Consider the following 144,179-nt stretch of genomic DNA (forward strand, 5'->3'; position numbering starts at 1 on the left):
TATAAAATTTCTAAATTTAATAAAAAAATTTAATTATTAATAATTAAATAAGTAAAAATTAAATTATAGAATTTTAAAATTCAAAAATTAATTTAATAAATGCGGCAATAATTATTATTTATTTGTTTAGTAAAAACATAGTTTATTGTATTAATAATATTAAATAATTTCTGCTCTATAAAAATTTTTTAAAATAGCTCTATTTTTGTACTAAGGTAGCATAATTACTTGGCTTTTTTAAAAAGTTCAAATTAAAATTATCGATGAAATGAAAACTTTATAAAATTAAAAAAATAAATTTCATATTTAAGTAAAAAATCTGAAATATTTATAAAATACGAGAAGACCCTATAGAATTTGATATTATTAATTCATAATTAAAAAAAAAGAATGTTAATAAATAAGAAATATTATATTAGGGATATAAAAAAATTATAATAAATTTTTTGTTTATTTATTCTAAATAAATTATATTTTAAAATTTAATTATAATAATTAAAATCAATTACCTTGGGGATAACAGCGTTATTTTTTATATAAGTTCATATTAATAAAAAAGATTGCGAGCTCGATGGTGAATTGAGATAAATTGTTAATGAAAAAATAAATAAATGAACTCTGTTTAACTTTTAAAATCTTACATAAATTAAGTTTAAATTGGTGTGAGCCAGATTAAATTCTAATCTTATAATTTTAAAAAATATTTCTACAAAAGGACTTAATTTTTTTAAAATTAGTTCGTTTAAGAATATAAATAATTATTGTCAATAATTTTTATACTTATTTAATTCAATTATTTACGAAAAAATAAAATTTATTATTTAATTTCAATTATTTTTGATACAAAAAATAAAAATAAAAAATTTATAATTAATTTAATTAAATTTATTTTCTTTTTTAATACTAAGAATATTTAATTATCAAATTAAAAAAAAATTATTACCTATATATTTATTATAAATTGAAAAAAATTTAAAATTAAAATTTTTTCAAATTTATTTAATTTAGTATTTTTAAATAATATATAAAAATAATTTTTATTATTTAAAAATAACAAATCAAATGAATTTTTAAGATTTTTAATTTTAACTTTTATTCAATTAATAATCAATATGTGAGTAATTTATTTTGATAAAATTAAATAATTTTATATTTTGAGTATTAGAAAAGATAATAAATCTTATGTAATAAATTATAAATTCATTATTTCTTCCTTTTGTATCAGGATTAATAAAAATCGAATAATTAATTTCATTTTTTAGGAAATAATTGAATTAAATAAATATAAAAATTATTAAGAATTAATTTTAAAAATATTTTTATTTAAATTATATGTTATTCATAATTATTTTGATTTAAATATTTTATAATCAAATTTAATTTAGTTTAAAAATAATATTTGAAATAATTAAAAAATATTAATATATTTATATATATTTTTTTTTTTATAAATGAGTTTAAAAGTTATTTTAATAATTATAAAAATAAATCAATTTTTAAAATAAAATTGAAAATTTTTCTTTTTTTTATGATTTATAATAATATAATAATTACATAAAAATTATTTAAGTTATATTTTAATATCTATAAAATTATTAAATTCAATAATAAAATTTAATTACTAATGATCAAATTAGTAAAAATTAAATTATAGAATTTTAAAACCTAAAAATTAATTTATTAAATGCGGCAATTATTATTATTTATCAGTTTAGTAGAAACATAGTTTATTGAATTAATAATAATAAATAATTTCTGCTCTATGAAAATTTATTTAAATAGCTGCATTTTTGTACTAAAATAGCATAATCACTTGGCTTTTTCATAAAGTTTAAATTGAAATTATAAAAGAAATCAAAACTTCATAAAATTAAATAAATAAATTTTATATTTAGGTAAAAAATCTCAAATATTTATAAAAGACAAGAAGACCCTATAAAATTTTATTATAATTAATTATAGTTAGGAAATGAAAATGTTTGTAAATGAAAAATATTATATTAAAGATATTAAAGAATTTAAATTAATTTTTGATTTATTTATTATAAATAAATTATATTCAAAAATTTGATTGTAATAATTAAAATAAATTACCTTGGGGATAACAGCGTTATTTTTCATATAAGTTCATATTGGTAAAAAAGATTGTGACCTCGATGTTGAATTAAGATGAATTATCAATAAAGAAATTAATAAATTTAGTCTGTTTGACTTTTAAAATCACATGATTTGAGTTTAAATTGGTGTGAGTCAGATTAAATTCTTTTTTTATAATTTTAAAAAATATTTGTCCGAAAGAATTTTTTTTTTTTTTCAAATTAATTCGTTAAAAAATATAAATAATTATTGTCAATAATTTTTATATTTATTTAATTTAATTATTTCCGAAAAAATGAAATTCATTATTTAATTTTAATTAACTTTGATACAAAAGGTAAAAATAAAAAATTCATAATTAATCTAATTAAATTTATTTTCTTTCTGAATACTAAAAATAATAAATTATCAAATTAAAAAAAACAGATTACGTATATATTTATTATTAATTTTCAAAAATTTCAAATTCTAAATTTTTTAATTTTATTCAATTTAGTATTTTTAAATAATATATAAAAATATTTTTTATTATTTAAAAATAACAAATCAAATAAATTTTAAAGATTTTTAATTTTAACTTTTTTTAAATTAATAATAAATATGAAGGTAATTTATTTTAAAAAAAATTAAATAATTTAATATTTTGAGTATTGGGAAAGATCATAAATCCTATGTTATAAATTTAAAATTTATTATTTTTTCCTTTTGTTACAGGGTTGATGAAAATTGAATAATTAATTTCATTTTTTTTTAAATAATTAAATTGAATAAATATAAAAATTATTAGGAATTAATTTTTTTAATATTTTTATTGAAATTATGTTATTCATAATTATTTATATCTAAATATTCTATAATAAAATTTAATTTAGTTTAAAATTAATATGTAAATAATTATAAAATTTAAATATATATTTTTTTTTCTTAAATTTTGATAAACGAGTTTAAAAATTATTTTGATCATTATAAAAATAAATCAATTCTTAAAATTAAATTAATAATTTAAGTTTCTCTAAAATTTATAATAATGAATGTATTACATAAAAATTATTTAGGTTACATTTTAATATCTATAAAATTATTTAATTTAATAAAAAAATTCTATTATTAATAATTAAATGAGTAAAAATTAAATTATAGAATTTTAAAATTCAAAAATTAATTTAATAAATGCGGCAATGATTATTATTTATTTGTTAAGTAAAAACATAGTTTATTGTATTAATAATATTGAATAATTTCTGCTCTATAAAATTTTTTCAAAATAGCTCCATTTTTGTACTAAGGTAGCATAATTACTTGGCTTTTTTATAAAGTTCAAATTAAAATTATCGATGAAATAAAAACCTTATAAAATTCAATAAATGAATTTTATATTTAAGTAAAAAATCTCAAATATTAATAAAAGACGAGAAGACTCTATAAAATTTGATATTATTAATTCATAATTAAGAAATAAGAATGTTTATTAATGAGAAATATTATATTAGGGATATAAAAAAATTTCAATAAATTTTTTGTTCATTTATAATAAATAAATTATATTTTAAAATTTAATTATAATAATTAAAATAAATTACCTTAGGATTAACAGCGTTATTTTTTATATAAGTTCATATTGATAAAAAAGATTGCGACCTCGATGGTGAATTGAGATAAATTGTTAATGAAAAAATAAATAAATGAACTCTGTTCAACTTTTAAAATCTTACATGATTTAAGTTTAAATTGGTGTGAGCCAGATTAAATTCTAATCTTATAATTTTAAAAAATATTTTTACAAAAGGACTTTATTTTTTTAATAATTAGTTCTTTTAAAAATATAAATAATTATTGTCAATAATTTTTATACTTATTTAATTAAATTATTTTTGAAAAAATAAAATTTATTATTTAATTTTAATTAACTTTGATACAAAAGGTAAAAATAAAAAATTTATAATTAATTTAATTAAATTTATTTTCTTTCTCAATACTAAAAATATTAAATTATTAAATTAAAAAAAATAGATTACCTATATATTTATTATTAATTAACAAAAATTTTAAATTTAAAATTTTTTAATTTTATTTAATTTAGTATTTTTAAATAATATATAAAAATAATTTTTCTTATTTGAAAATAACAAATCAAATAAATTTTAGAGATTTTTAATTTTAACTTTTTTTAAATTAATAATAAATATGTAGGTAATTTATTTTATAAAAAATTAAATAATTTAATATTTTGAGTATTGGCAAAGATAATAAATCATATGTAATAAATTTTAAATTTATTATTTTTTTCTTTTGTAACAGGGTTGATGAAAATTGAATTATTAATTTCATTTTTTTTTAAATAATTGAATTGAATAAATATAAAAATTATTAGGAATTAATTTTTTTAATATTTTTATTGAAATTATGTTATTCATAATTATTTATATCTAAATATTCTATAATGAAATTTAATTTAATTTAAAATAAATATTTGAAATAATTAAAAAATATTAATATATATATATATATTTTTTTTTGTTTATAAATAAGTTTAAAAATTATTTTAATAATTATAAAAATAAATTGATTTTTAAAATAAAATTGAAAATTTTTTTTTTTTATGATTTATAATAATATAATTATTACATAAAAATTATTCAAGTTATATTTTAATGTCTGTGGCACCTTCGACCATCGTCAAGGCACACACAGGCGGTTGACGCAAGCAGCAGCTAAAGCCACGCGAGGTCTTCGCGCTGTCCACGCCGAGCGGCGCTGCTGCCGCCTTCTCTAGCCACCAAGCAGCTACCTAGTGTGGCGCGAGACCAGTCCGAGCTCGACCCTCGCATGAGCCGCATTTGCGCACGCTCACGCTCGCAGCCTCCGCTGCCGTCACAGCTCTCGACACCTCGCCGTATCATTTACCTGTTTTCTTTGTATGCCAATAAAGCGCCATTTATACCTTACACGTGAGTGAGAATCATTAAGCGCCTTCCCTCGCCTTCAACTTCCTCGAGCGCCGGGACACGCTCAGCTGATCCCAACAGTGGTGACCCCGCCTGAAAAAGTTTCGAGGTGAGCTAAACAATCGCGTTTTTTTTCTTCGCCATCTTTTCTTTTTTCGGCGAGCAAGGCGACTCATCTCGCTCACGCCTTGCAGTGCGCGTGCTTTGTCCGGCCCGCCGCCATTTTTTTTTAGCAAAAGCCCGCGCGCTCGCTTGCGTTCGTGGAACACGGCCATCGTCAACTCGGGCGACGCTACGAGCCACGCGCTAACGTGCCCGCACTCTCTCTCTCGCTCTCGTGGACCGTTTTAAAAAAAAAAAAAAAAAAAGAGACAAGGACAAAGTCAGAGTGAGAGGTTGTGTGACAGTGCTGTGCAGTGCAGTTTCTTTTTCCACTCGTCTCGCCGTCGGCACTTGCCATGGTCAACAACGACAATGGTGTAAGTCCCCCCGGCGACAATCCTACTGGAGGTGCGAGCCCCACGGGTGATGACACTAACCCCGTGATGTCGGTCGCACCTCTTCGCCTCCCGCCTTTCTGGAAGGCCAACCCGACCGTGTGGTTTATCCGGATCGAGGCGGCCTTCAACAACCACAGGATCCGCGCGGACTCAAGCAAATTCGACTACGTCGTCGCTGCCTTGGATGACGCCACGGTGCAGGAAATCGCCGACGTCCTCATGGCACCCCCAACTGAGGGCAAGTACGATTTCCTTAAGGCCGAAATTCTGAAGCGCATGACAGACACGGCCGATCAGCGTCTCCGCAAGCTGCTCACGGAGCTCGAGCTAGGCGACCAGAAGCCGTCACAGCTCCTGCGTCGCATGAAAGCTCTTGCGGGCACCGCGGTCACCGACGATGCCATCAGGATCCGGTGGTTCGACCTCCTGCCGCCGTCCGTGGCACGCTCCCTCCGGGTCGTCAAATCAACCCCGCTGGAGGAGCTGGCGTCTCTGGCCGACGAGCTGATCCAGGACTACCCGCACGTCGCCGCGGTTCACCCTCAAGCGACCAAGCTTCAAACGGCTGGTCAGTCTTCTGCGCCGACCGTGGAGTCCCTGGCCAAGGAGATGGCGTCGCTGCGTCAGTCCATCGCGCAGCTCCTCAACATCGCTAAGCGACAACCGGAAGGCCAGCAACGTGGCCGTTCAACCACGCAGTCGCAAGGCGGCCCCCGGAGCAGGTCAAACACGCCAAACCGAGACCCCAACGACCCGTGGTGCTGGTACCATCGCACCCTGGGGAAAAACGCTCGCAACTGCAGGCCACCCTGCAACTTCACCCCGTCGAACCAGGGAAACGAGTAGTGCCGCCTTCGTATCAGGCGGCGGAAGTCGGCGCTACTCCCCCTGCAGAAAATCGCCTCCATGTGTCCGACAAAACTTCCACAATAAGGTTTCTCGTCGACTCCGGATCAGTCGTTTCTCTGCTCCCAGCTTCCCTATTCAAGAAGCCACCAGCTCGCGACTCTCTTACGCTCACCGCTGCTAACGCCTCGGCGATCTCCACGTATGGCACACACCGTGCCGAGGTCAACCTAGGCCTGCGCCGAGCCTTCGTCTGGTCCTTCATCGTCGCCGACGTCCAGACGGCCATTCTGGGAGCGGACTTCCTCACGCACTTCAGCCTGCTGATCGACCTCAAAGGAAAGCAGCTCCTCGACGCCACGACCGGGCTTTCCAACAAGGGTTTTGCGGCCCTCACAACCGGCCACAGCGTCTCCGTCGTCCAGCAGGTCGAGATTCCGACAGGACTCCTCTGTCAACGCTACCAAGACCTCGTGCGGGAGTTCAACGACCTAACGCTGGTTGACGGATCGGCAGCAGACCTGCCCGATCTCCCAGTGCTTCACCGCATTCACACGAACGGCCCCCCGGTCTTCGAGCGCCCTCGGAGACTCATCGGCCCTCGTCTCGACGCCGCCAAGGACGAGTTCAGCCGTCTCATGGCCCAGGGCATCATCCGGCCCTCTTCCAGCCAGTGGGCAAGCCCGATCCACCTGGTTCCGAAGCCCGACGGTTCCTGGCGCGTCACCGGCGATTACAGGCGACTGAACAGCTGCACGACGCCCGACCGCTACCCACTCCCGATCGTCGAGGACCTTCTCCAGGAGCTGCAGGGATCGGTATTCTCGGTAATTGACTTAAAAAAAGCCTTTTACCAGATCCCCATCGCCGAAGAAGACATCCCGAAGACCGCAGTGACGACTCCCTTTGGACTCTTCGAGTTCACTCGTTCTTCTCTTGGTCAACGCAACGCCGCCCAGTCTCTCCAGAGGACGATGGACCATCTTCTCCGGGACCTGCCCTTTGCTAGGGCCTACCTAGACGATATCATCGTCGCCTCCGAGGACAACGAGTCACACCTGGTGCACCTCCGTCGCCTCTTCGAGTCCCTGCGCTCCGCTGGGCTCCGCATCAACCCAGACAAGTGTGTCTTGGGGCAGACCGAGGTCACCTATCTCGGCTGGACGGTATCCAGCCATGGCTTCAAACCTCCGCCGCTCAAGGTCGAGGCCATCAAAGAGTTTCCGCGCCCGCAGACCTCCACCGAGCTGCGTCGGTACATGGGACTCTTCAACTATTACCGCCGCTGTGTCCCTGGGGCAGCCAACATCTTAGCGCCACTCAACGACCTTCTCCAGGGCCTGCCGCCCAGGAAAAAGAAGGTTGAGTTGACCTGGACGCTGGATGCAGAAGCTGCGTTTGCTCGCAGTAAGCAAGCCATCGCTGATGCCACGACAACGACGTTCCTGCGACCCGACGCTCCGCTGGCCCTTCGCACGGACGCTTCCGACACGGCAATCGGAGCAGTCCTTGAGCAGCAGGACTCCAAGGGCACATGGGCTCCCCTTGCTTTCTTTTCTAGAAAGCTCGACAACACCGAGAAACGCTACAGCACCTACGATCGAGAGCTTCTGGCCATCTACGTAGCCCTGAAAAACCTGCAGCGAATCCTCGAAGGCAGGTCCTTCACGATCTTCACCGACCATAAGCCCTTGGTCTTCGCAGCGGCGCAGCGCTCGGACAAGGCCTCGCCCAGGCAAGCCCGTCAACTAGATTTCATACTCCAGTTCAACACGAGTCTAGTCCACGTGAAGGGCGACGATAACGTGGTGGCCGACGCTCTCTCACGCGTCGCCACCATCTCCATGCCTGCCCAACTCAGCGCGAAGATCATCGCCGAAGCTCAGGCCGAGGACCAGGAAGCCGAACATGTCTCTACTCCCTCGAGTCTCAACCTGCAGACCCTCTCGATCGACGACTGCTCCGTCCTCTGCGACACGTCCATGGGAGTCGTCCGGCCTTATCTCCCACGGGCTCTTCGACGCACAGCATTCGAGCTTCTCCATGGTCTCGCTCACCCGAGCGTAAAGGCCACGACCCGTCTTGTCGCTTCCAAGTATGTCTGGCCAGGCATGCGTAAGGAAGTTAGCCGTTGGGCGCGCACATGCGAGCCCTGCCAGTGGTCCAAGATCCACCGGCACAACAGGTCCGCCCTAGGCTCCTTTGAGGTTCCCGAGGAGCGCTTCCAGCATCTCCACATCGACATCATCAAGCTGCCTCCGTGTCAGGGTTATACCTACTGCCTGACCATCATCGACCGGTTCACCCGATGGCCAGAAGCCATCCCCCTGCCCGACCAACAGGCATCAACCATCGCCAAGGCTCTCGTCGACAGGTGGGTTAGCCTCTACGGCACGCCACTCACGATAACAACGGACCAGGGCGCCCAGTTCGAGTCCGCCCTGTTCTCGGAGCTCACAAAGCTCCTCGGCGCCAAAAGGGTGCACACCACGCCATACCACCCACAGTCCAACGGCATGGTGGAACGGACCCACCGCACCATCAAGGCCGCCCTCATGTGCGACCCCGGGACCCCATGGCCTGACCGACTACCGTTGGTCCTTCTGGGGCTCCGAACCGCCTACAAGGAGGACCTGCAAGCCTCTCCGGCCGAGATGCTCTACGGCACTACGCTCAGAGTGCCCGGGGACTTCTTCGCTACGGAGAGCCAGCCCGTCGCAAGCCCTGCCACCTTCGTAGAAGGTCTCCGCCGACTCGCCCAGTCCATCAAGGCTGCGCCGGCTTCGAGACACGCAGCTGAGAACACCCCGTTCTTCTTCAAGGACTTGCGGACGTGCTCCCACGTTTTTAAGAGGGTTGACGCCATCCGCAAGCCCCTCCAGCCTCCGTACACGGGCCCTCACCGGGTCATTCGCCGGGTCGATGACAAGACCTACGTCATTAACGTCAACGGCTCTCATCGCACGGTCTCCACGGACGCCCTAAAGCCGGCCTACGTCGAGGCCACTGACTCTTCCTCCTTAGGGAGCCAGCCGACCAACCCTCCCAACGCGCCTCCTGCGGACTCTTCGCCGGCACCAAAGCCCCCCGCGGCGACTCCTGGGACAGCCCCCAAAGACGCCCCCCCTAAGAAGAAGGTATCATTCGGCCCGTTACCCACGGACCTCTCTGGGGAGGGAGTGGTTGTGGCGCCTTCGACCATCGTCAAGGCACACACAGGCGGTCGACGCAAGCAGCAGCTGAAGCCACGCGAGGTCTTCGCGCTGTCCACGCCGAGCGGCGCTGCCGCCACCTTCTCTAGCCACCAAGCAGCTACCTAGTGTGGCGCGAGACCAGTCCGAGCTCGACCCTCGCATGAGCCGCATTCGCGCACGCTCACGCTCGCAGCCTCCGCTGCCGTCACAGCTCTCGACACCTCGCCGTATCATTTACCTGTTTTCTTTGTATGCCAATAAAGCGCCATTTATACCTTACACGTGAGTGAGAATCATTAAGCGCCTTCCCTCGCCTTCAACTTCCTCGAGCGCCGGGACACGCTCAGCTGATCCCAACATATCTATAAAATTATTTAATTCAATAAAAAAATTTAATTACTAATGATCAAATTAGTAAAAATTAAATTATAGAATTTTAAAACCTAAAAATTAATTTATTAAATGCGGCAATTATTATTATTTATTAGTTTAGTAAAAACATAGTTTATTGAATTAATAATAATAAATAATTTCTGCTCTATAAAAATTTTTTTGAATAGCTGCATTTTTGTACTAAAATAGCATAATCACTTGGCTTTTTTATAAAGTTTAAATTGAAATTAAAAATGAAATCAAAACTTTATAAAATTAAATAAATAAATTTCATATTTAGGTAAAAAATCTCAAATATTTATAAAAAGCAAAAAGACCCTATAAAATTTTATTATAATTAATTATAATTAGGAAATGGAAATGTTTGTAAATGAAAAATATTATATTATATATATTAAAGAATTTAAATTAATTTTTTATTTATTTCTTATAAATAAATTATATTAAAAAATTTAATTGTAATAATTAAAATAAATTACCTTGGGGATAACAGCGTTATTTTTTATATAAGTTTATATTGGTAAAAAAGATTGCGACCTCGATGTTAAATTAAGATGAATTATCAATGAAGAAATTAATAAATTCAGTCTGTTCGACTTTCAAAATCTCACATGATTTGAGTTTAAATTGGTGTGAGTCAGATTAAATTCTTTCTTTATAATTTCAAAAAATATTTGTTCGAAAGAACTTTTTTTTTTTTTCAAATTAATTCGTTAAAAAATATAAATAATTATCGTCAATAATTTTTATATTCATTTAATTAAATTATTTCCAAAAAAATGAAATTTATTATTTAATTTTAATTAACTTTGATACAAAAGGTAAAAATAAAAAATTTTTAATCAATCTAATTAAATTTATTTTTTTTCTCAATACTAAGAACATTTAATTATTAAATTAAGAAAAAAAATATTACCTATATATTTATTATTATTTAAAAAAAAATTTAAAATTTAAATTTTTTTTAATTTATTTAATTAAGTATTCTTAAATAATATATAAAAATAATTTTTATCATTCGAAAATAACAAATCAAATGAAATTTAAAGATTTTAAATTTTAACTTTTTTTCAATTAATAATAAATATGTAGGTCATTTATTTAAGAAAAATTAAATAATTTAATATTTTGAGTATTGGAAAAGATAATAAATCTTATGTAATAAATTATAAATTCATTATTTCTTCCTTTTGTATCAGGGTTGATAAAAATCGAATAATTAATTTCATTTTTTAGGAAATAATTGAATTAAATAAATATAAAAATTATTGAGAATTAATTTTTAAAATGTTTTCATTGAAATTATATGTTATTCATAATTATTTTGATTTAAATATTTTATAATTGAATTTAATTTAGTTTAAAATTATTATTTGAAATAATTAAAAAATTTTAATATATATATATTTTTTCTTTTCTTTATAAATGAGTTTAAAAATTATTTTAATAATTATAGAAATAAATTAATTTTAAAAATAAAATTGAAAATTTTCTTTTTTTTATGATTTATAATAATATAATTATTACATAAAAATTATTTAAGTTATATTTTAATATCTATAAAATTATTTAATTCAATAAAAAAATTAAATAACTAATAATCAAATCAGTAAAAATTAAATTATAGAATTTTAAAACTTGAAAATTAATTTATAGAATGCGGCAATTATTATTATTTATCTGTTTAGTAAAAACATAGTTTATTGTATTAATAATAATAAAAAATTTCTGCTCTATAAAAATTTTTTTAAATAGCTGCATTTTTGTACTAAAATAGCATAATCACTTGGCTTTTTTATGAAGTTTAAATTAAAATTATCAATAAAATCAAAACTTTATAAAATTAAATAAATAAATTTTATATTTAGGTAAAAAATCTCAAATATTTATAAAAGACGAGAAAACCCTATAAAATTTTATATTATTAATTTATAATTAGGAAATGGAAATGTTTAGAAATGAAAAATATTATATTATGGATATTAAAGAATTAAAATCAATTTTTTATTCATTTATTATAAATAAATTATATTCAAAAATTTAATTGTAATAATTAAAATTAATTACCTTGGGGATAACAGCGTTATTTTTCATATAAGTTTATATTGGTAAAAAAGATTGCGACCTCGATGTTGAATTAAGATAAATTATCAATGAAGAAATTAATAAATTTAGTCTGTTCGACTTTTAAAATCACATGATTTAAGTTTAAATTAGTGTGAGCCAGATTAAATTCTTTCTTCATAATTTTAAAAAATATTTGTCCGAAAGAACTTTTTTTTTTTTTCAAATTAATTCGTTAAAAAATATAAATAATTATCGTCAATAATTTTTATATTCATTTAATTGAATTATTTCCGAAAAAATGAAATTTATTATTTAATTTTAATTAACTTTGATACAAAAGGTAAAAATAAAAAATTTTTAATCAATCTAATTAAATTTATTTTTTTCTCAATACTAAGAACATTTAATTATTAAATTAAAAAAAAAAATATTACCTATATATTTATTATTATTTAAAAAAAATTTAAAATTTAAATTTTTTTTAATTTATTTAATTTAGTATTCTTAAATAATATATAAAAATAATTTTTATCATTCGAAAATAACAAATCAAATGAAATTTAAAGATTTTAAATTTTAACTTTTTTTCAATTAATAATAAATATGTAGGTCATTTATTTAAGAAAAATTAAATAATTTAATATTTTGAGTATTGGAAAAGATAATAAATCTTATGTAATAAATTATAAATTCATTATTTCTTCCTTTTGTATCAGGGTTGATAAAAATCGAATAATTAATTTCATTTTTTAGGAAATAATTGAATTAAATAAATATAAAAATTATTGAGAATTAATTTTTAAAATGTTTTCATTGAAATTATATGTTATTCATAATTATTTTGATTTAAATATTTTATAATTGAATTTAATTTAGTTTAAAATTATTATTTGAAATAATTAAAAAATTTTAATATATATATATTTTTTCTTTTCTTTATAAATGAGTTTAAAAATTATTTTAATAATTATAGAAATAAATTAATTTTAAAAATAAAATTGAAAATTTTCTTTTTTTTATGATTTATAATAATATAATTATTACATAAAAATTATTTAAGTTATATTTTAATATCTATAAAATTATTTAATTCAATAAAAAAATTAAATAACTAATAATCAAATCAGTAAAAATTAAATTATAGAATTTTAAAACTTGAAAATTAATTTATAGAATGCGGCAATTATTATTATTTATCTGTTTAGTAAAAACATAGTTTATTGTATTAATAATAATAAAAAATTTCTGCTCTATGAAAATTTCTTTAAATAGCTGCATTTTTGTACTAAAATAGCATAATCACTTGGCTTTTTTATGAAGTTTAAATTAAAATTATCAATAAAATCAAAACTTTATAAAATTAAATAAATAAATTTTATATTTAGGTAAAAAATCTCAAATATTTATAAAAGACGAGAAAACCCTATAAAATTTTATATTATTAATTTATAATTAGGAAATGGAAATGTTTAGAAATGAAAAATATTATATTATGGATATTAAAGAATTAAAATCAATTTTTTATTCATTTATTATAAATAAATTATATTCAAAAATTTAATTGTAATAATTAAAATTAATTACCTTGGGGATAACAGCGTTATTTTTCATATAAGTTTATATTGGTAAAAAAGATTGCGACCTCGATGTTGAATTAAGATAAATTATCAATGAAGAAATTAATAAATTTAGTCTGTTCGACTTTTAAAATCACATGATTTAAGTTTAAATTAGTGTGAGCCAGATTAAATTCTTTCTTCATAATTTTAAAAAATATTTGTCCGAAAGAACTTTTTTTTTTTTTTTTAATTCGTTGAAAAATATAAATAATTATCGTCAATAATTTTTATATTTATTTAATTTAATTATTTTTGAAAAAATAAAATTTATTATTCAATTTTAATTAACTTCGATACAAAAGGTAAAAATAAAAATTTTATAATTAATTTAATTAAATTTATTTTCTTTCTCAATACTGAGAATATTAAATTATTAAATTGAAAAAAAAAGATTACCTATATATTTATTATTAATTAACAAAAATTTGAAATTAAAAATTTTTTAAATTTATTCAATTTAGTATTTTTAAATAATAAATAAAAATAATTTTTATTATTTAAGAATAACAAATTAAATAAATTTTATAGATTTTTAATTTTAACTTTTTTTCAATTAATTATAAATATGTAGGTAATTTATTTAAAAAAAAATTAAATAATTTAATATTTTGAGTATTGGGAAAGATAATAAATCCTAGGTAATAAATTATAAATTCATTTTTTTTTCTTTTGTATCAGGGTTCATAAAAATTAAATAATTAATTTCATTTTTTTTAAAATAATTTAATTTAATAAATATAAAAATTATTAAGAATTAATTTTTTTAATATTTTTATTGAAATTATGTTATTCATAATTATTATTATCTAAATATTTTATAATAAAATTTTATTTAGTTTAAAATTAATATGTAAATAATTATAAAATTTAAATATATATTTTTTTTTTAAAAAATTTTTATAAACGAGTTTAAAAATTATTTTAATCATTATAAAAATAAATCAATTTTTAAAATTAAATTAAAAATTTTAGTTTCTCTATAATTTATAATAATAAATTTATTACATAAAAATTATTTAAGTTACATTTTAATATCTACAAAATTATTTAATTAAATAAAAAAATTTAATTATTAATAATTAAATAAGTAAAAATCAAATTATAGAATTTGAAAATTCAAAAATTAATTTAATAAATGCGGCAATAATTATTATTCATTTGTTTAGTAAAAACATAGTTTATTGTATTAATAATATTAAATAATTTCTGCTCTATTAAAATATCTTAAAATAGCTCCATTTTTGTACTAAGGTAGCATAATTACTTGGCTTTTTTATAAAGTTCAAATTAAAATTATCGATGAAATAAAAACTTTATAAAATTAAATAAATAAATTTCATATTTAAGTGAAAAATCTTGAATATTTATAAAAGACGAGAAGACCCTATAGAATTTGATATTATTAATTCATAATCAAGAAATAAGAATGTTTATAAATGAGAAATATTATATTAGGGACATAAAAAAATTTTAATAAATTTTTTGTTTATTTATTATAAATAAATTATATTTAGAAATTTAATTATAATAATTAAAATAAATTACCTTGAGAATAACAGCGTTATTTTTCATATAAGTTTATATTGATAAAAAAGATTGTGACCTCGATGGTGAATTGAGATAAATTGTTAATGAAAAAATAAATAAATGAACTCTGTTCATTTTTTAAAATCTTACATGATTTAAGTTTAAATTGGTGTGAGCCAGATTAAATTCTAATCTTATAATTTTAAAAAATATTTCTACAAAAGGACTTCATTTTTTTAATAATAAGTTCTTTTTAAAATAGAAATAATTATTGTCAATAATTTTTATACTTATTTAATTAAATTATTTTCGAAAAAATAAAATTTATTATTCAATTTTAATTAACTTTGATACAAAAGGTAAAAATAAAAAATTTATAATTAATTTAATTAAATTTATTTTCTTTCTCAATACTAAAAATATTAAATTATCAAATTAAAAAAAATAGATTACCTATATAATTATTATTACTTAACAAAAATTTTAAATTTAAAATTTTTTAATTTTATTTAATTTAGTATTTTTAAATAATATATAAAAATAATTTTTCTTATTTAAAAATAACAAATCAAATAAATTTTAGAGATTTTTAATTTAAACTTTTTTTCAATTAATAATAAATATGTAGGTAATTTATTTTAAAAAAAATCAAATAATTAAATATTTTGAGTATTGGCAAAGATAATAAATCATATGCAATAAATTTTAAATTCATTATTTTTTTCTTTTGTTACAGGGTTGATGAAAATTAAATAATCAATTTAATTTTTCTTTTAATAATTGAATTGAATAAATATAAAAATTATTAGAAATTAATTTTTTTAATATTTTTATTGAAATAATGTTATTTATAATTATTTATATCTAAATATTTTATAATAAAATTTAATTTAGTTTAAAATAAATATTTGAAATAAACAAAAAATATTAATATATATATATATATTTTTTTTTGTTTATAAATAAGTTTAAATATTATTTTAATAATTATAAAAATAAATTAATTTTCAAAATAAAATTGAAAATTTTTTTTTTTCATGATTTATGATAATATAATAATCACATAAAATGTATTTAAGTTATATTTTAATATCTTTAAAATTATTTAATTCAATAAAAAAATTTAATTACTAATGATCAAATAAGTTAAAATTGAATTATAGAATTTTAAAACTTAAAAATTAATTTATTGAATGCGGCAATTATTATTATTCATCTGTTTAGTAAAAACATAGCTTATAGTATTAATAATGATAAATAATTTCTGCTCTATGAAAATTTTCTTAAATAGCTGCATTTTTGTACTAAAATAGCATAATCACTTGGCTTTTTAAAAAAGTTTAAATTGAAATTATAAATGAAATCAAAACTTTATAAAATTAAATAAATAAATTTCATATTTAGGTAAAAAATCTCAAATATTTATGAAAGACAAGAAGACCCTATAAAATTTCATATTATCAATTTATAATTAGAAAATGGAAATGTTTATAAATGAAAAATATTATATTATGGATATTAAAGAATTTGAATTAATTTTTTATTTATTTATTATAAATAAATTATATTTAAAAATTTAATTGTAATAATTAAAATAAATTACCTTGGGGATAACAGCGTTATTTTTCATATAAATTTATATTGATAAAAAAGATTGCGACCTCGATGGTGAATTGAGATAAATTGTTAATGAAAAAATAAATAAATGAACTCTGTTTAACTTTTAAAATCTTACATAATTTAAGTTTAAATTGGTGTGAGCCAGATTAAATTCTAATCTCATGATTTAAAAAATATTTCTACAAAAAGACTTTATTTTTTTAATAATAAGTTCATTTGAAAATATAAATAATTATTGTCAATAATTTTTATACTTATTTGATTCAATTATTTTCGAAAAAATAAAATTTATTATTTAATTTTAATTAACTTTGATACAAAAGTTAAAAATAAGAAATTTATAATTAATTAAATTAAATTTATTTTCTTTCTTAATACTAAGAATATTTGATTATTAAATTAAAAAAAAATAAATTACCTATATATTCATTATTAATTAAAAAAAATTTGAAATTTAAATTTTTTTAAATTTATTTAATTTAGTATTTTTAAATAATAAATAAAAATAATTTTCATTATTTAAAAATAACAAATTAAATAAATTTTATAGATTTTTAATTTTAACTTTTTTTCAATTAATAATAAATATGTAGGTAATTGATTTTAAAAAAAATTCAATAATTTAATATTTTAAGTATTGGGAAAGATAATAAATCCTATGTAATAAATTATAAATTCATTATTTTTTTCTTTCGTATCAGGGTTAATGAAAATTAAATAATTAATTTTATTTTTTTTTCAATAATTGAATCGAATAAATATAAAAATTATTAAGAATTAATTTTTTTAATATTTTTATTGAAATTATGTTATTCATAATTATTAATACCTTAATATTTCATAATAATATCTAATTTAGTTGAAAATTAATATGTCAATAATTATAAAATTTACATATATATTTTTTTTCAAATAGTCTTGATAAACGAGTTTAAAAACTTATTTTAATTATTATAATAATAAATCAATTTTCAAAATTAATTTAAAAATTTTAGTTTTTTTATAATTTATAATAATAAATTTATTACATGAAAATTATTTAAGTTACATTTTAATATCTATAAAATTATTTAATTTAATGAAAAAATTAAATTATTAATAATTAAATAAGTAAAAATTAAATTATAGAATTTTAAAATTAAAAAATTAATTTAATAAATGCGGCAATGATTATTATTTATTTGTTTAGTAAAAACATAAATTATTGTATTAATAATATTAAATAATTTCTGCTCTATGAAAATTTTTCAAAATAGCTCCATTTTTGTACTAAGGTAGCATAATAACGTGGCTTTTTTATAAAGTTTAAATTAAAATTATCGATGAAATAAAAACTTTATAGAATTAAATAAATAAATTTTATATTTAAGTAAAAAATCTAAAATATTTATAAAAGACGAGAAGACCATATAGAATTTAATATTATTAATTCATAATCAAGAAATAAAAATGTTTATAAATGAGAAATATTATATTAGGGATATAAAAAAATTTCAATATTTTTTTTGTTTATTTATTATAAATAAATTATATTTAAAAATTTAACTATAATAATCAAAATAAATTACCTTGGGGATAACAGCGTTATTTTTTATATAAGTTTATATTGATAAAAAAGATTGCGACCTTGATGGTGAATTGAGATAAATTGTTAATGATAAAATAAATAAATGAACTCTGTTCAACTTTCAAAATCTTACATGATTTAAGTTTAAATTGGTGTGAGCCAAATTAAATTCTAATCTCATAATTTTAAAAAATATTTATACAAAAGGACTTCATTTTTTTAATAATTAGTTTGTTTAGTAATATAAATAATTATTGTTAATAATTTTTATACTTATTTAATTTAATTATTTTCGAAAAAATAAGATTTATTATTTAATTTTAATTGTCTTTGATACAAAAGGTAAGAATAAAAAATTTATAATTAATTTAATTAAATTTATTTTCTTCTTCAATACTAAGAATATTTAATTATTAAATTAAAAAAAAATAGATTACCTATACATTTATTATTAATAAAAAAAATTGAAAATTTCAATTTTTTCAAATTTATTTAATTTAGTATTTTTAAATAATATATTAAAATAATTTTTTTCATTTAAAAATAACAAATCAAATGAATTTTTAAAATTTTTAATTTCAACTTTTTTTCAATTAAGAATAAATATGTAGGTAATTTATTTTTAAAAAATCAAATAATTTAATATTTTCAGTATTGGGAAAGATAATAAATCTTATGTAATAAATTATAAATTCATTATTTCTTCCTTTTGTATCAGGGTTAATAAAAATCGAATAATTAATTTCATTTTTTAGGAAATAATTGAATTAAATAAATATAAAAATTATTGAGAATTAATTTTTGAAATATTTTTATTAAAATTATATGTTATTCATAATTATTTTGATTTGAATATTTTATAATAAAATTTAATTTAGTTTAAAATTAATATTTGAAATAATTAAAAAATTTTGATATATATATATATTTTTTTTTTTTCTATAAATGAGTTTTAAAATTATTTTAATAATTATGAAAATGAATTAATTTTTAAAATAAAATTAAAAATTTTCTTTTTTTTATGATTTATAATAATATAATTATTACATTAAAATTATTTAAGTTATATTTTAATATCTATAAAATTATTCAATTCAATAAAAAAATTTAATTACTAATGATCAAATAAGTAAAAATTGAATTATAGAATTTTAAAACTTAAAAATTAATTTATTGAATGCGGCAATTATTATTATTCATCTGTTTAGTAAAAACATAGTTTATAGTATTAATAATGATAAATAATTTCTGCTCTATGAAAATTTTCTTAAATAGCTGCATTTTTGTACTAAAATAGCATAATCACTTGGCTTTTTTAAAAAGTTTAAATTGATATTATAAATGAAATCAAAACTTTATAAAATTAAATAAATAAATTTTATATTTAGGTAAAATATCTCAAATATTTATGAAAGACGAGAAGACCCTATAAAATTTTATATTATCAATTTATAATTAGAAAATGGAAATGTTTATAAATGAAAAATATTATATTATGGATATTAAAGAATTTGAATCAATTTTTTATTTAATTATTATAAATAAATTATATTCAAAAATTTAATTGTAATAATTAAAATAAATTACCTTGGGGATAACAGCGTAATTTTTCATATAAGTTTATATTGATAGAAAAGATTGCGACCTCGATGGTGAATTGAGATAAATTGTTAATGAAAAAATAAATAAATGAACTCTGTTCAACTTTTAGAATCTCACATAATTTAAATTCAAATTGGTGTGAGCCAGATTAAATTCTAATCTCATGATTTAAAAAATATTTCTACAAAAAGACTTTATTTTTTTAATAATTAGTTCATTTGAAAATATACATAATTATTGTCAATAATTTTTATACTTATTTAATTTAATTATTTTCGAAAAAATAAAATTTATTATTCAATTTTAATTAACTTTGATACAAAAGGTAAAAATAAGATATTTATAATTAATTAAATTAAATTTATTTTCTCTCTCAATACTAAGAATATTTGATTATTAAATTGAAAAAAAATAAATTACCTATATATTTATTATTAATTAAAAAAAATTTAAAATTTTAATTTTTTTAAATTTATTTAATTTAGTATTTTTAAATAATATATAAAAATAATTTTTATCATTTAAAAATAACAAATCAAATGAATTTTTAAAATTTTTAATTTCAACTTTTTTTCAATTAAGAATAAATATGTAGGTAATTTATTTTTAAAAAATCAAATAATTTAATATTTTGAGTATTGGGAAAGATAATAAATCTTATGTAATAAATTATAAATTCATTATTTCTTCCTTTTGTATTAGGGTTAATAAAAATCGAATAATTAATTTCATTTTTTAGGAAATAATTGAATTAAATAAATATAAAAATTATTGAGAATTAATTTTTAAAATATTTTTATTAAAATTATATGTTATTCATAATTATTTTGATTTGAATATTTTATAATAAAATTTAATTTAGTTTAAAATTAATATTTAGAATAATTAAAAAATTTTAATATATATATATTTTTTTTTTCTTTATAAATGAGTTTAAAAATTATTTTAATAATTATAAAAATGAATTAATTTTTAAAATAAAATTAAAAATTTTTTTTTTTTTATGATTTATAATAATATAATTATTACATTAAAATTATTTAAGTTATATTTTAATATCTATAAAATTATTCAATTCAATAAAAAAATTTAATTACTAATGATCAAATAAGTTAAAATTGAATTATAGAATTTTAAAACTTAAAAATTAATTTATTGAATGCGGCAATTATTATTATTCATCTGTTTAGTAAAAACATAGTTTATAGTATTAATAATGATAAATAATTTCTGCTCTATGAAAATTTTCTTAAATAGCTGCATTTTTGTACTAAAATAGCATAATCACTTGGCTTTTTTAAAAAGTTTGAATTGAAATTATAAATGAAATCAAAACTTTATAAAATTAAATAAATAAATTTCATATTTAGGTAAAAAATCTCAAATATTTATGAAAGACGAGAAGACCCTATAAAATTTTATATTATCAATTTATAATTAGAAAATGGAAATGTTTATAAATGAAAAATATTATATTATGGATATTAAAGAATTTGAATCAATTTTTTATTTATTTATCATAAATAAATTATATTCAAAAATTTAATTGTAATAATTAAAATAAATTACCTTGGGGATAACAGCGTTATTTTTCATATAAGTTTATATTGATAAAAAAGATTGCGACCTCGATGGTGAATTGAGATAAATTGTTAATGAAAAAATAAATAAATGAACTCTGTTTAACTTTTAAAATCTTACATAATTTAAGTTTAAATTGGTGTGAGCCAGATTAAATTCTAATCTCATGATTTAAAAAATATTTCTACAAAAAGACTTTATTTTTTTAATAATTAGTTCATTTGAAATTATAAATAATTATTGTCAATAATTTTGATACTTATTTAATTCAATTATTTTCGAAAAATAAAATTTATTATTTAATTTTAATTAACTTTGATACAAAAGTTAAAAATAAGAAATTTTTAATTAATTAAATTAAATTTATTTTCTTTCTCAATACTAAGAATATTTGATTATTAAATTAAAAAAAAATAAATCACCTATATATTCATTATTAATTAAAAAAAATTTAAAATTTAAATTTTTTTAAATTTATTTAATTTAGTATTTTTAAATAATGAATAAAAATAATTTTCATTATTTAAAAATAACGAATTAAATAAATTTTATAGATTTTTAATTTTAACTTTTTTTCAATTAATAATAAATATGTAGGTAATTGATTTTAAAAAAAATTCAATAATTTAATATTTTAAGTATTGGGAAAGATAATAAATCCTATGTAATAAATTATAAATTCATTATTTTTTTCTTTCGTATCAGGGTTAATGAAAATTAAATAATTAATTTTATTTTTTTTTCAATAATTAAATCGAATAAATATAAAAATTATTAAGAAATAATTTTTTTAATATTTTTATTGAAATTATGTTATTCATAATTATTAATACCTTAATATTTCATAATAATATCTAATTTAGTTTAAAATTAATATGTCAATAATTATAAAATTTACATATATATTTTTTTCAAATAGTCTTGATAAACGAGTTTAAAAACTTATTTTAATCATTATAAGAATAAATCAATTTTCAAAATTAATTTAAAAATTTTAGTTTTTTTATAATTTATAATAATAAATTTATTACATAAAAATCATTTAAGTTACATTTTAATATCTATAAAACTATTTAATTTAATGAAAAAATTAAATTATTAATAATTAAATAAGTAAAAATTAAATTATAGAATTTTAAAATTAAAAAATTAATTTAATAAATGCGGCAATAATTATTATTTATTTGTTTAGTAAAAACATAAATTATTGTATTAATATTATTAAATAATTTCTGCTCTATGAAAATTTTTCAAAATAGCTCCATTTTTGTACTAAGGTAGCATAATAACGTGGCTTTTTTATAAAGTTTAAATTAAAATTATCGATGAAATAAAAACTTCATAGAATTAAATAAATAAATTTCATATTTAAGTAAAAAATCTCAAATATTTATAAAAGACGAGAAGACCATATAGAATTTAATATTATTAATTCATAATCAAGAAATAAAAATGTTTATAAATGAGAAATATTATATTAGGGATATAAAAAAATTTCAATATTTTTTTTGTTTATTTATTATAAATAAATTATATTTAAAAATTTAACTATAATAATCAAAATAAATTACCTTGGGGATAACAGCGTTATTTTTTATATAAGTTTATATTGATAAAAAAGATTGCGACCTTGATGGTGAATTGAGATAAATTGTTAATGATAAAATAAATAAATGAACTCTGTTCAACTTTCAAAATCTTACATGATTTGAGTTCAAATTGGTGTGAGCCAAATTAAATTCTAATCTCATAATTTTAAAAAATATTTCTACAAAAGGACTTAATTTTTTTAATAATTAGTTTGTTTACACATATAAATAATTATTGTTAATAATTTTTATACTTATTTAATTTAATTATTTTCGAAAAAATGAGATTTATTATTTAATTTTAATTGTCTTTGATACAAAAGGTAAGAATAAAAAATTTATAATTAATTTGATTAAATTTATTTTCTTCCTCAATACTAAGAATATTTAATTATTAAATTAAAAAAAAAAAGATTACCTATACATTTATTATTATTAAAAAAAAATTGAAAATTTCAATTTTTTCAAATTTATTTAATTTAGTATTTTTAAATAATATATAAAAATAATTTTTATCATTTAAAAATAACAAATCAAATGAATTTTTAAAATTTTTAATTTTAACTTTTTTTCAATTAATAATAAATATGTAGGTAATTTATTTTTAAAAAATCAAATAAATTAATATTTTGAGTATTGGAAAAGATAATAAATCTTATGTAATAAGTTATAAATTCATTATTTCTTTCTTTTGTATCAGGGTTAATAAAAATCGAATAATTAATTTCATTTTTTAGGAAATAATTGAATTAAATAAATAGAAAAATTATTGAGAATAAATTTTTAAAATATTTTTATTAAAATTATATGTTATTCATAATTATTTTGATTTGAATATTTTATAATAAAATTTAATTTAGTTTAAAATTAATATTTGGAATAATTAAAAAATTTTAATATATATATATATTTTTTTTTTCTTTATAAATGAGTTTAAAAATTATTTTGATAATTATAAAAATAAATTAATTTTTAAAATAAAATTAAAAATTTTCTTTTTTTTATGATTTATAATAATATAATTATTACATTAAAATTATTTAAGTTATATTTTAATATCTATAAAATTATTCAATTTAATAAAAAAATTTAATCACTAATGATCAAATAAGTAAAAATTAAATTATAGAATTTTAAAACTTAAAAATCAATTTATTGAATGCGGCAATTATTATTATTTATCTGTTTAGTAAAAACATAGTTTATAGTATTAATAATGATAAATAATTTCTGCTCTATGAAAATTTTCTTAAATAGCTGCATTTTTGTACTAAAATAGCATAATCACTTGGCTTTTTTAAAAAGTTTAAATTGAAATTATAAATGAAATCAAAACTTTATAAAATTAAATAAATAAATTCCATATTTAGGTAAAAAATCTCGAATATTTATAAAAGACGAGAAGACCCTATAAGATTTTATATTATCAATTTATAATTAGAAAATGGAAATGTTTATAAATGAAAAATATTATATTATGGATATTAAAGAATTTGAATCAATTCTTTATTTATTTATTATAAATAAATTATATTCAAAAATGTAATTGTAATAATTAAAATTAATTACCTCGGGGATAACAGCGTTATTTTTCATATAAGTTTATATTGATAAAAAAGATTGCGACCTCGATGGTGAATTGAGATAAATTGTTAATGAAAAAATAAATAAATGAACTCTGTTCAACTTTTAAAATCTTACATAATTTAAATTTAAATTGGTGTGAGCCAGATTAAATTCTAATCTCATGATTTAAAAAATATTTCTACAAAAAGACTTTATTTTTTTAATAATAAGTTCATTTGAAAATATAAATAATTATTGTTAATAATTTTTATACTTATTTAATTCAATTATTTCCGAAAAAATAAAATTTATTATTTAATTTTAATTAACTTTGATACAAAAGGTAAAAATAAGAAATTTATAATTAATTAAATTAAATTTATTTTCTTTTTCAATACTAAGAATATTTGATTATTAAATTAAAAAAAAATAAATTACCTATATATTTATTATTAATTAAAAAAAATTTAAAATTTAAATTTTTTCAAATTTATTTAATTTAGTATTTTTAAATAATATATAAAAATAATTTTTATCATTTAAAAATAACAAATCAAATAAATTTTAAAGATTTTTAATTTTAATTTTTTTTCAATTAATAATAAATATGTAAGTAATTTATTTTTAAAAAATTAAATAATTTAATATTTTCAGTATTGGGTAAGATAATAAATCTTATGTAATAAATTATAAATTCATTATTTTTTCCTTTTGTATCAGGGTTAATGAAAATCGAATAATTAATTTCATTTTTTAGGAAATAATTGAATTAAATAAATATAAAAATTATTGAGAATTAATTTTAAAAATATTTTTATTGAAATTATATGTTATTCATAATTATTTTGATTTAAATATTTTATAATTAAATTTAGTTTAGTTTAAAATTAATATTTGAAATAATTAAAAAATTTTAATATATATATATATTTTTTTTTCTTTATAAATGAGTTAAAAAATTATTTTAATAATTTTAAAAATAAATTAATTTTTAAAATAAAATTGAAAAATTTCTTTTTTCTATGATTTATAATAATAAAATTATTACATAAAAATTAATTAAGTTATATTTTAATATCTATGAAATTATTCAATTTAATAAGAAAATTCAATTACTAATGATCAAATTAGTAAAAATTAAATTATAGAATTTTAAAACTTGAAAATTAATTTATTAAATGCGGCAATTATTATTTTTTATCTGTTTAGTAAAAACATAGTTTATTGTATAAATAATAATAAATAATTTCTGCTCTATGAAAATTTTTTTGTATAGCTGCATTTTTGTACTAAAATAGCATAATCACATGGCTTTTTTATAAAGTTTAAATTGAAATTATAAATGAAATCAAAACTTTATAAAATTAAATAAATAAATTTCATATTTAGGTAAAAAATCTCAAATATTTATAAAAGACGAGAAGACCCTATTAAATTTTATATTATTAATTTATAATTAGGAAATGGAAATGTTTAGAAATGAAAAATATTATATTATGGATATTGAAGAATTAAAATCAATTTTTTATTTATTTATTATAAATTAATTATATTTAAAAATTTAATTGTAATAATTAAAATAAATTACCTTGGGGATAACAGCGTTATTTTTTATATAAGTTCATATTGGTAAAAAAGATTGCGACCTTGATGTTGAATTAAGATGAATTATTAATGAAGAAATTAATAAATTTAGTCTATTCGACTTTTAAAATTACATGATTTGAGTTTAAATTGGTGTGAGCCAGATTAAATTCTTTCTTTATAATTTTAAAAAATATTTGTCCAAAAAAACTTTTTTTTTTTTAAATTAATTCGTTAAAAAATATAAATAATCATTGTCAATAATTTTTATATTTATTTAATTCAATTATTTTCAAAAAAATGAAATTTATTGTTTAATTTTAATTAACTTCGATACAAAAGGTAAAAATAAAAAATTTATAATAAATTTAATAAAATTTATTTTCTTTCTCAATACTAAGAATATTTAATTATCAAATTAAAAAAAAAAAAAATACTTATATATTTATTATTAATTAACAAAAATTTTAAATTTAAAATTTTTTAAATTTATTTAATCTAGTATTTTTAAATAATATATGAAAATAATTTTTATTATTTGAAAATAACAAATCAAATAAATTTTAAAGATTTTCGATTTTAACTTTTTTTTAATTAATAATAAATATGGAGGTAATTTATTTTAAAAAAAATTAAATAATTTAATATTTTGAGTATTGGGAAAGATAATAAATCCTATGTAATAAATTATAAATTCATTATTTTTTCCTTTTGTATCAGGGTTAATAAAAATTAAAAAATTAACTTCATTTTTTTTTAAATAATTGAATTGAATAAATATAAAAATTATTAATAATTAATTTTTTTTATATTTTTATTGAAATTATGTTATTCATAATTATTAATATCTAAATATATTATAACAAAATTTAATTTATTTTAAAATTAATAAGTAAATAATTATAAAATTTAAATATAAATTTTTTTTTTTAAATTTTGATAAACGAGTTTAAAAATTGTTTTAATCATTATAAAAATAAACCAATTTTAAAAATGAAATTAAAAATTTTAGTTTCTCTATAATTTATAATAATAAATTTATTACATAAAAATTATTTAAGTTACATTTTAATATTTATAAAATCATTTAATTAAATAAAAAAATTTAATTAGTAATAATTAAATAAGTAAAAATTAAATTATAGAATTTTAAAATTCAAAAATTAATTTAATAAATGCGGCAATAATTATTTTTCAGTTGTTTAGTAAAAACATAGTTTATTGTATTAATAATAATAAATAATTTCTGCTCTATGAAATTTTTTTAAAATAGCTCCATTTTTGTACTAAGGTAGCATAATTACTTGGCTTTTTTATAAAGTTCAAATTAAAATTATCGATGAAATAAAAACTTTATAAAATTAAATAAATAAATTTTATATTTAGGTGAAAAATTTTAAATATCTATAAAAGACGAGAAGACCCTATAGAATTTGATATTATTAATTCATAATCAAGAAATAAGAATGTTTATAAATGAGAAATATCATATTAGGGATATAAAAAAATTTCAATAAATTTTTTGTTTATTTATAATAAATAAATTATATTTAAAAATTGAATCATAATAATTAAAATAAATTATCTTGGGGAAAACAGCGTTATTTTTTATATAAGTTCATATTAATAAAAAAGATTGCGACCTCGATGGTGAATTGAGATAAATTGTTAATGAAAAAATAAATAAATGAACTCTGTTCAACTTTTAAAATCTTTTATGATTTGAGTTTAAATTGGTGTGAGCCAGGTTAAATTCTAATCTTATAATTTTAAAAAATATTTCTACAAAAGGACTTAATTTTTTCAATAATTAGTTCGTTTAAAAATATAAATAATTATTGTTAATAATTTTTATACTTATTTCATTTAATTATTTTTGAAAAAATAAAATTTATTATTTAATTTTAATTAACTTTTATACAAAAGGTAAAAATAAAAAATTTATAATTAATTTAATCAAATTTATTTCCTTTCTTAATACTAAGAATATTTAATTATTAAATTAAAAAAAAATAGATTACCTATATATTTATTATTAATCAAAAAAATTGAAAATTTAAATTTTTTTAAATTTATTTTATTCAGTATTTTTAAATAATATATAAATAATGTTTATCATTTAAAAATAACAAATCAAATAAATTTTTAAAATTTTTAATTTCAACTTTTTTTCAATTAAGAATAAATATGTAGGTAATTTATTTTTAAAAAATCAAATAATTTAATATTTTGAGTATTGGGAAAGATAATAAATCTTATGTAATAAATTATAAATTCATTATTTCTTCCTTTTGTATCAGGGTTAATAAAAATCGAATAATTAATTTTATTTTTTAGGAAATAATTGAATTAAATAAATATAAAAATTATTGAGAATTAATTTTTAAAATATTTTTATTGAAATTATATGTTATTCATAATTATTTTGAATTAAATATTTTATAATAAAATTCAATTTAGTTTAAAATTAATATTTGGAATAATTAAAAAATTTTAATATATATATATTTTTTTTTTTCTTTATAAATGAGTTTAAAAATTATTTTAATAATTATAAAAATGAATTAATTTTTAAAATAAAATTGAAAATTTTCTTTTTTTTATGATTTATAATAACATAATTATTACATAAAAATTATTTAGGTTATATTTTAATATCTATAAAATCATTTGATTCAATAAAAAAATTAAATTACTAATGATCAAATTAGTAAAAATTAAATTATAGAATTTTAAAACTTGAAAATCAATTTATTAAATGCGGCAATTATTATTATTTATCTGTTCAGTAAAAACATAGTTTATTGTATTAATAATAATAAATAATTTCTGCTCTATGAAAATTTTTTTAAATAGCTGCATTTTTGTACTAAAATAGCATAATTACTTGGCTTTTTTATAAAGTTTAAATTGAAATTATAAATAAAATCAAAACTTTATAAAATTAAATAAATAAATTTCATATTTAGGTAAAAAATCTCAAATATTTATAAAAGACGAGAAGACCCTATAAAATTTTATATTATTAACTTATAATTAGGAAATGGAAATGTTCATAAATGAAAAATATTATATTATGGATATTAAAGAATTTAAATCAATTTTTTATTTATTCATTATAAATAAATTATATTCAAAAATTCAATTGTAATAATTAAAATAAATGACCTGGGGAATAACAGCGTTATTTTTTATATAAGTTCATATTGGTAAAAAAAAATGCGACCTTGATGTTGAATTGAGATAAATTATTAATGTAAAAATTAATAAATTAAGTCTGTTCGACTTTTAAAATCTAACATAAATTGAGTTTAAATTGGTGTGAGCCAGATTTGATTTTATCTTTATAATTTTAAAAAATATTTGTACGGAAGGACTTTATTTTTTCAATAATTAATTTATTCGAAATCAAAAATAATTATTTTAACAGATAAGTGTGATAAATTTAGAATTCATCAATACAATTTTTTTTAAATAAAAATTATATATATATATTTATATTTAAATTTTTTTATCAAAAGATTGAATATAATTTTAATAAATTTAATTAGAGTAGCCTCTATTACATTATAAGAACGTTAAGTTCTAGGGTATATTTAAATTCGAAAAAGGCCAAATGAAATTGGTAAAATAGGGTTATTCTAATCTTTTAGTGATGCAATTAAATTATTTAATAAAGAAATCTCGTTAATTTTTAAATATAATTCTTTATTATATTTAATTAGTCCTTTATTAAGTATATTTTTAATATTAGTCTTATGAAATTTAATTCCTTATTTAAATATAATAATTTTAAGTGAAATAAATATAATATTAATTTTATGTTTTTTATGTTTAAGAGTTTATCCTCTAATAATTGGAAGATGATCATCTAATAGAATTTATTTATTTTTAGGAGGGTTGCGAAGAATTGCTAAAACTATTTCTTATAAAGTAAGAATGATTTCAATAATCTTATCAATTTTATTAAGGAAAATAATTTAATTATTTATTTTAATGAATTTACAAAAATATTTTTGATTTTTTTTTTTAATTTTCCATTCATATCAATTTTTTTGTTAGACTCTCAGCAAAAATGAATCGAACACCTTTTGATTTCTCTGAAGGAGAATCGGAATTAGTATCAGGATTCAACATTGAATATATAAGAGGAAGATTTGCATTAATTTTAATTGCAGATTATGGAATAATTATATACATAATAATATTATTTATATTTACATTTATAGGAGGGAATTTATTTAAAATAAAATTGTATTTAATTTATACAAAAATTTTATTTTTAGTAATTTAATTTCGAGGAACATTACCTCGATTCTGATATAATAATTTAATCTATTCAACTTTAATAAGTTATTTACCTGTAGAATTAAATTAGTTTATATTCATTTCATTAATTAAAATTCTCAATTATTAGAAAAATTAATTTCTGACATATGTATTCAAAACATATAGTTAAAGAAACTAAATAATTTTTTTTTGAAAATATAAATTAGATTTTTTAGAAATATAAAAATATATAAAAAATATAAAAAATAAAAAATTGATGAAATTTGCCCCATAAAAATATATGGATTTTCAACTGGACAAGCTCTAATTCAAGTTAAAATAATAAATAATCTAACAAAATTTCAAAATAAAATATGATTAAGAAAACAAAATTTAAATGATATTTTATATTTAAAATTGAATGGTATAATTAATAAAATTAAAATTGATAATAATAAAGCAATAACTCCTTTCAATTTATTAGGAATTGAACAAAGAATTTCATAAGCAAATAAAAAATATCATTCAGGTTGAATATGAATGGGAGTAATTATAGGGTTAGCTTTATTGTAATTTTCGGGATCTGATAATCCATAAGGTATTGATAAACAAATAATTAAAAAAATAATAAAAAATAAAATAAACCTTAAAATATCTTTAACTAAAAAATAAGGATTAAAAGGAATTTTATAAAAATTTCTATTTAATCCTAAAGGATTAGAAAAACCGGTTTCATAAAAAAATATTAAATGGAGAATAACTAAAGCTAACACTTTAAATGGTATCATAAAATGAAATGAATAAAATCGATTTAATGTAGCATTATTGATTGAAAACCCTCCTCATAATCATAAAACTAAAGAATTTCCGATGTAAGGGATAGCTTAAAGTAAATTTGTAATAACTGTTGCTCCTCAAAAAGATATTTGTCCTCATGGTAGTACATAACCTAAAAAAGCTGTTATTATAGTAATTAAAAAAATGAAAATTCCCGAATTTCAAGTTTTATAGAAAGAAAATGAGTTATGATAAATTCAACGTCCAATATAAATAAATAAACAAATATAAAATATTGAAGCTTTATTTATATGACATAATCGGAAAAATCATCCATAATTTACATCTTGCATAATATAAATAATTCTATTAAATGCTAATTCAATATTAGGGCAATAATGTAAAGATAGTAATAATCCTGTGATTAATTAAATGATCAAACAAATTCCTAATAATGAACTAAAATTTCATATCATAGAAATATTAAAAGGAGTAGATAAAATTATAATTATTAAATAAATAATTCTTAATAATTCATTTGATTTTAAAATTAATTTTCTCATTTAGTTTATTTTACGTAAAGTTAATTTATTTAGAATAATTAATTACACAATTAATCTTAAAACAATTCAAATATAAATAATAGAAGTTAATAAATTTTAATTTACATTGTATATATATATATATATATATATATATGTATATATATGATAAATAGTCACTTTGAGGAATTTTTTTTGGTAAATTGGTCACTTTGAGGAAAAAAGCGGCACTTTGGGGAGTTCTCCAAAATGCCAGCAACGAATTGGTCAGTTTGAGGAAGTTTCTCAGAATGCCTCGATACTATGATAAATAGTCACTTTAAGGAATTTTTTTTGGTGAATTGGTCACTTTGAGGAAAAAAGCGGCACTTTGGGGAGTTCTCCAAAATGCCAGCAACGAATTGGTCAGTTTGAGGAAGTTATTTTCAATACTTTTTTTTGTTAGTTTTTAAAAGTTTTTTCAAGACCTGACTTGTAGAACAATTAATAATCGAAATATGCTTGTACACTGTTATGAGCAAATAATGAGCATAAACCTAAAATGCAACTGTGGATTTAACAGTAAGCAAAACAATAAGATAAAGAGTAAGAAAGACTGATAAAGTTTAATATTAAGTTTTTAAACAATTTTTCTATCTGGCGATGAAACACAGTGACTAAATTTTTAAGTATTCAAGTATCATAAAAAAAAAATGATTTTATTTGATTTTGTCTTTTTTATTCAAAAAGTACACTTAAAAGTATCTTAATCACTGTCAGAAAGGTTTAGTTATCACAAGTATTTTTATGATTCAGAATATTTTGTTTACTATAAAAGCGCTCACAGCCATCGCACTTAACGTCATCGTCTTTATTTCCTTTTAACTTTGAAGCTCTTAAAGCCACACCCTTTTTCTTGAATAAAAGCTTGTATCCCTTTTGTCGAATTCTTATAATAAGTTTTCTTCTTAAATATTTGTCCTGTATCCGACTAATGTTAGCGACTTCTGGTACATTAGCGTGCTGTTGTAACAAGTGGACATGGAACTTGAAAATAAATGTTGAACAGAAAGGGCAATATGCCTTTTGTCGATTAGAGTTCTTAAGCCGTGAATTTGTTTTGTTTACTGTACATAAATAAAATATGATAATTAATAAACATGCTTGCGACAAATTTTTTTATTTTATTTTATATCGGAAAAGTAATTCCCACAATAGCATCTCTTTTATTAAGCGTACGTATTTAGGATAAGTAATATTTTTCGTGTAAATAAGTTAAAATTAATGAAGTTATTTAATAGATATATAAGCTTATGTATATATTTTTAAGGAATGCATAACTTCTTTAAAATAAAAGGGATTGTTATAAGAATGTTATTGACCTTAAAAAATACTTGTAATTGTTTTAATCATATTTCCAAATCAAAGATACTACTATACGTCTGAAACCTCCCAAAATAAACGTACCAAATACCCTGTGTTCAGAAACTTTTTTTTCATATTAATGGTCATTTTATTAACGACGGAAAAATAATAATTAATATCATTTGTGTACTTTCGTTACCTTTTTTTTCATTCTCATGAACACTTAACGGAGTCTTTGAGGAATATTTATGATTATTTGAATCAGTGGGTTCCTTGCACTTCGTCATCAGTCGATTGGACTTTAATCTGTTTTCGTCCATCTCTGGTTCAGGTGTATATGGTTTTTCTCTAACCATGTCTAGTAAGAATAATAAATTACAATTTAAAATATTTAAGAAAAAATTTCAAATGATAATTAAAAATAAATTTATGATTGAGTAAAAGGCTTAATTTTTGTCTTTTAATACTAAATCTATTTGTTGGTATTACAGAAAAAAAAAAAAAATGCTTGAAAAGTTAATTTGAAGCTGTACAACAAACTTTTTAAATTAAGATGAAGTAAAGAAATAATGTATTTCAATAGACTTATAGAGTTTACGGCTCGTTAGATGAAGTAATTATTTCGTATAAACAACTTGCGTAAGAGCAGCTTTTTAGGCGTTGTAATAAATAAATATAATAATAAATTTTGGTATTTGAAGAGAATGAGTATTATCCTATTTTGAGTATTATACTAAGTTTTATCCTATTTTTAATTTATATTATAGTATTCGTAAGGCATAAAAGCAGATGGAACGCACGTTAAGATTTCATTTAATGTTGAATGATATGATCTTTGAATTAAGGTGACGATTTAATCTTATTTGCTGAAAAAAAAGACTTTGTACATGCTAGTAACACGTGGACGAGTTTTAGTGAACAGAAGCTTATACAGAAATAAGTTTAAGCACTTATTTCTAACAAAAAAAAAGCCATGACAGTTGTTATTTGAATGGAACCCTTATTTTTAGTAAATGTTTGAGGATAAAAAAAGTGCCTAAAAAAATTTGTAAAAATTGTTAAATAAGTGTTATAGTGGGAATAATACGTGATCATTTTGATATTGACAACAAATTTTAGCTAGAAATAGACGATAATTGATGATTATTGCGTATAACAGAGGAGGACTTTTGGAAACATGCTATGACATAAAAGACATATGAGTTATCAATTGCAAACAGTTTGAAAGCAGAGCGATAGTTGAAGTTGCAAATAGTACACCTCTGGTTAGAAATGTCATGCCTTATTCCAAAAGAAGCTAATCATATCATGACAAGATAGACGATAGGGTATTTCTAGAAGTTTACATAGTATAAGATCATGATCAAAATAAGTACCGAATACCACAAAAGTATAGATACCAAAAGGTATTATATAACGTCAATGTAAGAAGTAAGTAAAATCAATAATTAAAACATAACTGCTAGACTGCAACTACTAAAGATTCATCATAATTCAATAATAGAGTTGAAAAAAATTAAAGAACAGAGTATATGACGGATTATTACATAATAATATGATACAAATATGATACTTGTGAGGCTAAAAGCCAGATTTAATATCTGTTAACGACATATTTACGTCATAATAGCAAACAAATATACACTTCTTACCTGTAGATTTATTTGTTCTAGGAAATTTCTCATACAAAGCTGTAAATTTATTAGGACTAGGAGTTTCCAAAAGCTTTGCTTGAGAATGTTGATACATATCTTTGAGCCTGGCTGAATGAATAATTTTCTGACTACTTGCTTTCTTTTTCGGTAGAGAATGTAAAAAGTCATTAGAACTAGATTCTTGACACTTAGTCAATACAGAAGATGTTGTCATTACATGAACAATTGCTTTTGTACAATCTGTATGAGAAGTGATCTCAGAACTTTTTCCAACTGCTTCTACAAGCTTATTTATTTTATTTTCCATGAAATATTTGTCTAATTGTCCTTGTTGTTGTGTTACTTGTTCATGTAAAGATTCTTTTGCAGTATGAAGATTGAGACATTTCTTTTCCAAAACTTTTATGCTATTTTTTGTTCTGGAACTTAAAATATTTAAATTGCTTTTTGATTCTTTGCCCAAAACACTGCACTGTTTTTTACTTTTTAATAACTTTTTTTGCAACTCCTTTTTCTCCTTTTCGTATACCGCTATAATATTTTTCATTTTCAATCTTTCATTCATAAAATCTTGTTCCAGCTTTTTCCTAATTTTTTGTTCTAAGTTAAACTTCTTTGCAATAGTATTATTCATTTCTTCAATTTTTTTTTTGTGATGATTTAAATCCTCTTTAAGATGTATCATTTCTTATTTTAATAAATCAGTTTTAGATAACAGCTGACTTTCACTATTTGATCTAATTCGTTTTGTTTTTTTTTATTGGTCTTCAAGAGAAATTTTTATTAAATCAGTGTTTTTTTGTTCATGTTTATCATGAGTTGATTTAATAGTATTTTCTTCCTGAGTTTGGTTCCCATCTAAATTTTTTTCAAATATTTCATGATTCTCAGAATGCTGAATGTGTATGTCTGCATTTTTAGAAACAGAAGTATGATTTGAATTAGTATCACAACTCTCTACTGCACTTATATCTTTACTTATTTTACCTAGAAACAAAACCAGATTATTTTTTTACAAACCTACGAGCAAGATGGTGGTTTCTTATTTTTTGATACAGAAAGCTTTTTATCAAAGCATAGAGGAAATTTACCATAAAATTTCTCTGTTAAATAAAGCTTGTGCTTTGTAATCTCAACTTTATGGCGTATGACATCACATGCATCATTTTCTTTAGAGCATTCAAAAAACTCTTTGGTCACAACATCTGGTTCAGTTAATGTTTCGATGATCTGACTGTTAGTTTTCGGAAAATTTTTTTGAGAATTCTCACGGATAAGAGATATGTTTGTCTGGCTAGATACTGCATTAATCTGCTTATAAGGTATCTCAGCAGTCTGATCTTCTTCAATAGTTGCAGAGAAAAGGAAAGTAGGTTCTACCGAAGTTGTGTCATCAGTGATCTAAAATTATCAGTTATTAAATTAGTATTTTATTTTTTATAGTTTAAAATATATGATTAAAGAGGTAATGAAATACAACAGTGACAGACTGTTACATAAAATTTAAAAAAATAAAAACTGTAAAAATATGTAAATAATACAAACTTTTTTTGTCCTGTTATGCGTACTAAGACAGATTTGATTTGAAAATTGACCGTATTGCTCAATCATTTTCCTGGGCCAAGATGTATTTGATAAGGGATTCGAAAGTTCATCAAAAATATACTTACAGCATCTTCCTAAAGAAAAATTGTGCAGTATTCACTTACTTCTTATATAGTTAGTGACCGTTGAATATATTACTTACAGTCAAATAAGTGAGTTGTGAAGCCTTTAAAAATTAGCTCTGTAATTTCTTGAGGAGCTTTTTTAAAAAAAATGCTCTTTGATCCTATTCCATTAACATCTGAAATAATTATAAATTTAACTATAAATATAAAAATCTTGGTCCTATACTGACTCAATTTTCGTAAAGTAAATAAAATCGGCATCGCAGGATTTAGTCATTCATGCTCGAATCACGTAATCCTGCGTAACTGATTTCATTTAATGATTATTTTGAATAATTCTAGTATACAAAAATTTAATTAACCTGGAAACCAGTGGACAGTAGGTGCTTGGGTACCCAAGTATGAAGTTATACCACTATAAAATTATATGGCAAACAATATAATTATGAGTATAAAAATACCTTATATAAAACAATACTGTGTATACAAAGGTGTGCAATTATCGTGGGAATGAATATACCTACGTTGATGGAGTATTGTTTCCATTAATATTTAAATATTTAGTCAATTAACGATTAAGTACAATATATAACGGCAAAATTTTTAAACAGATCCACAAATCAATTTTTAAATAAATTTAGAAAGAGGGCATTCAGTATGCATAAAAGTATTTATGTGAACATATCCACATAAGAAAAACAATTTTCAAGTTTGCTGCGCATATTGGCGCTCCTCTTAACCTCTTCGAAATTTTTCCCCAGTAACAATGATGCACGTCCTTAAACCAAAAAATTACCTCATTGACGAATGGAAAAATCATAAAAGAACAAAATGCAAAAAAATTATTTTATGTACTTATATAATCCAAGAAAAATGTTTGACAAATTTTTGAAAATTTTTAAATGATGAAAAATTAAATTAACAAGAAGTTATTCATTTTAAACGTTATAAATAATAAATCATCTATTAATACATAGGAAAGCTGCTCTGCAAAAGTATGCTAATATTTAAGTTTTCGAAAAAAAAAAAAAAATGAAAGAAAAAAAAAGTAATGATATAAACAATGAAACAAAAATGAAATAAACAATGAAACAAAAATGAAATAAACAATGAAACAAAAAAATTAAAGGAAATCAAGAGGCATGAAAAAATACAATGAAATGAAAAAATTAAAAAAAAATGAAATAAAAAAAGCAATGAAAAAAAGGAGATTAAATAAAAAAATTAAAAAAGAAATAAAATAAAGGAATTAAAAAAAAAAATAAAAAATGTAAGAGAAAAAAAACCAGGGGGTATAAATGGGTCATGGGACCCACGATAAGAACGAAGTTCTTTATTCACAATTTTTCAGGTAACAAGGGGGTTGCGAGACCCATAGTAAGAACGAAGCTCTATACAAAAAAAAAAAAAAAAAAAAAAAATAGTTCAGTACTCACGATGGTTGAACTTCGTGAGTACTGTATTTATACACGACGTCTAAATACAGAATGAGCTAAGCAGTTGTATTGAATGAAAATTTATTTTTCAATAGTTAGTTGAAATCAAAATTATAAAACTGCTGACCATGGATGTGATGATTAGATAGTACACAAAAATGATAACGAAATTGTGACTAAATAGTTTGATTTTATAATAAACAATGAAAATCATACATTTTTATTTTCATAAGAAGTGTATACCACCCTACTGTGTTAAAGAGTTTTAATAGCTAGAAAGGGAAAAGAGAATTGCGAGAGCTTCGTTAAAAATATTTTTATTTCACAGAATGTACATACATTGTATGAAACTTGTTTAATTACAGAAGTCTTAAAAGGACTGAAATACCTCCATGTTTATACCAATGAGTTGCAAGAGGGCTGAAGTGCCTAAGTCACGAGTAAAGTGAAAAGCACGTGTATTAGAAGTGTATAGAAAAGTTGGTTATAGTAGTGTTTAGTGGCTGAAGTTCTAAGAAATATATGAGTTTATGTCACTAGAAAAATTAGAAACATAAATTTATAATACTCTAAAATAATGTAGATTTAAGATGTAGTGACCACAAATGACTGTAAATATCTCGGTTCCGACAGTGTCTTTTGAGCCAAAAGCTTAGGGCTGTTATTATAGGTTAAATAAGTAGTAAACACTTATGATAAACTCAAGAACTAACAAGTGTTGTCAGCTGAACTACTGATCATTATCAGCAAAATGTAAATAACCACAGACAGACTGGGCTTGGGTCGCAAAATTGTTTTATGTGATGAATGCCAAATGGTGACAAAGACATGAAGACAAAAGTGTTTAGAATTTATATTTGTTGCTTTTGTAAGAAGCTCATGACGAGACATGCTTCATAAATGTCACGATTAAATGGTCATGTCATTTTTGAGATGAGTGATCAGCAAACATTTTTTATATTTAGGTATTCCTAGGTAGCAAAATATCAAAAGTGTAGGTTAAAAAAATGTCAATACACTTATATCACAAAAATTATAAAATACTAAAGTGAAGACCACAACTAGGAGTTGGGATTGCGAATAATATAAGTTAAGTCGTCCTTACACGTGATACATTGTAAGAATGAAGAATATTGTAGCATTTAAAAATTTTATTACAAAAATAGAAGGACACCTAGGTTACATAAGTGATGAAATGCTAGAGTTGAGGGACCGTAGAAACACAATTTGCAAGAGTGTTAATTAGGGTAGTCCGCAAACAACATAGAAGGCATACTTATAGAAATGTTAGGTTATGTGGGTTGCGAAAGTATTTCATCCATAATCGCAAAACCAGTATAATGTCAGTGTATAGAAACGCATTGATACAGAATTTGGAGCATAGTTTTGGAAAGAATTGAAACATCTGAAAAACTTGAGTCTAGCAATTGTTAAAATACCTGAAGAGCCTTAGAACTTAAAAGCGTTTTATTCTTAAGTAAAATAATACTTATATCGTTAGAACATTAAAAAGCGTGGTCATTTATAATCTTAAAAAGCATGGTTTTTCAACAGTCACGAAGAGCTTGAGTAGCAAGCGTGCAGAATTGCGTGGGTCACACAAGATTAATATGTTGAGGCTGCTATAATTATAAAGAGATTTGGTTGCAAAAAGCTTTAAAAAAGATTTAACAGGACTTACGCATCTACACTCAAAATACTGTTGACTTACGCGAGTCACAAAATTATGGTAATGCTAAAGTAGTGTTATTGTTAAATGTAAGGGTCACCATGCGAGTAAAAATTAGTATTCTTGAAAGTGATTTAGATTTATAAGTAGCAAGAGACTTGAAAATTGTCGATCACACGTGAATAATATTACGTAAGTTAAAAGAATACTAGAATGCTTGAACCTCAAAAAAGTTAAGTCGTGTGGGTCGTAAAAGTGTATAAGCACAAAATGGGTCACGGTTTAATATAGCTTATCGCAAAAAAAAAAAAAAAGCAAACACGCGATAATATAAAAATGTCGCAAACGAAATAAAATTTTTTCATTGAATAAATTTTAAAAGAACTTTAACAACTCGATACTTATGAATGAGTTGCAAAAGGGCTCAAATACCTCAGTCATAAGGTAAGAGCATAGCGTGGGCTACGTGAAAAGGAGAAGAAAATTAACTGTAGTAATGTTTAATAGCTTTGGTTGCAAGAAAAAATATAGATAAAGTCACTAGGGAAATCGAAAGCATTAATCTTAAGTTTTATAAAAAAACAGGAGAGTTGAGAGACGATAACAGAAAACAAGGGTAAATGTCTAGGTTTCTACAGAGTTTTCAAGACATAAAATTAGGGTGATAATAAAAAATGTGACAAGTAGAAAACACAAATAATATAACAAAGTTCTTATATTTTAGTCAGCTAACCTTATACTTAAAAAAATGACAATTACCGCATATGGATCAAGCTTGAGCCGTCGAATTATTTTTATGCGTAAGAAACTACTTTATTAAAAAAATTAGTCACAAGTGTAAGTTGAAAAATAAGGGCTGTAGCATTAACTAGAAGCTTGGAATAATGCTAGGTTTATAAACTGGAATAATGAAAGCTGGAAGATGTGTGATCAGCAAACGATTTTAAATACTAAGGTCGTAAAAAATCGTAGATGTAGGTTAAAAAAGTTTTAATACACATAAGATATAATGAGAACTAGATGCCTTAGTCTGTACTATATAATTAGAGGAAAGGATTTCAAATGTTTTTACCTAATTCATCCGTAGACGTGTTTAGACAGCTGAAACCCAAAAGTATTAAAATAGAGGTTAGAAAAGCACAAAAAAAATTAAATCACAAAAATGATCAGAGGCCTAGGTCACATAAATAATTAAACGCTTAAGTTGTAGTAACGTAAAAATATAAGTAACGAAAAAGACGATACAGGTGATTCGCAGGAAAAAATTTCAAAGCATAGTCTTCAAAGTGTTAGGATGTACGAGTTGCGAAATTATTTTATTCAATATCATAAAACCTGTAAACCGTCAGTTACAAGTCGATATTTTAAAATACAGATAGCTAAAGTGACTCAACTCTTGTGTCGCAAGACACTTTAGAGGTATGTGGCAAAAAAATAATCCAATATGACATATGTAAAAGTCTTAAGATCAAATTATTTTAAAAGTATTAGGTCACGTAGGTTGCGTTGTAATTAAAAAGTTTGTGTCACTCAATAATTCGATAATGTATTTATAAAACTTTATTTTATGCTAGGATTCTTCTCACATCAAAATATACAAATTGCGACAATGTCTAACGATAAAGGTAACTGAAGGTAATAGACACGCATCGTTGTAGAATGTAAGACAGTGTTACCAAAGAAATCGAAACATAAAAAAAAAAAAATCGTAAGATTTTTAGAAGCCTGAACAGATTAAAACCTTTAAGACTTTTAATGCATTAGTAATATAATACCTATATCCGGACCGATTAAAAAAGCATAAGGACACAAAATGTAAAAATGTAAAGTTTGCAACAGTCACAAAGTGCTTTAAAAAACAAGCGTGCATGATTGCGTGGATCGCAAAAAATTAATACGTCTGACCTTCTTTAATTATCAAAATTTTCAGTCACAAGGAAGTTTAAAGAGATACCTAGGTAGCAAGAGTGTTCAAAATGATTGTTTACATCTGTTGAAAAACGCGTGAGTCACGAGAATAAAAAAATGCTTTAGCCACGGAAAACTAAATCGTGTGGGTCGTGAAAATAAAAAAGCAGGAAATGTCCACAGGTTTAAGGACGCTTATCTCAGAAAAAATGAGAAACTATAGCGCAATAATATAGCAGTGTTACGAACGGTAAGAGATTTTCTTATTACAGAAGAATTAGGAGGAAAAAATACATTAATAATTATACGAATAAGTTGCAGGGGGGCTAAAATGCCTAAATCACGAGTCTAGTGGAAAGTGAGGGTATAAAAGGCGTAATAACATGTCATGTCGGTTATACTGATGTTTTAAGGCTTGAGTTGTAAAAAAATTAAGAAGATTATGTCACTAGATTAATAGAAAGCACACCTATATAACACTATCAAACGTCGTCGATTTAACATGCGATTCTTGCAAATGAGTGTAAATGTTTCGAACGTGAGAAGAATTGATTTAGAGCCAAAAGATTAAAGCTATTTTTATAGATTTAAAAAGCGCAAAACAACCATTTTATAACTGAGCACTGTAATAAATTGCCAGTTGATCTCCTTATTATAACAAGCAAAATATCAGTTATCATATATGAACCAGGCCTTGGTCACAAAAGTATTTCATAAAATAGATGCCAAATCGTTACGAAGAAATTAGTACGCAGGTGTTAAATATTTGAATTCGTTGCGATTGTCAGAAGCCTTAAACAACAAATGCTTAGACAAGATCACAATTAAATGGTCATAACAGTTTGAAGACAAGTGGTCAGAAAACGTTTTTAAATATCAAGGTCGCAACAATGCGTAAGTGTAGTATAAGAGTAAGTAAATGTACATGCATCTTAAAAATTATAAAACGCCTAGGTCTGCACTATAATTTAAAGATGACGTTGCAAAAAAATTTACCTTATTTATTCGTAGACTTGTTATGACAGCTAACACCTAAAAGTGTTAGGGTAAAGGTTACAAAAGCTTTCGGATATTTTTGAATTACAAAAATAATTATCGCATAAATGATTAAACGCTCAAGTTGTAGGGACGTAAGAATATAAGTAACAAAAGTGTCGATACAGGTGATTTGCAGAAAAAAATTTCAAAGCATAGTCATCAAAGTTTTAGGTTCTGTGAGTTGCGAATGTATTTTGATTCATTATTATAAAACCTGTCAAACGTCAGTTACGAGTTGATATTTTACAATACAGATAGCAAAAGTGACTCAACTATTGTGTCGCAAGACAGTTTAGAGGTATGTGATACAAAAATAATCCAATACGACATATGTAAAAGTCTTGGGTTCAAATTGTTTTAAAAGTATTAGGTCCCGTAGGTTGCGTTGTGATTATAAAGTTTGTGTCACTCGATAATTTGATAATGTATTTATAAAGATTAGTTTTATACAAGTTTTCTACTTACATCAAAATATACGGGTTGCGACAATGTTTTATGCTTAAGGTAGCTGAAGTTAATAGACACACGACGTTGCACAAAGTAAGACATTGTTACCAAAAGAATCGAATTATCAAAAAAAAACCAAGTTCGCAATATTTTTAATAGACCTCAACAGACTAAGAATCGTAAGACGTTTATCAAATAAGTAAAATAATAACTATATCGGGACGGATTAAAGAAGCGAAAAGATAAAAAATGTAAAAATGTTAAGTTTGCAACAGTAAAAAAGTGCTTTAAAAAGCAAGCGTACATGAGTGCGTGGGTCGCAAAAAATTGATACGTCTAACCTTCTTCAATTATTAAAATTTTTGGTCGCAAAGAAGTTTTAAGCGATATCTAGATAACAAGAGTGTTCAATATTATTGTTTATACGTGTTAAAGGAGGCATGAGTCCCAAGGACAAAAAAATGCTTAAGCCACGGAAAACTAAATCAAGTAGGTCGTAAAAGTGTAAAAGCAGGAAGTGTCCACAGGTTTAATAACGCTTATTGCAGAAATAGTAAAAAAAACTAAAGTGCGATAATATTGCAGTGTTACGAACGTTTAAGGATTTTTTTAATACAGAAGAATTAGGAGAACAAATTTACCTTAGATATTATACGAATTAGTTGGCGGGGGGCTGAAATGCCTAAGTCGCGATGTAAGTGAAACGTAAGGGTATACGAGGTGTCGGAACATGTCATGTCGGATGAAGTAATTTTTAAAGGCATGAGTCGTAAGAAATTAAGTCGTTTATGTCATTGGATAAATGGAAAGCGCAAATATATAACACCGTTAAACATCTTGGACCTAAGATGCGATTCTTGCAAACGAGTTTAAATATATGGGTTGCAAAAATTTTTCTTTAAGAGTTAGACGATGAAGGCTGCTTTTGTGGATTTAAAAAGCGCATAAGAGTCGTTACATAACTGAGTACTGAAATAAATCGCCAGCTAATCTTCTTATTCTAACAAACAAAATGTCAATTATTATTTATGAACCAGGCCTTGGTCGCAAAATTATTTTATATGATGGATGCCAAATTGTGACGAAGAAATTTGTACGTAGGTGTTGAAAATTTGAATTGGTTGCATTTGTAAGAAGCCTACATCAAAAGATGCTTCGACAAGGTCAGAATTAAATGGTCATAGCAATTATAAGACGAGTGGTCAGCGAACGTTTTTAAACACCTAGGTTGCGACAATGCGTAAGTGTAGTATAAGAGTAAGTTATTGCACGTGCATCTTAAGAATTATAAAACAAAATATTTCAAATCATAGTCATCAAAGATTTAGGTTCTGTGAGTTGCGAATGTATTTTGATTTATTATTATGAAACCTGTCAAACGTCAGTAAAGAGTTGATATTTTACAATACAGATAGCAAAAGTGACTCAACTCTTGGGTCGCAAAACACTTAAGAGGTATGTGGCACAAAAATAATCCAATATGACGCATGTAAAAGTCTTGGGTTCAAATTGTTTTAAAAATATTAGGTCCCGTAGGTTGCGTTGTGATTATAAAGTTTGTGTCACTCGATAATTTGATAATGTATTTATAAAGATTAGTTTTATACAAGTTTTCTACTTACATCAAAATATACGGGTTGCGACAATGTTTTATGCTTAAGGTAGCTGAAGTTAATAGACACACGACGTTGCACAAAGTAAGACATTGTTACCAAAAGAATCGAATTATCAAAAAAAAACCAAGTTCGCAATATTTTTAATAGACCTCAACAGACTAAGAATCGTAAGACGTTTATCAAATAAGTAAAATAATAACTATATCGGGACGGATTAAAGAAGCGAAAAGATAAAAAATGTAAAAATGTTAAGTTTGCAACAGTCAAAAAGTGCTTTAAAAAGCAAGCGTACATGAGTGCGTGGGTCGCAAAAAAATGATACTTCTAACCTTCTTTAATTATTAAAATTTTTGGTCGTAAAGGAGTTTTAAGCGATATCTAGATAACAAGAGTGTTCAATATTATTGTTTATACGTGTTAAAGGAGGCATGAGTCCCAAGGACAAAAAAATGCTTAAGCCACGGAAAACTAAATCAAGTAGGTCGTAAAAGTGTAAAAGCAGGAAGTGTCCACAGGTTTAATAACGCTTATTGCAGAAATAGTAAAAAAAACTAAAGTGCGATAATATTGCAGTGTTACGAACGTTTAAGGATTTTTTTAATACAGAAGAATTAGGAGAACAAATTTACCTTAGATATTATACGAATTAGTTGGCGGGGGGCTGAAATGCCTAAGTCGCGATGTAAGTGAAACGTAAGGGTATACGAGGTGTCGGAACATGTCATGTCGGATGAAGTAATTTTTAAAGGCATGAGTCGTAAGAAATTAAGTCGTTTATGTCATTGGATAAATGGAAAGCGCAAATATATAACACCGTTAAACATCTTGGACCTAAGATGCGATTCTTGCAAACGAGTTTAAATATATGGGTTGCAAAAATTTTTCTTTAAGAGTTAGACGATGAAGGCTGCTTTTGTGGATTTAAAAAGCGCATAAGAGTCGTTACATAACTGAGTACTGAAATAAATCGCCAGCTAATCTTCTTATTCTAACAAACAAAATGTCAATTATTATTTATGAACCAGGCCTTGGTCGCAAAATTATTTTATATGATGGATGCCAAATTGTGACGAAGAAATTTGTACGTAGGTGTTGAAAATTTGAATTGGTTGCATTTGTAAGAAGCCTACATTAAAAGATGCTTCGACAAGGTCAGAATTAAATGGTCATAGCAATTATAAGACGAGTGGTCAGCGAACGTTTTTAAACACCTAGGTTGCGACAATGCGTAAGTGTAGTATAAGAGTAAGTTATTGCACGTGCATCTTAAGAATTATAAAACAAAATATTTCAAATCATAGTCATCAAAGATTTAGGTTCTGTGAGTTGCGAATGTATTTTGATTTATTATTATGAAACCTGTCAAACGTCAGTAAAGAGTTGATATTTTACAATACAGATAGCAAAAGTGACTCAACTCTTGGGTCGCAAAACACTTAAGAGGTATGTGGCACAAAAATAATCCAATATGACGCATGTAAAAGTCTTGGGTTCAAATTGTTTTAAAAGTATTAGGTCCCGTAGGTTGCGTTGTGATTATAAAGTTTGTGTCACTCGATAATTTGATAATGTATTTATAAAGATTAGTTTTATACAAGTTTTCTACTTACATCAAAATATACGGGTTGCGACAATGTTTTATGCTTAAGGTAGCTGAAGTTAATAGACACACGACGTTGCACAAAGTAAGACATTGTTACCAAAAGAATCGAATTATCAAAAAAAAACCAAGTTCGCAATATTTTTAATAGACCTCAACAGACTAAGAATCGTAAGACGTTTATCAAATAAGTAAAATAATAACTATATCGGGACGGATTAAAGAAGCGAAAAGATAAAAAATGTAAAAATGTTAAGTTTGCAACAGTCAAAAAGTGCTTTAAAAAGCAAGCGTACATGAGTGCGTGGGTCGCAAAAAAATGATACTTCTAACCTTCTTTAATTATAGAAATTTTCAGTCGCAGAGAAGTATAAAGAGATATCTTGGTAACAAGAGTGTTCAAAATTATTGTTTAAACGTGTTAAAAAAGGCGTGAGTCCTGAGGAAAAAAAAATGCTTTAGCCTGGGAAAACTAAATTAAGTGGGTCGTTTAAGTGTAAAAGCCGGCAGTGTCCACAGGTTTAATGACGCTTATTGCAGAAATAGTAAAAAAAACTGAAGTGCCATAATATGGCAGTGTTACGAACGTTTAAAGATTTTTTTAATACAGAAGGATTTGGAGAACAAATATACCTTAGATATTATACGAATTAGTTGCTGGGGGGCTGCAATGCCTAAGTCAAGATGTAAGTAAAACGTAAGGGTATCGAAAGTGTAAGAACATGTCATGTCGGTCAATCTAATGTTTAAAGGCATAAGTCGTTAGAAATTAAAAAGTTTATGTAACTAGATTAATAAAAAGCCCAATTATATAACACCATAAAACGTCGTCGCTCTAAGATGCGATTCTTGCGAATAAGTGTAAATATTCTGAACGTGAGAAAAATTATTTTAGAGCTAAAAGATTAAAGCTCTTTTTATAGATTTTAAAAGGGCAAAACACCAGTTTTATGTTTAAGTACTGGAATAAATTGCCAGCTAATCTTCTTATTATAACAAGCAAAATGTTCATAATCGTATACGAACCGGGCCTTGGTCGCAAATTTATTTTATATGATGAGTGCCAAATTGTGACGAAGAAATTGGTATGTAGGTGTTAAAAATTTAAATTCGTTGCATTTGTCAGAAGCCTACAACAAAAGATGCTTCGACAAGGTCACAATTAAATGGTCACAGCAGTTTTAAGACGATCGGTCAGCGAACGTTTTTAAACACCTAAGTCGCGACAATGCGTAAGTGAAGTATAAAAGTAAGTGAATGTACATGCAACTTAAGAATTATTAATTGCCTAGGTCAGCACTATAACTCAAAGATGAGGTTGCAAATGAATTGACCTAATTTTTTATTAAACTTGTTAAGACAGCTAACACCTAATCGTGTTAAGGTAAAGGTTACAAAAGCTTACGGATTTTTCTTAATCACGAAAATAATGATCACATTAATGATTAAACGCTCAAGTTGTAGGGACGTAAGAATGTAAGTAAAAAAAGTGTCGATACAGGTGATTCGCAGAAAAAAATTTTAAAGCATAGTTATCAAAGTGTTAGGTTCTGCGAGTTGCGAAAATATTTTGATTTATTATCATGAAACCTGTCAAACGTCAGTTACGAGTCAATATTTTAAAATACAGATATCTAAAGTGACTCATCTATTGTGTCGCAAGACAGTTTAGAGGTATGTGATACAAAAATAATCCAATATGACATATGTAAAAGTCTTGGGTTCAAATTGTTTTAAAAGTATTAGGTTCCGTAGGTTGCGTTGTGATTATAAAGTTTGTGTCACTCGATAATTTGATAATGTATTTATAAAGATTAGTTTTATACAAGTTTTCTACTTACATTAAAATATACGGGTTGCGACAACGTTTTATGCTTAAGGTAGCTGAAGTTAATAGACACACGACGTTGCAGAAAGTGAGACATTGTTACCAAAGGAATCGAATTATCAAAAAAAACCAAGTTCGCAAGATTTTTAATAGACCTGAACAGAGTAAGAATTGTAAGACGTTTAACAAATGAGTAGAATAATAACTATATCGGGACGGATTAATGAAGCGAAAAGATAAAAAATGTAAAAATGTTAAGTTTGCAACAGTCAAAAAGTGCTTTAAAAAGCAAGCGTACATAATTGCGTGGGTCGCAAAAAAATGATACGTCTAACCTTCTTTAATTATAGAAATTTTCAGTCGCAGAGAAGTATAAAGAGATATCTTGGTAACAAAAGTGTTTAAAATTATTGTTTATACGTGTTAAAGGGAGCGTGACTCCCAAGGACAAAAAAATGCTTTAGACACGGAAAACTAAATCAAGTGGGTCGTTTAAGTGTAAAAGCCGGAAGTGTCCACAGGTTTAATGACTTTTATTGCAGAAATACTAAAAAAAAGTGAAGTGCCATAATATGGCAGTGTTACGAACGTTTAAAGATTTCTTAAATACAGAAGGATTAGGAGAACAAATATACCTTAGGTATACGAATTAATTGCCGGGGGGCTGCAATGCCTAAGTCACGATATAAGTAAAACGTAAGGGTATCGAAAGTGTAAGAACATGTCATGTCGGTCAATCTAATATTTATAGGCATGAGTTGTTAGAAATTAAGAAGTTCATGTAACTAGATTAATAAAAAGCCCAATTATATAACACCATAAAACGTCGTCGCTCTAAGATGCGATTCTTGCAAATAAGTGTAAATATTCTGAACGTGAGCAAAATTATTTTAGAGCTAAAAGATTAAAGCTCTTCTTATAGATTTAGAAAGCGCAAAACACCCGTTTTATATCTAAGTTCTGAAATAAATTGCCAGCTAATCTTCTTATTATAACAAGCAAAGTGTTAATTATTGTATACGAACCGGGCCTTGGTCGCAAATTTACTTTATATGATAGGTGCCAAATTGTGACGAAGGAATTGGTATGTAGGTGTTAAAAATTTAAGTTCGTTGCATTTGTAGGAAGCCTACAACAAAAGATGCTTTGACAGAGTCACAATTGAATAGCCACAGCAGTTAGAGGACGAGTGGTCAGGGAACGTTTTTAAACACCTATGTCGCGACAATGCGTAAGTGTAGTATAAAAGTAAGTGAATGTACATGCATCTTAAGAATTATTAATTGCCTAGGTCGGCACTATAACTCAAAGATGAGGTTGCAAATAAATTGACCTAATTTTTTGGTAAACTTGTTAAGACAGCTTACACCTAAACGTGTTAGGGTAAAGGTTACAAAAGCTTTAGGATATTTCTTAATTACGAAAATAATTATCACATTAATGATTAAACGCTCAAGTTGTAGGGACGTAAGAATATAAGTAACAAAAGTGTCGATACAGGTGATTCGCAGAAAAAAATTTCAAAGCATAGTTATCAAAGTGATAGGTTCTGCGAGTTGCGAAAGTATTTTGATTTATTATTATGAAACCTGTCAAACGTCAGTTACGAGTCAATATTTTAAAATACAGATATCTAAAGTGACTCAACTATTGTGTCGCAAGACAGTTTAGAGGTATGTGATACAAAAATAATCCAATATGACATATGTAAAAGTCTTGGGTTCAAATTGTTTCAAAAGTATTAGGTCCCGTAGGTTGCGTTGTGATTATAAAGTTTGTGTCACTCGACAATTCGATAATGTATTGATAAAAATTAGTTTTATACAAGGTTTCTACTTACATCAAAATATACGAGTTGCGACAATGTTTCATGCTTAAGGTAGCTGAAGTTAATAGACACGCATCGTTGCAGAAAGTGAGACATTGTTACCAAAGGAATCGAATTATCAAAAAAAACCAAGTTCGCAAGATTTTTAATAGACCTGAACAGAGTAAGAATTGTAAGACGTTTAACAAATGAGTTAAATAATAATTATATCGGGACGGATTAAAAAAGCGAAAAGATAAAAAATGTAAAAATGTTCAGTTTGCAACAGTCAAAAAGTAATTTAAAAAGCAAGCGTACATGAGTGCGTGGGTCGCAAAAAATTTATTAGTTCTAACCTCCTTTAATTATTAAGATTTTCGGTCGCAAAGAAGTTTTAAGCCATATCTAGGTAACAAAAGTGTTTAAAATTATTGTTTATACGTGTTAAGGGAGGCGTGAGTCCCAAGGACAAAAAAACGCTTTAGCCACGGAAAAGTAAATCGAATAGGTCGTAAAAGTGTAAAAGCAGGAAGTGTCCACAGGTTTAATAACGCTCATTGCAGAAATAGTAAAAAAAACTAAAGTGCGATAATATTGCAGTGTTACGAACGTTTAAGGATTTTTTTAATACAGAAGGATTAGGAGAACAAATTTACCTTAGATATTATACGAATTAGTTGGCGGGGGGCTGAAATGCCTAAGTCGCGATGTAAGTGAAACGTTAGGGTATACAAGGTGTGAGAACATGTCATGTCGGTTAAAGTAATTTTTAAAGGCATAAGTCGTAAGAAATTAAGAAGTTTGTGTAACTAGAATAATGAAAAGCACGAATATATAACGACATAAAAGGTTGTCGATCTAAGATGCGATTCTTGCAAATGAGTGTAAATATTCCGAACGTGAGAAAAATTATTTAAGAGCTAAAAGATTAAAGATCTTTTTATAGATTTAAAAAGCGCAAAACACCAGTTTTATAACTAAGTACTGAAATAAATTGCCAGCTAATCTTCTTATCATAACAAGCAAAATGTCAATTATCGTATACGAACCGGGCCTTGGTCGCAAAATTATTTTATATGATGGGTGCCAAATTGTGAAGAAGAAATTGGTATGTAGGTGTAAAAAATTTGAATTCGTGGCTTTTGTTAGAAGCCTACAACAAAAGATGCTTCGACAAGGTCAGAATTAAATGGTCATAGCAATTATAAGACGAGTGGTCAGCGAACGTTTTTAAACACCTAGGTCGCGACAATGCGTAAGTGTAGTATAAGAGTAAGTTAATGCACGTGCATCTTAAGAATTATGAAACAAGAAATTTCAAAGCATAGTCATCAGGTTGCATTGTGATTAAATAGTTTGTGTCACTTAATAATTCAATAATCTATTTATAAAAATTGAATTTATGCAAAGTTTCTACTTACATCAAATTATATGGGTTGCGACAATGTCTAATGATAAAGGTAGCTGAAGTTAATAGACACGCATCGATGAGGAATGTAAGACATTGTTACCAAAGGAATCGAATCATCAAAAAAACCAAGTTCGCTAGATTTTTAATAGCCCTGAACAGAGTAAGAATCGTAAGACGTTTAAAGAATTAGTAAAATAATAACTATATCGGGACAGATTAAAGAAGCAAGAGGATAAAAAATGTAAAAATGTAAAGTTTGCAACAGTCATAAAGTGCTTTAAAAAGCAAGCGTATATGATTGCGTGGGTCGCAAAAAATTTATACGGCTAAATTTCTTTAATTATCAAAATTTTCAGTCGCAAAGAAGTTTTAAGAGAAATTTAGGTAACAAGAGTGTTCAAAATTATTGTTCATACGTGTGAAAGAAGGCGTGAGTTTCGAGGACAAAAAAATGCTTTAGCCACGAAAAACTAAATCGAGTGGGTCGTAAAAGTGTAAAAGTAGGAAGTGTCCACAGGTTTAATGACGCTTATTGCAGAAATAGTAAAAAAAACTGAAGTGCCATAATATGGCAGTGTTACGAACGTTTAAAGATTTTCTTAATACAGAAGGATTTGGAGAACAAATATACCTTAGATATTATACGAATTAGTTGTCGGGGGTCGGAAATGCCTAAGTCACGATATAAGTAAAACGTAAGGGTATCGAAGGTGTAAGAACATGTTATGTCGAGTAAAGTAATTTTTAAAGGCATGAGTTGTAAGAAATTAAGAAGTTTATGTAACTAGATGAATGAAAAGCACAAATATATAACACCATAAAACGTCGTCGTCCTAAGATGTGATTCTTGCAAACGAGTGTCAATGTTTTCGTCGCGAGAAAATTCATTTTAGAGCTTAAAGATGAAGGCTGTTTTTATAGATTTAAAAAGCGCAAAACACTCGTTATTTAACTGAGTACTGAAATAAATTGCCAGCTGATCTCCTTATTATAACAAGCAAAATGTCAATTATCATTTATGAACCAGGACTTGGTCGCAAAATTATTTTATATGATGGATGCCAAATTGTGACGAAGAAATTTGTACGTAGGTGTTGAAAATTTGAATTCGTAGCATTTGTAAGAAGCCTACGTTAAAAGATGCTTCGACAAGGTCTTAATTAAATGGTCATAGCAGTTATAAGACGAGTGGTCAGCGAACGTTTTCAAACACCTAGGTCGCGACAATGCGTAAGTGTATTATAAGAGTAAGTTAATGTACATGCATCTTAAGATTTACTAAACGCCTAGGTCTGCACTATAATTTAAAGATGAGGTTGCAAATGAATTTACCTAATTTATTTGTAGACTTGTTAAGACAGCTAATACCTGAAAGTGTTAGGCCAACGGTAACAAAAGCTTTCGGAAAATTTAGTTACGAAAATAATTATCTCATTAATGATTAAATGGTTGAGTTGTAGGAATGTAAAAATATAAGAAACGAAAGTGTTGATGCAGGTGATTTGCAGGAAAAAATTTCATGCATACTCATTAAAGTTTTAGTTTCTGTGAGTTGCGAAAGTTTATTAATCCATTATCATAAAACTTGTTAAACTTCAGTTATAAGTCTATATTTTAAATTACAGATATTCATTAGTAGACGTATTAAGATATCTTTATCCCTAAAAGGTTAGAGTGGAGGTAAAAAAAGCATTGAAAGGTTTCATCACAAGATTGATGAGACCCCTAATATATCATAAGAGTGACACATGTATCATGTGTTAAGGTGCTTAAGTCGTTAGATTGTAAAAAAATAAATTGCGAAAGAAAATAGTGGTTCACGAAAAACACAATGAGCATACTCATTACATTGATAAGTTAGAAATAATTAGTTCAGAAAGTGCTAAGTAACATGGGTGAAGATGCTTCAAAGGAGTTTGTCTTACTTGAGATTTTGAAATTTTGTTATAAAGAAGTGTTGGGATGCATGGTCTGCATTCGTATTATAACATCTGGGTTGCGATAATGTTAAAAGCTCATGAGAATATTAAGGCAGTTGGGTTGTGGAAAAGTAAAGTCACATGGGTCGTGAAAGTGTAAAAGCATAAATGTCAAAAGTTTTAAAAACCTTGCATGGCAAAAAAGTTAAAAAGTATAAACGCAATTATATATTGAGATGTCGAAAACGTAAAAAAAAACATTTTCATGCAAAAGTATTAAGAGGTTAGTATGTGATGCATGAATGGCAAGAGGGCTAAAATGCCTTGGTCGCAAGGCTATTTACAAGCGCTTATTTTTGAAATGTAGAGAAGTTGTTTATAATAATTTTTAGTTCCTTTAGTTGTAAGATAGATCAAAAGTGAATGTCACCAAGAAAATTAAAAGCGCGAATCTTTAATAATACGATAACGTCGAAGTGTTTAGATGCGTTGTCTGCAAACAAGTGAAAAATTTTTGGTTGCGAGATTAGTTTAGCAGAGATATTTAAGCCATAATTTTAAGTTGAAAAAGGTTTTGACATTTATGATACAACGTAGTTTTCATATTTGTTGTAAGCTCAATTTTTAGTTATTGTTAGACAAATGTCAGTTACCACGCATGAATTAGGCCTGGGCTGCTAAGTTTTTGATATGAGTTAAATGCAAAACTGTAAAGAATAGAGAATTGCAAAAGCATTTAAAATTCAAGATGTTGCATTTTGAAAAGCTTAGGTCAAGATAGTCTGTAAAAGTTGGGGCTGCGAAAGTTCTGAGATGATTAGTACGCAAACGTATTACGATACCTGGGTCGTAAAATTGTTCATGTTGTTGAAATTCTATTATATCAAGATACCTACGCTGCAAAAGTGTTAAAATGTGAGTTACAAAAGAAACTCGTTCATCATGAAAAATAACAAGACTACTAGGACTTGTAAGTATTAAAACGCTAAAGTTGCGAGAGCCTAGGACCACGAGTATCAAAAGTGTTGAGAATCTGGCAATGCGAGTATGATGAAAAGCATAGTAATGGTAGTTTTGAAACGTCTAGGTCACGAAAGTATTACAATTTTTTGATCCCGAAAGTGTTAAAATGCCAGAAATTGTTAAATAATTCGAAAAATGTGTCGCAATAGCTTTGTGGCCTACATTACAGATGCTTTATGAAGCAAGAGGCTTAAAAATTATTAAGATACACCAATTGCAAAAAACTTATCAAAAATTGGTCGCGAAAGTTTAGGTTACATTACTTGGGTCGCTAAGTTGTTGAATAGTTTGTGCCACTTGAAAATTTAATAGTATGTTCCAGAGCAATGTTGAGATGCACGAATTGCATTCATATTAACATATCCGGGTTGTAATAGTGTTTAAAAGTAAATTTTGCTTATAGTCCATTGCCAGAAGGATTTTTCAATCTTATGTTTTCCAGTAGAGAAAACATTGGTCATTCCTCTACTGAATTTCCCCAGGAATACGGGAGAAATAGTTTTGTCCAAATCAACCTTCGGCATCATTTATTTATTTAACAATTTATGAAAAAATGCTGATTTGTTATTTATTTTTCTTCTTATATCTACGCTTCTATTACTCGTAGAGGAATTTTTCGACCACCAATCTCTTCGTCATCAAATTTCCTATAAAATAAACACTTTTTCATATGCATTATTTACTGTTCGTTGGGTCCTCGTTACCACTATACAGTGCGTCCCCTGGGTTGTGGATAGGGGCAAGCCCCTTAAAAAGGAGGTTACTGCGAATAGATCAAATAAGCAGTCGTGAACAGCCAACGAGGGCAGGCATAGGAGTGATGACCCCATCCTGAGTTAGGACAATAAGTACTAAGCATCAAGAAAAGTGTTCACATTCAAGCGCGCAATTTTTTTTTTTTTTTATAACCATGCCTCCTCTTTTCATACCGTCAAAATAAACGAATGAGTCCATTTTCTGTATCAGCCAGTGTTAGCAAACTTGGGCGCGAAGACACTGCCTGAAAAGGATGTGTGGCATGATTCGGGCACAGGACCTAATACTGTTGTAGCCGACGAAAAACCCGTCACCTTACTAGGGGCACTAGAGGCGTGGGAATGAAACCAATCCAGTGGCAGTGGAACACCAAATTAGTATTCTTGGTGTAGGGCGCAAGAACCCGCACGCTTAGGTACTAGGGAGGTGCGCGGGTAACACTTCTAGTACGGTGGACCTACCTGGGATCGGAGCAGGATCTCCTGTGTGTGATTAACTTGATACTTTTGGACAACCAACCCCAAACTCAACTTCACACTCGTAACCAAAACCGAAACACAATCAACAATAGAAACCGGGAAAAAGACTATAAATTCGCAACGTGGAATGTTAGGATACTTTTCAGAACAGGCGCGATCAAAGTAATTAGCAAAATCCTCAATAAATAAAACATTGACATCGCGGCTATTCAAGAGGTTAGACTACCGGAGCAAGGGAAAATAGAAGTAGGTAAATTCATCTTCCTGCATGGCGAAAGCGTAAGGGGTAGCCTAGGAACGGGTTTCTTCGTAAAGAGAGAACTAGCAGCGAACATAAAAAAATTCAAAGTAGTTAATGAAAGAATTTCGTATTTATGTCTGATTAATAAATGATACAATTACACGATCATTAATGACCATGGGCCAACGGAAGATAAGGACAGTGATACCAAGGAAAGCTTTTTCACGGAACTAGAAAGAATGTATGACGCGAGCCCATCGTTTGATATTAAGATCATATTAGGAGATCTTAACGCGAAAATTGGCCGGGAAAATCTTTATAGAGCAACTGTCGGGAAAGAGAGCCTCCATGAGCTAAGCAATGACAACGGTACTAGAGTCGTCGAGTTCGCGGTATCAAAAAATTTTGTTGTTAAGAGCACTCAATTCAAACATCACAATATACACAAAGTAACGTGGACATCCCCAGACGGTGCTACCAAAAATCAAATTGATCATGTCCTAATTAATGAGAGACACAGCTCTAGCATACTTGATGTCAGGACATATAGGGGGGCTGACCGTGATTTGGACCATTTTCTGGTAATAGCTAAGGTTATATTTCTATATAAGTTTATACTAAGGTTAGGACGCGTCTAACGATAGCAAAACAGAACTCCGGCAAACCCGAGAAAAAATTCGAGCTAGAAAAACTGAAAGATTTCAATAAACTCATAGAGTACAGGCGGGAAATTAATAACTGCATGGACGAGCGGGGGGCGATAACTCCAGATCGGGAACTAGATGTGGATGAAAAATGGTAGAATATAAAAAACGCGATCAATGAAGCGGAAAACAAGATAGTGGGACACAAGCCTTCGAGAAAAGACAAGCCGTGGTTCGATGACGAGTGTAGGAAATTAGTAGAGGCCTGCGGAAAGGCTAAATTAGTACATTTCAACACTAAAAACGAATCAGCTCTAGAAAATTACAAAAATTGTAGAACAGCGGTAAGTACAGTGACAAGGAAAAAGAAACGCGAGTGGGAAAAAAATAAAATTTTTGAATATAACGGAAAATTAAAAGAGAAATAATACGCGCGAGATGTATCAGGGAATAAATGCAAACCAAAAGGGATATCGAAACCGAAATGTTTTTATTAAAGACGAAAATGGCAATATAATCGCGGACGATGGAGAAGCACTAACGAGATGGAAAACTTATTTCAATGAACTACTTAATGTACACGCGAATAATGAGGGTGGAAATTTTCAAGATATTCTTACCGCGAAAATGGAGATAAACGAACCAACACTCGCAGAAGTGGAGATAGCGATCTGTAAACTTAAAAACAACAAAGCAGTAGAAATAGATAACATACCCGGGGGGATGATCAAGGGTTGAGGGAAACAAATAAGTACGAAAGTACACGATCTGATTAAACAAATCTGGAGGGACGAACGAATGCCCAGGGAATGGACCGAATCAGTCATAATACCGATCTTTAAGAAGGGTGACAAATCCGTTTGTAGTAACTACAGGGGTATTATATTACTTCCAATCTGCTACAAAGTTTTATCCAATGTCCTCCTGTACAGGTTAACTCTATTTGCGAAAGATATCGTAGGAGATTACCAATGCGGGTTTAAGCGCAACCGATCGACTAGTGAGCAAATGTTCACAATTAGGCAAATAATAGAAAAGCAGTGGGAATACAAGAGGGAATTCGGGCAACTATTTATAGATTTTAAAAAAGCTTACGATTCGATTATCAAATCAAAAATGTACCATATTCTTATCTCTCTTAAAATTCCAAAGAAATTAGTAGCCATGATCCACGTATGCATGCGAGACAGTAAGGGCAGGGTTCGCTCCAAGAATAAACTCTCTGAAGCATTTGAAATACATGAGGGATTTAAAAGAAGGGGACGCACTATCTCCGTTATTATTCAATTTGGTTCTAGAATACGTGATTCGGCATGTGCAAGAAGATGAAAGAGGGGTAACACTAAACGGGACGACTCAAATACTGATATACGCGGACGACCTAAGTATGCTGGGTAATAGCGAGGAAATTATTATACAGAACACGGAAAAATTGATCAAAAAAGCTAGAGAAGTAGGACTTGAAATAAGCGAAGAAAAAACGAAGTATATGATAAACGGTAGATGGCGTGATCCAGATGTTACCGCGTTGAGAGTAGGAGACAAATCGTTTGAAAAGGTCTCTAAGTTCAAATATCTAGGCACTAATATCAATGACAGCAATAATTTCCGGGACGAGATTAAACAGAGACTGCAATCGGCAAACCAGTGCTACTATGGGGTGCGTAAACTGTTAAAGTCGCGACTTATCTCAAAAAATCTGAAAAAACGCATTTATAAAACGATCAATATGCCGGTGTTATTGTACGGAAGCAAAACGTGGGCAATCAAGGGAAGCTAAAAAAAATCATGAAAGTCACATTGTAACAGCCAAGGTAGCTCAGTGCTCCCATCTGTACCTCTCTCTTGCGACTAGTTATTCCTATAGCTATGGCCGACAGCCGTAGCCCGTGTTTTAACGCATGCGCATTGCAACTTTTCAGCTACCTAGCCAGCTATGCGATACTAGCTACGGCTGTCAGCTATAGCTATAGGTATACCTGGTCGCAAGAGAGGGTAAAAATGAGAGCGCTGAGCTGCCTTGGCTGTTGAAATGTAGCTTTCTTGATTTTTTGTTAGCTTTCCTTGTAATGAATATGATGAAATGCTTCATCAGAGTAATGCAGAAATACATGAAGATGATACACAAATTATTTCGCAATAAAAAAACTTAACCGTTAGTCTGTTATTGCAAAAAATGTCAATTTCTTATATCTCAGCTTCAGAGTCAGCTAGAGCATTCTTTTTTTTTATTTGTGTTTTTTTATAACGAATACAATGCCGTTTATTGCAACCAAGAATATGAAAAATTGACGAAAATATTTGCAATTGTTTCAGTTGCAAAATGCAATTTCTCGCAAAAAAAACGTCAAATCAAATTTTTTTTATTTTGTTATGATTAATCATGTCAAATACAATATTTTTACCGAAGCGTAATGTCGATAAGCTGGCAGTAAAGTTTGTAATAGCACTTCAAAGTTTTACTTTAGAAAATTAATTAACGGAAAACTAATAATTTTTTTGCAATTTTACAAATAGCTTTTTGTTGTTCAACTTGAGGACAGTCCAGAGAAAATTGTAGTTTCCTACCTTATCGGGAAGGTTTCTTCAATTGCATAGCTTTAAAACATTATTTATTTATCAGTTAACTATTTTATCGAAAAAATAAAAGTAGACACACATTCTTGACACATCAAAGAACAAATCAAGCTCACACTTAGCAAAATTGATTGAGAATTCAAGGCAAAAAGTGAAAAATCAGATGTCGGATTGATAAGATGTAATCTGATTTTTCACTTTTCTTCTTCATATTTGAATAAATCTCACCGAAATCAATCAATATTTATTCCTTGTAGATCAAAGAGTGTGCGTCTACTCTTATTTTTTTCTGAAAATTGTGTAGAGTAAATTACCGAAACAAATAACATCACCTTACTAGAATCAGACATAAAATATTACTTTGCATAAATGAGTTTCCTACTTTATCGACCAACAGATATTTTATTTACTACACAAGAATCAATTGATCTGTAATATTTACATGTAAGAAAAGTAGTGGACGTACATTCCAGAATCTACAAGGAACAAATATTGCTTGATTTCGAGGGGATTTATTAAAATATGAAGAAGAAAAGTGAAAAATCAGATTACATCTTATCAATCCGACATCTGATTTTTCACTTTTTGCCTTGAATTTTCAATCAATTTTGCTAAGTGTGAGCTTGATTTGTTCTTTGATGTGTCAAGAATGTGTGTCTACTTTTATTTTTTCGATAAAATAGTTAACTGATAAATAAATAATGTTTTAAAGCTATGCAATTGAAGAAACCTTCCCGATAAGGTAGGAAACTACAATTTTCTCTGGACTGTCCTTAATATCTATATTTTCACATGGTTACATTCGAATTGACTCGATAGTTTTTCCCTACGTCGATCGAAAGTTTTTGGTGTAAAAAATTTTTTTTTGCATTTAACCACCCATCATGTGTTATTAACAATAAATAATTTATATGAAAAAGTATCTATTTTATAGAAAATTTGATGACGAAGAGATTGCTGGTCGAAAAATTCCTCTACGAGTAATAGAATCGGAGATATAAGAAAAAAATAAAAATAACAAATCGGCATTTTTTCATTAATTGTTAAATAAATAAATGATGCCGACGGTTGATTTAGACAAAACAATTTTTCCTGTATTCCTGGGGGAATTCTGTAGGGAAATGGCCAATTTTTTCTCTACTGAAAAACATAAGATTAAAACATATATTTTTGGTCTCCAGGCAATGCACTATTACTTGTAGAATCGCGTGCGTTGTAGAAGTGTTGTAATACTTTATCCGTCAACGTAAATTTTTCTATATTTGTGCAGATAACATCGAAAACTGTACAACTTAAAGTGTAACAGGTTAGGTTTAGCTTTTATAAGAGAAATATCTTCGAATTGCAACTTTACAGCTACAAGCATTGCGTTTTTTGACAGTTTAATTGTTAAAATAAAAATTTTCTAGGGTTTTCCAAGTTTATTCAAGAATAATATTAAAAAATTCTCTCGCCAGTCTGATTATATAAAAGAAAAATTTTTTTGGTTCTTAGTTTTCATAAAAATTAACGGTGAAACTTTTCTCTTGTATAGTTAGACCATTAACACAGACAAATTTTTTTTGTGGACCTGTGGTATTACTATAGTCACAATAGTCATTTTCAAATTGCAGAGTACCAGTTCATCATTTAATATAGAGCAGTAATTTTAATGTGATGCTACGATTGTTGACACTGCCAAATCAGAATATAAGTTTTTCTCCTACATTGTATGAAATAAGTATTTTTTATTAAAAATATTTAGAGGTTACCAACACATTTCTTAATTTCCATTTACTTACTTTTTGCTGTCAACTTCAAAACATCTATTTTCTCAATTAAAACAGAACAGTTTAGATTATATTTTTTACTACGTGGTTGTCCTGTTCTTATCGACAAATGACATAATTGACTAGTATCAAAGCTATTGATAGAACCTTAAAGAACGTTTAAATTAATGAATAATTTCAAGTTTCATGGGAAAAAAATTATTAAAAATTTTTACTTACTTTTTTGATTTGCAGTAATTTTTAAGTCTGTTGGTAGGCAAATTTAATTTTTCTTGTATTCGGAATATAATAGAACTTCCTTATTTTCGTCTGGTTTGCTACTATTTCCTTGAGTAAGTCCTTTTACATCTAAAATAAGGTATTAATCCACAAATGTAACTGTAACTATGCTTTATTAGACTGATACAATTTTTCTTGTTTTTACAAATTTTATTGTAAATAATAAAGAAAACTCAGGCATTTTAGAAAAAGCTAAGAACATGGGAAAAAAAAATTGTTTTTTAACGTATAAGGTCAGTGACTATAAAATTTTAGTAGCCTAAGAATAAGAGAAATTTTATTTGGGCTAATAGAGGTAAGCAATACACATTTTTTTATAATGGCCCTCTACACTTAGTTTTGTTGCACAGCTGCTACTATGGGCACTCAGCACTTAGAAAAGTGAAAGATGGAGGATGAGATAGAACAGGGAGAAGATCAGGACGTGTGTCGGTGTCATAAAAATAAATATTATTTTTTAACGGAGCACAAGAGGTCGAAAAAAGTTATAAATATTTTTTTTATACGCGTGTATACGTATCTATGAGAAACTGTAAGTTTTCTTCGCCTGGCAGCCTTTTATAGCTTGTAAAGTCCACAAAAATTGTAGATAGGAGCGATAAGAATGTATTTATTTGGTTCAATGTGGCACAATAGATTGGAAAAAAGGTATAAATGTTTTTTTCCCATTTTTATTGTATAATCGTGCATGAGCCGTTTCACGTCAACTTTCTAAGCGCATCATGCGAGTGCAAAGTGAGCATACTTTTTAGCTTACTATTATGCTATTAAAATACTCTTTTCACAAGTACTTAAAAAATGTTTACGATGTATTCTTTTCTTACCTTTTAGATGCACTTTTTAGTTTTCCAAAAAAATGTCAACATATTTTTTAAAATAAAAGAAAGAAAAAAAAAGAAGAAAAAAAGCGAAATATCTCAAAAGCTCTATTTTTATTTTTATTTTTATTTTTTAATTGTTAAAATCGAAAGAACTGGTCTTTTTATGTCACTATAGCGATTTTAGAGGATATACTTTTTTCTTTTAGAGCAATTAAAAAAACCAAATAAAGTATCGCGATAATCCTAATGATTCTTTTTATTATATAAATAAAACTTATTAATGACTATCAAACGAACAATCATTATGTTTACAATTACAAACCAACAATATTACAGTAGTCAATATACAGATTATCCCAGATAAATAAATAATTTGTTATATACATTACCTGACTTTATATTTTTTATTGGCTTTTTATCTTTTTTTCACTTTTTTTGACTAGTTCAAGTCTGATAAATTTTTTTATATTTTGATGACGAACATGCTTGTTTTTGTTGATAGGATTAATACATATCGTACATGAAAAAAGAGACCTCTATAATGATGCATAAAATAAGGTTAGAATAAAAAAGAAAAAAATAAGTCTCAAGTACCCTGCTGTTTATGTAGTACACAAAGAAAAATTTCACAATCTTTCTGTTTGCTGTTATTTAATATGATGATGATCATCTTCAGGATAAAATGTACAGTAGTTAAATAAAAATAACCTGTACTACTTTTTTGCGATGAATATTTCAACCATATCAGAGTACCGCAAAATATGCTGGTGATATAGGTATGAAGTTCCATTAGCTCAGTATAAAACAATTACAAAGTATATTAACTGACGGCTGCGACGAAAACAATCCTAGCGTGACGTCACCCTATTTGAAATAACACGGCGCGACGTTACGCTGGAATTGTCATCGTTGCAACCGTCAATTTGTTTAACTTACAAAGACTCTCTTAACTTTTGGTCCAAGATAAAAAGTCCAGTTCTCTTGATCTAAGTTAATTTAAAAAAAATAGATGATAGAGTTTTTGAGATATTGCGCTTTTGTTCCTCTTTTGTAATTTTCTAGGTTATGTTGATATTTTTCTATAAACTGATTAATGCATCTTAAAAGTGAGAAAAAATACATCGAATACATGTTTTAAGTATTTGTACGAAAAGTATCTCAATAGCGTAGTAGTGAGCTACAAAGTATGCTCATTTTGCGCTCACGCGACGCGCTCGGAGAGTTAACATGGAACGCCTCATATACGTCTTGGCAAGAAACTTAATATTTTCAAAGCCTGACGGTCCTTTACAGCTTAAAAAATGTACATAAGTCGTGTGTGAGAGTTTAAGTTGTCAAAAACAATTTTTTTAGTTTAAAAGTCTCTAAAAATCTCAATTTCCAGTGGGTTTAATCGCATTTTTGTTTATAACTAAAAATGTATATAAAGTATACTGTATATTTCTACTAACGTATACATAAATATGTATAGTTATAGCCTGTATGTATGTGAGCAAGAAATGGACTAGCGGTGCCATTTCTAGGAAGCTGCAAGCAAATGCTTACTTTTGGACCAAGAAGTTGATTTATAACCAGTGTGTTTCATATCAATAAGGTTGTTTCTGCCCTCAGATGGCGATAGTGTGCCCATGTAAGATTTTCACAGCACTATACCTATAGTCATTATATATATGTATTCAATATATAGATCTAGTTCTGTGAAAATCTTACATGGGCACACTATCGCCATCTGACGGCAGAAACAACCCCATAAACCCCATTATTAGTAAACAGTAACTGCTATTCGCTGTGTGCAAGCAGTTGGTGTATAAAAAACGACAGTAGAGTCTATATTGAAAAAAAACTAATGACTTTAAAAATTTTTCAGGGAAATGAAAAAAAATTGTAATGTATTAGTTTACATCAGCTGACATGTCATCTGAGATATAATCTGACATGTCAGCTGATATGTTATTACAAAAGATTATCTGTGAATTATTTAAAAATATTAAAATTGCTATCAAACTGCTGAAATACATTATAATTAGTCAGTGATGTTATGTTGTTTGTGGCTGGTAACTGACAATGCATTGAGTCCCAAATCATCTTTTAAGTCCGAGCTATTCTGGAATTAGATGGTACCAATATACTTGCACACAGCAAATAGAACACATTTAGCAGAAATCACTTTTACTATAATCAAAGTAACTTCGTTGGCTGGTAAAATTAGAAACTATAATAGAACCTCTCTTTTAGGTAATTTGAAAACTCACAAAGTGTACTGGAGAAGTGCTAGAAGTTGCCTGAATAGCAGAACTGTGACTAGATTTCTTGACTCAGATGAATACTTTTTCTCTAATAACAGTAGTCCATGATAATGACGATTGTATAATAATTTTCTTTTAACACAGAATTTTTTGAGCACTAATTATTTGTCTTTATTAAAATTATCGGACAACTAAAAAAGTATCAAAAGATATGTACAAACATAAAAATGAAAAGATAAAATACAGAGATTTAGAATATGTAACATTAGTGATAATTCAAAATAGAATAAATTAAAGACATGATCTTAAGTGTACTTGAAAGATATAAGTTCTTAGTTCCTGTTGAAGAAATGTCAATCAAAATCTTATAAAACCAAATAATTATAGAAAATATAACTATAGTGAAGCTCAATTTTAGACTACACTTTTTAATGTTTTGGAAACTTTTTTTCAAATATTAAATAAAAATTTAGCTCTTTATATAAGGTTAATTTTAACGTCAAGTAAAATATTAATCTTGTTTTCGTTATATTTTCTGTAGCAGAGGAATTTCAAATATTATAATCTATTATTGTTGAGTACAAATGACTAAAAAATATTTATTATAAATGAACATTAGGCGTACTTAATGCGTGGATGTATTTTATGGGCAATGATCTTTTTGATAGTTATAATAGAAAATATCCTACAGATGTCTTAAATGTGAGGACTCAGATGTACTTAAACCCTTAAGAAAACATTGTTCTATCTTTATAGAGCTACTATGTATGAGAAAAAGCTCAGGTTATGGATACTATTAGATTTTATAAGAAAAACTAAATAGAAAAAGAAAGTACTTACCATTCTGTTGTCTTAGCGTTATTGAGCAGCAACTTTCACATTCACACTCAATATTATTAGAACCAAAATAGTGTGATCCATAAGAAACAAAAATTTCTTCATCTTTTTTAATATCCTTAATGGTTCTTACTGATATCATACTATTATTTATTGGAACATAGATGCAATTTGGATCACAGTCATGGTTGATGCAAGCAATGGGTCCAAGCATTAACATCTTACATTTTTTTCTTGAACTAAACAAAATTGAAAAATCACCTTTGACTGTCATCAAAAACTCCTCATCATAAGGCTGAAGAGCTTTGTACATTCCAAGTACACTAGTGAGATTTTAATTTTTTGCTATGTCCTTTTTTGCCATCATAGTTACACCATTTTCACCATCAGAACTATATCTTGTACACGGCTTGATAATAACAGAAGAATCAGGATGCAGGCACGTTAAATACAGTTTCACGTGGTTCTCAAAATACTCAAACCTAGGAATGCTATATATATATAGTAACCCCTCTTTTTTAGCAAAGTTTGCGATACTGGTTGCAAATTTATCAATGCAAATGTCCCTGGAAAACTTTTCCATTGTAGACGTCAAAGCTTGCGTGATCTTTTCATTCACATGGTGTTCTACCGTTTTTCTCGTCTTATGTCTAATAGAAGGGTCTAAGATCAAAGTTTTAGAGAGATCATCAACTCTACAAAGAGTTATGCAATTCATCATATAAAACGTTCAATTATATTTACTACATAAAAAAATAAAGATAAAAGAAAATCTTCTTATGGTATTCTACAACCGTGAGTTAGAGAATAGACTATTCAAAAGAAAGAATGAGTGCACATTGCAAGATCGAGAAACTAGGAGGTTGTTTGTTCTTAGGGTGCCTGTACATGGAAGACCTGCTGTTTGGCAACTGCCCATAGAAATATAAGGATAGAGTGCGCTAATTATACTAATATACGTAAGGGGGAGCGATACTATACAAGAAAAAGATGGCTGTTTAGTGTCCTCTCCGTCTCTTTCTAACAAAGCGATATGATTGGCTGCTCATGAGCATCCGCCAATCACAGCGCTTGGGTAGAAAGAGACAGAGGACACTCAGTGACTATCTCTTTCTTCTACCGTATCGTTTTATTTAGCCTCTAACGCACTCTATCCTTATATCTCTATGCAACTGCCAGTCAAAACTCTCTGGTCTCATGAGAGTGAGAGAGAGGTTAAATGTGGTCACGTGATGAACCTCTCTCTCTCTCTCACTCTCATGAGACCAGAGAGCTTTGACTGGCAGTTGCCAAACAGCAGGTCTTCCATGTACAGGCACCCTTACTCTTAATCATATGATGGCAATTGTATTTGACGAAAATCGATTCTGGATCTCAAATATCAAAAAACTGATTCGCAAGAAGCAGTGGTGGGTATGTATCTTACACGATGTAATCAATACATTTTTTACAGGTAATTAATGTATGTAAGATAATGTGTATTTATGAAATGACGTGTAATAAATATAATGAATTCTCAGAGCTATTTTTATTTACAAATTTAGAAGTAATAATATGTCCTTAAATTATTTATTATATCCCCGTGCAGTATTCTAGATTACAGTGAATTATGAAGCGCGAAAATGCAAAACCTTAAATAAATAACACAAGCGCCTATAACCCGATGACCCGGGGCGCTTACTGGCCACTGTATTAAATAATAAAATATTTATTTATAACACAAGTGCCTATAACCCGATGACCCGGGGTGCTTACTGGCCACTTTATTAAAAATTTAAATTGGTAATTGATAACACAAGTGCCTATCACCCGATGACCCAGGGCGCTTACTGGTCACTTTATTAAATAACAAAATAACAATTTATAACACAAGCGCCTATAACTCCATGACATGGGATGCTTACTTGCTGCTCTATTGAATAATAAATTATCAATTTATACTACAACCACCTATCACCTGATGAAATCGCCCCGAATCATCAGGTGATAGGCGCTTGTGTTATCAATTACCAATTTAAATTTTTAATGAAGTGGCCAGTAAGCACCCCGGGTCATCGGGTTATAGGCGCTTGTGTTATAAATAAATATTTTATTATTTAATAGAGTGGCCAGTAAGCACCCCGGGTCATCGGGTGATAGGCGCTTGTGTTATTAATTAACAATTTAACTATTTAATACAGTGGCCAGTAAGCTCCCTGGGTTATTGGGTGATAGATGCTTGTGTTATTTATTTAAGGTTTTGAATTTTCGCGCTTCATAATTCACTGCAATCGAGAGCACTGTCCCCGTGTATAACATAACAAGAGAAGCTGTGATTAAGAGTTGATTGTTATGTAGTGTAACCACGGAATTTATAAATGCCATTGTCAGTGATACATGCATTTTCCCTATGTTATATAATAGAAGACTTCATAATCACCGAGTTATGGGGTTAAATGTTTCGGGATTTATGGGGTAATGGAGTCAAAGGCTCTGGCATTACAGGGTTATGGGGTTAAAGGGCTTGGGTTAAGGTACAGTTTTTAGTTTCCCGGATGTCAGGAGCCACTTTTGAGAGCTCTGGTCTACAGTACAAGTCTGGATGATAGTCAGGTAAGCTTGGAAATACCATTTATCAATGAACTAATGAAGATCAATAGGAATTATTCACCGCTTGTATTGGTTACGGTTTTTTGTAAATGTGTTACTAATTTTTTAACGAGTTAAGTATTTATTTGTGTCATATAATATTTATTTTGAAAGCTGTTAATGCATTTTAAACATTGGTACTCAGCATTATTACTTTAATTACATTGATTACAAATTCTTACATTAATTACATTTATTACACGTCATGTAAGAAATGCAAATTTACTGTGGAGCTAGTCACATAGACATGAAACACGATTTTCATTGTGAACGTTCACAATGAAAAGGGTTTGTGACAACGTTCAAAACCTCAAAAATGAGTGAACAGACCTACATTTTGTTTGATTGATGACAACTAAATTAGTAAGTAGACCTATATTTTGCTTGATTAATGACATCGAATGAGCAAAATGTAGGTCTGTTCACTCATTTTTGAGGTTTTGAACGTTGTCACAAATTTTTTTCATTGTGAACGTTCACAATGAATTCTGTACAATGGATTGTAATGAAAAGCAGATCATAGGAATATCATTATTAACCTTACAAGACTTGTATCAAAGTGAAAGTGATAGTTTGCTAGCTGATAGCTTTGTTGACTGACAGAGAACACAGTATAGGTCTGTTCAGTCTGTTCATTAAATTTGAGTTTAGCGGAACAGTGGAACCCCCTTTTCAATATGAACGTTTACAATGGAATAAGCAAAAAATGTCTATGTGAACAGCTCCTGTATTTATCCACCACTGGCAAGAAATGCTTCCGTCCCTGGAGCTCCGTGAGACACAGGTTGCGTAATTGCGTCCGAATAAAACGTATTCGTATCCCAATCGTATCCCAATCGTATACTCGACTGCAACGCCATCAATCTAGGTAGATCGTATACTATATTATTTATTCAATCTATTATTTTTTTCTTTAAAATAGTATAAAAATCATTAAGGTATTAGAATTCTTACATCTCAATGATAAAAATAGTCTTAAATTATAATTATAATTGTAGAGAAGATAATACACGATCTACCTAGAGTGATATGGCGTTGCAGACGAGAATACGATTGGGAAACGATTGGGATACGAATACGTTCTATTCAAACGCAACCACAGTCCCGACAAGGATGTCATCCAAAGGCTAAGACCTGGGTCTGGCCAGGCAAGCCTTACATCAATGCCCGGGCCTGGGCAGGCTTAAATGTAAAGTTTATCACATGGTGTAATTAGGTTGACCGCAGGCTATGACTAGGGCCTGGCCAGCGTATATGTATATGTATATTCAAGTGCATGCGTATACATGCATCTACTGTACAGTAAACAAAGTTAACAGAGGAAACTGTATAAAAAGTAAGTTAAGTGTAAGTTATAAAATTTTATGTATTTGCGGATAAAAAAAGCGAACATGTTTCTCTGAAGCTAGTTCACTTAAAGATAAAAAAAAAGTACTTGTGTTATTTATAAGTATAATACATAATGTATATGTTGTATCGATACTTACTGGGTCCGTACCATATATATTTTTTTTGCTTCGCTGGCCTATGTTATAATTCAGACTTGCAAAGCGAAAAAAAGTTATATGGTATGGCCCCTGTAAAGTGTAAAGTTTATAGTGTATTTATATATACACTGACATAGTGACGCAGTAGTAGAGTCGCAGTTCTATCAATCTCGAAAATTAAGCAGCATTTGGCGCGGTTAGTACTTGGATGGATGACCGTTCAAGTCTCGCCATTTCACCTTTGCTCTTTGCTTCGTAGGTCGATTAACTGTTTCTCTGTCTCTCCGGCAACGTGAGCGGGAGGTGTGCCGAATTTCTACCCTGATATCTAAGTCTGCAGCTTAGACACTGGATCAGAAATGAGGTAAATTCACCAGGCTGTTCTGGATCAGGTTTTTCCTACAGATATTTTCCAGGGTTTTCCTGGTCCACATGACAGTTGTCATGGGCACATGCGGAGCAGTTGTTAGGGCCTTTCCCCCTTCCAATACCATCCCGACTCCTAATTCCCAATCCCAAATGCTAAGTGCCCTGAGTAGTGCCCTCACATAGGAGCCGGACGTAAAGTACAATAATATTAAAAAAATGTACATACACTTATACATGTACGTATGCATATATATGTTGACCTCCAAAGTTATATACCTATATATGTATTCCAATATCAGGGCCTGGCCATGCCCTTTCAATAACCTCATTACAATACTGGCCAGGGCCTGGTATTCATCTATGGCCGTCTAGGGTCTAGCGGTCATTTTTTGTCAGGAAGAATTTCGATATCTCGCTTAAGTCAGCATTTTTTAAAATAATCCTTCTACTGTGCGTGCGCTCTATAAAAAAATGGTTGAACGCATGCGCAGTCTAAGAATTATCAAAAAAAATGCTGACTTGAGCGAGATATTAATATACTTGAATCAGACCCCAGTTCGATACAGCCCGATACCGTTTGATATAGATCTCCGATTGGTCATTGATATTTACGACCCTATCGCTATGAAACACTGGTTGCGTTCGAATGAATCGTAATCGTATCCCAATCCTGTCTCCAATACCCCAATCGTATTCTCGACTGTACCGGAATTACTGTAGGTGGATTTTCTATGTTATTTATACAATATATTTTTTTTTCTTTTTTAAAATTGTACGAAAATTATTGAGGTATTAGAATTTTTTATATCTCTATGATAAAAACAGTCAAAAATCATGATTACAATTGTAGATAAAATAATACATTATTTACTTAAAGTGATGGCCTTGCAGTCAAGAATACATAGAGATATAAGGATAGAGTGCGCTAATTATACTAATGTACGTAAAAGGGAGCGATACGGTAAAAGAAAGAGATGGTCGCCGAGTGTGCTCTCCATCTCTTTCTAGCTGAGCGCTGTGATTGGCTGCTGCTCAAGGGGGTATTCTGGCCGTCAGCGGCAATTACTGACATAGGTTATTGCCTCTTGAGCATCAGCCAATCACAGCGCTCGGGTAGAAAGAGACAGAGAGGACACTCGGCAACCATCTCTTTCTTTTACCGTATCACTGTATTCAGTCTCTAGCGCACTCTATCCTTATATCTCTATGCAAGAATACGACTGGAATTAATTGGATTACGATTGGGATACGAATACGATTTATTCGAACACAACCAATGAATAGTACAAACTTAAAGGTGCCAATACACGGGAGACCTGCACACGCAGTTCAAGTCAGATTGCCATAAGCCCGTGTGAGAGAATATATATTCTTGCATTTTTCTCACTCGCACGGGCATATGTCAATCTAACTTGAACCTGCAAGTGCTGGTTTCCCATGTCTGTACAGGCAACCTTATTATACGTGTGTTTTCTGTTTACATATTTATACTATATACCAACGAAATTTGAAGAATAGAAGATCGAGAGCAATGATAAAGCAATGTTTATTTGAAGTGTACCCATTCTACTTTTCTTCTATTATTTCCCAAAAATGACTGGTTTAGGCCTGTTTGAAAAATTCTTAGTTTCTTATCCTAGTAATCAGTGGTGACAAAAATGATTTAAGATTTTACGAAACGTCTATAGTGACCAAAAACTAATTATTTTATCGATAAAAAGCATTTGTCTAATGTTTGTTTGTACTATTTAACATGATAATGATTGTCACTTTACAAAAATATTTTTTTTGAACTAGTGCCATACGAATTATTATTTTTTGATTTTAAACAAAATGTCAAAGTTAACATAAACATTTTCAGTCGTTAAAACTTAATGTGGAAAAAAAATAAATTTAAAATTTTGAACGATTCTTTGATAGTATTCGATACTTTCAAAAAAGTCTAACGGCGGTCGGCACACACACACACACACACACACACGCGCGCGTGGGAAATCACTAAATCCGAAAAAAATAGTACCGAATGTTAAGCGTGAAATTTAAATAAGGTCCAGTAACACAAGTGCCTATCACCTAATGACCCGAGGCACTTACTAGCATAACTATTAGATAATAAATTGTTAATCAGTAACACAAGCGTCTATCACACGATGACCTGGGGCGCTAACTAGACACTATATTAAATAAATGATTATTAACTAAAAACACAAGCGCCTAGTACCCAGGGCGCTTACTGGCCACTCTATTAAATAAATAATTATTAACAAATAACACAAGCACCTATCACCCGATAACCCGGGGCGCTTACTGGCCACTTTATAAAATAACAAAATGTTTATTAATAACAAGAGGTGTGTTATATTAGACAATTATTCAAAATTGAACTGCTGACATGTGTTATCAATTAACATTTTATTATTAATTATTTAATAGAGTGGTCAGTAATCACCCTGGGTCATCGAGTGATAAGTGCATATGTTATTTATTGATAATTTATTATTTAATAGTGGTCAGTTAGTGCCCTGGGTCATCGGGTGATAGGCGCTTGTGTTATTTATTAATAATTAATTATATAACATAGTGGCCAGTAAGCGCCCCCGGTTATCAGGTGGTAGGTCCTTGTAATATTTATTAAAAATTAGTTATTTCATAGTGTGGCCAGTAAGTGCCCTAGCTAACGCACTCGTCTGCCGATAGTCTGACGCAAATCTGCAGCAAGAGACCGCGAGGTATTGGCATTCGGCATTTGCACTCTACTGAACGCCATACTTGCGTAAATCTAACGCAAGGAGCTAACGCACTCGTCTGCCGTTAGTCTGACGCAAATCTGCCGCAAGAGACCGTGAGGTAGTGGCACTCGGCATTCGCACTCTACCGAACGCCAAACTTGCGTAAATCAAACGCAAGAAGCTAACGCACTCGTCTCCCGTTAGTCTGACGCAAATCTGCAGAAGCAGCCAGTACGTAAACCTCACGTACTGCTCGTGCGCAAGTCGATGCTACCAGGGTAATAAACAAATTATTATTTACTACAGTGACCAATGAGAGCCTTAGGTCATCACGTTATAGGCGTTTGGATTATTAATGAATAAATTATTATTTATTAGAATGGCTTGTGAGCCTCCCGGGTCATTAAATTATAGGCACTTGTGTAATCAATAAACAAATAATTGTTTATTCGAGTGGCTAGTAAGCGCCCCAGGTAATTGTGAAATCCACTGTAGGTGTCATGTAGATAATGGGATCACCTGTTATATCTTACACTATGGCTAAGACAAATTTTTATTTCTTGCATTTACTTCGGTAATTTATATGTTTTCCAATCGAGTCTTTTTATATTTATACAACATTAACTACCCATGATTATAAGAAGCAGCTTTGCTTTTTATATCTATGATGGAATAGGTTTTTAGACTACTATTTCTTTTTGTACCTTGTTCCTACCTTTGATTCCGTAACTTCCTTTAAATACGTAGTATGCCCTTTATCTTTATCTATGATAGAGTTTGTGTTTAGCTCATCATACTCATCAAGTCACTTGGCCGGCCTACGCAAGAAAAATCGTCTTTACCCTGAACGACTTTGTGCTGAAACCATTTTTTTATTAGCATCATCAATTCGCAAAACTTTAGTGATACACAATTTGCTAAGCGAATGTGCTTTCGTCTCATTACATCTCTCTCTGAAAGTTTGACTTCATCAATTATCTGATTACAAAGCAAATGAAGTAAAGATGAATCCATTTCCATCAGTACATGGAAAAACAGGTAAGCTCATTATAATGCACATACAGCAGCCATTTTTTAAATTGTCGTTTACCTACTTGTGCCACACGTGGTCTTTTGAATGTCTAATAGTTCTCAATAAGTATTTTAATTATCATGTTTCTGTTTTATTAATAGTAAATTAAAAAAATATATAGAATCTAATCTAATTTTGTACTTGAGCATTCTCACTTTTAAACTTTTTTTAACATTGGCTTCGCAAATGACCTATTATATGCTTAAAATGTTTTTTTTTGTTTTTTCAATAACAAGATATAAAGGTGTTTTAGAACACAATTAACAAAAAATCATATAATTTTCTCACGCTGAATAGAAAAAAATTTCACATTTTGCTCGAAGCATGGTATGGTACTTGTTAATAAAATCTTAAAATAATAGAGCATCGTGATAGCAAAGGATTTCTTATTAACACAGTCTAATTAAAGTTCTAATTCTAAATAAAAATGAGACAGTTTGTTTATTTCAAAAATCACGAAACCTTATAAAAGTATGAGTGCAAGAAGACATACTCAAAACTTACGTTAAAATGAAGTCTTTTTAAACCAACAATTTTATTGCTATTATCCTAATACTGTTTCGTTAACTCTATTGTATTATGCTTTTATTTGCTTAGACTATTTCATTTCATTTTGTAAGCTTGTTAATGATCTATTACATGTATTTATAAGAAGACTTATTACCGTAAATTGATTTACAAGGTTTGAAATCCCGAATGAAAAAGAAAAAAGTACGTAGAACATCAAAAAGTTCTTCTCCAATTGGGAACAGACAATTGAGAATCGTTATTGAAAAATTGGATTTAAAAAAAAATGAAAAAAAAATCACGATGACCAAAAGAAAAACAGCAGTGATGGATTGTGATCAGGTGTTCTCGTCACGTAAAAAAGGTAAATTTGCAAAGTATATGATTTAAAAGTGTAGAGGTATTATACAAAAACCAAAGTACGTTACATGTCAGCTAATAACCTTATCGTAATTTTATTACTATTAGTATTTAGAATCATGTATGATTGTTAAATTTTAGGAAGCTTACTTTTTATTTTTTATTTTATTCAAAATCTACATGTATTTATTATTTTATGTTGTATGATTAGCATGACTACATTAAAATATTATTTTCTGATCAGGATGCAAGCTGAAGCTGTTGTTATTTTTGATCTTATAGCATAACTAGATGCAGCTCTAAAAACTTAATGTACCTCTTATATAATTTTTTAATGGTATTCGAAATAATAATGAAACCAACAATGTCATTATTTATAGATGAATATTAATTGAAGAAAAAGATTTTCACTAAATTTATCTTGTTAATTTGGGACACAGTAATTTAGGTGCTTAAAAAAAAAAAAAAAAAAAAAAAAAAAAAAAAAAAAATATGCTTTAACGTCTTTATTTAACTATAACACTAATGTTACTGTTTTTATGCTCACTCAAATTCATTTTTTAGATATTTAACTCATATCGACGGCTCGGAAGAAAAACAGGCCAGTTCAGATTTCTTAATGTTATTTTAAATGGCGAAATCTGAACTGGCCTTTTTTTTCTTCCGAGCCGTCGATGTAATACATAAAGAATATTGATACTTATAGCATCATTCTAAAACTACAAGGGGTACTATCAGCAGTCATAGAAGGTTTAGAATAAAATTTAGCCCAGTAGAGTAAGGTAAAGTAGGTAGTACTGGAACACATTGTACAACGAAAGTTGTAGATCCCTTTTTTTCACGATATTAAAACTTTCGTTAATGTATGTTAATTTTTTCAGTAAACTATGTATTTAATGAACTAATAACAAAACAAGTAAAATATAGTAAGCGTTTACATAATAAATAATTGATCTTAAAAAGAAAGTACTTTGCTGTTGTACAGGAACTAGTGTTCTCCTATGGCATGTATACTGGAACGATATCGAGAATAGTAGTGGAACCTTAGTAATGGTATGTGTTATTACAATTTGATTTATTTTAAAGCAATGACTTCTAATAAATGGTCACTAAAAACAGTACAAAAGTATGTTGAATAATAGTTTATTATTATATGATTATATAATTGTATTTTAAGCTTTTTTGCTTTATTTTCATTTTAAGTTGCACTTCTTCAGACCGAAAATTATTATTGATCTTGTTTATCTTAGCCTGAAAATTACTTATTTAGTTTTGTAAAGAATCCCTATTTTCTTTCATAGATTCACTCTTTAGTGACTTTTCCAAACCTTTTATTTGCAAATTACAATCTCATTCGTATTGCTCAAATGTCTTTTTCATTTCTTGAAAAATTTTATTAGCATCTTGTTCTTTTTCTCTTATAGCTTTGGCCTTTTCTTTTTTTTGCTTGTTTAGTAAAACTTTTTTTTTTTTTTTACATTTTCTCTTCACTGAAGAACTACAAGCAAATCATCAACTACAGCTGCTGATGAAAGTTCTTCCGATAAAGTATTATTTTTCCTTTTTTTTGTGCTTGAAATACAAAGTAAGATAATACTTATTTAAAATTGGATAAAATTGGTTCTTCTTCGTTATCACCTTAATAGAATTTTTTTTTTAATATATAATAAACTAGACGCCATCCCCCGTCTCGGCTTCACCCGAGACTTACTAAATGGAACACCGTAGTGTGTTGACATGTAATGTGAAACGTTTTCGGTTAAAAATTTTACATCTATTCGTGACACTTCTCAGAACATAAGTATTCTTATTAAAAACATATTTTTTCGAAATCCACACAGTTTATTTGATCGAATAAGAAGCTGTAAAAAGAGAAAAAAATATAATTATAGTGACACGTACCGTGCGTTCCTTATGCAATAAAATAATCGTTGGCCCTAAAGGGCCCTTGATTTGCAGTTTCTCCCGTATAATCTACGAAAAAGGCTATTTTTTAAAGCTATAAAGATTTAAAACTTACAAAAAAAATATAATAAAAAATTTTTTTCTCTTTTCTCACAACTTCATCACCAGGCAACAATAAGTCCTTGAGCGTAATCTCTACATTTTTTATCGCCACAAAAATACAAATACATATTTTACCCATTTAAAAATCTGGAAGATTTAAGAGATCACCTGAGGCTTATAATAAAAAGCTGATCGCTCACCTAATAAATTCTTTATTATTTTCCGATTTTGATGCTGCTGCTTTAATCTCGATAAATGTTTTGCATCAGTTTCTTGACCCCTAAAATTGTGTACATTAGATGCATTTGAAGTTTTCCTTCCAATTCGCCATCTTGCGACATTTAGCACGGCTAAGACTTTTGTGAGCCTTTAAAGTCTGTTTTTTGTAAACTTTGTTAAGTTGTTATATATTTGTTGGCAAGCTAGTTTGACGTCTGATGACCCTAAAAAGGACCGGTGAGCTTCTTAAGTAAATTCTTTATTGACTGAAGTTTCCAGCAAACGTGACTGCCTCTATACTTCAGAGTGATATTCTCTGGCCTGTTATTGTAGCACCAGACTGATCGGGAGGAAAACTACAACATCTGAAGCGTTGGAGCTAGATATATCCTTAGCATAGTTGGAAGAATGGCCATGAAACCCTAAATTGCTAAAGCAAATTGTGCTCTGGCTAGACACGTCTCCTGGTACTTTGCCATAGACGGTAGCATTTATAACACCTTATTCGTGGCACTCGTCAATCTTGGTGGTTTGGAATGGAGGTAGCCATTAGTTGCTTGTCCATTAGCAAACAGTGTTGTCGGTATCCGGGATACCTAGCTGCACGACTCTCAGCTCTATGCTACATGAATTTTTGATGATCGACCGTGGTGTTTTTTACTTTGCTGAGACATATAATAACCAGACTTACTTAATTCTATTTCAGGTAGTTTCGATCTTACTTCTATGCCACCTAGCGGATCCTATACTAAACTGAAGTGAAAAGCTAGCGTATTTTTACAAAACTTTGAGCCTATTTATTACTATTGTTATTAATTTTTTCAAGATAAAAACTAAATTAAAACCATCTAAGAAGTATCAAAAATCAGTATGTAAAATTTTAGCAGGATCGGTTGAGTAGTTCTTGTGGTTAGCGATTACAACGGTTTTAGCAACTTTGCTTTAAATATTAGTGAGATAAAAAAAACCATAAATGGCACACAGTATACTCACTGGTACTAGTTATAGGATTAATTTTTACAGTGCTGTTGGGAAACAAAAATTTAGCTTAAATTTCCATGTATACTATTATTATTTTATTTTTTACCATTACAATTACAATCATTTTTACTGCTCGTACGTAGTTAATTTTCATTATCTCCATGTTCTTCATAGCCAGCATTTGATACTTCAGTGATTGATGGATTAATTGTCGAAGCTAGTACTATCCATAATAAAAAAAAAAAAATATATCAACGAGATTTATTACTATGAATAAAATTTTGTAGTCTGTAAAAAAGCTAAGATATAAGTAATTTAAAATAAAAACAAAGCGAAGATTTCGAATGATCTGAAATAAATAATTTCTCATTTATTAATTCATCAGTCTGATCAGGCACGATATCTGGCATAACTGCAATAACAGATGCCTTTATGATTTGACCAGAATCAGTCACGAATTCTGCTTTTTCAGTCTCTGGAATCAATTCTTCTGCATAGTTTGTGTTGTCAGCTAAATTATTATCTGTTTTAAAAAACGTGTCTTATAAAAGTACTCGTTAGATTCATCAAAAAATGATTCCAGCTCTTCAATATTATTAAGTGAGCTTGTTATTTATGAGATTTCATCTTTTTTTATTGTGGTCCAGTGTCTTGATTGTGTCTAGATTTGTGCTCTTTTTCCAATGTTCAAATTTACTTTTTGAATGCTAATAACACGAGGAAGGAATCTCTTAGGGGCTGTTTCGCTTTGATCAGCACTTATATCAAATATTTTCACTCCCCCCCTTACCTCCGGAATTCAAATAAAAATTTATTTATAAAGAATTTTCAAAGTGGTTAAAAAAATTTTGTAAGAGCATAAAAAATTTATATTAAATTAATTATTTCTCGTAATTTGCAATAATATATATATATATATATATATATATGTATCATATAAACTCCAACGAATCACGTTTAAATACAAACTATACGTAATTTATTATTTATACCAGGCTTTTCCTTCATTGTTCGTCAAAATTCGAATAGTTCTTCCTTTACAATATCACCACTCCACTGATCATTCAATTTATTCCTTCAAAATTCTTCTAAATTATCGCTAGTTACTACAGTAGATTAAAATAATGTCATTAGTTCATGAATGTTATTATGTGGAATTTCAACAGAGTAATTGTTAGCATTAGCATTTGTTTGGTTTTTTTTTTCTATTTTCTTATTTCAAACAGAATAGTTTACAGCATTGGCATCAAATGGGTAGAGTCAACATGCACTGAAAACATTTTTTATAGTTTCTGAGAAATCATTGGATTCTAAAGATAATTTTAAAATATTTGCAAACGTATGCTTTTTAAACTCTATCACATTAGTTTCTATTTTCCAATTTCTGAGTACTCGTCGATATGCATCCTTTAATGGATAAAATACTGATACATCTAGAGGTTGTATGATGTGAGTGGCATTCGGATATAAAGCAATGATCTTTATTTGATTGTCTTTACAAAATTTACACAAAGGTAGGGTGACGTGAGAAGAGTGCCAATCAACGTACAATATAATAGGAAAATAAAAGTCATTTTCTTTTAACCATTTAAAAAAAATATTAGATAAATAGCTATAAAAAACCTCTAAGGTTATCCACCCACTTTCACTGTGACCAACACCCCAACCCTCTGGTATATTTTGTAAAATAATTTATCTTAGAGTATTTTTTTAGGGCAATATAATCATTAGCGGAGCCAGGCTGCCAGAAGCACATGCAGTCATGAGAACTGTCAAGTTAGCTTTCTCGTATCTACTCACAATTTGATAGACTGAAGTGGCACCTTTTTGAGCAAGAACAGTGTTGTCTTTTGGCACAAGCATAAATGCAGATTCATCTAAATTGAGTTCTCAATCTGCAGTTATGTTTTCCAAATTTTTGTCGTTGAAATAATTTTGTAGTCGAGTAAACCACTGTATCATTTTCTGTAACCGACGCTCTTGTTCATGTGAGATTTTGGGCAGTTCTCAAGCTCATATTACTATGTCGTCTCATAAAAGCATTGTACCATTGTTTTCCAGGCCTATTATCTTTAAAAGGGTTTTCCCTTCATCAAGAACTAAGAATCTTTGTACATGATCTAGGAGGTGTGTTTTACAGTCTCACCTTCATCTCTTGCACAAAGAGCTTCATCCAAATCTTCAATACTGTACTGTTTTTTTTTTTTTTTCTTGTAACAACTTACGTTTTTATTTTTACATTGACTTTTGATTTAATTAATTTAATTTACTCTTTTTGTTTTATTGGATGACTCCACTTTTCTTAATATTTTTACTTTCATTCGTTATTTTTTTTTTAGCCATCTTTAAACTTAAGTTGATAATTTCTGAAATGCAAGCGTGTCAAATCCAATTATTTGTGTCAAATATTATATAAGGGATTAAGCAAATACTTAATCATTTACTTGTTAAAGCTTATGATAAACAAGCTACCGTTACACGTACAGAGTAGATAGTTTTGAGGTTAGACTGCGTTAGGAGCAAGGATGTATTGTTTTGCCCATTCACATTCATCCATCCACACTTATATGTACACTTAATCAAAATACGAAGTAAAAATACTGTTGTCACTGATATTCATTGAATTATCCTTTATAAATACTAACTACGACTAAAAATATAGTTTAGACAATCGATCAATTTTACACTTGTTTACGTTCTGCTCCTAGCTGAAAAAAGCAATACTGGAACAATGCACGCCATCTCGTTCCAGTATTTAATACTCATTTTAAAATTGTGATGCATACTGGGATGCGTAAATTTTAATTAAAACTTTTTTTGTTGGTCTTTCAATACCTACTACTTTTAAATATTATTATCATTTAAATGACTATTAACAATTATCGTTATACTGGTCATGTTTTTTTTATTTTTTCATCGCTAAATGCGAAATTGATATTTGAATTTAAAATTTGAAAAATAGGTAAATTAACCTGTATCACCTAAGGGGTACTGTAAAATTTTTTTTATGATTTTTATCCAGTGTTAAGTGGTGTTATTTTAATGCAGTGGTACATATAGTTTTCAAAGGAATATGTAAATATACTTTTTCTATTATAATTTACAGTAACATATCGTCTGTAACAAAAATTTATTAGTGTCTTTCTTGTACTGATGCCACTTTATCTGCTGTTCCAGTACTACCTACTTTACCTTAGCATAAACTGCTTGAATAGCACATAACGATTAAAAAACATTGCTTTGATATAGTTGTAACAAAAGTGGGTATTGGATTCTGAAGACGTTTGAATAAACTTTTGTATTGAATTATTTTTTTAATTATGATTTTGCAAGTAATTGACGTTAAACTAATTGTAATTGCTGATACCCAGTGCTAAAAGTTCTAAAAATCTAAAGGCCTATCACGTCCATTACACATTTTTATTAAAATTTGTGCAGATTATACCAACTTTTACTAAGAGTCACATGAATCTTGAAAATTTTATTTTGATTTTCTTTTTATGTGGTAAAAATTATTTTTCGTTTCTAAATACAATTTTCTTCTTATTAGATCGCAAATTTATCCATACATAACGTCGTTCCCAATAAACATGTTCCACCTTATAATAATAACTAGATAAAGTGACATACAATTTTAACTGTACTTTAGACTGCTTGGGACCATCAGTACCTCTGCTACCGTGTTAGTAACCATAGTTGGTGTTTACCATCTAGACAGTACTCAATGTGAATAGGCTCACTTATGGCAGCCTTAATTTTTTTGAAATAAGATAAATAATATTCCATTTTTGCTAATAATTATCACCACTGAACGCAAACTTCACTGTATGTCTTGCCAACCTATGTGTTAATACACATGACATACATCTTAAAAACAAATAAGGAGTAAATAAACGTGAAAGTAATCTATAGATTTTTTTAAAGAAAATCAGTGGGTATTGTAAATGTTTTATATACATTTACTAAATATCGTACGCTTATGAAAACGATAATATTGTAACGTTCTTTAAACGTCATGTGCAATTCTGGTGTTAAAGTTAAAAAAGTGTTTAACAATCTGTCAAAGAATAAATTAAGTTTCACAGATACTAAAAAGGTATATTTCATAAGAAGTTATAACTTTTTTGTATAGCAACAAGTAATATTGTATTATATGTTATTTAACCAGCAGGGATTTCAATTTGTTTCTCTGTACGCGTATCAAACTTCCTCTTTATCTTAGTATGCAAGTGTCAAGTAGGTCTCTAGTGCAAAGTAGTTTCTCTCAAACGACTTAGTCATGTTTCCTGTTGGGTACTATCTCAGGGCACATCGATCATTTTAAGCATAGCACAGTCGTCAAGTATCAATGATTATGTTATCGATAAGTATATTACTAAAATTGAAAATTTAATGTTGAAAAAGAAAGTTATTTTGCTATTTATTTTGAGAAACAGTTATAAACTGTTAGTGTAAGTCATGTTTTTTAGCGATACGTAGTTATTAGCTTGTAGCAATAAGTACGAATACGGAATCAAAAAGTCTTACGATATGTGTAAAGATTAAAAATAAATTAAAAAACATGTGTAAATAGATGTGCAATCTCATTAGGAAAGTTGGATCTGTATGCTTCAACTTATTTTCTTAAATTTTACTGAAGAAGTGGAAAGTAAACGTTATCATTTGTAAGTTGTCACCAAATTTTAACCTAGAATAAGGATAAGAACCAAAAACTTAATTTATTTTCACTTCTTTAATAGCTCTTTTTTTTACGTCATTGGTTAAAAAATAGCTAACAACGTTATTAATTTTATGGTAAACATAACTATCTACGATATACTCAAATAAATTGGCTAAGAAGTATCGTTTAAATGCATGTAATGACTAGCAAAATAATTTTAACATTGTGAATAATATTTTTTTAAGTTACTAGTAAGTAAACAAGATGCAAAGGTTCATAATTATGCTTAGCAAGTGTAACACGTTGAGACATTATCACTGTTCCATTGAAAATGATAATATTGTTTAATTATTACATTCCTTAACTAAAGGACTTAGAATTAACCTTACCTAATAAAACTAGCACTTGTTTGCAGCAATTGGTTTGCAGTAGTTAAGTGTGGGCTTGAGTATAAAAACTTTTTAAAAAGTACCAAGGTGTGTAAAACATATATTGCCGTGCACAGTAATAAAAGCAAAAGATATAAGAACTGCAACAATTACTAAAGAAAAAAAAAAAATTAACCAGTAACAAAAGGAAAATATTTTCTCGTTTTTTTACCCTTTTGCGTATGAAATTAAACTTCACATGAAGAAAAAAATAATTAAAATAAAAATAAAAGTTATGGACTTTAATAAACTTGTAAGTATTTTATTAAATAAACTACAAAATTAAAGTCGTTAGCTTATTCAATAGCGTGTAACACAAATTTTTTTTTATATTTAGTAGTTGTAAGATAAATACAATGATCAACAAAAGCCAGTCTTACTAAGAAAAAATAACGACCAATAATTGAAATAGAGAAATTTTTTCTATGGAAGCGAGAAAACTCTCAGTTAGTAGCGTATGGTTGGTTTTGCTAAAAAGTTTGTAGCGTAATTCAAAAAGATCTCATCTATAATCGGAAAATATTATTTTAAATTGAGTAATCGAAATAGAAACAAGAGAGAATTCCAATAGTAAAAGAGATATTTTTTCAATGAAGCAGATACTGAATATTTATATCGTTTTAATTTATAACTCGTTAAAATGACCTGAAAAGACTTTGAAAAGTTTTTATTAAAATTTATACTTCTTTTTTTTTAAATCTAAAAACAATTGGTTCTAAAATACAATTAACAATTGAAATAAATAGTTTAGTTTTAATAGTTTAATAATTTTTATTTCCATTGTACAGAATATACATATTCTTTTTACAAATATTTGTCCCCTTGGCACGACAGTCCCGTGCATTCGCCATGTCTCTTATACTATACGCTTCGAGTTCTAGCCGCCGCCGTTTATCCACTCGTTTACCTACTTTTCTACCTCTTCTATCCCGCAATCTCTCTTACCCCCCTTTATTTACATTTCTTTTTACCTGATCTTTTCCCCGTGGCAGTCCTACGTGTGCGCATTTAACCGCTTCTACTTTTTTTCTCGATTCTTCCGTCAGGCTATATCTATACCCCCTTCCTGCGTCTCTCCTTCTACCCGGTACCTTGGTTCTTGATCTGTTCAGTCTTTCTTTTCTAATTCTCTACTAAATTTACAAAAACACCTAATCGGATCCCCTTTCAGTAAATTTAAAACCTTAGCTCTTACTTCATCTTTCGATCCAGTTAGATCCCACTTTTCTACTTCCGTCACCCAAATTTCGCTAATTATTTCCTTTATGACCAAGCACGTGAAAATGTGTTCAAATTTTTCCGGTTCTTTTTTGCAGCCCCTACACAATACCTCACTGAATCCTTTATTGCCCGCTCTTCCCACATTACCGCACCTTAGCCTTGTCCATTGTTCTTTTGTCCCTCCGTTTATCTCTCTATCCTCCCAGTAATTTTCTACTCTCGGTTCTTTCTTTAATTCCTTATAGTAGTCACAGTATTTTGACTTTTCAATTTTCGCCCAATTTGCCTGGATCCCCTGGTCTTTCTTTATTTCTACCCCTCTGCTGAGTCTTTCCCCGAGGTTCTCAGTTCCCTCTACCTCAAGTAGCCCCCCGATTCCTTTTCCATCCCCAACCCCTCTCAATGCCGCTTCTATTGCTTTAAACCATTTACTCGAATTTCTGTTTCCCGCGCTTCTCAATTCCTCTTTTAGACTAATCCTAGGCCACCTTTCTTCCCCCATTTTTGCTATGTCCAATAAGTATCTCCCTGCTCTTTTCATAGCTTCTACTTCTAAGTTGCTTCTATTACTTTCCATCTACCATATGTATGCCGGTGTATTGCTACTTAATCCTAAAGCCATCTTTACAAATTTACTTTGCACTTTTTCTATTTGCTCCCATTTTTTCCATCCCCACATTTCCACTCCGTACAAACAACCAGCTTTAACTATTGAGTCCATTAAGTACAACCTCCCCTTCAAGCTCCCCATGTTAGCTCTTTTCCAAATTCCCCACACAGTATTTACCACTTTCTTGACCTTATTTGCCGTTTTTGTTACATGTCGATTCAATGTATTGGTTGCTGTAAACCAAAACCTTAATACTTGTACTCATTTACTACCCTTAATTTTTCTTTCTCAAAATACCACTCCTCTCCCCTCGCTAGTTTACCCCCCCTTCGACATACCATGACTTCCGTTTTTTTTTTGTTCACCATTAGCTCTGTCTTGCTACTGTACCTTTCCAGACCATTTAACATGCTTTGCAACCCCTCTTTTGTGTCTGCCACTACTGCTACGTCATCCGCAAACTTCAGGCTGAAAATCTTTTTCCCCCCAAGACTGTACCCCCTTCGTTTCTCTTTTCCCATTCGTCTTCTAGATCTTCCAGATAAATATTGAATAAGCACGGACTCAACGGACACCCCTGTCTAACCCCCCTTTCAGTTTTGAACCTTTCTGAAATTCCCTCTGCCGAAATGACCTCATTTTCCGTGTTATTGTAAATTCCTTGTATCATATTCAAAAACTTTCCCTTGATGCCCATTTTTTCCATTTTTTCTGCTAATATCTTCCTATTCACTTTGTCGAACGCTGTTTTAAAGTCCACGAAACACATGTATAATCTACCTCCTTTATTTTTAAGTTTGTTATTTATCAGGCTATTCAGGGTGAATATGTAGTCCCTGGTACTTCTTTTTTCTCTGAAGCCTGCCTGACTTTCTTTCATTTTCCCCTCTGCATTCCACCACTTCCTCAGCCTGTTCGCCAGTATATTCGTTAGTATCTTGTAGCCTACATCCAATAAAGAGACCCCTCTATAGTTTTTGACGTCGTTTACGTCCCCTGCCTTGTGAATAGGGTAAATTCTCGCCACCTCCCAACCTTTCACTAGCTCTGCCTTGCTAAACATTTCGTCAAGTATTCCTGCTAATTTACCAACCCAAAACATAGTTAGCCCCTTATAAAACTCTACTGGTATCCTATCCTCCCCTGCCGCTTTGTTATTCTTCATTCTCTTTAATGAATGCAATACTTCATCCCCTGTTATCTTCTCGTTTAGGCCTTCTTCTAAATTTTCCAAATTTGGTTCCTGCTCTCCTGTCGTTTCGTTTCCTATCCTGAATTCCGTCCTATCCCCTATCCCTCCCGTATTTGACTCTTCTTGTGCCGCTAACAAATTTTTAAAATGCGCTAACCAGTCCTCTTTGCTAATAGTCACCCCAGATTTCTTCTTTCTCGGCCTAAATTGATTAATTGCCCTCCAAAACTCTGTCATACCTTTACTCTCTACTACCCTGTTCCATTTTTTGTCTCTGTCTTCATCGTATTTACTCTTTTTGATTTCTCTAAGTCTTTTTCTTTCTGCTTTAAGATTCTCTTTATCCCCTTCCTTTCTTGAAACTGCCCATTTTTTTAGCGCAGCCCACACTTGCTTTTTCTGTATTATAACTTCCTCGTCTCTTTCTATAGTCCATTCCCTCCCCGTTTTTCTGACCATTTTCAGCTTTTTACCCGTCTCCCAGATAATTTTTAAAAGTGCATCCCACCTTTCTTGCATAATTATCCCCTCCATACATACATCTTGTTCCCTCTTTTCTACTTCATTATTATATTCTGTGCCCTTACTTTCCTCCCATTTCAAAGAAGTCCTATTACCTAAGCTATCTTCGGATTTCCACTCTTTCTTTTTTCCTCCCTCTAGCCTCAATTCTACTGGAAGGTGATCCGATTCGGTTCTTAGCGTCACTTTAAGCTCTTTAACAATACTACCTTCTTCATTCTCTAATTCTAATGCCAGATCCAGAACCGAGTGTCCATTATCCCCCACGAATGTGTACATTCCGTCCCAATCCCCTATTGTTGCTCCATTCCTAATGCTCAAGCCTGACTCTTCACAGAAATCAAGCAACTTCTCACCTTCTCTATTAACCGTTTTATCAGCTGAGTTTCTGCACATTTCTCTTTCCCCCTCTTCGTTTATCTGCCATTCTCCGATTCTCGCATTAAAATCTCCCACAATTAATACTTGCTCTCCCCTATTTGTAAAAACATCAACGACCTCCTGTAGTTTACTTAACATTAGTTCAATTTTTACATTATTATATACGCCAATTATATTACATTTTTTATTTCCCTTTATCTCTATCCCTCTTATAGTTAACCCATAATCCCATTCTTCAACCAATTCTTGAGACAAAGATTTTCTAATACCTACCACCATCCCTTCCTTAGCCCTCCCTCTTTTCTTATCTCTAACCGCTGGTTTCCAGCTCCAATCGTAGTTTTTATCGAGTTTATTTTCCCATTCTTTCTCTTTTACCTTTTCTACCCACGTTTCCTGTTATATTATAATTTCAAACTTATTCACGTAGTTATATACATCTTTTATTTTCCGCATACCTGCTATATTCCAAGAGACTAGTTTTAACTCCTTATCCTCTCCTTTATAACATACCTTCTTCCAAACGAAATTTCCTACTTTTATCTATTTCTCTCTGCTCCACCAGTTCCCCTTTCACATCGTCCCACATCCACCATTTATCCCCACTTTTTAGCTTGAGGTATCCCTTGCGAACTTCGAGTCCCTTACTCTTTTCTTCCTCAGCTTTTTTATCGATACACCTCAAGATTTCTTTCTCTCTTTCTGTATAATAGTCTTCCAACCATAGGTTAAGCCCTTGCAACTTCCCCTTATTCCGCATCAACTTCACTTTATTTTCTAAAGATCCTAATTTCACAACTAGCCCCCCTCCAATCGCTCTCATTTTGACAATATGCGCCTCCACACCAAGTTTCTTGTATAATACTTCATTCAATTCCCGTGCTATGCCCCCACCTACTGTGCGAATCCCTTTTACAAATACATTATTCTTCCTCAATTTTCTCTCTTTTTTCTCATATTCAAACTCTCTTGCGCTCATCGCTTCCGGGATTCTCGCCATGTTTACATTTTTTTCTTTGACTCCGCGTTCCTTATTACAGTTCATGACGCCCCGTTCCGACTCATAAACGCTGTCGTCTTCTACTGCCTTGACTACGCTACTCCCTCCCAATTTTGATACCTCGCTGCCCGGACTCACTAACCTATCCTTTTTTGACTTGCTATACTGCTATCTGCTCGCTGTGTACTCCGCATCTGCTTGCTTATTTTACCCTCAAGCTCCTTTCTGAGACTATTGGCACTCTCGAGTTTCCTAACCACTCCACTCAGTTCCTCCCTTAACTCTCTATTTTGATTTCCGATTTTCTCAATTACTTTTAGTGAGTACCTCTCCTGAAATTCTACCTTGTATCTTTTATTTTTTTGCGCTCTAATTCGAATTTTAACCTTTTTATTTTTTCCCGCAAATGCAGTTCCTGCACGCTGTTCCCTATCCTAGCACCCATGTCGCTTTCTGACCTCGCTCTCAAACGCATGCCTCTGCCTACCGTTCCGCTTCTGCCGCCTCTGTTACTGCTGCCGTTGTTTACGACTCTCTTGCTACTCTCGCTGACATCTGTTCCATCACCGCCGTCAATGCTGTCGTCTCCTCCACAGCTCGCCTCTTTCTCCCTTCTCCATGCTGCCCTCTGTGTTTCGTCTCGTGAACTTGCCCCCTCTGCTTGCGTCGACTGATTATCTTCCGCCGGTAGTGTCGGTACCACGTTCAGCGTACAAGCTGTCACCTCCCCTTCCTCTGTACTCTGCGTACGCATTTGCTTATCCTCGTCTTCTTCTGCCCTCAGTGTACCCTTTGGTTGGCCATGCTCACTTTTTCCTTCTTTACCATCACCTAGATCCGATTGCTCAGGGGCCCCAACCCTGCTATCAACCTTTATTTTCTTGACAGCACTGCTAACCTGGATTTCCTCGGACCCCGCTCTTTCTTCTCTTTTTCTCTTTTTCCATACGATTTCCCCTCCTTCTATCAGGGCGTCGCTATCTTGCTCTTCTTCTTCTTCAACCTCCGCGGAGTTCCCCTCTTGTCTTCTCTCTCCTTCTTCACTTTCTCTCCATGTGCCTGATTTTGGAGGGAAGAGTTCCCTTCTTACTGTCTTGCTTGCTTTTATGAAACGTTCCAGTCTCTCCACCTCGGGTGTGTACCCATCTGATATTCTCTTCCTTGGCCTACCTCTCTTCCTTACTCGACTTCCCTCCTCACCCCTCTCCTTGACTTTCTCCTCTGCATTTACTGCTTTGGTCTTCGTTTGCCCGTCGCCCGCCATTGCCAACTCGGTCCAAGCTAACCTCACTCTCCTTGCTTTTTTACTTTTCTTCTTTACTCATTAAGTACCTCTCACTTGCTCTCGCTACCACTTTCCTCTCTTCCTTATATCACGCTCTCCACTTTTATCACTTCAATATAATTACTTATGCACTCTCTGAAGACCCAAATTCACTTTAACGCGGACCCATGTTACTTTCCGTCCGACCGTCAGCGATCACCCCTGTAGTCCACTTTAAATAAATATTAACTAAAAGACAAAAATGAAGCTCCTAAGGCACTGCGAGTTTCTGTATTAAAAAAATACAGATTTTTTTTAGGCCACTTATTAATTATCATATAATAAGATTTATACTACACTCTCGCTGTTTGAAAGCAGGTTTTTTCTAAGATTTATATGCAGTATTTCGATTGCTTGTTTCCTGCCCCATTAATCATTGGGTCTAAGAGATTTCAAAATACTTTTAGGGCTTTAAGTAGGGATTAGCGGAACCGATTTTATGGGCAGGAAGCACCGGCCTTACCGGTGAGGAGTAGACATCTGCAATATGGCGTCTTCTTCGGGGAAAGGCTACACCGTAACGAGTGATCCCGATGCACCATTGGTCCAGAGAGTGCCAGTTTAACTGGCAAGGTATGACTACAATTATGAGTCTTACCGGAGAAACTTACACTGTGCCATAATGTAATAAAAATGATATTGGTCCAGGTAATAAATAACAAATTTCTACTTAGGAGAAAAATAAGAAGTAAGTACCAAATTCACTTTTACCAATTCGAAAGTTTACTTCTTATGTAGTACGTCAAGAAGTAGCTGACAAGTCATAACATTTTCAATAAACAAACGTATCAGAAAAATAAAACGGAAAATAAATTATTTTTATGGAAGAAACCAAATAAAAAAAAATGATTCATGGCAAAAGATAAGACAAATCTCCAGTGGAATATCAAAGAATCCGCACCAGCATATTCACTCAAACCACACAGTCGGCGCTGATAATTCTACAGTATTATAAGCGTAAACAGTAGAAGAACCTAAAGTGAACGGAGATTTAAATAAATATTAATAAAAGCAAGTGAATGTCAAGTACAGATGAAATAAAAAAGCAAGTATTTTAAAGAGAAACGTAAAAGTACTTATCTTTAAAAAATATCTAGTCAAAGTTAGGAAAGATCTAGGAGAGATCTAAATTTGAACAAAGTTAATATTAAAGTTCAAAATATTTTACTTATTATAAAAACAAACAGTAATAATAAATCTAACATTTATTATTAACTCATCAAGGAATACTAGTCATAAAAATCTTAAAACACGTTCAAGTACTGTTAAACATTTATTAGTCTGTTATTTTAATTGATCAAGCATGTAATTTTAGTTGTGTCTAAAAGCCTATTGAAGGTTATTATAAAACTAAACTACCGTCTTAAATAAAATGAATAAATTTTATAATTTTTAGCTAACTGACTTTTACTAATTATTATCTTTCATTCTATTGTAATCATTTAGCAAATAAATGATATAGTTTCTATTTTAAAAAAATATTGACTAATCTTTAACAATTTTACGTATTGTGACTCTTTTGTTATTTTATTATTGCCAATTGTTTCATGACTAAGTTATCTAAGGAAAGCTTTGCACTAGTGGCATAACACAAAAAACTTATTAACTGACAGGAAAAAGGCTATGAGGTAAAAAAACAGGTCTAGGAGATATATATGTATATATAATCTAGCAGTATACATTCGTAGGATTTAGTGTGATACGATATAGTATAGGACTGGATTTCAAGTTAAAAATCATAAAAATAAGACATATACTCGCAAATATCATTTTATATAGCAATAATGCATTAATTTTTTCTCGACACTTTAGGAAAACTTGAGGAGAATATTTGTGATGGTTCTATCATTACATATCTACCGAGCCCCCCGGAATTATGTTCTACTGATAAGGGTAAAATCTAAATAAACATTTTTTTAATCTAGAAATGACTTGAAAAATTGTTTTATCATGATACCAATTACAACACTTTTTGTTTCAGAAAACTTTCGTGTTCCTTCAGTTTCGACTGATTTAAAAACAACGGTTGACAGCTTAAATGATTATAATAAAAGTAAAAACTTGCGAAAAAAAATAAAAGTAAACGAAACCGTCGTCTTCACTCCATCGAGTCCTAATAATAATGGTAAATTACTTACTCGATTGATATTCTAATATTTATCTAAGTGAAAAAACTTTTTAGTGCCTCTTTCTACTATTAATAGTTTTATAATATGTCAAGCTACCTTGTTATCTATGTATCACTGTACCAATCGACTGGCTATTAATCAAATTATAATTATACAAAAAATTTCCATTTTTATTTTTCATAGAACTCGATGATTGGGAAGAGGAAGTAACATCTGGCTCCGAGTATTGTCCTGAACAAGAAAGCCCAACAACAAGCTCAGACACAGATTGTCGTCAGTCTGATTCCGAAAATGTTAACTTAGAAACCAACACAACTGGAAAACTAAAAAATCACTCAAGTGCTTCCAAAAATTCTATCAGTTATAGTGATAAGGCAAACCATGCCAATTCTTTGATTTGTAATTCACCAAGCTCAATAAGTAGCTCCGATACAGAACTTGATAAATCTGATTTTGAAACCGAAAATTTAATGACTGCTAAGACTAAATTAGGTGCAGATTTTTCTCGTTCATCAAATAAATCTGTCAAGCATAAAAATACATCACCAGCTGTCGACACTTCAAAAGTATCCACACCAAATCAAGATGTAAATTACTCACATCAACTTGACTCAACGGTTAATTCTGAACTTGATATATCCATTAACCTTGCGTCTGTCGGAGACGCCATAAAAAACAGAAGAAAAACTGAGTTGGTACATAGTAAGAGTGGGCCTAAACGATACGCTTGTGTTTTCTGTTTAGAAGAAAGGAAAACATTTCCTAACACAAAAGTAATGTATACTAAATTACCAAAACATTTTGAATCAAAACACCCACAAAAAAAAGAGGTGATAGGAATTTCAAGCATTAATCTGAAGAAGCTGAAAGGAGAAGAAAGGAGAATACAAGAAGCAAAAAGAAAACTTTTAATACAAGAATTACGTGATAAAGGAAACTATCTTAATAATCTAAGCACAAACAACCCTAAAGAGTTTGTAGTAGCAAGACGACCCAGAACAACAGGTAAAACCATAAGTACTGTCTCATTATGCCCCCAGTGTAAAAAATTCTTTTCGCGTACTTCCGTTCGCAAACATGTGAAAAATTGTACGGGTAAGTCACATCTTCATAAGCATGACGTACTATCTTCTGCACAAGCTGCTGAAGGAAACTACCATCCTATAGCAAGTGCAGAAGCTATCACTATAGCTTCCAAAATACGAGACAATAATATTCATGATGCGATACGCCATGATTATGCAATCATGTTATGGTTAAATGCTGAAGCTCAAAGACGTGAAACAACAAAACACCATTATGAAAAAATTAGAGCAAACTTATGCAGACTTGGAAGACTCAAAGAAGAACTTCAGAAAGTCAATAAAAAAATCGAAGAGCTAAGTCACATTTTTAATGAAAATACCTTTAACGAATTTATCGACGCAGTTAAGATATTAGGAAAAATCGATCCAAAAACTAAATTTTTATTGGCTCCAGCAACTGCAAGTGATGTAGGAGCACTTGTCAAAGACATTGCGCAGGTTTTTTATGTAGACTTAGGTACTGGAAAAGAAAATGAAGAACAGCGCACAGAGGTTAATAACTTTTTATTCAAACATAAAGTCATGTGGAATCGAGTGATAGGAAATACTATTGCAGAATCCCAGGCCAAAATAAAGAGGAACAAAAAAGAAGTGTTACCTGTCCAAAGTGATACAAAAAAGCTCCGAACATCAATTGAAAAAACGATGTCACAGTACTATGCATTACTGCGTGACAACTACACAGACGAGTATTACGTAAATTTAAGAAATGCAATTGCTGTATATATTCAAGTCATTAATTGTCGGAGAGCAGGTGAGATAGAGAGGCTTGAAATTGATACATTGAGGAACATTGAAGAAAATGATAAGAAGTGTAGATTGGAAGTTAGGGGAAAACGAATTTGAGCTGTACCAATTGTTTTTGATAAATTTGTATATACGTACATTGAACTTTTATTGTCGAAGAGAAAGGATGCATGCATTAGTGATAACAACCCATATCTTTTTGCCAATATTAAAGATGTAGGGCATGATTTCTCATACATTCGTATTAGCAGGATTATTCCTCACTTTGCCAATAATTGTTATGCAAGCGCACCTGAATCGTTGCGTGGTACCAAATTTAGAAAGCAAGTTGCAACACATGGTGCAAAAAAAGGCTTCAATGAGCGTTGCGTTGGTAACTTGTCAGAGTTTTTGGGCCACACTGAGAGAGTTCACCGTCAAAACTACCGAACACTTGATTTCGAAAGAGACGTAGAAACAATACAATGTATAGAAGATGCTCAAGGAATCACTAAAAATGGATCTGAGTCTCAAACAGCAAACTATACTTACCAGTCTTATGAAGAAAATCAAGATGACATTAACGAGATAAATAGAGAAGTGGAAAATGAGCAGAGCTGTGCAGATAATTCATTAAATACAGGTTATAAAAATTTTTGGTTTACATGCAAACTTATAATTTGTGCTTCAGAATTTTTTTTAATTCATACATGCATAAGTATTTGCAATAATCGATTAGTAATGCAAAAAATTTTTTCATTTTTATATGTTTGCTCAGAGTAACGTAAAATAATAAAACCTACTTTTTTTTTCATTCATAGCTTTTGTTGCATAAGAAAATTTTATTAATCAATTTTTATGTTTTAAATTAGTAACAATAATTAACCTTACAACTGTTTATCTTTCTTTCAACTTTTGATGTACATCCGGTCCAAGAAATCGATTATTACAAACCTTCAAAATAAAATATCCGTGTTATGAATAATATAGCTCCACAAAAAATATTTTAATAATTTAGATAGACCTAATTACATGTTTTTTAGGTTATTAAACCTGACTTAAGCTTATATAGTAGTATTACTTTAATTGCCCAAAAATATAGGTATATAGTGACATGTTAGATTTAGCTGCCACGTCACAAACCCCTCTTCTAGGCTAGACATTCCCCCGAATGTCTAAAGCCGTCTATCATTGGCGACCACCTTATGTAGTTAATGAAAAGACACTTACCTAGGGCCTCTCCTGCGGTGGTTCCTTACCTCTCCTCTTAGGGGTCCCTCGGATACCTGAAAGAAGCAATTAATAATCTGGCCCAGGGTTTCCCCTATTCAATGTCTCTCCTCTCAACTTTCATAAGTCGTAGTCCTGAAAATAAAAATTACTCTCTCCTCCTCCGTTGGCCCAACTAACTCTGTATCTCTTGATCTTCTCTTTCTTTCTTGATCTTCTCTTTCTCTCTTGATCTTCTCTCTCTCTTAATCTTCTCTTTCTCTCTTGACCTTTTCTTCCCTTTTACAGCTCTGGTCCCTGAAAAGTTTTAATCTTCCTCTCAAAACCACTCAATTTTCACCACTCCACCTAGCTCTACTATCTCTTAGTATTCCTCTTCTTTATCACTCCGCCTCGATCACTCTCTCTCTCTCTCCCTTTTTTCCTCTCGTAGCATCATCATCTCTTTCTCTCTCTCGCTCTCGCTCCCAGTTAGACCTCTCATCCTCTTCTCCTTCAGCTTGACCAACTCTTACTTCTTGATACTTCCGCCTAAAACGAAGGATGGAAATCTCTGAAACGCACCATCTCAGGCTGATGCATGATCAAGGAAAACCTATCGTCGACAACGCTCGACCAGCAGAGCTTAGCATTTCAGTCATCCGCTGGTTCCAACGAAATGGGTTCCATAGTTCGTTTCAACCGCCGTTTAACTCTTTTCTCCACTCTAGGACTTATTTATCTCACTTGCTAATCTTCTCATTCCCTCCGATTTTTCTCCTTCTGTCTCGATCTTCTCTTCTCTTATCTTCTCGCACCGTCTTCTGTCTTGTTCTTCTCTTTCTTTCTTCACTCTTCTTCTCGCGTCTTCTCCCATGGTTTTTGGTTCCATTTGACTCCTCCTTGCCTGAAAACGAAAGAAACGAAACCAGCAGAATTTTTCTTCCCAGATATCCCTAATTCTTACCAGCCTCCCAATATTCTCTATACACGCGCACCCTCACCACGTTTGTTCTTCTTCTTGCCTTACCTAACCTAGACCATCGGCGACTTGGCTTCGTTACGCTAGTCTATCTCCCACCCACAAATTGATAGAGATATTTTTAACACTAGCACTTTTAACTAATACCGTGTGTTTCGGCGAGTCCCCTATACCCCTATCTCTATCCAGAGAACACACCTCTAACCTCTCGCTCATCTTCACGTATCTCTCCGCCAGTCTCTCTCTCTCGCTGCAGCTTCGTTCAACTTCAACGCTTGGATCCCACTCTTCTCTCTCAGCCCGTCAAGGCTTTTTCTAGAAAATTCGGTCGCATCTCGAACGTTAGTAGCCACTTGCCCTCGCGTATCCTCTGGCGGTGCCTCTGACCGTTTTATCCTTACACTTACTCAGTGGTTCTTGGAGAGCCCTCCTAGGGACCAAAACTGATTGGCCGTCTACTCCAAGGTTCCACGTTTTCTCGCTATCCGTTCTCTGCTATTCACTTTCCTTTGATATCACTGAATCTCTGAACTCGCTCTCAACTTTTCCTCTAAGTCTCGTCTCGATCCTATTCCTCTCTAACTCTATCTTCGGACGAAACGCGGGGGTTGCAGAAGTTAACTCATTGAATTCTGGCCTCCACACGTCCTGATTCTTATCGTTATTCCGCCAGAACTCATCCTTGGAGAAGGACGAGGAAATTACTTCCTCATTACCGCAAACCGGATACGCCACTGCGGGTTTAGGCTTGGGATCTACCGGGGGTCTCCTCAACTGGCAATTTCGTGCCAGGTGTCCTTTGCCCCCACACGCGTAGCGAAGCACCTTCGGGCATTGCGCTGAGCGCTGACCAATAGCCCGACAGGTATAACACGTGATATCAAATCCACTTCTTTCTCCAACTTTGTCTCGACCAACTATCTGCTTAGGAATGGCTCCTTGCTGAGCCCCGTTACCCGTTGGACCTATCAGCTGACCCCTCTCCTTGACGTTAGTCGGGGACTTTGCGGTCACCTGATTGTTCCAAGGTATAGGTCTCCAGTACTGGGTCCGGTTTTCCCTTTTGTTCTTTGCCTCCTTCCTAACCTCACAATCTCTGCTATTCTGCCTATTTTCTTCCTTACCCTTCAGGAGTCTGACAGCCTGGATTCGGGAGCTGTTTGCTCCGTAGCCTTCTGAGGGGCTACTTAGCGCACTCTGAACCTCTCTGACCCAGGATTTCTCGCTCATTTTCTCTAACTATATGATTTATGACCGTCATCACGGTCTGTACCCTAGACTCCGTCATTGGCCTATACGTGTTAGCACTAGTCTTACTCGACCGCCGTAACTCGTTCTCTACCTCGAACCCGCTCGCCCTTGCCTGTCCACTCCCTCATCTACACGGTGCGGGTACAGGTGGCCCTGTGGTCGAACCCGTTGCATTTTGCCCCGACGGAGATACCGGACTCTCTCTTCTCCCCAAACTCGATCTATCTCTGCACGGTAACTCTCTATATATTAACCTGTCCACGGTACTTGAATGCGTGGTCCGCAGAGTACTATGCCCTAATTGCCCTTCCTCCACGTCAGCCAGCACGTCATCCTCGTACCAGGGTATCCTCTCGTTGTATGGCTCCCTCTCCAACATCAACACACAAAAAAATCTATCTCTCACCGTATCCCCCGTTCCCTCTCCACTACATCCCCTCAACACTAATTCTCTCACTACCACCTCTAATGGCATTGTCGTGACGCTGCATCTGAGTGTCCGTAGTTCCCGCGTAATTATAAGCGCCCAAATTATTTCATCATGCGACGCCATTTTGTTGCCCACACTAAAACGCAAGAAAACACCAAAATGCTAAACGACCCTACCTAACGAGGATACACTGTTTGTGTACCGTCGCCTACCCGCACTTATCGCTGACGATCTCACCCCAATACACAATAAAAAAAGTAATACATTATATTAATATAAAAAAATTATTAAAATAAATTATCACTTATTTATTTCCCGATCCGAGCAACACTCTTAATTCTCTCACACTTCTACTCAAACACTAAAAAAAAACTAGGCCCCGGGAGTCCCTTCCTAACTCTGTGACATACTTCCCCACAAGGGATGCCATTTGAGACGGAAAACTTGCAACTGGTAAACGACCATTCCGAATTCCTTCACAAAAATGAAACTCTTTATCTCTCTGCTATCTCCTCTTACCTCGTCCCTAACACCGGATACTTCTCCTCTAGGAGGTCTGCCGCAGGTGTCCAGCTCAGGAACGCCGAACAATCCTGAAAGGAAGCTAGAAAGAAAATTCGGGGCTCCAACTACAAATAAACAAAATCACTAGTGTCACTTTCACAGCGCACGCGCTATTTGTTTTCCCCTCTACACGCTCTCTACAAGTCCCACCTCTCTCTCCGTAAGTAGGTATGTATTTATGTATATGTATATAAATTGGTCCACTGCTCCCGAGGTAGGTGTCTTGGTGTGGACGCCTCCTGGTCGTCCTCCACTGGCCTTCGCCTTGGCTCAGTTGACGGTGGCCCGTGCCTAGATCTCTCACACACACGCTCACACATAATCCCAAGCACACCTCGTATCCCTTAACTTCCACGCACGCAACTTTTGCCCTAAACTCTGATAACACCCCTACTCGCGCCTACACCACTTGTCACGTCCTCACACTCTCACTCCTACCCGCTCGGATCGTCCCAACACTTTATCCCGTATACCACCAGGTACACTGCTCACAGTACACTTACCTCCTGTTTATCCTCGCTGTGTACGGGCTACCTGGAACTCGTCCCACTCGTCGTGGTGGCTCGGCTATGCTCTCGGTCTCGGGTGGCCTTCGTTGACATTCTGTTATATTCTCTCGCTGATCCCTTTATCTATCCTCTGCTCTTCTCTCGCTATACTTAATCTTTTCCTTTCCACTGATTACTTTCTCTTCACCTTGCTCTCCTATAACTCATTTAATCTATCCTAGTTCACTACTATCTCTCTCGCCTGTCACTTTTCTCTAATTCTTGACGATTCTCTCTCTGCTATCTGCTCACTCAACTGCTTCGTACTATGCTCTCTTTCTGCTCTCTCTCTCTCTCACTCTCAACTTACTGTCTCTCACCATATGACTCCCCTATATCTCTACAATTACTCTCTACTTATGCTACTCTACAATATAATCTCGTTCTACTCTCTCAAAAGCTCGTCGCTATGCTACTCTGCTCTCTCTGATGACTCCTGCAATACTCTCTTTCGCTCTCTCTGATGCCCTGCACCATACTCTCGTTCTGCGCTCTCCGATGCCCTGCACCATACTGGCTATGCTATGCTATGCAGTAAGTCTGCATAAGTGAGCGCGCCCGTCCCGTTGCATCTCGGAACCTCCAACATTTCTAAAATCCGGCCAATCGTTGGAAGTTTCCAAAACTAAACTCCTGATGGGACAACCTGGCCCTCGGTTTTTCTCCCGATGCGTCGTGAACTCATCCATTTCCCCTCTCTCTCTCTCTCTTACACATACACTCACTCACCCATACCTCACACACATTCAACCTCTCTCGTTGTCTCTCGTCCTCCTCTCTCCTCTTGGCTCGTAGTCCGCGGCACCGAGAACACACATTAAAAATGTGTCGTAAAATCATACATACATAAAATATATATATTATCAAAAGACTCGGTAGCCGCCAACGACTTGCCCAAAAATACAGGTATATAGTGAAGTGATAGCTTTAGCTACCACGTCACAAGTAAAGAATAAAACGTTTTAGCTCAAGTTTTTCACTAAAATTAAAAAAAAAATTAAAGTCATTGACAATCCTTGTTAAGTATTTAAGAGTCACTTTGAATGAAAATTCAGACTCAATCATGAAAAGTTTTATCATAACAGAATGCTTTTACATGCTAGACTATCCCTGCATTATATATTTGGATGACCGATAGTGAGCGTAAAGACTGTTTGACCCTATGATGTTATTACATCATCACAAAATATATAACAAAGACTATTTTAACCCTTTTATTCCTCACGAAAATGTTATTTTTTTATCCATCCATTCATTTAGTTTCCAGAAACAGATAAGTTTATAATCTATACACTTTATTTGACATAGATTTGTTCATTTGACAATAATTCTAGTTATTACTTCGCCTTTTCAATTTTTTTTTTCTTTGATATTTATTTATTTGATGTCTGTTGATATCAGTTTTTAAAATATTTTTACATCTTCACCCTGATTTTAGTACTTTTCTCTTTAACATCTGCTTTTTCTTAGTATTTATCTAGCACATTATTCTTTAATTTAACATTAATATAATCATATTTTTGTAGCACCCTTTTTTATCTCATTAAACGTTACCCTTCTTTATCAAAGCATATTAACATACATTTACTTTGACTGATTATTTCATTAATTTTATTTTATGGCTATCGTTTATTGGTTTATTTTTTCAAATTATATTGTTTAACTAATTTTCCTCTTGTACTATACTTGATCTTAAAAGTTTGTTAAGTCCTCAGCCTTTAATTTTCTCTTAAATCGTTGTCTAGTCTTCAAAATATTTTTGTTCTTTTTCCCATCAAGTCTTCTGTATAGTCATCATCTATAAAGATCATTTACTCTTGCAGCCATCTTTTTTTTTTCGTAATTCTTGTTTAATATTTAGGTCACTAACCTCAATTAGCCACCCTCCTGCTATTAATCAAATTTTTTTTTTTTTACTTTTGCTTGCAAACTTTTTCTCAGGAAATTAAAAATGCTTCGTTTTAGTCTTCTTTCGAATGTTCCGATCCTTTTGCTAAACATTATTTTTATTTCTTTTTTTCCCTTGGTTTAATATTTCATTTTACTTTCTGTTAATTTTATTAGATATCCTACAGTAGAAGTTTTACGTAATTTTATATAATCTTCTCTTGTTAAATGCTGATCCTCTTATTTTCATTTTTTTTATATTAAATTTTTGGACACTGATAATAGATTGTAGAGATTGGCACTCATACCTTTATTTTTATAGATCTTTTGTCTTTTTTTCTTGGTTGATTATACATGCTTTTTGTTTCTTTTCTAAATGCTTTGTTTTTTGTTATTTTATAACAAAGGCTCACTTTTTCACCATCCCTGTATGAATTCTACTGATAATAAACTTAATCTCTTAACTTTCTCTAATAGTACTACTAATGAAACTAACTTCTTTACTATCTCCTATTGCTTTTTTACATCTGCTGGCCATCTCATATCCTTAATTATTTTTATTATTGTTTCTCTCTTATTTCATAGAGCCCCTATCATTTTTGAAAATCTTTTTATTCTGTCTGTGTATGGTTCATTTACTACCTGTTTCCTTTTATTCTGTACGATATGCTTGCCTGCCATGTTTCAGAGGTCTCTCTGCATCCTGATGTTTTTTCCATTCTTAGCTAGCCCTTCAAGTCCATTTACTACCCCATTCTTTTTATGGTTACATCTTTATTTTTCTCGACTGTCTGTATTTTTAACTGCTTTTCTGTTTTTCTTCTCTCTTGATCTGTTGCTGTGGAAGCCTCTCTGTCCACCACTCTTTATTTTAAACACCAATATTACATTTTTTTTCTCTGATTCAGTCCTCTTTGTCTTTCTTTTTTCTGTATAGCTCTTACTTACTAAGTACCATTAATCTTGTTACCAGTGCTGTGGAGCTTTCTCTATCTCCCATAAGTTTCATCTTTTGCAGTTGTCTGTTGTTTTAAAAACTGCTCCGTCACCTATCAGCTTAAACAGATTTTCTTACTGTCGTATTCGTCTTTCAATATCTTTTGATTTGATCTGCCTTTAGCCTACTGGTACCTTCCGTTATGACTTGATCCTTACTGTGCTTTTCTTTTTTAGTACATAAACATTATTAAAAAAGCTACTGAAAACCAGACTAACCTTTAAAGGTTTTGGAGTACCTTAGCAAAAATGAAAATTTATCACATAAGTTTATAACAATTTTTTAAGGAGGTTTTAAAAAGTACCATTAATTAAATACTTAACAGAACAGTTAGAATAATATTTTTTACACTGGATAAGCCTTTCTATACGTTTTTAGTGTCACTTAATCTAAATACAAAGTCTGGTTGACGATGTTTTGCGAAACTCTTTCAGAACCCTAAAATAATGGCTGAAAAAGCCTGTTGCAATTATATTTTTAACTCGAAAACTTTCACACTGTTATAAAAACCAAATAAATGCTGCTATACATGTCTGTAGGGTCTTAAAACTTGATTCAGAAGTTATTTAAATTTTGTTACATGAGGATTTTTTTATGACTTAAAAATGGTAGCCAATCACACTAACCCCTTTTTTTTATAAAAAAAATATCCTATAATGCTACAAAACCCACGATGAGTTTTTTTTTTCGTTTTTGGGTTTGCTTTATTTAAATCTTGAGTAAGTTCAACGCAATAGCGTCAAGTTTTTTTGTGACCTTAAAACAAAGGTTGAGAAACTACTTTATCTATACAATTCTGCTTATAAACAAAACGATAAAATGCTTTTAAGGAGGTTCTATCCCTCACTATAGTCCATGCAATGGACTCTATAATCTGGTATGTCGTCTGTCTTTTTTCTTCTCCTGTGACAACATAACCTTTTGTAGTTTTTACCATGTTTATTAAATGATTTCTTCTCCCACTAGGACCTTCGAAATGTTCAATAAAATTCAACGCGATCATTCGATATTTTTTTATCTTTGATAAAATTTTGATCAAAAGTTCATTGTTAATAAGCGAGGTGAATGCAATAAAAGCGCTTAAAAGGACGAAAACCCATGAGCCTACATGTAAAAATTAGCTAAATATAAACATTAATTAGTCAGTTCCTAAGAACCCTCATGCCTTTAAATTTTGCCGGCACGATTTTCATGACTTTATTCATTTTATCATTTACTCATTGTTAATTCTATTACCGATAGAACTCCCTTAAAATCGAAATTAAACTTACTAAAAGGCTTCAACGTCACTGAACTTAAATCTAAAGTTTTTCAGCCCTTAGAAATAGTTTTTTTCTCATATCATTAAATAAAGGACCAGATACTGCCTTGACCCTTAAAATGCCTATGATATCTAAATAGTGTTTTTCGAATTCCGATTAACGTTGAAATGATATTTAGAGACCCTGCGATGGTTCAGATTATATAATTTGACTGATTGTTGATTTTTAACTATATTAAAAAGTTACGGGATCATAAAGTACAGTTCTGTCCTGTCTCTTAAAAAAAATTTGTTTTCTGCAGGGCGAAATATTTAACGGTAAATGAAGTTTTGTAGCATTTATTTTAAGGTTCAAATGAGACCTTATGTGATGAGATTAGATGACATTGTATTTTTATTCAGTGAGGTAAAAAACATGAATTCAAGATGGTCTGATACTATATGTAATTTATTTTATTTAAGTAGAAGAATGAATGGTTGATATTATCTTCTACAAATATCTGGAAGCTTTTTTCAAGATGTGGAGCTATGTAATTTTTCTCAGTCTGTCATTACCTTACGGCACCTTACAAAAAAATCTTTAGTTTGTGTTTAGCATTGTTTGCGTTGTATATCCTTAGATTTTTTGTTTTTCTACTTATCTTTACTTATTGCAAGAATTAAAAATTTTTTCTGCGTTTTATTTCTTTTGTTTTCTTAGCGATCTGATCGTCATTTTTCATTTTTGGATTCCAAAAGTGTCTTACGTAAATTTACCACTATTGCAGAGTTATTGTACCATTCCCACCTTTTGCTTTAATATTCTGCAAATACAAGACCATCACATCTAAAGGTGTTTTAGTTTCTACTTTTTTTTTCTTATCTCTATTTATTTATTGATTCTCTGAGATAAATTTTCAAAAAATGCCGTTTTGTTCACAGTTTATCAAGATTTGTGACATTAATAAAAGCAAATTAAATTGTATTTATTCTTTTTAAATGTCTTTATTTCCTTTTTTATATTTTTCCTTTAAATAAGTTTTAAAACTCATCTTTTTTGATAACTACTTATAAATTTTGCCAAAATTGCCTTTAATGTTTTCCCTTAATATTATTTAACGTCTTCTCTTGAATCTGAACCCTTCCATACTTTTTTTGTAGCTTCTACATTGTCGTATAAATTAACGTCCTCATTTTTTACATGCTTATTTATGTGTTCTAAAGGTTATACAAAAAATTTAAAAGACCCTAGGGTTACACAACGTGCTTGTCTTTTTTTTAATGTTTCGAAGCTGTTTGTTACACTTTTTCTTGTCAAGGTATCACAATTTTAACGTGATAAGTCTGTTTAAGCTTTTTTTGATTATTTTTTCTTCTTTTAATACAATTTAATTTTTTTTATCAGCACTCAATATCTTTAGCCTTAAAAAAATTTTTTTATCAAAGTCCTTTGATACTGAGAAACGATCTCTAGTCTCCTTTTTTAAAAACAAAATTTACTTCCTTGAATGTTTCCACTACTTTCTTCTATTTTTATAAGTTTCATTTACTTGAAATTAAGAAACTAGTGAAACATTACATCTCACAGAACTTACTGTGTTATTTTTCTTATTATCCTTGTCTATTTGTTCATAAATTAATTGGATGATTTCAGTTTTGTAGCTTTTTAAAAGCTTGTGTTGATAGCATATTACACTTGGGATATGTATTACCGATAAATTTTAGTCAATTTGTGACTTCATCGGATGTTTTGCAAATTTGTTGACTTAATTCACAACTCATTTTCTTTTTTAGTCTTTTTTTTAAAAGTCATAATACAATTATTATTTTACTTATTCTTTTGTTAGCCTCACTCATTTTGATTTTATGTACAACTCACTTTATAATTTCAATTTTACTTTTTCACACTCTACATACGTTTTTTTTTTAAATTACTTGATCACTGGTTTTGTAGAGTTTTTTAATTTTCACCAGCTCTTAATTTCTAACTTCATTCTTTTTTATTTCCTCTATACTTATTTTCATTAAACATTTTTATGTAATTCTTGACTACTTTTAGTTATCTATACCGGCTTTCTGGTATACAACTTTTCTTTTTCTTTTTTCTGAATTTATTTAAACTATGTGTACTCCAGAAATACTCGATACAATTTTATTCGAGATGCCTCCAATTAATATAACGTCAGCCCTTGCTTTTGCTTAAGTGTAACAATTGGTACAGCTTAATGATGTTATAAGATCTATACTGTCTAAACACTTGTGATTATACTAGTAACTTAGGTTGAAAAACCCTGAAGAAAAATTCTAGAAAAATGCTTTTATAAAACAGCTAATATTAAGCCCTTTTTTTGGTTAATGACAAATTAAAAAAATTTCGGTCCATTAAACGGGAATTTATCTAGTTAGCCCTAAATCATCATAATTCTTGTAACTAACTCACTAGCTGTTAGGCTAACACTACTATTTTTACATTTTACTATCAACTGGAAAAATTTTTCTTATTATAATTCATGTTTTTCATTATTGACTGCAGAGCCCTCTGACATTGAATCATCAATAACTAAGGAGCTAGGAGAACAACTAAATGAGAGCAGCGAAACAGTAAGCAGAGGGTCCAGGCTAAATAGTAAGTACTAAAAGTTTACATTTGTGCATCATTTAGTCGAGTTGCAAAAATGAAATATAAAAACTGAAAAAGTTTTTTTATGATTAACTTCTGTAAGAAGTCCATAAGTTGTAAAACTATACTAAATCGCACATAGTCTTGGAGCTAACATTAGGTTGCAAAAGAATTTTTTTTTCTGAATCTTTAATAATAGCTATTAAAATGGGTAATAGTCAATTCTTGTAAGCCTTAACAATAACCTTAAATATAAATTAATATAAAGAGTATACAGTACAATAAAACTTATAATACGATTAAATCTTCAATTCATTGATAAGACTTTATTTTTGAACTTTAATATACGTTCGTTTATTTGAGTATCTGCTTATCAGCTGTCTAGAATTTCGTAAGAATTTTTATGGACTTCTAACTTCAACTGACTTGATTATTTTTAACTTATCCTTTTGTTTTACATTTTATAATTAACAATTTTTTTTGTATCATTAGATAAGACACTGACTCATCAAAAAGTAGCATGGACGAGAGAAGATGTTAGAGATCTTCTGGACGCTTTTGCAAATGCTCTAAATTTGAATTTTAAAGTTCCAAGCAGTTTAGAAATAAGAGCTTTTCAAAAAAAAACGAAGAACAGTAATATACGAAAACGAAAAGAGCCGCAAATTCGTTCTTGGATACATACTCAGAGAAAAAAGTCACAAACTAATGACAAGATAACTCCAGTGTCAGAAAGAAATACGGTTCCTTCATATATATATATATTCCTATTTTGGGAAATACATCGCTGCTAATAAAGAACCTTCGAAGAAAAAATTCTCAAAATTCCTAGCTAGCTCTCCTTCATTAGAGAACACTACCATCTCTAATGTACTTCAATGGGTGAAAACAGCAATCAATAAAAAATAATATTTCATTCCATTTTATTTTTTACTTTTCTCATTATAAATGTACTAAGGTAAAAACTGTGTTTATTGCGTTTTTCGATAATAATTGTTAAACATTATTATTATTGTCAAGATTGTGTTATCTATGCTCTTTAGAGCATAAGATTATCATGGCATAAATAAAAACGAAAACTTAGTCAAAGTGTAAAATTCTAAATCTTATAAAACAACGTTAAGATAAATATTTAAAAGGTGTTTAATTTTTCAATTAATTTGAAACTGAACGCAGTTTTATTATTTATTTCGTCTCTAATTAATATTTTTAGTAAAATACAGTCATAGAGGTAAATTCAAATATTTTTTGTATAAGTTTTTTAGTTTTTTTTTTTTTTTTTATAGAAAATTTTGTTAATACGTAACTTTTTAATTGAACTCCTTATAACATGTACGTTTTTTGAACAACTAGGGACATTTTTCTTTTTCTTTAATTTTTTTCAATTATTGTTAAACAAAAATATTTCTTACTAAAAGTGATGACTAATATAAAAAAATGTTGTTTTTGTAGTAGATGTAATAGTCCGTAACAATATTTAAAATGATTTATAAAGCCTTGTATTCATTTTTTGTTCAATTTTACTTGAAGTCATAAATAAATAAAATCACAGTAAAATGTTAAAATGCTTATTATTTTTATCTCGTGAACGTTACCTTTAGAATGTTTTGTGAATAATGTAATATTAAGGATTGTACATTTAATAGTGTCTAGTGCAACTATATCAGAAATCTAAACGTATAAAATTAAGTAGTGGAAATTACGCTCAATCTATTAAAACCCATTCTTGATAAAATTTTGAGACCTTTGAGCTCAAAGACAGCTCTTTTTAACACGTTTGCTCACGGTAAACATACTGCGACTGACATTTGCAACCTCAAACAAGAGTGTCAGGTAAAAAGAGCTTTCAGGATTTTTACATTGAGACTTTATTTTACAATGTTATTGTTAAAAAAACGTAGAAAAATACGGAGGTACTCGAAAATATAATTCAAAGCCAAAACATAATGCTTTAAACTATCTTTCCCTCTCTTAAAAAATTGTCATTAAAATAATTGATCATTGTCAAATTTAATATTTTTCATTTATATTTTATTGACTCCTAATTTTAAAATAAATACCTTACAATACTGATTTAGAGTAAGTAGTGTTATTTTACTTGAAAATCTAGATAAATACTTAGAATCAACTATATAATGAATATTGAAGGTCACATTGCAATGAAGAAATTATAAAAACACTGGTTACTTAAACAATTTTATACTATTATGGTTGCAAGAAAAAATTATTCTCTAATAAAAACTGTAACAAGATACTTCGCACTAATTATATTATAAATTTAAAAAAAATGTATGGCTGTTAGTTGCTACGAATACATTATCAGTACAATTAATTAAAAAACATGATAAAACCGATTTAAAAAAGTTAAAAATTATACGTTAAACTTTTAGCAGTAAAAAAAGTTACAAGAATTCAATTCACATAGTTTTAAGTGTAAAATTGTTATTTTATATTGTAATTAATCAGTTTCCAGAATAATAATAATCATTAATTATAAAAAACAAATTTATAACATAATTTTTTATCGCAAAGGTACAACTTTTGCATGCATGCATCGCTTGTTTCTTTCGTGAAAAAAAATAGTCTTATCGAGGAAAATGCAGACTGTTCCGAGTATTGACTAACATACTAATAATGATATCCTATTCACATGGACTTGGTTGCTAAATTACGAAAGATTTATCCAAGACATAGTTGTGGTAATTTTTATTTTCTCGATCGTTAAAAAATTGTATGTTCTTAAAGCAATAATACAAATAGTTTTTACTGTCAATCAGTTTTGTGTATGTAAAGAGTAAAAAGTTTTTTCATTCATCTATATCGAAATGATTTTTTTTCCATTTAAAAATATTTTTGTGACCTTGTAAATTACAATGAAACTTAGTGAATTTACTTATTTAAAAACTGTAAGAATAAGCCATTATTAGAGAACAGAAAAAATATATAAAAATACTTGAAAATTCTTTTGAAAATAAAAAAAATTAAATCAATTATTTATTTACTTTAGAATTGAAAAATTCATGCAAATTAAATACATATTTATTAATATATTAAAAAGCTGCTACTAGAATATATTTTCTACTAAGGTTTGGAATTAACTGTTTAATTGTATCAAAAATTTAGTTTATTAAATAATTTAAATATAATCAAACCAAATCGATTGATAAACAGTAGATGAATATTGAAATTAAAAAGAAGTTACAAACTACGCTAGAAGGAGATACTGGCTGTATTAGTAAATTATGTGTTGGTTAGTTCTGATGTTTACATGTCCGAACACAGGGTTCGTTAGTTAAGCAGAGGTGAGGGTAGGTACGAAGCTAAGAACATCATTTCCGAATACAGGGAGTATCATAGAAGTCTCCGATTTTCTTATATTGGGACAGCTCATAGGAAAGTAAATACTTTAATGAAGCAGAAGGTGCTCAGCTCGTGTACAGTGGGTCACCAGGTCAACTTTCGAGGAAAGAACTTTTTTTTTTTAAGGAGGATTATCGTTGGAGGGACTGGTGTAAGCCACGCGTTTAACGAACATTTTATCAATCGCAGAAAGTTGCAAAAGTACATACAAATACAAAATATTAAATAATATTTTAATTCACTTCAAGAAAACCAGAATTCCATTTTTGAGACGAGTCAAATGATCATTTATTAGTATTATTAATAGTATCATAATAATAAAATAGTATTATTATTTTCAAGATACTTATATATTTTGGAATTCAGTACTAAATTAAGTAGAGCAGCATATCTGATTTCTTGGGTCGCATAATGATTTTAATTCAGAGACTTTATGTTTTGATAATAATGCCATTGATAATTTTACAAAAAAAAATTATTTGCAGAAGCATGTCAGTTTCTTGGGTCGCTAAAATGCAGAAGCTACAATAAAATACTACCGAACATTTGTAAAATAATGCAAAAATATTCATCTTTCTAAATTTTTCTATGCTTTTTAATTTATTCTTAAAAATTTTTAAACCGATTCATTATACGTGACATTACGATCTGCTTACTTAAGTCATTCTTTATAATCCAGTATGGACAGACAAAATTGTAATTACATTAGTTGATGAAGGATTAGCTCTACAAAGTCTTTATGAACCGTAAGGGGTCGCAAAAGTATGTATAAATTAAAAACATTTATCTAAATCTTTAATAAACTTTCAAAAAATTATTGTAAAATTATAGATATCTCAGAAGTTTTGTTTTCTTAGACGCTAATATATTTTTTTAAGTTAGTAGGAATCAAGTGCAGAGGCATATCCGAATTCTCGGGTTGCGAAATAATTGTACTTGCGTAATGTAATCGGCTTTTTCCCGTAAATGAAGACAGACTTTTTTATTATTTATAATAAATAGGAACACTATAATATTTAAATTAAAATTTGCAACTTATTAATTGTACATAATATTAAATAAACTCTATTATCATCAAAAGATTAGTTTACTATACTTTGATCAAAATCAAATTTTCTTATACATCTCTTTGTACATCTCTTTTTTAAGGTTGGCAAAAGCAATTTCTTGCATGTATTCATTATTATTATCTGAATGTATATAGCGTGTTACTAGTTGAAATATCATTTTTGACTTGTCAGGTTACAAAACGACAGCTTAAAAACAAACATAACTAGTAAATATTTTATATACAACAGCAAAATAAGAGTTAAAACATAAAAATATACTTACAACAGTAAAATACAGCTGTTTTAAGATTATATTTTCATCTTAAAAGGATTTTATAAAACACTTTACTTTCAATGTATAATGTGAGTTTTTGTATACAATGTTCTTAATAACTTACTTGTAAATCACTTGCTTGTCTCGTATATCATAGTGTGCTTAATATTTCAAGAATATAAATTTACTTCATGGTTATGATATACACCCAGTCACCTTTAAAAATTATTTATCTATCTTTTAAATTAAGTAATAATATTTAGTCGGGGACCCATGTAGGTTGCGAGAAAAAATATCATTATAGGCAACTAAGTGACAAATTTTTTTATTTGTTAAAGATAATATATTTCTTATTATATTGACTTCTTTTACTAATTTTTAATTTAAACATGAGATTAGAGGAATATTTTTGAAAAAAAAACGTGTTAATAACTTCTTAACAGAAATAAAAATTTTATACCAATATTCTGCCATTCAATGGTTACTTATTTGACTCTTTTTAAATTCATAAAAAATACTGTTTTCAGAAAAACGTCTGCTTCTTGGGCCGCTAAAATGTAGTGGCTACGATTCAACATTACTGATTATTTGTAAGATAATGCAAATTATTAGTTTACATGCCCATTGATATAATTTAAACATCATTAAGCTTGTTTTTGTACGTGACATCTATAGTTATCATTTATTGTCATTTATTGTCTAGGGCTTACAAATAAAATTGTAATGTAATTTTCTTGTAAAGTACTTGTTTTACAAAACCTTTGTAAACTGCGGGAGATCGTGTAAGTATATACAATTGAAAAATATTTGATAATATTTTGAATCAGCTTTTGAAACATTATAATTGAATCATAGACATCTAAAAAGTATTATTTTTAAGATACTAATAAATTTTTTAATTAAGTAACAAAATGAGTGCGGCAGCATATTTGATTTCTTGGGTTGAAAAATAACTAATTAAAATATTATTAATTGATTTCTCGCTTGGGCGTTGGTGAAACATTTCGAATCAAAATGTATATTAATAAGTAAAAACTTAAAAGTTGGCTTTGTTTCACAAACACATTGTGAAACAAAGCCAACTTTTAAGTTTTTACTTATTAATATACATTTTAACTAATTAAGTAATGCGATCACCTTATTATCTTAAAATCATACCAAAAATCTTTGTTTTTATAGTTTCAAATAAATAGACATACTACACTATTAAAATTTTTAATATTTATATTTAAGATAACAATTTGTTTACATTCATGATAATAAAAAATTTAATTCACAATTACTAAATGTAAATCTAATGTCCTTATGACGTAACTGCTTTATATTGGTAACGTAAGCCATTTGTGCTTGAATGTGTGTACTATAACTATCTTTGTATGTAATGTGCATATAATCAGTAGTAATATTATTTCTAACTTTTCAGGTCATCATATGGCAGTTTAAGTCATATCAAAAAGTTCTTCATACAGTTTAATTAAATTTAAATTGGCTTAAAAAGCACTTACTCGTCTTTAATATCAAAATACGCATAAGGTTGTAACAAAATAAAATAATTTACGTATAAGTTGTATTAAGCATTGTTTGTCATTATTCATTAATATATAATGAAAAAATATTAAATACGCTTTAAGGTTACTTGGTCATAAATTTAAATGTTATTTAAATAAAGAATAAAAGTATTTAATATCACATGGGATACAAGTTAACTGTCTTTAAGCAATTCAATAGCTTAACATGTATTCAGTTAAAATGATTTATTTATAAATATGACATCAAGAGGTTTGCCTAACTGTTGATTGAAGCATAAAGTTAGTTAGAAAATTTTTCAAGAAAAAACAAGTTTCTGCTTTTATTTTGACAACCAATAAGAATTATACAATCACAATTAGCTGTCAACTGGTATCTTACATTTTAATGAAATATTTTTTAATTTTATGAAAATGTTTGCAGAAGCATTTTACTTACCGTAGTCACCAAAATTCTGGTGCTCCTATTTAAAATTACAGATTATGTAAAAGATGGTGAAGCTATGCCGATGTAAGGCAGCCTCTTACTTCTTCTTATACTGTGTATTGAAACTTATTGCTAATTTGAATATATATTTAAATTTTATTTTGTTATATTATAACTTATATTAGGCCTTGATACATATAATTTTTTTCCTTTGTTCTATGCCGAAAGTTCAACACAAAAATTCATAAGATTTGTACTTATTCGCTCCAAGAATGAATTTCGAAGGGATAAGAGAATCTATTCCAGCGCTCATGGTGGAAAAGGTTACAGGAGTCAAATTATAGACTTATAGAAGTCAAAAGTTATCGATACAAGTTGCTCATATCATAAGATTTTGTCAGCAATCATCAATTCATAGACATTAGAAGTACCAAAGAAGTGATCTCGTCTGCTCTACGCGCATTGTTCTTGTATGGCACACTGAGATAGATTTGGTGCTGCAGTCGTCCCTCCCCCTACAGCAGCTATACCGAATCACGATTAGTCTGCTGTGTCTGACTACTGGGACAGCAGGTATCTCAGTCCGAACAGCCTGTGTACCAGCCCAAGCAGTGTAGTGTCCCAAAGTAGGATCGTAGCGTTACCTATAGTGTGGTTCGACGTACATACCATAGGTTAGGTACAGTGCATGTACAGGTCTCGTGCAGCTCTTGTCTCAACTGGTATTGCTGACGCACTAAACTTCTGAACTAGCACTGTACCACTGGTAGTACTCTGATGGCGCCAAATCTTTCTCAGTGCAGGTGAAAGTGTGTGGTTATCGGTCAGTTAGAGTTCTGCAATATTTCTGTTCAGACTTCCAACTGAAAACTGAAATCATGATCTTATATGTTATTGGAAGCGTGCTCACTGATTGAAACAGTGTAACAAAATTGAGTATCACTAAAATCTTTTGTTCTTAGAATATTATCATCACTAGTATAATCATTTTTGAGTAATCTTATATTTTTGTTCACTATAATGCAAAAAGATACTTTTGGGTACCTTCAGAATGCCAGCTTTGACCACGAGCGGAGGGCGCTGCAGTCATTCTCGGAGCGAATATGAATGATACCACCAGCATGTTAAACTGCTTCTTATAATAGCAGCTATGCTGAATGTATGTTTATCTGCATAGCTGTCTTTTACTCGCTTACTTTCCTAATCTCTACCTCCACACTGTATGCAGCGACCATGCTCTTATAATAATTGATCATTTTATTTAGAATGTAACTCGTTATACTTTTTTAACCTTTACCTCTGCACTGTATGCAGCCGACAACCTCCAGGGACAGTTGATCATTTCACTTAGAAGTGAATTTATGTTGATGTTTTTTATTAGATCACGAAAATAAACGAAAAAAAAAAATTATCTTATCGCAGAAACTATTGTTAAGCTCAGCCTGTCAAAGCAGCTGATCAGAGCATTCAATACATTTAATATTTCACTAAAAAAAGTAATGGTTGTGTTACGTCGTTTGCCTGTTTACTAATTTAATGATTGCGTCTGATTAGTATGATTATATATGATGCTCCTCCTCCTCTTGCTGCTGCTGCCGCTACTGATGGGATCTGATTCAACTATTTTGATATCTCGCTTAAGTCAGAATTTTTTTCGATAATCCTAAGACTGCGCATGCGCTCAACCATTATTTTTATAGAGCGCACGCGGAGTAGAAGGATTATCGAAAACAAATACTGACTTAAGCAAGATATTGATATATTTGAATCAGACCGTTGATGCTTCTCATCGGTTATACATAACTAAATATATCTACGCACTTGGTTCTGTGCACACATGGCAGGAATGAAATAAAGGGTTTTCTAACCTGAAATCGGATCAGATGGAACAAACCTTCGGTGTAGGTGTAAGAAAAAATATCTATTTATGTAAATATTTCATGCTTTTCCATTTTTAATTTAAAGTGGTAAGGGTATTTATATGTACATAACGTTATTATCCACGATCTACAATTATTTTTTTTACCTAGAAATTTACTGACAAAGCTGTCATTCAATTTGCCTGTAGAACACTTGTTTATTAAACAATTATGAGGTCCTGATAAGGTCACGAAAGTATGTGTAAGGAAGAAATATTAAGTAATATTTATAATTTCACTAAAAAAATTATTTTTCCGCCCTCGGGTGGTTTTGGGAGGCTGGTACTTCCTCGGGCGAAATAGCAGTTTTCCGGAACTCGTTCGAAAAGTCTCCTTTACGAACCTCGTTACGTCCCTCGCCTTCGGCTCGGGCCGCAAACCTCTCGGTTCGCAAACAGAGACTTTTCAAACTCGTAGGAAAACTACTATTAATATCATAGTCAGTCTAATAGTATCACTTTTCTAGTAGCAGTATATTAAATTTAATAGTGAATCGAGTATAGCAGCATATTTAATTTCATACTATGTGAATTAATTATTATTGAGTAATGCGATCTCCCTTTCTTTGTAAATGATGAAAAAAAATTTTTTTTTACAAATAAATACTTTTTTTATATCTAAAAATAAAAAAGCACATTTTACACTAAAAATTTTTAATAATAATAAATTGGACATTCAAATCACTTTACAACAAAATCAATATGCGATAAGTTTATTTCAATCAACTTTCCTAATAACGCAACTGCTTCCTATACGAGGTACAAACCATTTAAGCTGACATGTGTCTTTTATTATCATTTGTATGTATAATCTCAAAAAACAATTTTGATAAAATTTCTGGCTTGTCAGTTCATGATTAGTCATTATTCATAAACAGAAAATAAGAGTCAAAAATCAATATTATACTCACCATATTTAAATATAGCCGATTCTGCATTATATTGCCAACTTGTAGTCTGCTATGACGCACCCCACACTTTTAAGAAGGCTCAATACCGAAGAAAAAGATGCAACAGTAACGGCCATTTTAGTGTCACTGGTATTATGAACTCTGCCCATCTCTCTTTAAAAGATATTTATTTCAGCAGATAAACCCAGGACCCTCTTCTCGTCATAGAGATATTAGAATAGAGCACGCTAGGGGCCAAATCAGGCAATATGCGCAAAGAGAGAGATCACTGCCAGTAAGTTCCCCTGTGTCCTTGTCTAACAAGTATATAGAAAGGAAGGAGGCGATATGCATGCGTTCATTAGACAAGGACACAGGGGAACTCATTGGCAGCGATCTATCTTCTTCCACATATCGCTGCCACTCATAGGCTACCGTACCTCTCGCGTGCTCTATTCTTATATCTATGTGGTTGTCGGTTCATATCATATCATAACCATACAATCCTTGTCTTCTATTAGTATTATACGTAAATACTGATTTTTTACTCTACCTCCAAAAAAATTATAAAAATGCAACGTGCGAGGAGAATGCGTGGCACTAGAAAAGGGCAGTTTGTCAAAAAAATGTTTCTGCTGCGATTGAAAATACTTTGATTGGTAAGAAATAAAATTTCTCACCTGTAACAATACATTTAGTATTAAATATCATTTCTCTTACATGTATAATGAAGTAACTGTGTTGCTAACAGCTCAATATTTAAAAAGTTTAACATTAACTATAAAAAAGCTACTTTGCATATACAAAATTCAATATTGTCATTTTTTATTTCACTGTCTCATCAAACTTTTTTGCACGTATATGAAACTATGTCTTATTAGTATTTAATTACAAATGTTATTATCTCACGCTAATTCTGTTACCCATTTTAAATGTGGCGTCTTTTACATACTGATAATGCAATGAATAACATTAAAATTTAAATATTGAAATCTTTCTTGGAAGACAGGTAATCTGTACTATTTTCGTGACCAATCGATAGATTATGGTTAAAATTATCTTAAATTATTTTTTTATACAGGAAAACAGTGTTTTATGGTCTTAATAATAAAATGTTCTATGGAAAGTTCAGTAGCTTTCTTAAGAGGCTGGTCATAACCTACAAAAAAATTAAACTTCCAACAGCTTTTTATCAATGTTTTTACTGGCAACCGTACTAAAAACTTTGCAGTTGGATTAATACAATTATTATTTAACGTTAGGTCAAATTTTTTAGAAAAAAGTGACAACTTAGTTTGGGTATTGAGACTCCTTAAGATGTATTATAAGCTTTTCCATACGATGCTACGATAAGATTCGAAGTCACTTGTAGAGCACTTGCTTACATTGTATATCATACTGTGAATACGGTGGCAAGGGTATAAAGTGATTTACCTACTTGTTGTAACGAACACCTGGTTCTCCTTCAATATGATCTAATAATATACAACAGTTCCAGGTTATTCAGTCATGACTTTGAAGATCATGAGTCGTAAACAGAAGTAGAATGCCACCTGGGTCGCGAAGCAACTATCGTCAAGTCAGTTGATAGCTTATTACTTTATTGATTTACATTATTTATTTGTCAGTATTGAAAGGTATTTCATTAAATGATAACTCAACTCTTATCAGAAAAAAAGGATTTGTAAATATAAAACAACGTTTTCATTATATTTTGACAGTTTATAAAAGTTATAAGCGAGTAACCTGTCGTGGACTTATATTTTATTTCTCTATTGCACTTTTCTTTTCTTAAAAAAAAAAAAAAAAAATCGTTTTGCAGAAAAACGTTTCTAAGGTCACCAAAATGCAGTAGCTAATATTTAAGATTACTGATCATGTAAGAAATGATGCAAAAATATTAATCTTTATAAATGTTCTGAATCTCAGGAATTTGTACTAAATAATATTTAAGAAAGTGATCTTGCAAGCTACGTAGTATAGTTATCTAATATTATTTAGGGTTGACTGATAACAGTTTAATGAAATTTATATATAAATCACTCGTTTTACAAAATCTTTATGAATTGCAGAAGGTCGTGAAATGATGTATCATTTATGATATTAAATCGTTCATTCAAAGTGGCTTTGGAAAAGCTATTGCTAAATTACTGCCATATGAATACTCAAATATTTAGTAATTAATTAAGTACGCGAAATAACTATAACCGAGTAATTTTAATCTTATCTTTTCCGTGTTAGACAATAAATATTTTCTTCATATTGTAGGAGAAGCAAGCACACTTTTCTGTTCAAATGACATGTGTAACTCATCAATCATACCTTAGTTAACATCAAGTTTGCTTTATTTTTAATAAAAATTTATTTACTATTACTTTACTTGAATGAAAGTTCCTTTTATGCTACTGAATTTTTTAAGTAATATAACTTACTTAAGCTCACATTAATATTTAATTATTTGTCGTACATTATAACTTGATCATTTGTTGTTTAGTTCACGAGAAATACAATATTTTTTCTTTACATTCTTTCTAATTGAACATATTTCATTTAGTTGTTGAGTTAAGTCTTTCATCATTAATTTAAGTTACTTAGTATATACTTACAATATTTTTTTTACATTTATGAAAAAAATTAGTTATTTAGTCATCCGAATACAATTCTTCGTTTTTTTAGTTTTTGTAATAACAAGAAATATTTTTTTATTCGTGAGTAGCATAAATACGTTTTTTATTGGTCATTAACAATAAGTTACTTAATTTGAGTACATCAATTGCAATATTATTATTGACGCGTTAGGTCGTAAAATAATGGTTTAAGAAATTGTAATCAGCAACTGTTTGTCATACAACAGAAAATAAGAGTTAAATATTAATATTATATACACCAAATTTAAATATGGCTAATTATACAGTATATTGCCAACTTCTAGTCTGCTTAGACGTACCTTACACTTTGAAGATGTACCATAATCTATTTCATACCATGCTTTGATTAGATTCAAAGTCGCTTGTAAAGCACTTGCTCACATTATACATTATACTGTGCATAAGGTGGCTAGAGTATACAGTTACTTACACAGTTTTTGTAACGAATACCTGTTCTTTGTTTGATCTTTTTCAATAATTGACAATTTAAAATTAATATTTATGGCTCAAGGTTATTTGGTTATGTATTTAAAGGTCATGAATTTGGAACAGATGTAGAATTATGCATGGATCACAAATCACCTGTCGTTAATTGTCTTAATAGCTTATTGCTTATTTAGTATAAATTATTTTTTTTTTATGATTTCAAAATATTGTATACACTAATAATTCAGGCATGGCCAGAAAAAAATATTTTTCAATGAAAAACCACATTTTAGTTGTATTTTGACAGCCAAAACAAGTTATTTACTAGTAACCTAGCGTTGACTGATATCTGATGCCTGTATTAAACTTTTTCTTAATTGTAAAAAAAAACATTGCTTTGCAGAAGAATGTTCTTTGAGTTACTAAAACGCAATCGTTACTAATTGATATTATAGATCAGGTGTGAGATGATCAAAAATATTTATGTTTATGAATACTCTTAAGCTCATATATTTGAACTTAAACAGGTTTTAATCTCTTGTTATAGTCAATGCAATAAAGCCTGGACAAAGACTATGCCTTTTCTTAGAGTTCAGACGAAGACTATTTGTGTAGTCTGGACGACAACTATGTCCATTTTTTCAAGTCTAGACGAAAACTATTCCTTTTTTTTTTAAGTCTGGACAAAGATGTTGGTCTTTTCTGGAGCTTGGATGAAGTGCAATTCATTTTAACTCACCTCACATTTGTGTATATAATAAGATATGTTTTCAAATAAATTTAAATAGTGGTTTTTATCTACATATCGACGCTCCGGATAAAGACTATGTCCAGGTTGGTCCTGGACAAAAGCTATGCCTTTTTGACGTCCCGAGCGAAGACTATGCCATTTTTTTGGTACCAGGCGGAGATTATGCCTTTTTTTCGAGTCCAGGCAAAGACTATACCCTTTTTTGGTCCCGGACTACGAAGCTCCTGAAAACGATTCAACACTTTAAGGTTTCGCGATACTTGTGTCCAAATGTTTGTGTAATAAGTTTTACCTTTTCATTGAGATTTACATGCATGTCAATCCACGGACGTATTCATAAAAAAACAATACGTAATCGTTATTCTTAGCAAGTCAAACGGCTTCAGTCATTGGAGTTTTAGTAAGCGTTTGAAAACAAAGAGAATGAGCTTCTTTAAAAGATTTCATAAAGTGTATATTACAGTAACTGTAGACACCAACCACAATACAAACATATTTGACTTTATATCTTATAATAAACGCAAATGTAAGATGAACTTAAATGAAATTCATTGTATCCAGGCCCCAGGAAAAGTCAACATCCTTGTCCAGACTTGAAAAAAATTATATAATCTTTACCCGGAATAAAAAAAAGGGTATAGTTTTTGTCCGGACTAGACAAAATAGTATAGTTCTTGTCTGAACTCCAAAGAAGGCATAGTCTTCGTCCAGGATTACAAAAGGGCATAGTTTTCGTTCAGACTAGGATAAAAGGCATAGTTTTCGTCCGAACTTAGGAAAAGGGCATAGTTTTCGCCCAGACTCCGAAACAGGGAATAGTCTTCGTCTGGGGCGTCGATATATACACACTAGCAGCCCCCCGTCTCGGCTTCGCCCGAGACTTACTAAATAAAACACCGTAGTGTGTTGACATGTAATGTGAAACATTTTCAGTTAGAAATTTTACACATATTCCTGATACATCTCGGAACAAAAATCTTCTTATTAAAAACATATTTTTTCGGAATCCATGTAGTTTATTTGGTCAAATAATAAGGTTATTGGGTTGTGAAAATTCAAAAAAATAATTATGCTGAAAAGTACCGTGCGTTCTTTATGCCATAAAATAATCGGTGGCCATAAGAAGCCGTTGATTTACAGTTTCTCCCGTGTAATTCACGAAAACGGCTATTTTTTAAAGCTGTTAAGATTTTAAACCCCCAAAAAATTTATATTAAAAAAAATTTTTTTTTTCTCATATCTCACAACTTTATTACCAGAGCAACAAAGTTCTGGACCTTAAACCCTACATTTTTATTGACACAAAAACACAAATACATTTTCTACTCATTAAAAAATCTAAAGTAGGATCTTTAAAGATTTCAGAGATTGCTGTGAGGGTACAATGAAAAGCTGATCTCTCACGTAATGGACTCTTTAGTTGTCGATTTTGACGCTGCTGTTTCAATCACGATAATTTTCTGCGTCAGTTTCTTGACGCCTAAGTAAAATTGTATTTATTAGATACACTTGAAATTTTTCTTCCAATTCACCCTCTTGCGACTTTTGGCATGCTTAAAATTTTTGTGACCCCTAAAAGCTGTTTTCTGTCAACTTTGTTAAGTTCTAATATATTTGTTGGCAAGGAAGTTCGACGTCCGATGGCCCTAAAAAAGACCGGTGAGCTTCTTAAGTTAACTCTTTCTTGACTGCAGTTAACAGCAATTGTGACTGCCTGGATACCTCAGGGTGATCTTCTCTGACTTGCTGTTGAAAACCCAGACTGATCGGGAGAAAAATTACAAAGTCTGAAGCTTTGGGGCTAGTTGTAGTGCTCTTTCCCAACGTCTCCCGGTATAACGTCGAAGACGTTGGTGTCTAAAGCACCTTTTTTATTTGCAGATTCAGTTGTTTTGGTGATCTTAGATGGGGAGATTGGTTAGTGATACTTGTCCAGCGGAGGCTGTCCCGTTGGCTTAAGTTTTTTTTCCTTCATAGCTGTTATAGGTTTTCCCAGCGCAGACCTTGGAGAGGATCAGTGATTCCTGGTTGAATGCTTAGAGTCAAGAGGGTAGTATAGGGTCGTCGGTCACCGGGTTTTCCAGCCTTGCGAAGAACAACTCCGCAGGTGACGTCTGCTAGTGAATGGCTGACTTGGTTTAATAGTGCCCGTCTTTAGTTAATATAGTCTTTTAGTCGACGAATCGCTTCCGGAAATGGTAGTAAAAATGTATTTGTTGGCAAGGTAGTTTACACTTAGGTGGATCCTAAAAAGAACCGATGAAATTGATGGTTAAGTAGGGAACGTAAATACTTATAATGGCCCTAAAAAGCGCCAGTGGTGAAACTTCCAGACTATTCTTTATTATTATTCCTGATGATGAGGAGCTGGCTACGGGTTGCTTGATTCTTACCCTGGGAGTCTCGATGTGCGGAGACAATGATGGAGGAAGGTACGCCGCTGACCAAAAAATATCTCGTCTCGGGTCGTTTCCCGGATAACCAACCGCTCATCGTTAGACGGGAACATGTGGGTAAGCGCGTTGGGGACACGACGACCAAGAAGGTAGCCGTTATGGCTGCCCATGCCCCTCAGAGCTGTTTTCCCTTGCTCACATTTGTAGCCAAAAATTCTCTAACTGCACCAGGTGGGATGGTGGGACTACCACACAACTTTGAAGAGTTGGTGCAGATTGTGCTCTGGCTATAGATATGTCTCCTGATATTGGGGCAGAGACGGCATCGGTTGAAATTAATTTTTTTTTTTTTTTATCGCACTTGTCGAGATTCAGGGTGAATGGACACCTAGGTCCCTTCCCCCTTAGAGAAAAGTGTCGCCCGTAACCGGGATTCCCAGCTGCAAGACTATCATCTCCATTCTCTATAGAGCTCGTTGAACTGCCGAAGTTCGACTACAATCACTATCGAGACGCTCCGGCGTATTATAACCACACTTATTTAATTATGTTGCAGGTAGCTCCGATTTTATGTCGACGCCACCTAGCGGATTTTACTGAACTAAAGTGAAAAGCTGGCGTATTTTTGCAAAACTTTGAGCTCATTTATTGCTATTGTTATTAAATTTTTTAAGATAAAAACTATACTAAAACCATCTAGGAAATATCATGAATCAGTGTGCAAAATTTCAGCAAAATCGGTTTAGTAGTTTTCGCGGTTAGCGATTACAACGGTTTTAGCGACTTTGCTTTATATATTAGTAAGATAATTGTAAATAATAATACATTATTATGTTATAATAATACAAACTCAGGAATATCTTTATAAGTATATTCATTTGGAATTAGTTTATATGAAAGACAATTTTATGTTTTCTTTTCGAAATTTATTATTTTTTCTGCATTTTTTTTGATTGTAATTTTTGTAACCAGATTCAAAAAAATGACATAGTTCTAGTCTGGACCAGCAAAAAGGGCATAATCTTTGTCCAGACGTGAGAAGATGGCATAGTCTTCACTTTGGCTCGTAAAAAGGGTATAATTTTCGTTCAGACTAGAGAAAAGGGCATAGTCTTTGCCCGGAATGTTAAAAGGGCATAGTTTTTATCCACGACCAATCAGGGCATAGTCTTCCTCCGGAGCGTTGATATATGTGTAAGCAAATTTTCATCAAATTTGCATTGGTAATTCTGTAACCACCATAATTCTCTTAGTTATTACTGAGGTTGTAACATTGCGAGCTACGTACTATAGTTATCTAATATTATCAAGTGTTGATTGTAAAAATTTTAATAAAATTTGCGTACAAAGCACTTGTTCTACATAACCATTATGAATCGCAGGAGGTGGCGAGAGTAGGTACTAACCAATGCTATTCAATCATATTTGTTAAGTGGCTTTGAAAAAAATAGTATTAAGTTATTGATATTAAAGTACTCTTTTTAATGAAATGCTTAAATATTTTGGTAAATCATAATAATTTAAGTGCAGCAGCATATCCAATACCTTAAGTCGCGAAATAACTGTAACTGAGTAATGTGATCATTCTTTTTTCCGTAAATGATAGCAAAAAACTCTTTTCCTTTCATATTGTAGGCTAAACAAGCACACTTTCCTGTTCAAATTAAAATTTGTAACTCATTCATCGTACGTAAGTTAATATTTGATTTTTATTTTTATAAAAAATCGAATCCACGATCCCTTAAGGTAAATCTAATTTTCTTACAATGCAACTGTTCTTATGAGTAATGTACATGACCTGGCATATGTACCTAATTTTTATTTTTATAACATAACTTGATTGTTAGTCATTTAGTTCAAAAGAAGAAAAATATTTTATGTTTCTATTACTAATAAGATTACAGGCATATGAATTTCTAGAAAAACTGCCTGCACTAATGATTGTCATTACTGTAAAAAGTTATGAATGTGATGAATGTAAATCTATTTTTGATTTGATTCCTTTATCAAGATTTAAATTTTTTACTAGGTGCCCACTTTCCCTTACATTCATAAAGAAATATAATTATAATGTAAAAACATTATTTATTCATAATATTTTTTCTTATTACCGGGTTACCACGACAGCCTATTGGCCTAGTCACTGGGGCCACCCAATCACGACATATGTGTGGGGTTATATTGTCGCACCCATTTACTAAATCCTTCATTGATATGATACCTAGCATACCATGGGCACACTGGGAGTATCTCCAGTGAAATCCTTTACAAGTTAAGCGGACACTCTCTGCTTGAATGGTGCATTAGGTCTACTTACCACTGTGTAGCCTTTCCCTGGAGAAGACTCCTTACTTCAGGTCGTCCACTTCTCACCAGATAAGCCAGCCGATTCTGCCGAAGCATTAGATTGAGGTTAATTTGCATCACCGAAGAAGTCCAATGTTTCGGGGACCACTCCTAGCCAGTAAGGCCGGCAATCCCTGCCTGGCATCTGATCCACTTTTCCTTACCTATAGCCCTAACAGTGTTCCGCATTTATCCAGACCTTATTACTACTATCCGCTTTAAATATTCAATAGATTTTAGTGTTGGCTGACGAAAATATAATTAAATCAGCTAGTCAAGCACTTTCTGTAATAGCAGGAGGTCGTTAGAGTACGTACATACAAGCTATATCAACCTACAATATGAAACTAGCTTTCAAATTATCTTTTAACAATAGCTTACATTTTATTCATATTTCATTTAGAGACTTATATATTTTTAAATTCTATAGGAAATTCAGTGCAGCAGCATTTCTCATTTCTTGAATTGAGAAACCGTTGTAGTTGTGTAGTATGATCATTTATTTTTATTTAAATGACAATAAAATTCTTTTTTTTTTTATATAGTATTGACAAGCACACTTAACTGTCAAAATAAAAACTTTCGATCTATTCATCATACTTGAAATATTATTAGTTAAATTTGATTTTTGTTAAATAAAACTTGCTTATTATAGTTTTTAGGAGTCTTATAAATGGTTAATATTTTTTTTTGAATATATAAAAAGTATTAAATACTTTAATAAACACATTGCTAAAACATTTCTACTTTTTTGGTTAGTAGAATGTTAATTTTCATAAAACAATCTGAGTGATTATGTGTCACATAGTAAAAACAAAGTTTTGTACTTAAATTAAAGCAAAAGCTTTAACAGCATACTTTAAAAAGTTATAACACAAAATTTTTAATACAATTTTGTGATTATTAGTTTGCAAAATACTTGCTTGTCTAGTATGACACCGCATATGAGGTCACTAGAGCATATAATAATTCACAATATTGTTAAAATAGTGCTCTGATAATTGTAATGAATCATTCTAGAATAAATAAACTTAAAATGATATTAACTATTTAATTTGATTTTGGTCATTTGTGTTAAAATCAATCCACTAATGAAGCATAAAATATTTATATCAGTTTCAAATTATTTATGTCATAAAATATAGTTTACTGTACCTTTTTTGATTTCATCGTTAGTTATTTGTTAAATAATGTCATAGAATACAATTACTTTTCTTAAATTAATAAGCTAGAATACTTTAATTTTCATCTGAGTGACTTTCAGGAGTCTTATAAAATTTAACTACCTTCACTTCAAAAGGTAACTGAAATAAGTCCATTAAAAATTTACTTTCTCTACGGAACTTAATATGAGGCTATTATAAGTGGATAACACATGATTAAATATTTACATGTATTAATATTAATTTTGAGTAAAATACTAGGTACTAGAAAAAAAAGTTATAATCGTTTTAATAACATAAAAAAATTGGTGATTCAGACAATACCGTAAGATATTTTGTTAAAGATGTTTTTTTACCAACTGACGAAAACTTGTGTTACGAAAAAACCTAGCTGTTAATACTACAATCAGAATAAATAGTAACAGATAAATAATAAGCATGTAGGGGGCTACAGAAACATTTGGAAAGAAATTAAGGTAGAATCTTACTAAATCCAAAAAAGTTAGTGGAAGAATTTACTTTTGATTTTCATGTCTTTCAAATGTGCCTTAATACCATCTACGGTAAACTTATTTCTATCAATAAATTGCATAACTTCGACTTAACATATACTGTATCAATACTTTTAGTTGATGTATACTATGACACTTTCTTTCATACATGCTCTTACAAGAAAATATGTTATTTGCTATTCATGAATATTCTGCTACTCAAGTATACAATTAAAGGTTATTGAAAAGTGTATATTATTGTTTGAATATGACTTAAAATTGATTATAAGAGTCCTACCAATAATACATCGTTCAAAACCAAGTCATTCATCCTTCATACTGGTTTTTTATACCCTGCTAAGAAACTCCTCAAAATGCCTTCTATGATATAGATAGCTGTTTTCAAATATAGATGAGGCCCAGATCTCGTATGCATACTTTTTAAGGCTGCAACTACCCATCTATAGTGATAAATAAGCTATCTATGACTTTTTCCAAAATCCTCAAACTGATCAATTGTCATATATATATATATATATATATATATATATATGTGCTTATTTTTTGTACAGAAATACATAAATATCTACCATAATATTCAAATATTTACTGTTTTACGTCCTGGAACATTTTGAATTTCCCGCTTCTCGTGACATTGCCGTTGCGTTTTTGTCGAACTATTAATTTATTTTTTTTATTCATAAACTAATCAGACGATCATCGCTAAACTTTGTGTACATACATTTAATAACGTTATCTGTGGCATATAAGAAAATTGGAGACATTCATCACGCGAATTTTTTTAAAACTGAGTTTTTATAAGTTTCCGCATAAGCGACCCTGTTAAAATGACTGAACTTTGAAATTCAATATCTCGGAAACGAAATAGACGAACCTCTTGAAATTTTAACAGCTTCATTGTAACAACAATTAGAACGTCTGGTTACAATTTAAAAAAGATTCATTACAGGGTTCTATCCCTACCGAACGTCCTTATGTTTACGTAAGGTGAGAGCTTTGCAAGCTGAGAGAAAATACCTTTTTAAGGCTTACCAACATTAAAGCCATTCATATCCCTTATCCTTATTCCTGTGGTGAACATTCAAGGCTCTCAAGTATACTAAATCCCAATAAAAATGTGACAAAAGTAGAATTTGGTATCAATGATACGATTTGATCACGATAGTTTTCGTAAATCTTGGTTATTTACGGGCACATAAAAGTACACCTACTTAGTTTTCAGCAAGAAACTGTTTAAAATTTTAACGGAAACTAGAAGATTATCAATGTCAATATGTAGATTAATCTTTAAGCATAGTTAAATTAAGGGCTAAAGATAAAAAAAAGAATAAAAGCTACTAAGGAAAAGTGGCATTGTAAATTAAAAAGTGTTTGTTTAAAACAATTGTAAATATTGTAAATTTATGTATTCGTAGGAACGTTAGAGTAACTAATTAATTTATATATATATATAAGTGCATGCTTATGTGAAAGGGTAAAATAGGACTATGTAAAAATGTAAAAATGTAATTAATAAATATATAAATTTAAAAAAATATGTTTTTCTAGTCTATGTACTACGGTACCTCACCATTATAAGGTCATAATTTTCTTTTTTTTTTTTTGGCAAGCAAAGATAGCTTGTTATTTATTTATAGTAATATTTATCAATCTTTTGTTGAATAACATTAATGTCATTTAAGTTTGTTTTCAGCTTCAAACCAAAAACTGTGGACTACAGTCTCACGCTCCTTCACAGGCTGCGGGACAGGAGATAGTCCAACTATTTGTTTGTTTAAAAAAGGAAGGAATAGGTAGAGAGTTGAATATAATATCCAGGTTAACTTACCTTTCTTTCCAATAGAAAATAATACTGGCAACTCTGCTTTAAATATTAATTCGGATGACCAATTCGGATGACTTGTACTTCCTCTTTTCGTTGGATTTATGATTATTTATTTTATAATAACTTAAATTCTTTTTCTAATAAGTTTCGTATCACTTTATTTTATGTTACTTGTATACATATAGAAAGAAACAGAAAAGAGACGGAACGTCTGGTCAATCTTTTAATGTTAGTTATTGACATGTTTTAAGCTCTGAAAGTTTAATTGAGTTTCTCCTGGAAATTCAGTCTTAGCCTTATTAAAGAAACGCACATTACTATAACAAATGTCTAATAGCTTTTTAATAAATAATCAATAAAATATCTTCATATTTTTCGTAACTTATTTTATAATCCATAATATGACAAGTTGACGATTCTGCCACTATAAGGTTGACAACACCACACCTTATTTATTTTGCTGCTATATACCTATACACTTTTTCTGGACTGAAATCTATCGATTTAGCCCATGACTTTTTAGATAAAAGTGATGTTATGAACGCACATAACGCGTTACATGATGTTTTAGTTTTACAAAAACTTATTCTAAAGATTTGTGACTGTTGACACATCTGAAATTGTGAAAATTCCAAAAGTATTGAATTTTTATTAAATACAAAAGCTAGATTAAAAAAAATCAAAGAGAATAAGAACTCAATGCCAGATTTAACGAACATAAAACCATAAACAACAAAACAAAACTTTCTAAGGCTGGTATTGATTAAACAATGTTTCTCAATGCATTTAAAACTGGAGAATTGGACAGTTTGACATTCCTGTAAGGAAAAAATTTGAGCACACGAGTTACTACCAACAAAAGAATCATTTAAAATCTTTTAGATCAGCTGGATAAAAGAAAATAGTGTATTATTGTTTGATATAAATGTTATAGAACAGTAAATAAATGCTTCTAACAAAGTTAATTATATTCGATTAGCTATTATTTAATAACTACATTATTTCATTTTCAGTTTATTAAAATTTTTTTAAATTACGAGTATAGAAAGTGTACCATTATTCGCAATCGCGTATGCTGTCTATATTAATGGCACGCCATCTTATTGGTGCCCTGTTGCAACTTTTATGGCATATGCGCACTTGCAATTACGGTACCTGAACAAAACAATTCTCACGTTCGACGTTTTCTTCGCTATTTTCTCAAAATTATACGTGTTGATCCTATCCTTTTTTTGATATAATAGATTCTTCATAATCTCCAATACATGTATCAATTCGATGTGTGGGCCCGTAGCTTTTCATTGTGGTATAGTAGTCAATTGAATTTTAGGTTTTGTAAAGTTACGTGTTAAAATGACATATTTTCACGAGCGATTTTCTCGAAAATGAATGTGTTGACCTACTTATTTTTTATTTATTTTTTTTCATAAAAGAATCCAGCATAATTTATTTACATAATCTCTAAATTTCAGAGCTAGCCAGCATTTTATTCAAGAACGCCCAAGCCTCCTTAATGTCATTTCCATTACTTTTAAATCATAAAATGAAACCCTAATACGAAACTCTCTTTTTATCCTTAAATTAAAAGACTTTGTTATTAATATAATTGTACTTTCTTCAAAATGACGGTTCCAGTAAACACTTATATTATTTATTTTAAAGTCAAAAAACACTGTTCAGAATTATGTATTAAGCTCTCATTTATTCTATCTTGAATCTTCATCAAATGCCGATCTATACTATAAAACATAATACTGTTAAGTTTTCGACAGATTATTTACAATGATTTCGTACATCAGCAGTGGAAATGTAATGATATCTTTTTTGATAAAATTTTATCTAACAAGCTCAAGAAATTTCGCAATATCAAAATTAAAATTTTGGTTGAAAAGTCTCAGTCCAAATGCATTCCTGAAACAATTATCAAGTGAAAATGAAAAAAGTAGGAATGCTAATGTTTTTTCACCTGATTTTCCATCTTGTCAGGTGTTTTGCTGTAAAAATAAACTTTTATAGGTTTTCTTACAAATTTTTCTATAAATAGATAACGTAACACTCCACACTCTCTGAAAATATGAATGAACCTTAAGGTTTAGAGAAAAAATTTACAAAATTCGGTAAAATCAAATGTTTATACTTGTGCAGCAACCGGTGTCTTATGAAAGCAGCTTTGGACTTGCAATCGTCTGTGTTAAAAATTGTAAGCGAAAAAGTTAATTTCCACTAATTCAAAACCTTCTTTTTCTTTTTCAAGTCTTCAGGAATATTTGAGTTGGTTGTCAAAAAATACGTTTGGTTGTAATGAGGAGGACCAGCAGTTATTTGACAAAAAAAGGTTAAGTAAAAGACAATTTTATAACATTTTCTCTGCCAGAAAAAAAGAAAAAGGTTATAAGTTTACTGCAAGTGAATGTCAGTATGTTAAAATGGACAACCTTGAAAAAAATAAAATGGAGTAAAGGATCACAACGCAAAGTCAAAAAGTAATAAAAAAACTTGTGCATTTTATGAGGTAATGTTGATTGCTAGTTCAATATTGTATAAGAAATCAGTAAACATTTACATCATAGATGTTTTTGGAGCAATTAGACGAGTTTTTTTTTAAATTCGTGTATTAGGCCATTGTCTGTGGCTTGATCAAAGTTGCCTTATCAAATTCCTGAAAAAGAAAACTTATCTTTGGACGCCTTGAAAAAACAGTATTAGGAAAACAATATCGTTGAACGACAGCTACAAATAGAAGAAACGATTAAATACAAAGAAAAAAGCTTGAGGCTCTTGATAGATTATCAAAAGCACTGTTTTCAGAAAAAAGTCTAAAATATACTATTTAATTTTAAATACTTATTTTACAGCTATGTCTTCGTTTTTGGGCTGTATTTAATATGTAAATGTATGTAAATACTATTGTAACAATATTATCAATGAAATTACAGATTCGTGGTATCCTATAACGGCAAACTGTAACATATGAAATTTTATACGCAAACATTGTTTAAATTGCTGTTAAAATAGCTACAAGTTAAATTCGTTGTTATTATGTTGTGCAAAAATCATATTGTAGTGAGTGGAAGAAAATATTAAAAATAAAACATTACTGTAACATTAAGTATGATTGATAAAAATAATGAATATTTTATTGAAATGACTATTTATTGTAACTAATACCTATCACAAAGTGTATTAAAATGTTTCGCTTATTTTTAGATGAATAAATCATTCCACAGTGTTATTCATCGGTAATTGAAAATGGCCTAAACAGTTTTAATTTTCTACCGACGAACAACGTTTTATTATATTCAAATAATGATTATCATAATAATTTCGAAAAATTATTTTAATTTTAAAAAATAAGTAACCACTTTGTAAGCACATGGTAAAAACTATTATAAAAAAAATTTTGACTTCGAACTGACACGTCAAATTTTTTTTAAATCAACCCTCAAGAAATTTGGATGCATGACTTTTTTCATAAATACATCTCCGATGGAGAAATTTTTAGCTTCTATATGATCTATTACGTTTGGATACACAAAAAAAAACATTTTTGTAATGTGTTTTGGAAAGAAGGAACACATTTTGAACCAATACAAAGCTCTTTCTATTAGAGAATAGAAGTAAAAATATGTGGATACTATTTTACGACTTACAAAGAAATGTAAATAAATAGCAAAAAAAGTTTTTAAACCTTTACAAAATATAAATAAGAAAAAAAAATTTTCTTTTCAACTCGGTAAAATGTTGGATACCACATTAAAAGTAATTTAATTTTCAATATTTTTAAAATACATTTTCTAATATTTCTTTGTATTTATACAGATAACATAAGTACATATTAACTACTTATTTTAAAATTTTTCTCTAGGTATAACATAATCACTTTATAGTTTTTAAAATTATTACCTTTGTATTACAAAGGACATCCATTCATAATGAAATTTGCACAGTTTAATCAGTGCGAATAAGTTGCGTGGCGTTTATATAAACAATAACGAACATTTCCTAACACTTAGTCTCATTTCTAATAACGTAGGTAACAATCATATGTACACTTTTGATAACAAAATAATTTGACATCTTAATTAGGTAATATAGCACAAATAGAATGTACCTCAATAAAAAGGTACTCAATTTAAAAAATCGTAAACCAACACATCGGCATAATAAACGAAGGAAAAAATCCTCCAGCAGTTACCATTGATCGTAAAAGGAACAAAGACAAATAATATAATAATTACATAGTGTAGAAATTTAATTGGTATCAGGTATATTGCATGAATTATCCAGCATGACAGTGCAAGATTATTCTAGGATTCATCAGGGTTCAATTTGAAGGTCAATGTTTTGCCAAGTTCCGTCGTTAATTGTTTGACGTTGACGTTCACATTTTCAGCGTCATAATTAATGCTCTTGTCCTCTTTTGTCATTGTTTTCTCGTCATTTTCACGATATCAGCCTATTCATTCTTTGGCTCATCATTGACTTTAGACTCATCAGCTGTGGTTTCGTTCGTCTGTAATTGAATGTGTTTTTACGATCATTGTATCACCTCTGATCTAAGGTTGATAAAATATTTATACATAGTCGGGGAAGATTACAAGTATACCGAAAAACTTGACTATATGTAATATTCGGAGATTTCGTGAATTTTAAATAAGAATACAAAAGTTTATTTTTGTAATATTAATGATTGAGTTGAATAGAGAGAAAATAAAGTGTTCTAAAAGTTACACCTGAGCGTTCATGTGGGATAGAGATATTTTTTCACTGAATGCATCCAGGAAAAAGAAAAAAAAATTCGTGAATGTAGAATAGATCAGAAAATATACACTACTAGTGTGCATTTTCTAGTTTTTAAATTTATTTTAACAATAAACTTAGAATGAATGCTTTATACTTTACTTTAAGACTTTGGAATAAAACAATCGCATTGCTATCTTTGATAACAAAATGCTTTTAATAATTTTTTCTTAACCATGTAAATTTTAACTTAAAAATTACACCAAAATTTTTGAGGAATAATCTATGAATAACATAAGTAATGCATTTATAACCGAGATACCATACATCAAGTTAAGTTGTATTTTATGATAAGACAAAAAAAAAAAAAATTACAACCATTCCACACTTGACTCATTTCCTGCTCACGAAGTTTTTTATCTCATGAAACCATTTTTGACACAAATGATTGTCGTGATGATTATTCTCCAACAGACCTATTTTACTAATTTTTAGTTCCCACCATATTTTTAATTCAATTCAAATTTTATCTATGGAAATATTCGACGAGATTGAAACGTTTACCATATCCTTTCTGTACCTAGACAATGTAGCATGCGCAAGTACTTGTACATATCGTATACTTACGAAGGAATCGTGTCTTTTCTTCAAGTTTGATCTCTTCAGGGTCGCAACAAGTTCGGTCTGCAATTGATTCAAAATCGGCCCATCCGTGCAGTCCGTTTTCTCCAATATGAGAATATCGCTCGCTTTCGAGCTTGATCGCGATAATCGTGACTGACTTGTAAGTAGGACTTTTTTAGGATGTTGATCGATGATTTCTCACCAAATCCATTAAATTCAATTTGGCTGATCAAATATGGTGGATGAACTTTTTGTAATATATGAAAAAATTCTCATAAAAGCCGACATTTTGTACACTTTGATGATACTAACAACGTATTAATTGCCTAAAGAGGTATAACTAATAGTAATGCAGTATGGTTTCTGTCTTATTTACAACCTGAGTTCTTAGTCATCTTCTGTATAACCTTAAAATGATTGTCTTCTTTGGTATTCGTTCATGAAATTACCGTATCTACGATGAAAATTATGTAAATTTTTTTATTAAGAGTTTTTTGGACACAGTTATCAAGAGTTTTGGACTCGCTTCTTAACAAACAAATTAAAAACCATTAACCTAAATAATTTAAACCAATTTACCCAACGCGCTCTTAATGAACAAATTGAAAACCATTAACCTAAATGCCTTAAACCCATTTACCCAGCGCGATCTTAATTAACAAATTTAAAACCATTAACCCAAGCTATTGAAACCCATTTACCTAACGCGCTTCTTAATTGACCAATCAAAAATCATAAGCCTAAGGGCTTTGTTCATTAAATTACCGTAACTGCGATGAAAGTTACGTAAATTTTTTTATTTAGAAGGAATCTATAAGGTGTCCAAAATATTTCATGTCGAGAAATTATTACTTGTAAAAAAAAATACGATAGTATTTTGAGCGTTACTTACTGTTTTTAAATACATTTATTTCAAAGTAGCTTATTTAATTGGGCTGAAACATTTTTTGTAATAGTTCAAAAAATTTCTCAAAATCGGTATTATAGGTGTTATCATTAGCAGACTAAAATATAAGGTAATGGTTGCATTTCATGCATGCAGGTTAGCAATCATTTTTAAATTGTTAGAGTTTCTATATTGTTGACACAAAACTGCAATCGTTAACGGTTTAACGGAATAAATATTTTTATTTCAATGATACTGTTTTTTATATTACTACTTACCAATTATTCAGGTTCTACAACTGGGAAGTACATTTAATTTGAAAATATTACTACGTAATCTCTTTCTCACTCTATATATTGATAAATGTACATTTTTACATTTTTTGTATTTTTTATACAAAACAAAATTTATGAATCTGAAAACATTAACAACGTCTTAGCTTCATTTGATAGTTTAGTATCCTTGTTCTTCGGTTGCTTCCTTAAACTAGCAATGTAAGGATCTGAAGAAATCATCAAGCAAGTAATGTATTATATCTTCGTTTGTTTTTTCTGGATCACATTTTCTTGTATTATTTTCTCGGCATTTTCGGAAGTCTTTGTTTATTGCTTCTTGAGCTTCCTCTGATAAGAGTCCAATTGGAAGAATGAATGATTGTATAACATCAGCCCCATGTAGAAGTATCATATGGCAGGAAAAAGGCATTGGATACCATTTGTACAGTTTTACATAAAGTCTGGCCAGATCAATATAAAATTCCCTAAACTTCGCGGTATCAATATTTTCTTTTGAAGCTAAAACTTGTAACATACTATACAGTTTTTTCAAAATTCTAACATCTACTTCAATAATTTTAGCAATAATTTCGTATTATTGGAAAAACTTTCTGGCTGTGTTGCCGTTGTTGGTGTTTCCACTTCCTTGTTTCACGCAATCAACTAATATACCAACCTTATCTCGTATTTCATTTAGAATTCTGACCTTGTTTGCAGCTACTAATTGATTCTCTTTATCAGTCAAGACTTGATTAAATTTTTTAACAGGTAGTTTATATCCTACATGACACATCCATTCCATATTCCGTATCCATGCGTGTAATGTCGAAAGCCCGTACTGGTAATCAGATACATAAATTTTTTTTTTCAAAATATTATTGAGATCGTTCATTTCTCGAGGCGAAGCCTTACACAACGAGCATCTACTAGCTGCAGCCGTTTCAGTCCTGATTTGTGTGACATAGCAAAATATGTTCAACGCTGATGCTTAAGCCCTGGATATTGATTTTTGTTGGTTGTAACTCATTTTTTTGTTTATTTAGACTGTCCAATTCTGCATTTATAACATCAGTTGATTCTTTTGTATATTCAAATTGTATAGTGCGGCAGTGCTGAGTTGATGATGGTTTTTCGTTTTCCCACACTTTTACTGTATTACCGTCTGCATAGGCTTCAAGACAAATGGGCACCAAGCAAGACAAAAAAATAGTGTTACAATGCAATACTGATGCATCAGTAAATGATTGCCTGTATTGATCGACACCAGAGCTTCCGTCACAACCATATTTAGACACTAATTTCAAATATGTTATGTTATTACTCATGATACTTGTTTCAACAGCTTTTATCTGGACAATTCTTTCAGTAGTATGATTAAGAAGGTTTTGTAATTGAATGACAGCCTTTGTTTCTGAAACTTCAATCTTTGGATAACATTTTCGTTTTGCTGCAGTTACATGTTTGTACTCTGGTAGTACATGTATAATTTTTTCTGATAACCTGTCTCTTATCAAAACGTACTGTGCTTTTGTTAGTTTTGCATCAATGAACAGAGCCAATGCTTCATCATCAGTAAAAAGAACATTTGCACTAGATGAGACGTGATCTTTTGAATTATCAAGTTTTTCTTCATATGGATAATCATGCTTAAGCCGCTTCAAACAAGCATCCAGTAAAATAGTGGGATCAATTTCTTGCATAATAACATCAAGTTTTCTTTTTAAAGTTTATGGACAAACGTGTTCCATAAGTTTATTTTTACCAGCTGATGGTTGAGATGCAATTATCATAAAATTACTATTTAACCACTCTTTATTGTTTTAAAGAAGTTTCTCCTTATTATAAAAAGAGTTCTTCCATTTTTTATTAAAACATGGTAAAAAATAGTTATTTATATTATTTTCTACATGCTGAGAGACAAAATCGTTTAATGAAAACTTAGTTTTTATATAATTTACTAGAAATTGAATGCTTTTATCATTAGAATCCAAAAACTGAGTTACAAGCTCACTGTTCAAAATGGCAACATCCATTGTACTGGACGTCTATACTCACAAAGATCAGTATATTTTTATTAACAAAACATTACTTATCGTTAGTGAAAGTCAAGTAAAATAAACTTTTTAAAATGTGTTTCATATACGTACCTTAATTTAAACATATAATTATATATACATACATACACACACACATATATATACGTACATAAATATATCTTGGATTACCTCTCATATAACAATACAACATTAATAAACGCTTCTCTTCGAAGATTTAAGATTGTCTTCGTAGACATACATTTGCTTATGCTCAGTCAGCGGTAAATGTAGCAGTGTACTTGTGGTTGTTCTGGGTAGCACTTTGATCAGGTGGACTATTTCAAGAGTCTTTGTGAGATAATGATGTTTAACACACTTGAACACTGAAACGAAACGCTGTATCGTTAACAGACGGAGCTATTGAGCCAACGCGGTACGCGAGCTTGCTCTGACTAGGTAGACCATCGGGAGGGCTCTGGTAGCTCCGCAGCTGTAGAGAAGGCTTCTTGCGGCCTGAGGACTTGTTTCCGTTTGTGCCCCGTTACCAGACCGTTTTCTCTTACTAGGAAAGGTTGCCTGTTGTTCATCTGGATTGATGATGGTGAGGCCGCCACATCTACCCCCCTTTCTGGAGCGTTCGCTGATGGGGTGAACGCCAATTTTCTGGGAGGGATGCTGCGTCGCCTGGAGCATAACTGCTGCTGAAGCGCCTCATGTTGCTGTGCCGTTGTTTGCTGCTCGTTTGACAGGTGTGCCGGTTTTAGTTGATCAATTGATACGTTTTTATCTTCACCGTCTATCAGTATCGTATAAACTCGGTCAGCGACGTGGCGTGTTATCTTGTAGGGTCCTCTGTAGGGTGGCTATAACGGTGCTCTGACATGATCGCACCTCAGGAAGACATGGGTGCATGTAGACATGGATTTGTAGACAAATGGGACCACTTTGTTGTGATGGGACGTTGGTACTGGCGCTATGCTCTTCATGTGCTCTCTGTGCTGCCTTATGAAACCTTGAGTGTTCCCCGAGAGGTCCTGGTGTACAAAGAACTCGCCCGGCACCCTCAGCATTGTGCCGTACAGCATTTCGGCTGGAGACGCGCACAAATCCTCCTTGTGGACCGTTTTGACTCCCAAAAGCACCGAGGGCAATACGTGAACCCATGGAATGTGCGGCTTGCACATGAGTGACGCTTTGAGGGCCCTGTGCCACCTCTCAACAATGCCGTTCGATTCCAGGTGATACTGTGTGGTTCTGACCTTGTTTGCACCCAAATATCCAGCAATTGCCTTGAAGAGTGCTGCTTCAAACTGGGGACCTTGGTCCGTCGTTATGAAGAGAGGTGTGCCGTAGCGAGAAATCCACTGATTGTACAGCAATTGTTTCCGCAGTGTAGTCCTGCAGTGGTATGGCCTCCGGCCACCGCAAGAAGCGGTCAATTATTGTGAGGCAGTAGCGGTATCCATCTGCTGGGGGCATTATGACGATGTCCAAATGTATGTGGTTGAAACGCGAGTCAGGGACCTGAATTCCTTGACGTTTGACTCTATTGTGCCTACGCACTTTGGCTGTCACCAGACACGTGGATTATGTCAGTTGAAAACTGCGAGACAAAGTCCAACTGTCTCAGTTGGCGTGGCGAGGCTTTTTCTGGCTTTTGCCTGAAGGCGTAGGTGATGAGCTTGTGATCGGTCTTGATGGTGAACTGGCGACATTCCAGGTAGTGCTTAAAATGCTTGATAGCTGCAAATATCGCCAGTAATTCCCTATCGTAGGCACTGTATTTCGTTCCGTTTCAGTAAGTTTCCTTGAAAAGAATTTGATGGGTCTCCATGTGTTTTGAATGCGTTGCTCCAAGGCAGCTCCTATCGCGGTATCCGACGCGTCCGTGACAAGCGCCAACGGTGCAGTGGGCGAGGGGTAAGTGACCAGAGTCGTCGAGGCCAGAGTTTCCCTGAGCGTCGTGAAATCTTCCTCCGAGGAGCTCGTCCATTGCACTTTTCTGCAGTCATTTTTACGTGCTCCCTTCATATATTTATTCAGTGGCACCTGGAGGTGAGCTGCTTTTACTATGCACGGTCTGTAATAGTTAATCATACCCAGGAATCTCCTCAGCTGCATGATGGTGTCCGGCTTAGGGTACTTCAACATTACTTCAACTCTTTCCTGAGTAGGCTGGTAGCCCTCTGCGTTGATTCTGTAGCCCAGATACGTGACGTCAGCAGCAGCGATCCTGCACTTGCTAAAGTTTATAGTGAGGCCAAACTGTCGCAGTCGCTCCAGGACGGCACGCAAGTGAAGCACGTGCTGCTTTTCGCTCTCCGAGTAGACAATGATGTCGTCAACGTAGCAGTACACAAACTCCAAGTCTCTGAATACCGCATCTATGAAACGCTGAAATGTCTGCGTTGCGCCCTTTAGACCAAAGGGCATCACCACGAACTCATACAAGCCAAATGGGGTTGTGATTGTAGTCTTTTGCACATCTTCTGTAGCCATGGGTATTTGGTAGTACGCTTTTACAAGGTCCAGTGTGCTGAAAATTTTCTTGTTGTGGAGCCTAGGAAAAAGATCTTGTATAAGCGGTGGCGAGTACCTATCTGAGACCGTTTTGGAATTTAATTTTCTGTAGTCACCACATGGTCACCAGTCTCCATCCTTTTTTCGCTCTATGTGTAGCGGACTTGCCCATGGGCTGTTAGATGGCCTTATTACGCCTTGTTCCAAAAGTAGGTTGATGACTGTTTTTGCTGCTTGTAGTTTCTCCCCGGCTAATTTTCAAGGTCGTTCCGCAACTGGTGGACCCTCCGTCACTATATGGTGGGCGACCATCGTCTCCGAGACTGAGCGGTGCTTAGCTGGAGGCCTGGTCAAATCGGCGTACTCGTTGATCAACGCTGCGAACCGGCCAGACAAAATGCTGTCAGGATTGATCGTCGATATGCCGTGCACGCTCGGCGTTTGGAGCTGCCCAAAGGACCTTAGTCTTGTAAGGGGGTCAATGAGACGTTTGTGCTTTAGGTCGACGAGAAAACCATAGTGTGCCAGCAAATCCGCTCCCACTATTATTTGTTGTACATCAGCAATGGTTACGGGCCACTTGATGTCACGTCTAATTCCGAGATCTAATGTGACCAATCGTTGTCCGTATGTTTTAATAATTGTGGAATTTGCTGCATAAAGTTGCGTTGGCTGAGCAGTGAGCTTTTCTTTTGTTAGCCCCTTTGGCATAACTGTGATTGCTGAGCCTGTGTCAATTAAAATTTTCTGTCAACTAATTTTGTCGAATATTGTGAGGCGTGTGTCTTTGTCGCTGTCGCTCGTTGCCTCTGTTGAGCACAGCTTGTTTAGTTTCCCTGACCTTTTGCTACATATCTGCTACATGGTTGTTAACGCTTGTAGGACTCGTCACCAAACTTGTTGTGGTAGTAGCAAAGGTTTGGGTCGTCTTTGTTTTGTTTGCGATGCCTGCTGCGTGATCTGGTCCGATCCCGCGAGTTGCGTTGTCCTTGACCGGAGAGCCGTTTGACTTCTTGAGCAAGTGTGTTTATTAATTGCTTGAGGTCGGCAATTTCTGCGTGCGTGTTTGTTTCCAAATGGCTCGATTGCCTTGTCTCTACCGCGCAAATTTCGCTTTTTGTTGGCTTTAAAATTTCAACGATTTTGTCGGCTTGTTGTGCGAGATGGGTTATTTCTTGGTTTTCGTTAACTACGAGGTGCGATCTGACACTTTTTGGCATGTAGTCCAGAAAAATTGCACGTAGCACCGCTTCATTGCACTGCCCCACTGATAATTGTTTTTGCCTTTGCAAAAGATGCGTTGGTTTTTCGTCAATTATATGCTCTCCGCTCAAGAGTTTTCGAAGCTTTGATTCGTCACTTTCCGCGAATGTGTCCAGAATTCTTTGTTTTATTTTCTGTTACTTGTCGGTTTCGGGTGGTTGTGCAACTATATCGCTCACGAAATTAGACGAACTCGGATCCAAGCTTAATATGACGTGTTTATATTTATTTTAATCGCTTGTAATACGATTTAAGTCAAAGAGAGCTTCGAGCTGGGCGAACCAAAAACGCGGATTTTCTTTACAGAATGGTGGTGCCGACACATGCTTGCTAACCACGGCTATTTGAGGTTGACCATTACCGTTATTTTCGATGATCCTCATCCGGGTTTCAATTTCTTGCAGCTGCCTTTCAAGGATTTGCTGGCGTTGAAAATTGTCAGCATTCTGTGGGTTTACCTCCATTTGCTCGTCCAACATGGTGCTGTGTTTGTCCCGTTTTATTTCAGCTGGGTACTGATTTGTTCCTCCGAGGTCTGCTCCGTGCTTCGTGTTTCTGATTGGGTGTTTTTACTTTAGTAGGGGTCACCAATGTGGTTGTTTTAGGTAGCACTTTGATCAGGTGGACTATTTCAAGAGTCTTTGTGAGATAATGATGTTTAACACACTTGAACACTGAAACGAAACGCTGTATCATTAACAGACGGAGCTATTGAGCCAGCGCGGTACGCGAGCTTGCTCTGACTAGGTAGACCATCGGGAGGGCTCTGGTAGCTCCGTAGCTGTAGAGAAGGCTTCTCGCGGCCTGAGGACTTGTTCCTGTTTGTGCCCCGTTGCCAGATCGTTTTCTTTTACTAGGCAAGGTGGCCTGTTGTCCATCTGGGTTGATGATGGTGAGCCCGCCACATACTGATATACATAAACATCAAGGCGTATACACAAAACCAATAGTCAAACACGGGATACACATGGTAACAAGAAAGGAAGTGGTTTGTTCGATTATGTGACTTAGAGCGACACGAGCAATTCGAGTGCTCGCATGGCTCGAATTGCTTTATGCTTTATAAGTGAACGAATTTAAGGTGTTGTACCACCACAGGATGTGCTAACACTTAACAAACGTGTGGTACACCAGGGATCTCGGTGTTGTTGATTAAGAATAACATATGTTCCGTAGTACATACACAGATTGATAATTTTCAAAACTGTTGGCTACACACAATGACTTCACGTTAACACCCACAAAGATTTCGTTGGGATACGTATATTCACATATTACTTTTACGTACAAATTGACATTTTTGTAAGCAGCATATAAAAATCAGCATAGATTAGCATGTAAAAATGTACATGTTTTATCCACATGTAATAGAATCAATTGTCATTCTAAAATTAATTTCTATGTTATAGTTGCAATGCAAATAAAGAATTCACGTAAATATTCAATTGAAAAACCACGTGGATATCAACGTAAATATTCATGTGGGATCTATGTCAATCCACGTCGATATTTTATGGATATCTACGTTGATCTCCACGTGGATTTCCATCTACATACTAGCAAGTGGGTTGTTAAGTAACTGTGTCCGAAAAACTCTTAATAAAAAAATTTACATAATTTTCATCGTAGATACGGTAATTTAATGAACAAATACGAAAGAAGAGAATTATTTTGAGGTTATACAGAAGATGACTAAGAACTCAGGTTGTAAATAAGGCAGAAACCTGACTGCATTACTATTAGTTTTATCTTTTTAGGCAATTAATACGTTGTTAGTATCATCAAAGTGTACAAAATGTCGGCTTTTATAAGAATTTTGTCATATATTACAAAAAATTCATCCACCATATTTGATCAGCCATATTGAATTTAATGGATTTGGTGAGAAATCATTGATCAACATCCTAAAAAACTCATACTTGTCATTTTGTATAGGTTTTAGTGATTATTGAGTGAATAATTTTTTTTTGGGCCGCCATTTTGATTCTGCCATCTTGAAAATTACGTTTCACGAAGAATATTCAACCAGTGACCTTGACGAGTCTTGCAAGCAAAAATTAATGCGTTTTTTATAGTGATTAAATCAATATGGTAATAAAGTTGTGAAAAATGAGATTTTTTTGAGGTTATATGCGATATTACTAAAAAATAAGCTTTTAACTTAAAAAGTAAGCCAGAGGAATCGATAGGAAATTTTCTGACGAATATTTAAAAAAAAAAAGGCTTAATTCGATATAAATTGACTTCAGAAAGTTCGTTTGAATGAAAAACCTCACTTTTTCCCCACTGTGAGTTGGGGCGCTGTGAGTTGTAAGGCGTGTTTGTGACCAACTCCAGTCGTGATAGCAATCCACGCCCGGGACCTTTAGGTTACGCCGAGTGTGAGTAAGGGGGTGTGTAGGTACGGACAGGCAACCACGCCGAGAGGACTTGATCCCAGACCGAGAGTAGTGTGAGAGGGGAAGCTGGTGTAAAGGCGCTTGAGTGTGTGTGCGTGTGAGCGGACTAGCGTGGCTCTCCGAGCGCACTACTGGCGTTGTGGTGGCGATCGAGGGCCTGCGCTATAGCATTGGGACCGAGAGGAGGTACGTGAAGTGATTGTAGATAGCGGTTGTGTTTATTTTAATAAATCTATAAAATAAAGTCAACATCACTTTTTGTGTTCATTTGCCCAGACGCGAATCCCCTTTTGACACAGGTCCAGTGAAGGGGCGAGTAGGGAGAGTGTTGTCGAGCAGAGACGTACGAGAGAGAATAATAACGATATTTTCTCTCCAACGGTAAGTCACCTTGGGGAACGTAAAATACACGTTATAGATTTTTTCAGCAGACAGTAGGCGCAGAAATTTAAATTCGAAAGAAATCTTTGTATGTATTGGCTAATTAATGCCTAAAAATATTGGTTAATGTTGTATGATTACATACATAATTAGTATACCAAGTATTCTTTCGAATTTGAATTTCCGTGCCTACTGCCTGTTGAAAAAAATCATACGATTTTGAATTCAAATTCTCGCGCGAAGTTGTTCTCAGTGGGATCCAATCAGCGCCGCTGTGTACGATCAAGCATGAACTGTGAGCGTGGAATAATGCTCAGACCAACGCTGATACGCAGTCTTTGCATGGGCATTCGTTCGTGCCCTCGCGACAGACAAGATAAAGAGTTTTTTATATTTATTTTATAAATGAATATTAAACGGAAAATTTGTTTATTTAAACATTTCATTTGACTTGTGTTGCTGCTATGGTATTGTGTTAAAAAAATTAATAAATTTTGTATTTACTATTTACTAATATTTACTCATTTAAATAAAACCACTTCCTTCGAATATAGTTTCTATATTATTATACTTCATGTCCATTCAAAAAGTGCCCACATTGCTTTGATAAACTTGATTTTTTATGTACGATCTCTGATGTCGCGAGCGCACCTAAAAATGCTTACCCAAAAAAGTGCCCAACGCGCCATAAGTTTAAGTTTTCACTTCTGCCTGCACTCTTAAAGTGCTACTTGTACTTGGTTTGAAGATGCGAGTGTCAGGGTTACGATAAGTATATTTTTTTTGCTTGTACACTCCATTTTAGTAGTTTAATTGATAGTCAAACAGCGAGTTCGAAAAGTGCGGACTTTGAATTAAATTATCTCCGGATTTTGATCGCCAGCCCATAAAAATGAAGATACCATTGGATTTAGCGCGATCTCAACTTCAATAGTACATCTGTCAAAGTTCTTGATGGAGCCTCCTTAGAACTTTCCATTAAAATAAAAAACGCACATTTGTTTACCATAATATTGCTTACTTTATTAAATATAGGCGGGAACAAGAGAGGTTCGTACAGGTTAAATGTGCAATTGTCAAAAAAATATAAATGGTATGGTTATTTTTCAGAAAACATTATTTGCAGGCTTTTATGGTATTTTACAACCGCTAATAGTCTAAAAAAAAAAAAAAGTTGTCTCCTAAGGACCTATACTATTTTTCTCCCAATTAGCTGTACATATCGCGAGAGTCACGTGACCTTTTGAGATCCCAATGCTAGCACTATTTCATTTATACTAAAGATTTTAAAGTAGAGGAAATGTTACTTAGTGGTTTAAACTTTATTAAAATTATTGAAATTGGAAAAATTCATAGATTACAGAAATTTAATATAGAATTCTAAAGTTTAGCAGAAAAAACTTTATTTGCACGTTACCGTGACAGAAAAATTTTAATATGAAAGAATATAACATAAGTTATCATTAAGTTATTCAAACATATACCATTGATTATTTCTTAGAAATTTTACTGCTTAGTATTTTATGAAACTGAAAAGATTAATATCACTATAAGTAACCTCCTTGAGCCATATCTGTTTGCAGCGAATGAAAAAAATGTGATTTAGAAAATGGTAAGGTGTGGTTTGTAAATCAGAAAAATATTCATTCATTCCTAATTAATTTATTTACCTACTATGTATTTACATAGTTCCATTACATTTTTTCACATATATTGGTAGATGAATCAGTTTATGTAACAAAACTACAAACAATACATCTTACAATTTTTACAATATTAAAAAAGTTTTCAACTCTATTATAATCTGTCAAATACTCTCGCGCTTAAATACCTAGATGAATTGGTTTTACAACAAATAATTTGTTTCACAATATTTACAATACCAAAAGGCTTTTAAGTCTATTACATCCTTTTAAATACTTTCATACTTATAGATATTTGTAGATTATTTAGAATATTAAATACGACTACGATCATTATGTTTTACAATACTTACAATATAAAAAGATACTTAAGTCTATTATACACTTTTAAATACTCCTGCCCTTATGTATATGGATAAATTCGTTTATCTAACGTTTCATTTAATAATATATTTTACAAAATCCGTAATTTTTAAAAGGCTTTTAAGTACACTATGCAGAAATTCATAAAAAATGCTAGAACTTAATTATGAGAAAAAATTTTAAACTTATCTTGTGAAAATTTTGTGCTTTTATCAAAAACTTCAAACTGCATGATCCTAGTCTATTGTAATGCTTGTAATAGAGATTGAAGTTGAGTTCTTTTTACATAGAACATAAAGTTAATGTCACCCAAAATTGGAGAACAAAAAGTATAGAACAAAAACGTGATCACAAAAAGCTACTGCTCCTGTAGTAAAAAGTAAAAGAAATAAATTGTCGTTGTCTCGTGTTCCACTTTGATAAGTTAAGTTTTGACGCTACTTAAAAAAATACAGTACACGAAGATATGTTTGAAATGTATGCCTCAAAAATTTTTTATTATTTAAATGGAGAAAAAAAATAGAAAATCTTTTGTAGATTTCCTCATACATTACAGTACTTTTGACGAAGATAATCCAAACTCAATAATGTCGAATAAAATTTGAGTTGTAAACTTTAAAATGTGATAGTCCTTACACCCGGTGATGATACGGAGTCAGTTATTATTGTAGATCTTGGAATTGTGCCTACTTCACAGGGCTTATTAAATTTTCGATTCAATGAACTTAAAATGCAAGCTGACTAAAACAACACTTTATATCTGACACCAATGTACTGTTTTTGGTAAATGAAAAAATTTTACTTCCTCTTTCAGCTTATTTAAAACTAGAAGTTGTATTCAAAGCAAGTCTGTAAAAACTTATTTAATAGCAAAATTTTAGTATTATGTAGTTAAAAAAACATTTGCAATGTTATGAAAAATTTGGTACAGTTTTTGATATCTTATTATGTTAGGCATTAAGAAAACTGGTATTTTAACTGTAGGTTTATTAAGATAATTTTATTCTTCGTCTTTTTATTATTTTAAATTCTTGGCGTTGCATAGTACTAGGATTCAATGTTGTAGCTTCCGTTGGCGAAGGTAAAAAAATGTTAACCTTAATTCAAGTAACCGAGTTGTGTGTTATAAGAAATAAAAAAATGTGTTTCCTAAAACTTTGTCGTTTAATGAAAAAACTGCAAGTTTAACGAACATCCTCTACGTTAAGATTAAAAAATCGTATTTAACGCGCCAAACAGAGTTAAAAAACTTAAGTTGGTCCCTCCTT

General features: G+C 30.4%; 2 protein-coding genes across 2 annotated transcripts; both read right to left on the reverse strand.

Annotated features, from left to right (window-relative positions):
* Window positions 1–9,858: 9,858 nt before the first annotated feature.
* Window positions 9,859–65,623, reverse strand: LOC149373531 (histone-lysine N-methyltransferase Suv4-20-like). The gene is made up of 3 exons (XM_089596870.1): window positions 65,443–65,623; window positions 64,909–65,208; window positions 9,859–9,944 (listed from the first exon to the last, which is right to left on the reverse strand). The coding sequence occupies exons 1-3, from the start codon at window positions 65,621–65,623 to the stop codon at window positions 9,859–9,861; spliced, it is 567 nt and encodes a 188-aa protein (XP_089452996.1).
* Window positions 65,624–84,646: 19,023 nt separating this feature from the next.
* Window positions 84,647–86,416, reverse strand: LOC149373532 (uncharacterized). Its single transcript, XM_089596872.1, has one exon. The coding sequence runs from the start codon at window positions 86,414–86,416 to the stop codon at window positions 84,647–84,649; it is 1,770 nt and encodes a 589-aa protein (XP_089452998.1).
* Between the last annotated feature and the right edge of the window lie 57,763 nt (window positions 86,417–144,179).

Source organism: Copidosoma floridanum, unplaced genomic scaffold, assembly GCF_036245765.1.
Source record: "Copidosoma floridanum isolate Cflo_tuat_1 unplaced genomic scaffold, Cflo_Japanese_pri ptg000030l, whole genome shotgun sequence".
Lineage (NCBI taxonomy): Eukaryota > Metazoa > Arthropoda > Insecta > Hymenoptera > Encyrtidae > Copidosoma > Copidosoma floridanum.

Coding starts and splice junctions, on each gene's coding strand:
- LOC149373531 (XM_089596870.1), bottom strand. CDS start 65,623: ATGAATTGCATAACTCTTTGTAGAGTTGATGATCTCTCTAAAACTTTG. Junction 65,209..65,442: donor CATTGATAAATTTGCAACCA/GTATCGCAAACT, acceptor GAATGTACAAAG/CTCTTCAGCCTTATGATGAG. Junction 9,945..64,908: donor AACGCTAAGACAACAGAATG/GTAAGTACTTTC, acceptor ATAATTTTATAG/ATATGTTGGGATCAGCTGAG.
- LOC149373532 (XM_089596872.1), bottom strand. CDS start 86,416: ATGTTAAGTAAACTACAGGAGGTCGTTGATGTTTTTACAAATAGGGGA.